Below are 116,792 nucleotides of genomic sequence, written 5' to 3'. Positions count from 1 at the left end.
TGTAGTTAGGAAATATTAATTATCTGTCAGTCACTGGGATTTCCTGCTGCCACTAATGCAAAAGATAGTTGCACGGCATTTGATTTTCACATCATAAAACAACGAAGCAACGATAATAAATATTGTGATTACTTAGAAATGTGGTACCATTTGCTCCCAGACACATTACTCATTGTTGTATAAAGCAGTGCCGAACTGTTATTCTAGCTTCTTTATTCTCTGATGCATTTGAGGGGAGAAAATTAAGTCATTTATATGATTTACATATAAATATTCAGCATTTCTTTTCAAATTTTGTATCAAAGTAGAAACAGAAAATGGGGGGGGGGGAATGAGGTGAAGACGAAAGAAAGCATAATCTGTTGTGTTCCTTGAAAGTGCCCTGAAAGCATTTCATTAATTCCTGATGCATTTATTTCTCCTCATGTGACCACAGATGTGCACAGACAGCCACAAGATGGCGCCTGAAACTCACGGCTGTCACTTCATGTCTGCCTGTGGGATGAGAAATCAAATGAAGTGATGAAAACTGTTTATAAAGAGGTGCTACCATTGGAAATTAAGGATAATTTATTTAACCGCTACAATATTTAGACATTGGTGGCACTGCAGCAGGGCTGGATGTTTACCTTTTGTGGGTTAGTCTACTCCACAAAGTAAAAACTGTAAATGGCGATGCTGATCATTTTTCTTTTAACTAGAACAGAATCATGAAAATGCTAAGAAGTTGTTTACACATTTTCGGAATCTTTATGACACAAAAGTTTTCCTTTCACTCATGTTTTTTTAATTTCTTTGTTTCAGTGTCAGCCCATTAAAATTTACTCAAATATGCATTAGATTAGTTTAGTTTTTATGCTATTGCTTTATGGAAATAAGCCCGTAATGATAATGTTTACATCAGTTCCTCGTTGCTGCTCCTGCCTGCCTAATTAGCCAATGTTCCTTTTAATCTGATTATTTTCATTTTTCTTTCTGGCATGTACAAAACAACACATCACTCTTATTTTCGGAGAGCGGTGCTTAGGCAGAGAGTAGAAGTCCATCATCATCTCCTCATTTCCTGCAGCTATTTAAGACTGTGCCTCTCCAAAATAGGCGCCCGATGACCGCAGTCAGAGCTATCTGGGGACCTGCTTTCAAACTAATTCAAGGATATTAGGATGTCTCCGAATGTTTTGTTTTGACATTTCTATACCTTCGTCGACCGTTGTGTGTGCAAAGCGTGTGCCATCTGACTTAATGCCATTTTAGAAGTCATCTCAGATGCTTTTAGGGTTCCATAACTATATATTGTACATCTTGAGTGCTTTATAATTTCTATGCTGCACATTGTTATTTTGGAAATGTACTCAAAACCCAAAGTAAGGTTTAACTGACAGACAGGTCACACACACACACACACACACACACACACACACACACACACATACACACACACAGACGTACACACACGCAGACACACAGTGCAGCTCGGTGAGCCCAGTCCTCCAACATCCCGCCCAAAGGTTATATTCTATCCGAAATGTTGGGTGTGTAGTAAAATACATGCTCCACACTGTCTGGCTCTACTAATGAAGGGGTTTATGACTGGTAGTCCTGTGTTTGTACCATGTATCATGCACTGCTCTATCACTGGATACAAGGTCAGATCATATCTCATCCTATATCTGCCGGTTGTGCGAGTCTGCAGCGGGAGCTCAGCCTATTAGACACAGTGGAGACATTATTCCAGGACACGAAGCCACTGTTTTTTGATGTGATTTTGATAGATCTCTGGGCATAAAAATAGATTTTAATGCTGTTTGGAGGCTCTTGCTGCTCGCTTTGTTAATTTCATAAACAGCGCATAATGGAATTTTTCTCAAAAAGCCTCTCTTGTGTTATTGTGAGTCAGACGCAGTTGTGCGTGGCAAAACTTGTCAGACTGTGAGCTTTCAGCACCCACAGTGTTAATGTATAATGTCAACGCAGTAGGGAGCCTTGTTAAAAAGCAATTAAGCCAAAATGATTTAAACATTGTGTGGTTTGGCCATTGGCGAGCCTCGAGGTACACACTGTGTTGTTGTCTTAAAATGAGAATTTCACTGTCTGCTCACACAGAAAACCGCTATTTGTGTGAGTGTAGCTCTAACCACACTTTCCCACACCCGCCAAACCATACCAAACCACAGACTTCAGATGAGTATGCGCTCCACATACACACACACACTCGCACAGACACACACATACACACAGTATTCACATGAAGAGTAATTGAGGGGTTTGACTAGTTTTTGGTGCATTAAAACAGTAGCTGTTTTAAATGACAGGGGCTGAGACATACTTGCATTGATGTCTGTGAGGCTGGTAAAGATGGCTGATTACTCAAAGAGGACGTGGCATTCAGTAACTCGTATTATATTCCTCTTTATTCAGTGGAGTTTGACTGAATCACACCATTTAAGCTGTTCCTGACAGTAATACATTCTTAATCCATGGCTTTCTTGCTCAGTATATTCATTTCTTGAGTGATTTCAGGCACAAGCCTTTCTGCAAACAGTGTTATACTTGGTCTTATTTCTGATGATCAAAACATTACTGCTGACAGTCGAGTCTTCAATAGGCAACCCAGAGGTATTAAGTTGTTCGCCCTGTTTCCAAAGCAACAGCTCATCCTGTATTCCATGTGATAATTTGCCATTATGTGTGTGTGAGTGTGTGTGTCTCCCAGTAAGTCTACCAGAATTACGTAAGCAGCTTCAATTTTAGTTCCAGTGGCCGTTGTCTTAGACAAAGATTAGTGCTAGGCCAGAGTCAGACACATTTTAGCTGTTGGCAGATTGTTAGCTTACACTCTGTGTGCAAATGTGCTCATCACAGCCAGACTGCTTGGATGTGGTTTGGAACATCTGTGTGGTCCCCACTCCAGAAGAAGACAGACAGGGGAGAGACAGAGGGTGAGGAGCTGGGGAAGGGAGGGGTGGTGGGACCCCAGGGCTGCTGCTCAGAAAGAAGCCCTCAGTTTTTCCATCACTGCTGTCGCCGCCACCATGGTGGTGGTGTTGTCTCCGAGCCGAGTCGGGGGGACAGTGTGAGGCAGATGCAAAGTGTGTGTTTGTGGGGAGAGGAGGAGAAAGAGCGGCGGAGGAGAGAAAGCGGGGCCGGGACAAAGCGACTGTGTGGGGAGCTGTCAGTCTCGCCGATGACTTATGAAGTTGAAGGTTAGGTCTGGCAATCATGGAGCTGCTGGCGGGGGTGGGGAGAGGGGCGTTGAAAAGAGTCTTGGTCCAAACCTGCGGTCGACTCCCCCACCACCAGCAGCAGCAGCACCACGGCCCAGCTCCCTGCCTGTATGCCTGTGGTGTTTATTTACGAGCCCGTTTAACCACGGCGCGGTCCCTGTGGTGGACTGACACAAGATGACAGCAGCCTAAATGTCTTGCCCTTTAAATCCAGCCTAATGGTCGCTTAGTGCTGTGGAGACAGGCACTGGGATAGGCGCCTGGGGTCTTTTCATAGGGCCCCTCTGAGTAACACATCAGCTAACACATCTATGGGCCACCATCCAGAGCCTTATTACTACCTGCTTCTGCGGCTGTGGCGCCACTGATTTAGCCATGACTGTGTGTGGAGGGACAATGCGAGCATGGGAATAGACACGATCCCCCTATTACTACTGCTCTAACAATGATGTTGGATGTGAATATCTTTTTAATATCTGTATCTGTGGTCATCAGCTCGGTGGTTTTATATATAATGTTTAAAAAGCAGCAATTTAATGCAGTGTTTTGCATGTCTGCACTCTGCAGGAGCTGAAGTCTTAATTCTAAAGTTAGAGCAGAGAAATCTGCAGTCTTTTGTTGTTGTTGTTCATTTCATTGCTGTCCAGACTAGAACACGAAGAGTTAATTCCTTGTGTTTTTGCCTGAAGTAACTCTGTGGTAAGTTAATAGCAGATGTGAGTGTTATTGGGCAAATTATATGCAATATGAGAGCAAACATACACTTCACATGAAAACGACCTGCGTAAACACACCATTCATAACTGCATACCATTCTGTGTGGGCTTACCAGCCAAAGCAATTAGATGCTTTCTGAGAGGAAGAAAAGATTATCATCCAAAACCTAGTGCCTTGCTCAATTCATGTGAAAAAAGAGATGTTTATTGTGAGTCAGATTCTGCCTGTCAATAATCCACAACAGATCTTAGTTAAAGTCATTCTGATCACACCTCTGGGATCTATGAGAGGAAACAGGCAGAGGAGGGGAAAAAGAGGTGCCTACAAATCCCATGGGAATCCATTCCTGCAGAAGTGTCTCCTGAATCACCTGTTGCCCTCGCTCGCTGTTGGCACACCAACCTCAACTTGTTGTTCAATACGCACACACAGACACACACTTGCACACATACACACAAAGCCTTTGAGTTTCAAGCTGCATGCTTCGGTCCTGTGCAAACACAGATCAGACCATACTCATTGGGCCGTGTCTCTGGCACTCATCAGGCTGTTTGTACTGCAATTTCCTCCCCGCTCTTATCCATGTTTTGTCCACTGTCATTCCAGCGGGATTATGGGATGCTTTCATCATGCAGGAACATCAACTGAGGCAGTGAGGGAAATGCAAAGGAGGCATGTTGTTTTGCTCCTCTCATCAAACCTAGTGTTATCATCACATGCCATAATGAATGCTGTAGTCTGGAGTTATCCCTGCAGCTAATTATTATTTTGTAGCTGCTCTCCTGTCCATCTAAACAAATGCAGGTTTTAAAGTAAACTCACCCAGTCCACCTCTTGGAAACCACTGGAAAATGCTGCATGTATTTGTACATGATTCACAGGCCCACATGTGTCAACCAAATCAGGTTATGCTTTGGTATTATTAGGATTACAGTATACTGTATGTGCACATTTTTTTGTTGCATTCACTCACACTGTAGGCAGCAAATGAAAAAAATAGATATGAACCTAATAATTAAAGTTGTTTCTGATGTAGTAAACTTGTTTTGCCATTTTGGTGAGACACCGGTGTAGTGAAGCTTCACTGAATGTAGAGTATCTGCTAGCTTAGCTCACCCCACTTTCCAAATAACTTGCCAAAAATTTGAATTACATGTATAACTTTTGTGTGATTCACTGCAAACCTGCAAACTTTGTAACATTCTTTAAATTAGTATTTGTATTGATTCTTTCATGTTATATTTTTGCATTTTTCACATGCCACTAATCAAATGGAATGTCTTCCTACATTCATCTGGTGAAGTTTTTATGAATAAACGTTAGCTTAGTGAACAAAATGTGTTGTTTTTGTAAGATTTATCATTATGGCCAACAATAATTCTTGTCAGCTGTTAAATTGAGCTGTTCTTATGCTGTATATCTCAGTCTGTGTTGCTTTGCTTCACTGACTATGTACGAAAAGAAGACACATAATGTAGTCACTTCCATTAAATTAATTATCCAGCCTCATGTAGATAAATCGGTACAGTTTGAAACCAGTTCACCTTGGCTGGTCGGCTCAGTTTAGAATTGATTTTACTGATCACCTTTGAGGCAAAGATCGTTCTGACACTAAACTATAATTCAGAGCTTTTGGCTCCTGAGGCATCACTTTAATAGCTACTCCGAAGTCTGGAATAAAAGCGACACATTGTTTCTTTATTCCTATCACAGTTGCAAGTCTTCAAAATTAACTGCTTGTGGCGCTCAGAACTGATTTATGCGGGTCACTATAAAACTCTGTGTGCAGTCTAAAATCTGTTTTTTTTCTCGACATACTTTTGTGCAGCAATCTATGAATCTTAATTTTATGGCAAACATTAGTTTTTGCTGTCGCGGTCTTTTTATTTCAATGCTCTGTATAATTTCCCAGGTTTTTAATCATGCAGCATGCATATGTTCTTTGTGTAAGCATGTACATTTTTTGTGAGCCTGTGTGCCTTTGTATGTAGCATTCTTCCTAAATTAGACCAGTGATGTCAATATACTCATCTGCAAGTTATTAGAATAAGTCATCAGGGTAGATTAAGGCTCTGTCTAGACACAATCTGTGGTTAGTTTTGTGTTTTCTCTTCATATTAGTTAAGGCTTTGGTGAGGTTAAGATTATCCTAAGTCATTGCTCCGAGGCTTCGGCCACTCGTGGTTCTAATCTGTGGGGGGACAGTTTAGTTGATTTAGTCTTTGATGAGGTGCCCTTCGTCTCCAATACTGATGAGCTGTTAGTCGTCACCACTGCCCAGGCTTTGCTGATGTGGTCTAGAACTGCCGCCTCCCTTCTATCCAAGAGCCTCATTCATCCCAAGACAAACAGACACGGTCATTACAATTAAGCAGTGCTATTAAAGGGACAGGCTACTGGCAGATTAAGAGAGGAGAAATGAAGTGGCTCTTTGTGTCACTGCGAGCAGTCAGCTCAGGTTGAGAGTTTGTGAAGTTTTGTTTATTGTCCATGAGTTTTTAATATACTTACTGGCTTGCATGTGGAAATTTATGCATGAAGTCACACTCTGTGAAAAACAGCTCTGTGACTGAAGAAGTTAAAATTGTGCTGCTTTTTTATTTTTTACCACTCGGTTCTTGAGAGCAAATGAAAACAGGCCAGAGGAGACACCGAGGGCTCAGACTCCGTTCTTAAGGGGCCTTGAGACTTGAAGGATTAAGATTATGGGGGAGGTTCTTTTAAATGACTGATAGTACAAAGTAAGAGAGGGAGCAAGGCAGGGCAGGGCAGGAGTCTGTGTGGCGGACCAGCAGCAGCTTTACTCTTCAATCAGTGAGATGAAAATTGCCACTCGTGTCAAAGTAGAGGTGTTTACTGAAAGGAGGACAAGGGAGAAAAAGAAATAAAGAGAGACCTCTTGAGAGGGAGAGTTATGCAACCTGTATGGTCCAGGTTCCCATGCAGACAAGATAGCCAAATCTGACCAGTCAGGACTAGAGTTTACCTCTCCAAGGGCATCGGCTAGAAGGTTTATGCTGAATCTGTTGGTGAAAGTAGATCCTTTAAGATATCAGTGAAAGTGAAACAGAAATCAACTCCAGAAAATTGTTAAAGGCCAAGCTGCTGACATGTAAAATGTCACTCATGACTTCAACTTTTAATCATTTACAGGGATGTGAGCAGAAGTGATTCCTTTTAAGAGCAGCTTGGTGTGGTTTGGTAGCATGGTGGTCTCCGTATTGATTTATGATACAGTAGGGCCTTGTGGCAGTGCTGTCCACAGTGTATTTTGTGTCTGTCTAGATTTTATCGATTGTTGTTGTGATGGAGAGCTGCAATCAGGCCCATTTATCAAAGCAGAATGTCATTGTTAGGGCACTTCAGCAGTGATGAGGATTCACAAAGTTTTATGGCCTCTGCAGCCTTTGTGATTTGTTATTTGTAAAATATATTTTTGAATGAGTTTCTCTTAAATTCAAGCTTTCTTTCAAGCTGTGCCATCATGTTGCATAATACTGTGGCCCCCATAATTCAGAGCAATTTGATGTCACCAAGAAAGGCTGCTAGATTAAATGCTTGTCCATTTAGCTTTTAGGGAGAGCGGATCATATTTTTGTGGAGTGCATTCTGACATCTTCATAAATCAGCCTAATCATAGGGTTGTGGTACACCCGTGCCTTGTTTGTGTCTTTGTTAATGCCATGCACATGTGATCAATGATATGCTTGCATACATGAGTGAGGGCAAGCGTGCTGTCTGAGCCATAGAGGCGGTTAGATGTCTGTCTACCTTCAAGAGCATGTTATGCGGCGAACATGCCAGACGTTGTTTGGATGTGTGGCTGTGGGCTTTGGCATAAAGCAATACCTGACATCTTGAAGCTAAGCCACTAGTGGAGTGAATATCTTGTTTAAATATGAAAAATGCAAGCAAATATTTTAGCTCCAGCTGATCACATGACATTGCTCATTTTATTTTATTTTTTGCATATCGTCTCACTACATTAATCCTGATGATCTTTTCTATGGATTTTGCCCTGTCACTTCATACAGCAAAATATGAGTCTCTCCTCATAGAGGCACCTTAGGAACACCTTTATTGCAGTAATATATCTTACCAGAAAAATCTTGACTTGCTTTAGGCTAAAAGCAGCTGGGCAACACATGCTTCATATCTGCGTTCCGTGAACCATTCAGAGACAAGATATTGCTCCCATCTTTGTTTCACTTCACTGACTTCTTATCTACAGTCCAGACTGCAGGTATTTGGGCATTCACACATTGTTGTTTGTTTCTTTTTCAGGTTATGTGCTGTAGAAAATCCCATTTTAAATGCAATAAGAGATACTGCATTAAAGTACTAAGAATCAGCTTTGATTAGGCTGGTTTATGTCGTGCCCAAATCACAATTCAAAAGTGATATAGATTCTAATTGTTTCTGGTGCAGCAATATGCAATTTCAATGTTAGTTTGTGCACAAAAATTCTCTTATGTGGCTCAGAGCTGATTAATAATTGCTATTTAGATCAAGGTGCACTTCATAAAGTAGTTAATAATGAGGCTCAAAGTCAAGTCTTGTGGATGACCAAAATATTAATGCATTTGTATTGAGGAGGAAAACATCCTTATGACTTCGCAGCATGAACAGAACCTCAAGGGATTCACCACAAGGTGCAAATCTCTGGTGCCATAACAGTTTGCAGAAACATACAAAAGAAGAAACCAGTAACAGAGTCCTTTATACTAATGAAACTAAAATCAGTCTCTGTCAAAATGATGGAAAGAGGAAAGTGTGACAGGAAAAAACAGGAACAGCTCATGACCCCAAGGCATCACCTCATCTGTCAAACATGGTGGCGGTTCTGTTATAACCCGGACATGTGGGGCTGTCAGTGGAAGTGGCATGCTGGCATTTAAGGCCCTGTCACACTCTAGCGTACAGAGCCAGCTTATGAGGAACGTATCGAATAATTTGAAAAATTGTTTATACGCACAACTTTTCAGCGTATGAGGTCGATTTTCGGTTAATGACCGTTAGAGTAACGTGAGCCTAGCGTACCGTCAGCGTATGAGTAGCGTACGCTTAGCGTATATCAGCGTATGTGAGCATATGTGATGTGTATTTGAGTTGGACGTATACCGACGCATGAGTAACGTATATCAGCGTACCTCCGATGTATGACAAACGTATGCGGAACATCAGCCTAACGTATGAGGAGCGTGATTTTGGGACCAACCCTGTCCAGCAGTTCATCATACATTTCTGGAGGCATGCGTAGGAAGTTCCTGAAGGCTCTCTGATCTTCATTTCTCAGTTCAACCATAAGCTGGTCATAAAGGCCAAATTGATGCCAAATTGCTCACCTTCCAATCCAAGGTTTCACCCAGATTGCACGTCTCATTCTACGCCTTCTTCTTCTGTGTCTAGCATACTCAACTGCTAACTGTAACAAATCTTGGTGATGTTGCAGCACAGCAACCTCCATCTCTGAACTGCTGGTACAAACTGATACAGATTTGGAAATGTGAGACTTTATATACCCCCCAGACGTTAGACTGTCGTTAGAACTACCATCATAACGTTACACATTCGTTAGACACACGTCAGACACACATTCATTATATGCTCCTCTAACGCTAGGTTTCGTGACCCACTCCATTTCAACGTATGAGAAGCGTACTCGACGTATGAGTAACGTACCTTCAGCGTACCTCTAGCGTGTTCAGCGTATGAGGAACGTACGAGGAGCATAAAATTCAAACGTCGGCATACGCTGAAAATTTTTGTGCACGTTCAAAAAATTTTTTTGGCCATTCAGCGTACCCCTACCGTGTTTCAGCGTATGTCAGCGTATGCCCAAAAAGTCCATACGTTCCTCATACGCTGGCTCTATATGCTAGTGTGTGACAGGGCCTTTAGTGAAGATTTCACTCCTGATAGAAGAATGAATGCAAAGAAATATGGAAGGATTCTGTGCTCGGATTCAGCCAAATTTGTCAAATCTAATTGGATGACATTTCACCATTCAGTAGTACAATGATAATGAACGAACAGCGACCCAAGAGCTTTTCGCAGTGAAGCGATAAAAGGTCCTTGAGCTGCTGGGTGGGTCATTCTCTTCACATTAGAATGTTTAAACTATATTTTACTTGCTGAAAACCAGTAAAAAGCCTTGGGCAACACTTAGTATCTTTTACTCTGCTAGTTAAAAGATGATATGTCTAATCTTAATACAACCTTAAACATCTAGGACTCTTTATATCCCTTTGTGTGTTAGTTACATCCATCCACTATACCAGCTTAACCTCCATATTGGCTTCAGCCCATTCCAGCTGATGTAGGGGGAAAGGCACGAGCAAACATGCGCTTTCACTCTCACACCTACATCCAGTATCACTAATTAAGGTCTGCACTTATGGGGATGAAGGTAGCAGAAATTACAGCAAACTCTAAGGTATTTAATTGATGGCACAGTCAGAGATTGGGTTAGGGTTAGATTCAAACCCAGAAAGCGATAGTGTTAATTACTGTAATACAATGCTGCCCTTTATCCTCATTTGCCCAAAGCCACTCTTACTCATGCACCAGCAGCAAAAAATTTACCGTGCAAGGAGCTAGCCTGCCATTGGGAGCCAACTTGGGGTTGCCCAGGGACACTTAAGCACGTAGAACCACCAACCATACCAAATTAAATATGAGTTGGCATCCGTTATTTCATTCCAACATGAATGTGCTGAAGAGTCGATGGAACCAAAATGTATAAATGCCCAAATACTTGCGGTCTAGACTGCATTTGTGTCTCTTATCCAAAGATTTATCTCACTCACTGTATCTTACATGCTGTACCCATCATCAGACACTGCATTTAAGTTCAAGTCCTCTTTAAAGAGATCCGTGCTGTCTAAAACGGAGGCAGGCCTCGTTCAGATAGCAGCTGATGAATGCTGGAATGCTTTTGGTCTTATCAAGTTGTCATCAAGAGCTAGCCACAGCAGACCAAGCTCAGGATGCACGAGTGAGACACGATGTCTTCTGGAAGATTTTGCAGTATGCTGAATCAGGCTATATATCAACAAGAAACTCATGTGAGAACAAGGATGTCACATTTCATATTTAGATTCCTGCTGGAGTATTTGATTTGCTTTTGGGGCCTGGATATTGGCTCTGTTATGGCTTACAGCTCACCGCGCATAGATAATTGAAATGTATATCTGTCATTTAAGTGCTGAAAATGTGCTGCACTTACTGGATTTAGTCATAGTGAGGCAGTATCATTCCAATGATGTCTGTTTAGGTGGTTTCTATTGTTATTTCTTCAGACTTTTTTGACCATTTTTTGGACCATTCTGTTGTACAAAGCCCTCTTTATTATCTCCTGGCTTGTGCTTTTTACATACCTCAATGTTTTCCAATGGTATTTTTCATTTCAGTAGAAGCATCCATTATTTATTTTATGATTATGTGCATGCATACTGTCTTTTATAAGGATTATTACTGTAATTGCTAATTCCATAGTCGACTACGTAAAAAACACAACATCAAATCCAGTGGGTGAATACATTTGAACACTGTGGTAACCATCAGCCCAGTCAATGAAATATGGGTAGCGTTTCTTGCACACTCAGAGCACTGGTGGCTCAGGCGACAACAGTACGACTGGCTGTCTGTCAAAGTTTCCAGCAGTTGTTCGAAGTCTACGGTGAGCACAGATCTGGTTGTGATTACTATAACGGAGACAGTAAATCATGACGCAGCATGAGACTAATTTGTGGTGGGAAAAAAAAAGCCCTGGTCCTTTCTTTATGGAGTCGCAGTTAACTACAAAAGACGCATTAACATGTGCAAAAGAACATTTCAGTGGCAGCAAGACAGGGTGGAGCAGCCACGAAAGTGGGACGAGAAATATACAACCCTGTTGGGCTTGTGAAGGAGAGTATGGATGGGTGACAAATTGAGGGAACCAGCCACATTAGCTGCCTTAGTAGAGTGCTGTACCAGCATTAGCTGCAAGATTAGCTTCAGTTTACATAGATCCTACAAGTCTCTTAGCTTTGGATGAACATCACTCCTCAAAGAGATGTTTTCTTATTATGAGAGTGCTGTTTAAAGCTGGACTAATAATCACTTGAAGAGGTTAGGTCTGAGTGTCCTGTTAAGCAAATGTTTAGAGCCCAATCTGAACAATCTTGTTGCATATCATACCATCCTCCCTCTCACCTTTTTCCTGTCTTCCTCTTCACTATCAAGTGTCCAATAAAGACAAAAAATAAGCACAAAAGAAACAGAACAGAACATACAGTATGAATATATGTTAGGACTTTAATTGCTACAGAGACTGGTTCTGCATGTAATGTGAATAGTCAGCTTGAATTTCTTGTGTTTTCAACCTCAATCCCATGATGCTGCAAGAGATTGATGGTAGTGAAGACAACATAAGAAAGCTGAAAGTCTTTAGGGAGCTGCTTGTTTTCAGTAGTGCTAGTATACTCGTCTAACAAAGGCCATTTGTGTCTTGTATGGAAACATCTGCATTTGTTATGTTCATGCACTCGTTTATGGAGGAACGTATCACACCAGAGGTTTTTCCTTTAATTTGTGTCATTACAAAAAGTCCTGACTAATTACTTGACTCAATCTCCTTAACTGCATTGCAACCAACGAGAAAAATTGGAAAAATGCAGGATGAGTCATTTTTGTTGGTTAGCTCACCTGTGTTGATGTTCTGCAATTAAACAAGAGTCCTTCTGTCTCCAAATCAGTCAGAATTTTCCACTCTGGATGGAGACCAAGTGAGTCAGCATCAGTAAAAATTTTTAGGGTCATGATGCTCTTGGTGAGGTGAATTTTGGCTCTGCAAACAGCGGGCTGACAAACTAGGAGTGCATTGCATATTATCTTTCTAGTACAGCCTGCATGGCCTATCAGTGCACTTACTCCTGATTCAAAATATGTATTTTTTTTTTTCTGTAAAACCACAAAATGTCAGGCCTAAAAAGCATCCTTCCAGAGATGCTGCAGGGCATGGGATAACTAATAGGTATTGTAAAGACTCCTTAATTTTTCAGGTCTCCCATACAACACAAACAATGTTTAGAGAAGTCCTCAGTCTGCCCCTTAATCTTTGCTGTTGAGATGTTTTTGTCTCTACTAGCCTACTTTTCAGTTTAACTCCTTTGAATCTACCTCTCAGGGTCAAATGATTCCCTGGCTTCACAGTAGTTCTGTGGTGGCTCCACTAATGGTGCTGTAATTTTGCATCTCTTTGAAGTTCTCCCCGACCGTTGTGTTACCTGAAGTCTGCACTTCTCTGAGGTTTTGGGATGGGGCAGGCTAGCTACCCTCTGCAGCCTAATTAAATGTAATTGCTCCATTTTGTAGTGGTGCCCTTGTGGAGAGGGGAAGCCTTGTAATAAGGGAGATTGCGTGAAGGGTCCGAGGATCACAGACGCCAAAGAGGAGCCACGAGGAGACGATCGGAGACGCTTCCCCCTCTGTCGCCTCCTCTGTCCTGAGCAGACCTAGTCATTACCCCGCACTCTTCTTGCTCTGGCTCTGTGTCTCCTTTCCTCTGTTGCTCTCTCTGCCTCTATTGCCCCTTCATCCTCTGTCATCATCACTCTTCCTTCACTCTTCCTTCCCTTCGTAGTCATGTATGTGCACAGCAAGAATGTTTTTGTACGATACTCCCCTCAGCTCCGTGTGCAATTACTTTGTTTTGCACCCTCATCTTAACTTCTGTCATCCAGACATGAAGCAGCGGGAAGACAGATCCTGAGTGTGTACAGGAAGTGTCTGGTATGATCTCTATGGCATTCCCTCAGGTGGCGTCACAGTTGTGGGTGCAAATGCTGGAATTCTTGGAATCCTTCAGGCACCTCTGAGACTCCGTAACTGAGTCAGACACCGAAATGGGCTGTTTTGCCCCCTGACACTGACTGGTGGAGCGACAGGAGACACATTCTTTCCGGGAAAGAGGAGAGGAAAAAAAGGAAATTACAGAGCAGGAGAGAGACAACATGACACACAGAGAGAGGGAGCGCCAGTTTGACCGTGACCCTGTGGGATGACAGGCTGACAAGGGATGTGTGATGATGTGTGTGCTGTGGGTACAAAGGTGACTTAGATCCAGGGATAAGCATCGTTCTCCCTCTGTTGTCCTTTCTTGGGGAGGTGCCAGAAACCCTTCCAGTTGAGATGATGACATTCCTTCCTGCTGCATAAGCTCCACATACTCCTCCTGCGTCAGGGCGTCCGGCGATTTGCCTCCCTCATCTTCCTCCTAGTCCGCCTCCTCCACCCGTCTTCTCCACTCTGTGGTGCCAGTGCGTCTGCCACACGGCCCGTTAAGGCTAATGCGACACAGGCTCCATATCGCATTTCAGCCTCACATGAGCACCCCCACCTACTTCATCCCCTCCATCCCCGTCTTCCATCCCCCCATTTCCTCTTTTCAACGCTGACTAGGCTTGGCCCAGGACGTATACATTTGATCAGAGAACACAGATCAATAAAAGCTCAGGATCCCAAAGCCATCATTTGGTGTTTTATGATCCAGGAAAGTGTCCGCTAAATGATTTCTGTGCTTGTTAAAATAGTTGTGTGAAGCTGGAAATGGGTGGCAGTAGCCAAGCTTCTGCTTAGATGGAGAGGGAGCGGGAATGTGTGTGTGTGGGTGTGTGTAAATGTGTGTGTGGGTCTCTTTGTGTGTCTGCTTTACTGACAGTGAGAGTAGGGGTCTCTCAAGGAGCAATGATAAAAATTGAGGAGGGAAACATCAAAAGTGTGGTGGAGAACGAGTGTGGTGAGATCGCACACAGCGCCGGGCCTGCTGTCTTTCTCATGACCTCCTTGTCATGTGGCTTCCATGAGAACCAAACATCCAGCCACAGTTGTTTCCATACAAAACCAAGCTGCTTTGGTGATCCAAATGCTTTTTTTCCCCCTCTTTTACGACCACAAAGCTAATCGTTTGGATGTTTCTGCACGGCTGCTTTTTTCATCTCATGTGTGAAAGTCTCACACGGTGGCAAACTTTATCATACACTGAAAAAAGCAATATGTCACAACTATTTCTTCAATGCAAACAAAATTCCTTGTTCCATCTGAGACATATTTCTCATACCTTTTCTAATAAACATGGGTGGAAGATCCGAGGGACAAAAAATCTCCTGCAAAACATCAACAATATGTACGTGTGCTACTGCTCCATAAATCTGCCAACCTGATCACACTCCTGCTCTAAACAGGGGGCATAACCAATTAACGAGGCCTACACAGTAATTAGCTGTCTGCATGTTGAATAACTCCACACTCCCAGTTCCCATTAGTGGCTTATAGCTGCAGAGGTTCATAATTATACCAGGAATTGTATATGTGCTTGATTCATAATTATACCATCTATATAATTATAGATTCATGCTTCCTCTGCAACCTGTTTTGACACATATTGCATGAACTCTTGTGATCAGGGTTATTGGTGTGTAAATGTTATTGAGTCAGGGATTGCAGAAGATCTTTTGGCAAATGTGTTTGTTGTTTCCAAACACTGGGTAAAAACTGTTTTGGTGTTAAAAACTGGAAACCCTTCAATCCCTTGTCTCCTCGGACAGGGACTCCTGCATCCTTTCCATTAAATCAAACCACACATAAAAAGGCAAATTTCATTCACTTACATTCTATTCTTAGTAAACTTTTTTTCTGGGGGTTGATGGAACTAAAGCTATGAAGTATTCACAACGTGAAACTGCATATTTTCTAACCACGTGTCTGCTCTATGATTAGTGCCTTTTCACTCCACAAAGTATAGTAGGTGCCCTGGAATTAATGTAATTGTTTGAAGTGTAAAGCATCAGATGGCATTCATTTATGGGCTTATCAAATCCAGATGGAGCCATATTTTACTCAGCATGATTCAAATATCCATCTCTTTGAGTCTGCTTGCAATTAAACCATTCAGTGAACGTTCAACAGCCTGAGAAAAATCTGGTCTTTTGGAATCAGTGGGACAAAAAGCAGAGTGAGCTGTTAACACCGGGAAAGACCACCCCTGATTTTGACTGTAAATGATATTATACGTCCGTCAGGGCTCAAGTCCTACATCAAAGCAAAGGAAACAGTACAACTGTGACTGGCTTTTGCCCTGTGTGAGAAAATCAGGAGTGTTTTGAGTGCTGAAGAGTTAATCTCCTCTTTGGATACACAACAGCGGTGACATTCCTCGGAAGGTACACTGTAAGAAACAGTCAATCAGGTGAAAAATGGAGGTTGAGCCAGAGGATCCAATAAAAATTGCATTATGGGAAACTCCAGATGTTTGGTTAGATCGAGAATAACAAGTCCCTGTCAGAAATTGCCCTCTGGCAACATGGGGATGTAATTTCAACCCCATTAAGATGCATTAGTGTTAATTTGTTTAAAGACAAGGAGCTGTTGTTTTGTGAGAAGAAGGCCTATTGTGTTAAGACTGGGGTGTGGACAGCACCAATTAGATTTATCTGCGAATCTTGGCAGATGAGAACATCACTTCTTAATGAATAGAAACTATCTCTATGCTTCTGGTTAAAAAAGAGTAAACACACAGTTACAATTAATTAAAAATGTTTGTTTTGTGTCTATAAATACACAGGAACATTTTGATATTAAACTGTAAATGGCTGACAGAATGGAGCTTGCTTACGATACGAGTCATGTTCTATCCACATAATGAGATGGTATAAATGTGTTTGTTTGAGATGACATGGCTAATCCCAGTGACTGCAAATCTGTTGTGTATCTTTCTCATGAAGTTCAAAAGGTAAAGTTGATCAGGTGACAAATGCTTCAAAAAACCAGCATTAAAGTCTCTCCTCCTTTTTTCTCTCCTCAAATACTTTATTTACTGTCCCAAGAGTAGAAATAACGTGCAGAAAGCGATAAATGCATGGGAAAAGGAACCTTGCAGTGCGGTTTAATTTTCATGGTTTTATTCATTTGATCATAATCAAAAGGAATATGGGACCGAGGTGGACCACTGAGCACTGGATAAGCTCCACATGGGGTCAAAAGGGCGACGTCTAAATGAAAATAATAAATAAATAAAACACATTTCGGCCTCTCATTAGAGTGCAGTGCACCGTGGGGACTTCCTGGGTTAATAACTGGGATGAGGTTAGCATTACTTTGTGTCTCAGCAGCAGGAGAGGAACACAACCCTTTAATACAGCAGCTTCAATTACACCACATCAGGAAAACGATGTCCCCTTAGATCCCATTAACAAAAATAATACTCAAACTTGTGTGTATGTGTGTGTCTGGTGCCGTGTGTGTGTTTGTACATGTCAGAGGAACTTTGACTATCCTTTGGTGGACTAAGTTTGGTTCCTGGACTTTAAAATGCCCCAGGATTCAGAGATTTGTCAGAATGGTCCTTTAGTTAGGGCTGGAAAAACTGATGTGTTTAAAAGCTCTAACAGTGCACCAACATCTGTTAAATTGCTGCCATTGATAATCATCACAACTACTGGCAAATTGCTGCATCTTATCATGGGCAATTAACAAAATACGGAACTTCTAAAACACCCTACGGCTGTCCTTTCTCTTCCTGAAATGCTCTCTTGCTGTCAGCTGCTCAGACATATGTGGCCTCATGTCAGGGGATGCCTCCTCTCGTGAATGCCCATTGAAGGAAGCTATTTTGCCAAATGCCAAAGCCATTGAGTTGCTTCATATCCTGTCAGATAAGCGGCCACAAAGAGCTCTCTTTTTTTTTCCCACTCCCAAACTGCTCCTAACATCTCAACATCCTCCTCTCTTCCTCCCCACTCCCCTCCTTCTCCTCTTGTTAGTTGATAGAGTGTTGTAATGCCAGGAAGGACACACATTCCTCACAGTGTACTCACAGATTACTGAGGAGCAGAGGTTAGCTTCCTCCTTATGTGTGTGATGGATCAGAGAGAAGCAGTACAAACAGAAGAGAAAGAAATAAGAGACAGAGATGAGAGGAACAGTGATGCACAACATTTAGGAGACTTAACTGAGGAATACAGGTGCTAAAATGAGGGGGACAGAAACTTAAAAGGCAAGAAACTGTCCTCTCATAAAAACAACTTTATATAACAACCCATTAGTTAAGTTTTATTGTAACAGCTCCCTCTATTGGCTGCACTAAGTATGACAGAGCAGAGGAAGAAGGTTAGGTCAGCATAGGGTGGAGGCCAGGGTGGATGGATGGGTCGACAAAGCATTGGACCGTAATGTTGGAGACAAACCACTGTTCATTTCTCATTTCAAACTTTTAGTGTTCAGTGTTCCATAACTTTACAGTAAGATAAAAATGTTTCTGAATGTTTTTTGTTATATTTTGTGAAAGTGCATCTTGACAGCAATCAAAAAGGCCAAAAAAAAACCTTAATACCCAAGTTCTGGTTTTGCTATTGTAAAATAATATGGTTTTCCCAATAGCGAAGGCGGAAATTGCTTTGGTGGAAGATTTGCACACAATGGCCCATACTGTCTACAAAATTTGAAGTTTTCTGTGTAATGCGTTGTTGTTTCCCATTGTGAAGGCAATTTTGGAAATGATAACACACTGATAGCATAAGGGAAGGAGAAAACCATGTGAAATGCATTTCCACTGGCAAGCTTACACCCACAGTCTACATCCAGTAAGTCAGACAAGTCCTCCAGCTATACTCAATCACTGTTGGAGGAGTATCTTTAGAGGGAGTTACATGTTTTCAAGATCTAGCTTGCCTAACTTTAAAAGCCTGTATATCATTCCATCATACTGAAAGTCAATCAACTCAAACCCTGATCTTTCCTAAAAGTTCCTAAAAGTTTTATCTGTAAATGTAACCAAATTGGGACAAAAATAACTGTACTATGCGTGTCCTACTACATATAACATTCTTATAGGCTGGTTCCAGAATGTAGGAACAAATTACCTTTAAGGTCGTTCAGGTTAGAGGACTTGTTACAAAACAAAAATGGCTAATGTTATTTTCAACCATCTAAGAATTCTAATCTTGATAGCACCTGTCATGTAACTGCAGCTCAAACTCCTTTAAACAAAGAAGAAAATAAGTCTAACTTAGCTTCATCATAAATAAGCCTCTAATTAGCTTCTTTTTTTTTTTTCAAATGAATCAGCTATTCTCTTATGTGGAAAAACAGCAGCTCTGAGGCCTGAACTTGGCACCATTCTGACTATAATGTCTCACAGCTTCTGCACAACATCCAAAGTGCACCAAGTGAAAAAACAAAACTCAGCTTTATGTGATTGCATTGCGGGAGTCAACAGTAGCAAGTTTTTGTAAGCCTGTCCGCTTGATTGTAAAATACATACCCAGCACAACAAAAACGCCTCCATATCTCAAACAAGCCAGAGTTTCAAAACCTTCCTTGAGGCAACATTTGGACGTCTGGCTAGCAGAACACTCAATAAAAAGCAAGCTCGGTTCTCGGCCTCAAACCATTAGCAGTGAGCAGAGGCACTCTACACGGTACACAGGCGTTAATTGCCTCGTTGCTTGTAACTTGGAATTCTTTTTTATGTTGTTTTTGTAAACAAGGTTGTTTGAAAAGGATTGTAAACACCTGTGTGCTGGGAAATATTGTCCCCAATCAGGACACTTAGATGAGTCTGTCTGAGCTGATAAGTGTAATGCTGTCCGTATGTTTGTCCACAGACTGGTGATCTGTGTTATCTCACAGAAGCTTGCGGTTCATGATGTCCACTTGAAGATCTTTCATCACTTTATTCTCTTTAATCTTTGAGCCATGCTTTGGTTTCTTACTCATCCCATATTCTGAAGCTGAAAGTGGTCTGGAAACTCTCTCCAGATGCCCCAGTTGTTGTCACTGACAACATGAAAACACGAGGAAACTATCCAATAAAAGTGGCAATTTTATAATGTAATAGACTGTAAGCATCACCATTTTCGAGCTCATAGGACAATATTTAATATTTTCATTTCAAGTGGATAATAAAATAAATGAGCTTTTAAAAAATATCTTTCCATTCCCTCACAAGAAAACTTCAGCCCTTGCTTTGTAGATGTCATAATATTTTACGGCCCATAACTGCCCTGAGATTATTTTCATTGTATTTGCACATATTCAGTTTGTCAACATGAACTATGTCAATTTAGTTGCCCTGCTGACTCTGCAGAAAAGGCTGCTATATGTAGGAGTAGCAAAAACAATGTTACATATGAAGCCTTCCCATTTTGGCTCCTATCAAAATGGTTGAAATGCCTGTGGCTTTGTGATTAAGCTGCTGCAAACCACACAGCCCAGGGAGAGTAAACCCAACATTTAAACCAAAACCCAGATACAGGCAGCCTGGGCAACAACAGTGGCATATTAGTAATTACCCCAAGACAAAATGTCCATCATTTGTGTGTAACCCACATTCAGGCAATTCGACTTCTCAGCACATGAAATTAAGTCTGGGAGGCTTGAGGGGGTTTGGGGTAGTATTATGCAGCCATTTGACAGCCCTGAATTGTCTGGAAGAATTAAGATGACTTGTTGTAAAACTGGCTCATGTGATTAATGTTCAGATTTTCAGCTTCTCTCTGTTGCTGCAATGACTTTTTCGAGTTCTTTTTTCAGTTGTCTCTCTCTGTCATTAATGATCAAATACAGATCACCTGGTGGTTGGACTTCAAAGCAAGCAACAATTGGATATCAACAAGCACCATTACTTACCAAGTCCCTGTGAATCCCTCTTTGACCAGTGAGACCTTGTCTAGAGGGGAAAAGAACCCATCTGTCCAGCAAATGCTTCCATATGGACGCAAAGAGTGGGGCACATTCTTGTGGAAATGAAAGCAGGTCCTTTAATCTAAGAGACATAATCAATAAATGATAAGGCCTGTGGCCGCAGGGCAAAGCGGTAGTTTGAAGATAACTTAAGACAAGATTAGTGATGGGATGAAATGGGGTGGTGGGGTTGATGTTGAATTAAAACATTATGCATGGAGCACTGGAGTTAGTTGCTTGGTAATCATGGGTTCCTATCAGCTCTTTAGATCACTTCCTGCAAGCTTAGCTCAGTAGTATTCAAGTGATCATTGTTTTATCTGGAAGGAATGCTAATTAGAGTTGTGGAAAAGCCAGTCCTTGCCGACAGCACCAAAATACACTATGTGGTCAGTTGAAATGAGACAATAGATGCCTTTGCAACAACTATTTTGCAAAGGAAGACCAATTCAAAAATGCAATCCTCGTTTAGCAAATATTTACCAACAGCCAAAGACAAGCAAAAAAGCCTAACAGACAGCAGGCATCGGTTAATGACTGAGAAAGGCTGAAATGTACATTTCAGAAACAGGGGGTTGGACTGAGGCTTCTGTACCATTCAAGCTCTTCGGGAATGTGCTGAGTTGGACCTTTGATGCGCAAGATAACCAAAAACGTGGGCAATTTCAATCAACATGTCAACCCGAATTTCAGTAGAGACTCAAAAATAACACCAAGGATGGAAGGAGGTTTTAGGCTTGGCTTTGATTTCATGCTGCTATAGACTTAAGGACCAGTATTATATTTGAGTGCCAGGAGAATTTGTTCATCTCTGAAAATGTTTCTAATGATATGGAATGACCCAGACGGGTGCTACTGGTCTTAAAGTCCCCAAAAATAGAGATGCTTATTTGCAATCCCACATTTAGGCCATGCACACAGAGAGTGGCAAACTGTGACACCAGGCAAGGAGTCTAATTTTCCCTCTTTTATGGCTGTTGCTGAGAATTCACTCTAACAAGCCTGGAAAAGCTTTGAAATAATAAATTTGGAAATATATAATTTGACTTCTGTATGGCTGGTGACAACAACAGCGACAATGAGGGTTCAGAGTTTTACAGCAATCTGAAGAAACTTTCAAATTGTCCCTTTTTATGAGTATCCTTTCTCTTTCCTTCAATCCAAAAACACCCACCTATTCTTTTCTCTAACATTAGACCTGCGACTTCAGGAAAATGCTAAATGCAACAGTGGCTCTTGCCAACAGATGCATATGTAGTTTTTGGTTTGTAACACTGGGGGCGCTAGTGAACAGATCCTTTCGATGTCCACAGTTTATCAAATTACGGGGAAAGATGTCATGTATGATAAACTAAATTCTTCGTCCCCGGCACAGGCTGACAGTGGATGCTGGGGTGTGTGTATGTGTGTGATTTATACCTTTCTCTTAAAGTCAGCTGTGAGAGTGACAGTAATATGATGTTTCCCACCCACAACGGAGGAACACACACACAGTCAGCAACCTCAACATGGCTGTTTGCTGTGGCTATAGGGTGTTCCCAATCATTTCCTTACCCACAACATAGACAATGAGCATGCTGTACTATTAAGGTTTGGTTCCTTGAGTGGAAGGACCAGGCAGTACATAAGGAAATAAAGCTGATTTGAGTTACGGTGTAATTAGTGGAAATTTTGATGCTTGGAATTAGGATTAAAACTTTTAAACTTCCCAGCTATGGACAGGTTTAATAATACAAACTGGGAATGAGAAATGCTGTGCTCACATCTGCAGAGAAGTGAACTTGACTACCTTGCTCATTTACATTCACTCCGTGTTTCCTTTTGTCAGCTCATTTAGGGGTCCTTAGATGTTGGTGTAAGCAAATCAACATTTAGATAGCGTACTAATGTGCTGCTGAGAAGGCCCTCTGAAGATAACTACCTTTGATATGACCCCCTGCGACTCACACTATCCTGAGCTTAGCCCCACCAGCAGGGCAAGACAATCCAATCCATTTGCCCCCTAAAGAGATCAAAGCCCAGCCTCCTCCTCTCCATTCTATTAGCATGGACTCCACCTTTGAAAAGTCCCTTCACAAATGAGATTGTGCATCGGCCATTGTCTTTGGTGGGGTTAAAGACAGTGTTCTTGAAAAGGATGGAGAACAAGCAGGGGACTTTAAAGAGTTTGGGTGTTGAAGATTGACTGGCGGAGGCAGGGTGGCATGAAAGGAGGTGGTGAGTGGTGAAAAGCTCTGATTAAGACCTGATGACTCTTAATAGGACAATAGATGAACCGCTGGAGCCGTTACTGTGCCTTTGTTTGATAGGATGCTTCCCTGTCGGGTAAAGGTATGCCATTATGCAACAACTGCGGCTTTTGATGCTCCCACTTAAGCACAGAGATATTTGCTCATGTCTCACAGAGATACACTCATCTCCTGTTGAGGATGTTTCATGGAATGAACAGAGGGTTCAGAGACATCTATTTCCTGCCCCCCATGAAAGCAGCAGTCTGCTGTGAGCATACTGGATTAGGCATGGTCACCAGCAATGCCTACAGATGGCACACACTCTTATTGGGATTTGCCGATCATTGGTTAAACTGTCTCTCCTCAGTACTTTAAGTTATTTTTCAAAGTGTAAGGTTTCTGCGGTCACTTCTATTCAATCAGCTGTGCTTATTGACTGTGACTCCATAAGCCTGCCACCTATTCAAAGTTATATAACGGCATATATCTTTATTCTATACTGAATAGCAACTCAGTCTGCGTTAGTTTTCCACCAGCTCTCTCACTGTGCAATATATTTTTTTTGACTTCTTCGAAAACTTTGTAAATAATGAGTAAATTATATGTGTGAAGCAGCTTTGCGCAATGTGGTTGTGGCTGAGGCAGACTTTACATAGCAGCCAGGAGCTGAGCCAGCTCTGGCCCTGGCCCTTGTCCTAGCCCCAGCCCCAGGCCGCCAGCAGCAAGCTTCTGGACCAACCATAATGAAGAGTAGGCATTTTTTTATCCCCAGCTGCAACTCTGCCCCCCTTCCCTGGTGCATCTGTTCACTCCCGACTCGTCTGGCAGGGCTGGCAGACGTTGCATATTGGGATAATATTTGTAAAAACAATGGGAAGATTATTTGTTTGCACTGAAGTGGTCGCAGCTGTGTAAGCACTGGACATGTTGGACAAGGAGAGAGAGTCAGGGAATCCACCTGAAGCATACAGGTGGTGGAGGACGTGAACTGTGCTCCAAAGTGGTCTTTGAGTCTTGCTGCCACTGGGTTTCCTGCATAAACCAGTTGCGAGGAGAAAATAAACATGAGTCCAGAAGGCAACAGAGCATAACAAAACACTGGGTATTGTGGTCAGGTATTTCTTTGCTTGCTTTCATGTAGTGTTACTGTAACAGGCGGCTTACGCAATGTCACACAACCACTTGTTTCTGTTTTAGTCCAACACGCTTACAAATTTTAGGGCTTGAAGTCATAGCAGCCAAGTTTCCTTCATGTGGTAGTGGCCGAAAAAAAATAGTATGACTTCATCAGAGAGGGACCTGAGACCACAGCAGAGATATCAGCAGCAGATGGAAGGAACACCAGGATGGATCAAACCAGTCATCTGTTCGCCTCCCCTGGTGAGCAAACCCGCTGTCACAGCTCTGTTCGTGGGACAGCAGCAAGAAACGGGCCACATGGATGTCCTCACAGGTTTCTGATTCAGCGACAATGTTTAATAAGCCACATATTGATATGCTAAAAGAACAGTTCAAAATGTTAAGGAGTACTCCCTCATTCTTGGAAAGAAGCCAGTTTCCCAAACTATCCTTCTTACTGATTTTCTTTCTGTTTACCATAAAGATCAAATGCCGAGAGAAAAGCTGGCAAGGACTCTTTAGAGTGATGAGTGTGCTACCAAAAAAGGACAATCAGAGATTTTAAAGAAATTAGGTGTTGCTTTTTCTTGGTGAACAAGTGCTGCATCGCATTTGCTGTGCAGAGCATTTTGAAGTCTTGTCACCGCACCCAGGTTGCCAGATTTGGCCCTAAAGTGCTTGTACAAAGGCCAAAACAAACATATTACAAACAAATTATGATTTAGTCGGTTACACTGAACAGAAACGCATGGCAGAGGATTAACTGTTGAAATTTGTACACGTAATGCTTCATTAAATGACACAAATTCACACTTGGATGTATGTCATGTAGCCAGAGCCAGACTCGTTGTCTCCACTGCATCCATCCAGCTCACTAATACACGAAAACTGAGTGACTGAGTGTCGTGTCTCACAATCGGAGCAAAGCTTGTGTTTGAATGGATGCAAAGACAGACAGAGAATGGCAAAGAGGCGTGAAAGACACTTAAGTGAGAGGGAACAATTGTCACTGCTGCATAACCTGAAAAGTAATATGAAACCCAATCAAACCAACACGTCATCGTCCCACTCTGTGAAAAGCCTTGTTTCCCGTGTTGTGTTGACATCACGTAGCAGTTGAATAAGTAGAGCAAACCTGTTCTCCACCTGCATAAGCACACTTGACATATTGTGTTCAATGAGTTGTCCTTTGTTTAATTATTATTTCCCAAGGACAGGGAGATTTCCCCTTATTGCACAACCCAGGCAGATTGTCATCCCACAAAGATGAATAGTGCACATTGTGTTTCTTTTCCAAGGAGTGATCAGTGCCAGCACCCAAAAGTTTGACACCTCCCTGTGAAATTTTGTTTACATAAGTGCTCGGTTTTGATCCGAATGCTCATTCCAGAAGTATGCCATCCCTTTCATCTGACAAAATAACATGCGCTGCCTCTGTGTATTCTGCCTCGATTCTTTACCCTTTCATCTCTGACGGTTCACTCATGACTGTTAACTCAGGGATGTCTGTCAAGGATGTTTGGCAGCCGTGTAAGAATAACAATGGCAGATAGAGCAGGTACTCATGCGGATAAAAGCTTTATTGTTACTCTGAGATTGTGAGGGGAGATAGCAGGTTTTAAGACAGTGTTAAAAACAAATAAGTTCTGGGTTTTATTGCCCATTAAGTGTTATCATAATAAAGTTCACTTCATTAGATCAGTATGTGGTTTTATGTTTGCCATATACAAATAAACTGCACATCCCAGCGAAATGAAAACTCACTGACTGTGCTTGTAAGCATTTGCATGTGTTGCAGCCTGCATGTGTGTTGTCACGATAAATATTTGCTGTAGTTACATGTCTCCAGTTTTCTTTTAAGTGTACGGTAGCATGAAAACGCATGCCAGTAGAAGCACTGATTCACTCTTGTGGTATGACAACACCAAAATGTTGTTGGTTAGGATGCCATGGCGTGGGCGAGTGCGCAAAACCTCTCACACCCCACGGTTCACCCTCCTGTAAGGCTGGGTGAATGCGAGCGCGCCCATGTGTAGATGTGTTTGTGAATGCGTAAAGGCCGTTGGTTGGCATGTGGGGACACGGCTGTGTGTGTCGCCGTGTCGTGCACAGCGCTGTTGTCACTGCTGTTGTTTCTTTGGAGTCCACTAAGTGTATCGTAGCTGCATGTGTAAAGCACACGTACACACAAAAACACACAACCTGGCCTTCCTCGAGTTAGGGCACATGCCTGTGGCCTGCGTTAGTCTGTGGTCGGTGTAATGATGACAGACTCGCACACACACATGCAGATTCCAGGACCCCCACAAACATGACTTGGCTTAGCCTGCGTGGTATATTGTCCTGCTGACAATGCTCCCATTACTCTTAATTACTATGAAGAATGGATACTAAATTGCTTAAATGGAGTGTGTCTCTGCGAATGTCTGCCTGCCTCTCGGTCAATGCGCCTGTCCTCAGCAGCGGTGGGGCAAATATTCACATCATTTACTTCAGTAAAAATAGCATTACCACAATGTAAAAATACTCTATCAACAGTAAAATGGAAGTGTCGTTAATGATAGTTTGAGGGATAATCAGCTAAATTCGAAAATATTATAATTTTACATAAGTATGGTGCTCATTGTTCAGGCAGAATGGCTCCTGGCAGTGTTATATTCTCATTTATTATACTGTTTCTGAAGCACAAACATGTAAATGGATGCATTTTTGGGTGGTGTGATGTGTATATTTGTTTAGCAATCTCTTTTCGAAAAAATAGAAAGCAAAGTAGCATAAAATGGCAATACATAGCAGACGCAGCTCTTGAGCTATTTCCTTCACTGCTGCTCTTCTATGATGGAGTAAAAACATCCTCGTGTCTTTCTTAGACAAACTTCAAATTAATGTCTATGGATGTAAACAGATGAAGAGGTTATCTGGCTCGGTCAGATATCAAGAGTGTCTTGTGTTCCTTTTGATCTGACAAGAGAATCAGGCAAAAAGTACAGTAATTTCCTCACCATCTTCTAATCTAAACAGGTCTAATTACAGGCACCAAGGTGTATTTGACTGGATTCATAGCCTACATATTAGAGCACATCCATTGCACAACAGCCAGGAAATGGGGTGTGCTGTGCAACTGGAGAGATTGAGAACCGAGATCCTTTTTTTTTTGGTTGCGTCACACACACAAAAAAAAGCTCTGTGGTGCACCTCATTTCATGAATCCTTGTGTAGATTGAGTAAGATGAAGTAATTAGAGGCTTTAGCTTGGATAGCTAGCTATCTGCTCTGCTGCACATGAAGGCAGGGAAGTTATAATTAGAAACTAGCCAACACCAAAGGTTTAGGTGGCAAACACTCGCCAGGACACACATACTTTGTTATTACCTCTTTGCAGTTATCATTTGATACAGCCGCATCCTGCCCTGTTTTTCATGTTCATCGGATGACACGGCCTTGATTGACCATCCTCTGCTTCCACAGCAGGATGTGGCCTGCTGAGGCTCCCAGTAATGACTCATTAAAGATCTATGTTTGTTGTTAAGTGTGTCTGCCTGCACAAATTTCTGCAGTTGTGTGTGTCGTGAGCCTGGGAAGCATATCTGGGCCAAACATTTAAACCATCCACTCATCCCCAACCGCTGATTTGTGTAGACTGGGCTATGAGTTAAACACCGCAGAGTGATTGTTCAAACAACTCTTGCTTTCCAGAAGGGGACAGCTGTGACTTTGCCAGAAACATTTCTCGCCTGCACCAACCATCAAGTATTTGGACTGGCCAGTTTAGATTCTATCTGCGGCAGGAAAATTCATATTCGACACATCTTGAGTGAAACATTCTGTTTTTTTTTTTCAATACAGTAGATTAAAGATGAAAAATGAGGGGCAGAAAGAAGGAGTAAGGTTATCACATGTCATTTAATAAAACAAATATATTCAAATTTTTCTATAGATAACATTTTCTTATAAAACAATATATATATAACACATTTACAAAGCATGCAGCACCAAGTCTTTATAATACTGGTGTTGACAGAATTCAATAGCTCAATTAAGTGCCACCTCCAGGATAATATTTACAATACAGTAATTTACTGCAATAACCATGGCTTGAAGTTCCATAAAAAGAGAAACAAAACAGTTCTGCCATTACCGACGACATGAATCGATCTTCCCAATACTTCTGAAATGTCACTTCCTAACTTCCTCATCTGTTAATGGGGAATCGGATCAGTCCATCTTGTACTGTTGCATCCCTCTGGGTGTATCACTTTTCCAGGAATCATGTCTCTCCTTCCGGGTGATGTGTTTGTGTCAGCAACTTCGGCAGGAAAGAATGTCTTAGGTGTTGGGTGTCTGTGTGTGTGTGTGTCAGCATCTGTGGTGTATGCAAGGCTGAGAAGTGTTTGTCAGTGTCTGTGACTGATTTGTGGGCTTGCTAGGTGTGTGTGTGTCTGTGTGTGAGTGTGTATTTCTGTCTCCGTGTGCGTCCATGCGTTTGTGTCAGCGTCTTTGACAGGTGTGTAGGTTCCGGGCTGCAGTCCTGCTGACACTGTGATCTCGCTCTCCTTTCTCTGGTCGGCAGGCCAGGCCCTCGCCGCAGTCACAGCGCTGGAACAGCTCCAAGCCGTGGTTGCCTTTCCTGCGGTGGCGCGTACACACCTGGCCCTCTGTCAGCACAGGCTTACAGATGCGAGACCAGAAGTGTCTGGCGCAGCACAGACCCTCTGAGCAGTCTGCAGATCTCAGGCATGTATCCCCCTCTTGGCCTGGGGATAGAGGAAAAAGAAGGGCATGAAAAAAAATGCTGCATGAAACAGAGCTCACTGAAAACAACTTATGTTGTGAGGTGAAAGCAACAGATAAGACTGATGGTTCGAAACAGGATTGTCACCTTTGACAGCTTGAGGCTGATAGCCATGGGCAGTGGGAGGCTTCTTAGCCTGATGCTCCATGGTGTTGTTGTGTTTGTGCCAGCCAGTGGTGATTGTTGCATCTGTACCATCTATGTCACTTGGATGACAAACACCTATAAGGGACAAAAAGGCAGAAGAGAGAATTTCAGTCGAGGTCTGTAAGCCATTCATCAGTTAAGAATCAATAACATGCAGATCATTTGACTACAAAACTATTCTTAGCTTCTACAACACCCGCAACAGCGTGGTATCTGTCAATGTTTGTTTAAAATGAGATTTCTCTGCTCACCGTTGCTGCAGCGGTTCCCTGCACAACACATGGAGTTCCTTGCGCAACGCTTCCGGCTCTTACGGCAGGGCAGGCAGGCGCCCCGAGCGTCGTTGCAGAATTCATCACCTCCGCAGTCTTCATCATCCGTGCAAACACCTGACTGTTATAGTTTCATTAAAAAAAGAAAAACAGCGTGTCACAACATGTATTGCTATTTGGAAAAAAACTTACATGAACGCAACTTTTGTCGTGACGCACAGACTCGACTTTTACGCACGGGGAAAGTTAATTACCTGCAAGGTGTCTACGGGTAATTTGTGCCCCACGCTGCCGGAGGGTGAAGTGCGCGGACTTGGACTGACAGTGTCGGCCACTTTACCAGGCGCAGCACCGGGCAAGTTTTTGATGGCGTTGGAGTTCATCAGAGCAGCCCCCGCGTAAACGTCCCCAAGGTATCCAAACAGAGTGAGATACACAGCCAAGAAGCGGCGCGCTGAAGGCATCTGCATGATTCTCCCTTTTAATTCTGCTGCAAGCACACTGTCAAAAATAAAGAAAAAAATCCCTTCTGCTTTGCTGAAGAAGAAAAAAAACCAAGACTGAGTGACAAAGTCCAAAAGCGGCCTTGAATCCTGAATCCCCAAAGTTTCCAGAGAGTTTCGGCACGATGCTTGGAAGTCTCCTGACTCGCAGTCCTGGGATGATCTCTTTATACATGTGGACCTGTTTGTCTTCCCGCCCCTCGCTGTGCACAACAAAGGCGGAGGGGTGGAATTTCAAACAGAGCCCCACAGTACGGAAATAGCCATCTCTTCTTCGTGCACAGGACTACGTTTCACAGTGTTTGTGTAATGATAATGACCTGCAAAGTCTGTCTGAATGCCCATCACTTAGTGACACACAGAAGAAATAAAATGCACTCACAGTCAGTCCTCTAAAAAATCCAACTTTCAATAAAAAATAATGACCAAATTAATGTTGCTTGTCTTTTTTCCCCTTACAAGTGACATTTTTGTCAAATTGTGTGCCTTATTTTTCCATGTTTTAAGGCTAACTTAGGCTGTTAGTGGGGGGGGGGGGGGGGGGGAGTATTTTTATGGTATGATTTAATGATTCTTTCTTACAAAACATAATGAGACAAGATATTTTCTCCTTTTATAGATCACTTATTTAAATGATCAGAATTAGTGACTCACCGTTTGTTGATATAGTTAATTACTGTCAGACTTTTCTGTGTGTAAGTTAAAGAAGAAATGTGGCCACAGCAGCGCATTTTATTCCTTAAATGTCTTTTTCTGTTCTTTATTGTGGCAGCAGGACTTCAACAATATTCCTCACGATGCGTTTCTTTCTTCATAACTGCTCATCTTTCTAAAAGCTGCTCGGTTATTCCAGTTTTCTTTGACATTTATGTAGACTAGCTGCCCTTTGGCTGTGTGAGGACTGATTGAAGTCACTCGCGTCGATTAACTACTTCATTTGATCCCTCTGATTGCAAAGGGGGCAATTATCCTCCAAAGTGCGCTTGATTACACCAGTGGCAGACATCAATGTGTAGGATATCCAGACCATTAAGGGGTGTGAAAAGTTTACCGAATTAATGGACTTCCGTGGAGAGGCCTTAGGGTTGACTGGCACTTTTGAGATTAAAGGCGACTCTGATCTGCCCTGCTCTCTGACCCTTTAGGCCCCACCAAGAAATCCACAGGGGTTATTTATTTAGGATTTGAGTCTCAAAGATGTGGATTTGACCCAAATTTGCAAACCAAGGCTCATTATTTCACATTTTTCTCCAAAAAAATGCAGTTTATTATAACATTTTCTTCAAATCTGATTCCTTAAAATGCAGTGAAATAGTAATTTTATGCGTTTTTTTTTACTCCAAACCTTTTGAGTTGACTTTCTGACTCAATACCTTAAATATGCGTTTTTATTTTTTTATTTTGTTGTTTTTTTGTTTGTTTTTTTTGCAGCATTTGCTAACACCAGTGCGCACAGAAGAACTCACAGGTGCCAAAGTGCGTGATGGAAACGGGCCCTTTCCGTCTCTCCATGAAGGTAACTTGGCACTTGGACGTCATCTGCTGGTCAGGTACAGCCCAGTGTGAGGATGTGTGCGTGTGTGCAAGTGTGTATGACTGTGTTTGTGTTGGAGATGCGCCATAGACACCTGACAAACACATTAGCACTCTGCGCGTTTGAATTGCTGCATATCTTTTGAAGTAGAGCTTTTATCTCCACTTTACTAAATGTCAGTGCTGGTAAGGTGAGCTCCTTTGATGCACTTTGATCCTCTTTGATCTCGCAGAAGTGTCACCCTGTTGTTATAGCTGAAGCCATTTCCCTGTCCCCTCCACCACCACCACCACTGCCGCCACCAAACAAATTTGTTGTGCGAATAGCACGGAGACCAGAGAAGCTGAATCATCTCCACTTACCGCTAAGTGGATGACATTAACTCTTGGGCTGATTATTAGATCTCAGGGAGCCTTCACCAGCACTTCTCCGGCACTGGAGTCATGGGAGATGATTCTGTTTTGTTTTTTCTTTCTTACCAGCAGCTCCCTCATGTGGCAGCCATAGCAAACTGTAAAACATCTCCACAGCACCAGCTCTCAATCAAATAACTGAGAGACAAACACGACTCAAAAGTATTTTTTTACTCTATAATTTTAAAAATCTTACACGTGGCACTCTGCAAAATGAATTTACAGCAGATTCAACAACATAACACAAGGCAAATATCAGGTAACTTTGCAGAAGGCAGTTGATTAGAAAAACTCAAAACCAGTGGTTTGGAAAGTGATGACATCCCGTAAGGCTTTGTGATAAACGCAACCTTCCATTAACACAGTAAAATACTTATGGAGTATCTACAGAATAAAGATTTGTCCTATTTTTTTTTAGCTTTCCATCAAGAGATTTCTGTAATTTCGATGTAGATGTCTCAGTCTGCTCGACTTCATGAGGCGAAAGATGACTTCAGCTTTATTTAAATCAAACCAAACATGAGAATGTGACTCATTATGCTTTGTGATTAATGCTATCATACCATTTAAGATTGTCAACTGTGGTAAACAAGAGTATTGTTGTTGTGAGTTGCTCAAAAACTGCAAATCATTCTTGCCGTCTCTAAATGCTCAGATTTCATGACTCTTAACGGTTGATGGATGGTCCAATTAAGCTGTGATTAGTACTCACTGGTGTTTGATGTCAGGCCAGTGGTGGTTGACTTTATCAGATCATATTAGATATGTAGAGAAAAGCTTGTCATTGCAGCCATTTCAGGTATGAGAGATCATTTTTACTCTTAACAAGTGTTCCCGTGAGATAAATCAAAGGCATAAGCAGGAAATTTATTTCATATACACTTTTTGTCAGCCTTCAAATGACTAGAAATTCTCTTTCCATGGTGATTAATGTATTTATTGGATATAACAAAGGATGAGAAGCAGCCACCTAAGAGGACACATAAGTTTTTGAGGTGTATATGTGTTCATGCAGCATTGAAAAGGTCTAGTGATGTTAATTTCGTATGCCATTGACGTAAGGCACTTACTTTCCTTTTGATTTCATGTTCTGATTTTTTTGGACGTGAGAGGAGATGAGTTGGGTGATGGTTGAGAGACCGTGGTGCTAGTGGTCAAAGTTGTGAGTTTTCACAAAATATAATCAGCTTTTCGTCCACTGTTTGCCTTTCGGAGGCATTTTAACATTTCCATAAGATGTTAAGTCAGGATAGTCTTGAGATAACGTGACTGTGGTTAGTTTTAGTTCCAACAAAAACAGAAGAGTGAATTTATATGAATCAACATAACGTTAAACCTGTTTAAAAACCTTGAGAGTACCACTTAGCACAATGTAACATGGCATCAAGTGATATCAAACAAATTGTCACTCAAGTCTATAAACTTACACAAGTCTCCCATTTTTCTAAAGAATGACGTCAAGTACATTACAAAGTAATCAAGCACAAAATAAAGTCACAATACAAAAACAATAACCAGTACTGTCATCTCAACATCGCTTGTTATAATTTATCAACAGCACCAAAGACATTAAAACCATGTTCACAGTTATGTCAGCACTATACAAGAGCGAACAGAGGACGCCCGGTTCGGGTGAACGAGAAGAGGCATTTGGGTGATTTCAGAAACAACTAAGGAAGAATGTAGGCAGAGAGGCATTCATATGAGTGAATAAAAGCATTTTAAAGAACAAAAAAAAAACAGTGTGACGTCTACTGAAGCTTAAAATGAGCTATAGCTGCTGATTTTCTCAGTTAATGGTCTTAAGTGCATAATGACACATTGCTTCATGGAAATACTAGCTGACATTTCATGTGTGCCGGTGTGTGATTCATTAAATTTTAAGCAGGGCACTTTAAGAGTTACGTCTCTTTCCACTGAATGCACAGTGTTTGTGCTTTTCAAGGTAGATTAATCTTACCTAAAGCGTACTAAGTATTTGACTTTAGCCCAGTTGTGTTCATGTGTGATGAATAACTTGTAAATTCAAATACTACGTACCATACATAGGTGTATGCCGTTTGTATGTTAAATAAGAGGAAAAACTGTGACATTCAGGTTAGTCTTGAGCACTTGATACCAGTTTACCTTGCAAACTGTAGTGTGGAGATCTCTGAAAAGGATCGCAGACTGCAGCAAGCAGCTGCATGTTGAAAACCAGGGAGCAACTGCAGTAACATCTTATCTCCTCCCATCAAAGTCCACCAAATATTGTAGAGAACCAACCCTAGAAAGAAATCAATCATCAGCCTCCTCCCTTTTGGAGTAGTCCTCCACAGTTTCACACTCTTATTTATCCTGGAACCACATCTTAGACAAACTATCAAACATCCATCCATCCACAAAGCATCTTTCCCTGTAGCATGGGAAAACCTGGCTCGATTATCAGCCTCTTTTGTATTGTGTATGTGTCTGTGTATGTAGGTGTATCCCTGCTCTTTCTTTGCTTTTGCCTTTAGACCTTAGTGTAAGACAACACTGAAGAAGTGCTACAGCAGTCCCATTGTAAATGCTTGATCCAGAGCCACAGTGAAATAAAGGCATATCGGTGACCCAGAGGGTTTGCCATCCATCTGCTTATCTTCTTTTCCATATCCTCTCTTTCATTTTTATCGCAGTTTTTTTTTTTTTTACAACATAGCCATGTCCTCCAAGATGGCCTCCAAGCCATCAAAAAAGCCAGAAAAAGAAAAGTTTCTTTTGGTTTTTAGGTGAGAGGAGGACTTCAAAAATCAACATCCCAGCCGGAGTTGTCATCAGGAGGCGGGTCCTCGTTGTCCTCTGGGAAGCTGTCGAAGTTACTCGTGTCGACTGCTGATGTGACCTGTTCGAAAGACAAAAGAACAAATCAAACAGTCACAACATTGAATGGATTTTGAGGGTGTGACTGACTACAAAAGAGTAGTTGGGGGGGAAATATGTACTGACTGAGGCTGTCAGCAGTGTGCACTTACATTAGGGATAATAGGAGGTGTCAATGTCCCCTTCTTCAAACCCTCCCAGTTAAAGCCCTCGAACCATCTAAAGCAAAAACAGCATCATATTACACAATGAAGAGAAACAAATGAACAAAACTATTACATTCACTCATAAATGTCCTTACTTGTGCTTTTGGATGTCTTTGACACCGTTTTTCAAGTTTCCCAGTCTTTCAGAAGGATTATCCCTGATGCAGAAGAAGAAAACAGCAAATTATTCCACATAGAGAGGACTTAACTGAAATACTGTCAGCTGAACTGCTACAGGCACTTACCTGCATAGCTTTTTGATTAGGTTGGCAGCATTTTTGGTAATTTTCTTTGGAAATTCAATCATGTCGATGCCTCTCAGGATGATATTGTAGGTTTTCATGGGATCAGGGCCAGAAAATGGAGGACTAATAACAGAGGACAAAAACATTAGTTCAGTGTGTAACTATGGGCAATTTTCCTCTAACAAGAACTTAATCATGTATGATTAAAGTGTTTGCTTGTGCACTAAACAGGTACACTAGAATTTATCACCTCCTTTGGAAAGAGCTTTGTGAGGTAGCATATACGCCATCACCAGGAATTCCTTATAAACAAGTTCTTATGGACATGCCCGGGCTTGTGTGTACCTGCCAGTTAAGAGCTCAAACATGAGGATTCCTAGAGACCAGTAGTCGGCTGAGATGTCGTGGCCCTTGTTCAGAATGATCTCTGGTGCTACATACTCCGGTGTCCCACAGAAGGTCCACGTTTTCTTGCCAAATCCGATCTTCTTGGCAAAGCCAAAGTCCACCTGAAGAGAAGGAAGGTTGTATAGGCAGATTTTTCTCAGTTGTGTAAAATCAACTTTGAATTTTTAACCACTTCATATCAATCCTTATTTGTATCCAATCACGTTTATTCTTATGTGTCATCTTGCTGAAGACTGAAACAGTAGCATTAGTGGCTTTGGCATAATGGATAGAAAGAGCTCAAACAGCCCAAAATGCCAGGTTTAAAATGTGTTTGACATTTCCTTTTAACATCAGAAACAGATGGCATTTCTTTTGTTTCTTGTATTTCGGTCTTTTCAAAGTCAACACAAATGGTCCAATTTAGATATTTTTGGGGGGGCGATGGTTCCATCTTGGTTTCTTACCAGTTTGGCGTAACCCCTGTGGTCCAATATAAGGTTCTCTGGTTTAAGGTCTCTGTAGATGATACCTTTGGAATGCAGATAAGCAAAAGCCTCCACCACACAGGCTGTGTAAAACCTGGTGGTTGAGTCCTCAAATGAACCCCTGGAAACACAGTAGAAAAAAACAGAGCTGAACTGAATAAAATGAGTAAAGCTGCAGATAAGGACTGGTAGCAGACAAGTGTAATAGTCCAATTATTAAACTTTTCTTAGGCCAACAATGAGGTTCAGAGGCCTAGAGTGAATGTGACAGATTTCCATTTAGTTTTTTGTTCAAATTCACCACATGATTTAATATTCTAACCACGCATGCCAGTAATATGACTAGAGAGCTATTGTTGTACTGCTTCAAACGTCTTTGTTAAGATACAAATTTCTAAATTGTGTAAAAGAATAAAATGTGTAATGACAATCCGGATCCATTAAAAGTTGTGTAGATACAAAAGCAATGGAAAACTTGGACAAGAGCATGGCTCAAAGATCGTTTCACTACTTTTACCTGTATGACACAAATCACTTTTAGCTGATCTGGAAAAATGGAGCTTACCGGTCTCGAAGAATGGTCCACAGTTCTCCTCCTAAACACGCTTCCATCAACATGTAGAGGTACTTGCTGTCCTTGAAGGTTCTATAGAGTCTGAAAACAAACAGCAGTGTTTGTTTATCTTAGACAGCTGCCTCCAAGTACTTAAATATCTAACTGTGCTGGAGACAAACAATTCCTTGATGTGGGGAGAAACAAACTTAAAAGAAACGTTGTTGCACACTCTCACCCATTTGTGCACGGTACATCAAAATTCAAAATTGCAAAAGCATTAAACTGTACATATTGAACTGAATGTAAGATTAAAATACTTCAGTTATTGATATCTAACACTATATAGAGATAAAGGGTAGAAATAAAGCTGTTTGTTATTACTACAACTTAAAACTACTTAATCTGGAAAGAGATTCTAAGAAACATGTCTGCATCACAGGTAGCCACATACTCGTACTGACTAATACATTAATTCTGCACCTCATGCAGACTGTTTCCACATAGTACACAACCAAACTAAGTACAACCTCTGTGCAATATTAGTAACATGTTTTAAATACTCCAAAGGTATTTATTTGGATTTAAGTCCTTACCCAGGCCAAGTTTTTCAAAAATTTCTTATTTTAAAACCAATGATGTAGGTAAATATCTCCCCCGCAAAGCATCTTGAAACTGAGAATCACCTTTTCTTTTAGTATTTTAGAAAGCAAACTTGCATTCACAGCGCCATCTACAACTGGCAGCTTCTCCTCTACCTTCTGCAGTCCCATATCAGCACACTCTCACCCTCATGTTTCTCAGTCAGCATTATGCAGTCACTGTGGTGGTCCTGGCCAGGCCCATTCCAAGCAAGCTGGACCCAGCGTGATCCAAGCAAATTTATTTTGGTTTTCGTCTCACCAAAGAATGTGCTGCCAACATTCATCCTCCTTCTTTTCCCGTTTTCTGGCAAATTTTGATCTTGCTGTTTTGTGCCATTTTGTTAGCAATGGTTTTCTTTTTGGACACCATCCTTGGAGACTGACTCCATGCAATGTCCTTCGCAGTGTCTGAGCGGTCACTGAAGCACCATTTTCCACGGCCAATCCTCATGCCTCAAGTCAGAAGCACTTAATAAATAGCAAATGGAGCGTGGCGTCATTATTCGAGGATGACTAGTGAACCATCTGTTATTGGTAGCATGGCTCTACCTAAACCTTCTTACCACTGCAGAAGCTGTGATTTGGCTTATGCTCAGAAGCCTGCTGCTGATCCTCGTGTACTTTCTCTCATCGTTATGAAGTGTCACAATCTGGTTTCTTAATTGCTCAGGCAGCCTTTTTTACCACATCAAGCCATGTTACATTAGATACAAGACAGGCTACAATTAAGAAATTTGTGGTCTTTTCATAACCATGTTCTTGCAATTGGCCTTGATTGGAAATTATATGAGTTCTGACTTTTTGTTGCAGTGGTCACAGGTAATCTGACTTTGGTTGCCCTAAGGTTGCACTTTTTCAGTGGAGTCTAGGTAGCCTGTCTGTTTTTGCAAGATGGTGCAATTTGGAATCATTTAACCTTTTCATATTACGCTTATGTTTGTTGTCTATGGAAGAAAACCTTTGTTAAGAAGAGCAAGTACTGCAAGTCCCACTAAGAAAAACCTAATATTTAAATCCAGGTCCTTCTGGCTCTGAGGTAATAAAGCATTGGTCCTCAGGATATCCGTGGCATATTCAGTGTAATTATTTGCATAGCTTTTGAAGGAGGTTGTTCAGGGGGTTGTACCTAACAATGAAGTCAGAGTGGGCTTCTTGCATGATGAGTTTCTCTGAACGAATGTGCTCCTGCTGTCTCGTGTCGACAATGTGTCGCTTTTTCAGGATTTTCATGGCAAACGTTTTGTTCTCATCGCTCTTGAGCTGAACCTGCAGCAAGAAGGACAGCAAGAAATAAAAATTCAAAAGTCAGGTTACACATGAACTGCAAAGATGAATAAGTACGTATATGGTTTAGTGTTACAGTGCAGTGCCACATACCAGCTCAACACGTCCAAAGCCACCAACACCCAGAGTGTCGATGATGTTGAAGTCAGCTAGATTGAGATTGAAGAAAAATGCATTCTCTGCTTCATACCTGTGGTGCCAGGGGAAAAAATGAGGGGGAAAGAAAAAATCGGAAAAGGATTAGAGATGAGATGAAGGATGAAAGAACATATAATCCACTTTCAACAACCTGAGACAAAATATCCGTCTCTCCTTGAGCTCATTTGTTTGCAAATCTTAGAGGATTTAACTCATAGTAATCTATCAAGGATGTTATTGAGGATGTGGAGTGTATAAATATGAACACATGAACAGGATGTGTTGGAGTTTAGTGCTCTGGCAAACGGCTCTGACCTCTCTTTGAACACAGACTAACTGTCCCCAGCCTGTCCCCATTCTTGATAGGAAAGAATAAAGATGGGATATCCATCACACAGGCCGCTCGCTGCTCAGCTGGCTCTGAAGACCTGCCTTGGCTCTGTCACTGACTACCACAACATGCCATTGCTGACCTGCACATGCTGGCAGCAGAGATTGTTTCCACGTGTCCATGCCTTATCCCCAGATGCCCCGTGTCTTCTCTAGTTATTGTTTGATCCAGACAGAGTTTCATCAGCTCAGTCTCTGGATCAGTGGGCTTAGGACAGATCTGAGTGCGGACTGGCCTTTCTGGGTCACTCAGAATCGAGTATCGCTTCTACGTCATGCCTTTTTTTTTCCTCACAAAAATGGTGCTGCTGTATGCCAGTAGACGGGCATTTATCCAAAACTACCAATAAGGAAGTCTTGTTTAGGTAAGTCAGCAGTTTTCCTTTATTGAGCAGCAGGGATTTTTAAGTTTATTTACACAAAAGTAAGTTAAGGAATTGCTCCCATTTGTGACCATAGTGCCATAGGAATGTGTTACTTATGCCTCACTTGATCCTTGGTTATGTGGCAGTCTCAGACATTAAAAGAGAAATTCACCTCTTTCAGATGCATCAGAGACATCAGTTAAACTAACTGCAAGCCAGAACAATTAAACCTTTTTCCCTGAGCCACATGCCAGTGGACATTGTGGTGGCACGTGTTGGCAGGTTACCGAGCACAGTGTTTCTCAGAAACACATCAGGTTACTAGGACACTCACCGTTTATTTGTGTGTGTATATAGGAACTACTACTATCATTTGAGATTTACAGGTGATCCTTTCATCTTTCGCTCCCCTCCCCTCCTCTGGAACCTGGCCCAGAAAACACTCTAAATCCCAAAGTGATCTCTACTTAAGAAAAGGACGGTGAGAAGAAACGGAGAGTGTATGAATTACTGTGTGTGAGGCAGGATTATTAATAAGGTCAAGGTGACCAACACTGAAGACACACACGATGAGTACCGAACATGATACGCTCTGGTCCTGTTAATGAAGGAGGTTTTGCAAATTCTGTCAAGATATAAAGGGATCAAAACTAGGGGGATAATTTTACATTGTGAAGGGCTTAAGAAGATTGATTAGTAATAGCATTATTTAACCAGCAGATGGCAGCATAAGGAGCAACTATCAGAAACAGAAGAACTGAAACTCTGTGCCACTCGAAGCTGAGCCACAAAATACATTTTTATGTTCAGAAAAATGCACAGGCAATAGAGAAAAAGACATGTAATCTATTGTGTACAAAAGATTAATTTCTCCTTTAAGTGAGTAAAACAGGACAACCTTGAAACCAGTCATTTCACTGTAATGAATGCACCGAGTCTATTTCAACCAAGGACACATTGCTTCTGTGGGAGTTGATGAATAGTGGAGATAATTAATGAAGCAGAAAAACCAACACAGATACAGATTTTCTCAGCAGAAGACAATACTCGTCTATGTCCATAACCGAGGCGTGAGATGTCGGAAACTGGAACGTGATACTGGTGAGCAGATCCAGTGGGACTCGAACCACCTTAAATAGATGTCTAAACCATGACCTTGAATAAACACAGAGCTCAGCTGCATCCAGCACTGTAACGTAATCCTGGTTAGTTACACAGTATATGCATTTCAAGGCCTCCCACATGGCTCTGAAACAACACGTTACTTCTTCCTGATATCCGGCGAGCCTATTACCGGCACTGCAATACAAAGTGTTCTTGTGCAGGTCAAGTAGCACCCCGGTGGGTGATAATCTGTATCACTGAACGGATGAGGTCATAAAAATGATGCAATCCCCATGTGTGTAACTGTTTGCGTGTGTGTGTGTGTGTGTGTGTGTGTGTGTGTGCGCACTATTATCCTCATTTACTTTGCTCTAGTTCTTCTTGGTCTAGCCTGACTCAAGGGAGCAGTGAGAAGAGAGGAAAGCACTTCTGACCTTAAACCTGACTCTCCTTAAATGCCACTTTTATTTACGAGCAATTTCTGCCCATTGAACTTCTACACTTGTTCAAAAGACATTGGGCATGCTGAGTCATACCGGGTCATATTTTCTCATCAATCTTCAGTCATAAATGGCTTTTTGTCATGCTGGATGGGCCTGAATTACTGCTGTATAGTAAGTGGAAGTCTAATGTGGAGCAGTTTGAAAGGACAGACCGATTTCAGCACAAAAAAAGTCGAGAATGAAAGCAGGTGTTAACCGATCCGAGCACAGTGTGAATGGCTTTTCTTAATTTGAGCAACGAGGAGAAATGAGTGCCTTAGGGCATTTATCCCTTAATAAGACAATCAGTGGTTGAGATGACGTGCACATACAGACCTCCAGGAAATTTAATTAGACATAATTACAGTCTTGAAATATTTTTCTCTTACCTACAGACTTGAATAAACAAAATAGCAGTTTTTCTGCAGGTAGAAAGTGAAGTGAGATGGATGTATTTGTGCTTCTCCTGCAGAGAGAAGCACCAGCTTGATCAAAAACAGTGTGTAAAGCAGGTAGGTAGTCGCAGAACAAAAGACCTGTCAACGTCAAAGAACAGCTGTAGTTTGCTGTGTAGCTACAGTACTGTTGAAATCTGCTCATCCGCTGTGACCAATTAGAGATAGTTTCCATCATCGGGGATCCTGACTGAGGCGTTTCCTCACAACGAAACAAATGTGCCCTGCTGGGTGGGGAGCGCACACGATAGGGAGAGCTACCTTAATCAGGGTGAAAACGGCTTTGATGAGACAGGTTTGAGGGAGCAGAGGGAATGAATAGTGCTATTTTGGGGTGAAGCGCTGAGGGAGAGAATAGGGTTGATGATAAGATAACTGATGATAGCCACGCAGAAGTATGACTTCTTCCTCCTTTACATGAAATCAAAATGCAGGTTTCTTGAGTGAGCCATAAGGGGGGAAAAGTGCCCAGGGATGAATGCCTGAAGTAAGCCACTGCACCCACATTAAACCCATCTTCTCTTTCTTTTCTCCCGCTGCCTCCTTTCAACTGAGTAACTGGTGTTATGTTCTGCTCTTTGCTGACTAAATGCCACTGACTTGCAAATGATGACTGGCACTCTCCGCAGTCAGCTGGAAATCCAAAGCATCGGACAGAAGTCTTGTCTGCTTTGTCACCCGTCTTGTTCTCTCACTGTCTGTCTTCACTCCGGCTATCTATCTACATATCAGATGAGCTCTTTCAGCTCTCTCGCTCCATGTAATCTGTCATTACTGGGCTCTCGTTTCTCCTCACCTTGAATCACACCATAGCGTAGAGTGAACGAGGTATCAGATTATGCTAGTAGATGACTGAATGAACCCCAAGATGCCCTGCGCCTTCGTGAATGCTATTCTCTTGTTTCTATAGTTACAATAAATAGAGTATGTATTAATTCCTCCAGAAATAGAGGCGGAGGTCATGGCCTCTGCTTCCTGGGTTGCCACCCGGGTATTGTCTTGTTATGTAACACGCCTAAAGGCACTGAGAATTAACAGCTGGCCCAGAGCATGCTTCTTTATGAAACATAGCAGCGGCTGGGCAGTCACGATAAGTTTGAGGAGAGTGAAAATTGAAAGCGAAATTAACTAATTAAAACAAAAAGAACAAAACAACAATCAACCTGAAGCACAAAGCTGTAAGAGACATTTGCAGAGTGGAAATTTTAATTAACTCTGGCATAACAATAATTGGTATTTGTCTTACTTGGCTTTGGCGTCAGCATCCTCGTGACCTTTACTGGACACATCTTCCAAACCTCCAATCAGGTGCTTGAATGAACTGAAAAACACACACACAACAAGTGTTAAAAGCTGCTGTATTCAAAAATCTCCATTCTAATCATTGTAATACATACGTACAAGCACCATATGTAATGAATGAACAGCTTATGGTTATAAGGACTAAAGCGGCTTGTACACTGCAGGCGATCCGTATAAGAAGCTGGTGCAATGTATGACCAGACTGTCATAAAAAAACACTGCCAGTTCCTATTAAATATTCATCAGTCTGCTTTTAGAGACAAGCCTCAAAAACTCACAGATGAGAAGACAGACGAGAAGATAGAGCTACCCCGAAGAGGTGTAAAACAGTGTGATAGCAGATGGTGGGCGAGACTGTGCATAATTTTTCTTATTGAATGAATTATAGAATACAAACATACTGTGCTAAGTGATAAAGAAGTCACTGAATATTATAAAAGTTATCATTAGAGATACAATTCCCATGACAATGTCTTTTTCAGTAGTTAGCAAAGTCGTTGACGCAACTGAAACAGAACAGTGTGATGATGCTCTTTTCACGCCTTAATAGTTAAAACTGCGACAAAAATCAGAATTAATCTTTGAATTCTCATTAGTTTGACAACAGAGGGTATGAAAGTTAAAGAAAGACTATGACGAGATGTTAACTGAGGAATAATAAGCTACATAATACACTAAATGAAATGAAATCTTCCATGCTTGCACCCGCGGGGAGATCTGCAACATGAAAAATAACACCCGTGCGCCGGCTCATTTCCGTCTGAAGTACGACTGCCTATGCAAAAGACTCCAAACATCCTGGAAGAACAACTAGCCGAGACAGTTTTCAGGCAAGGCTCATCAAGCTGTCAGCCAGAAGAGCCGATGCATCTGCTGTTTTCTCCTGTTGAGACCATAATGCCTCTAAGCCAGGCCTGTTTCTGAGCCGAGCTTTTCTTTAAATGTTTGCCTTTCTATTGGAAGGACTCCCTGCTGCTTGCTTCTTTCTGTTTGATGTTTCTTTCCCATGGCTCCTACAATTAAACTCATCTTCCCTCTTAAAAGCGGCACTGTTTCATTTCAAAACATGCATGGGATGGATGGTAAATGAATGTACAGAAAAGCAAAGTTTTAACCAAATATCTTGTACCGAAACTAGTCTGGCTGGATTACGCACACAGAGACACACTGAAGCAGCTACGTGGGCTGCGACAGCATTTAGCTGCTTGCACAAAAAGCAGCAGCAATCACCTGTGCTGAATGGCTCACTCACGATCCCCACTGCTAGCTGTGAGGATGACCCATTTGTGCCTGTCGTGTTCCCTGAGGCCAAAGGGAGGCCCTGGGTAAGCTGATACCGTCTCCTCCCCGTGCCCAACCCGTCTGTTCTCTCTATTTTCACCACAGGACTTAATGCTAGACACAGAGATGCTCAGAGACTAGCCGTTTCCTTAGATAGTAACCTGTTATGAACTTTTCTTGGAGCCACATTACTTCTTTTAAGCGGAACTTTTCAAAACATTGGAATAACATGTCAAAACGCATTACTGTAATAACACGGAAATGGAGCATGTTTAAACTGAGATTACTGTGGAGCTGAACATTGCGATTCTGCTCTCTGATAATATCCTGATAAAGTGAAACAGCAGCCTTTCTTTATAGATTCCTGCATAAAATCTAGCATGCACTGGAATTATTTGCTAAAGCTGGATTTAGGAAAAAGTTTTACACCTGGTTGCCTGACATCATTTAACAAAGAAATCCAAATCGCATGAGTTTTTTTTTGTTTCTGCACCTGTGTATAGAAAGCATTTACATGAAAATTAGGTGAGGCAGGAGCATAGAAGAGGGATCAATCAGCAGACTTAAGGTAATGATTAAAACTCTAACTTTGTGAGCAGCTAATTAAAGCTTAAAGACTATCTAACTTTGGCTGACAGATGATCAGTGTAGCCGTAAGGGACAATTTCACTTCATTAAAAATGCAACGTTACGTTGGAAAAAAAAAGGGGGGGGAGTCTGAAGTTATCAGATGTACTAAATAACATCTGATATACATTAATATCTTTCTAAAATTACATTAGCAACCATAAACTGGTCATACTAGACTAAGAACGATTGTAGCAAACCCACTGGTTATATACAAGCTAAGGTAATTTTTGATAATACAAACAATAAAAAGGATTTTTTTACTTTTTTGTCGAGTTTATAAACTAAAAGCAGGGATGTGTAAATGCGTTGTGTTCACCCGAAAAGGTGTAAAAGTGTGTTTGTCATGTTGTCGGCTCAGTAATAGTGACATCATGAGCAAAGCAGAATTTATGGGCTAGTTTTGCCTTCATTGATCTATTCATCGACTTCTTTAGCCACTGGTGACGTTCATTTTTTAAAGCTAAAAAAGAAGAGAAAAGATTGCCTGTCTGGAACAGCCTTTAAGTTCTTTGGGGATTCATTTTATTGATACTCACTCTCGATCGATGACTAGACAGGTAACTGCCTCTGCTGCAATGACGCTGGCTGTCCTGATGTCCTCCCTAGAAAAAAAGGAAGCACAACATAATTAGGCGCAGCAGCAAAACTAAAACACCTCATCCAGTGATCACAGTGAGGATGGACACAGCTAAAGCTTAACACTTAGTCATGTCTTATTCAACTCCATCCCCTCCATACATGAAACCGACATACAACAAAAACATCACTTTCCACAGGCAACACACATCACTGCAGGATTGGCATTACTCTTTATTAAATTTGACATCGAATTCATCTTCTTCTGATGATGATGCTTCTACAGAAGAGTCGCCCCAGTCGCATGAATCCTCGGAGTCGGTATCCCAAGATTCCATCCTTCACTGTGAAAGATTTCCTGCACACAGAGTCCCACCGGAGTAAGCTTTAACTCCGAGCCAGCGCAATGCCCAGGGCAGCCCTCCAACAAAAGGCACCTCGTGTAGCACTTGTATATAAACTTCCAATACAATTGTAGTGTCATCCGCTGGAACGCAAACTAAAATATTACAAAAAGACAGGAAATTCTTCGGCGGGTGTCCCATAAGCAGATTATTTCATGCACTATCATTTTTAAAAAGGAGGAAAAAGCTTCAGTTTATAGGATGAGCTTAATATCCCGATGGGGTGCAAATCAAAAGCTAAAACGGGCCTTTCTGTTCTCAATTTAAAAAGAGCTGATTCAATTCAGCCGAAGCGCAGCAGTAACTGACAATCACTGTCTGTGTCTGATCTGAATAGACATATGCCAACCTATTTCAATGAACTGAGGTGACAAGTCCTCCTCATGCCGTTTCAACTCGCATGTGCCAACCCCCTCCTCGTGCACGGCCTCATGCGCACACGCAGACACACACTGCCTCACTCTTTCTGCTGACCCCTTTGAATAAAGGTCACAGCTGGTGGGGGAACAACAAAATTTGGAAGGTGAGGACCACAGAGGAGAGGATGCAGTGTTTGACAGCCACAAAGGATATATTAACAGATGACTATTGTGGCCCTCTATTTAGTGTAGCACATACAGTATTTCATTCATTTCAAATAAGCTCCTCTGACCTGCATTTATGCTCTTAGCATAATACTCTGGCAAACCTCTTGCTTCAGCTGTGCCTCTGTTTGCCCACAACACTATCCAATACCACTTACTCCGACATACTTAAAGTGTTGTTAACCAGTTTAATGTGTGACCGAACAGTAACTGAGAATTCACGACTGCCAAGCATCAAAACTACTTTCGATAATGTTGCGGTTAACTTTATCAGATTTTACATCATATTTTCTAATAGTAGATGTTTACAAATCAACTCATGAGGCACGCACACATATTTCACACTCATTGTTGATGAGCAACAACGACAATCTGCTGCATGAGTTCATTTGCCTCATGACAGAAAGTGTGCAGTGTTTGTGGCATTCACTAGCCATGGAGATACAACAAAACAGTGTCACGCTTGAGGCTATATTGAAAGAGTGGTTATGTAAGCATGATTCATCCTCAAGAGCCTTCAAGAGTTTCATATTAGAGAGAAGCTTGTTACACCTGTCTCCGACTGTAGCCGAGGAAAACAACTTAGTGTGCCATGGCAGTGATACTAGCGATGTTCCGCGTGAAACACAATCATTAAACAATATCTGTCAGTGTGATTCATTCGCCGAGCTGAAGTCATCCACCGAGCCAAAGATGGCTCTGCGCTTGTTAATTGCTGCACAACAAAAAGAAATGCATTGGAAAAGGGACGTACACACACGCATGCACAAGCACAGACGCACTAAAAGCAGCTGCATGCTGTGTCTGGAATGCCCTTTGGACTTACACAGGAACCTGTGGTGTTGATTTCCAGTAGATGGTTGAAATGAACATGGTAATTGGACAGCGATCTGGTGTCCCAGGAAGGGGGTTATGAAAATAACGTATGCTCGGAGGCTAAGAGGGGCAGTAGCGATGGGCAACAGGGAGCAAAGTAAAGTCGGGGTCAGGACTGGGGCAAGAACAAGGGGCGGCAGCAGGACACAGCTAACGATCTGTGCTTTAATTCTGCGACTGAGGCGTATTCGGGTGGATTAAAGGGGCTGTTTTACAGACGCAATTTGTAAGTGCTACTTGCACACAGATCACGATTGTTGCCAGCAATCAGTTTCACAAAAGATTGCTCTGCCGTCCTCTCCCATGGCCACGCAAGGCTCGCAAGTGTAATTTTCCTTTGAGTTAAAAGTGCCAAAATTAACATGAGAGAAGATGATCTCATGTTCAAAGTCACAGCTTCCTTGATGCAAATTTCTTGAAAACGGGCCCCTGGATAACTGAAATTTCAAGGGTTAATATCAAAGTAGTTGAGTAAAATGACTCCGCAAGTGTTTGTGCAGCTAATTACCATTCAGTACAAGTTGTACATTTTCCACTTTACTGGAAAGTATGAACTGTTTCCAGGGAATAGCGAACATTTTTCATTTCTGAATATATTTGCCTTCTATTCTAGGCATCCACTGATTTCAGCTAAAGACAGAAAAGGTTTCCCTGAAACATTTCCATATTAGTGCATTCATCGACTTTTTAAAAACTATTTCAGCAATAAGCTGTATCATTAAAAAAGACCAATCATAGACAATATGGTCCTTTTATAGTTATTCTAACAAAGTTAATTAAGAAAGTCTGACATGTCTGAGCTTTGTGTTTTATGTAAAGAATACATTTTTGTGGCCTGTCTTAAAATAAACAGTTTTTTCATCATGTGAAATCTCGGCAGTAGAGAAATCAGTCTACAGAACCAGCATTCTCTTCAACTTGTTAGTTATTTTGTAAATTCAGGGATCTAACTGTAGCTGACTGTCAAAGCCTAACTCTGTTTTCAGCAGCTCTCAACTCTCCTTGGATTCCAACACCCAAAATAAAATTTTCAGCCTGTGGGAAATTCATCGAGCAGTCCCTCTTCATAGCTGCATTGCTATACAACAACTTTGCGTACTTCCAGAACAGACTTCAGAGAAACTTCAGATCTTTGGTACTTGATTTTAATGCTGTAGTGGCATCTACTGAGAGCCACTAGCTGCATAAAGCAAAGTATTCAGCAGTATAAAAATCGAAGGTATGCTTTAAAGGAATGTAGAATATACACAGGATGCAAGCAGGAATATAAAGCAGGAATGTAAAATATACAGACTTGTTAACAGCAAATGGCAGAAGCTGAAGCTGTGACTAGAGGGGATGAGCTATTAAAAGGCTGCGGGTATGGCTTGGAGTGAGGAAAGAGATGATTCTATACAGCTGTGGTAGGACTGAGAGGGTCGGCATTGTTGTTGATCTTTTGCAGGAAGGAAAACATCAGCAAAAAATTAAGGCCATTCTGAAAAATGTGTTGATTCGTGTTCAGCTTGCGATGCAGCCCGGTGTAATGTCAACCAGGTGTGGGCTACATGGGCCAAAAAAATATGTGCAAGTGCGAAGACCAGAAAACAAGCAGCTGTGAGATGCTGCACTGAGATGGCAGCTTTAACATACCTATGATTAACAAACATAATGGTGGTCAGTTCTAAGTGTGTTAGCAAGCTGCCATAGCATTTGCTAAAATTTTAGAGAATGCAAAGTTCAACCGAGGCTGATGGCAGTGCTAATTTTGCAACCAAAAAAAAATAGCAAAAATGCTAATTAAAATAATGGCGCTACATAAAAAGTTGACGGATTACAAAAAGCTCAAGTAATTCATCTTGAGGGAGTCAGAAAAGTGTGTTCCAGATTTCATGGTGATTCATCCAGTGCTTGTTGAAGCATTTCACTCCCACATGTGATCCTTATTGTGGCACTAAAATAATGATTTCAGGTGTGCAATCCATCTAGTTATGGTTGAAATAGTTTCAGTCAGGACCAGACAGCGTTATGTCTCAAGCATGACCACCTTTGTTATCTCATTAGACCTGTGGCAACACTAACACCAGCTCTCAAGGTGATTTATCAGGGTGCTATTGTTGCTTTGAAGGTGTTCTGCTCTGACACTGACACCAATCACATTGGTGTCACTGCCATCTGAAGGTTTTATTCTATTTTTTTTAAAGCATCACCCCCAAGCCTCTGAACTAGAACATCCCCACAAGCGAACCTACACAAAACACACTCAGATAGCAGGCCAGGGCACACATTGTGCTAATAACAAATCTAGTCCAAAAGTTCACACGTCACCCTGCTGGAAAGAATTTGACATTAGATATTTTGCTGGTTACAAACAGCACATCAGTTTGGAAGTGTATCTTTCCTGGAACATCCGCTTATTGGGAGGAGGCGCATATATGTCATAGAATTCATTCAGTTCTATACATATAAAAACCCTGTGGAGAAAACGTGTCATCTGAGCCTTCTTCGGCTGCTTTAATGTGCACATATCACACACCAGCACTCGCACAAGCTCTAACAAACCATTATGGCTGGCAGGAGACTTTGATTTGTAAATATATTGTTCTCGCAGATCAAAGGCAATGTCTTCAGATGGACAGAGTAGCCTTTGAGTAGAGGCTATTGAGTTTCATGAGCAAGGACACCCACAGTTAACTCCTAATTAGAAAGATGGGCCTACAGAAGAGCCCTCTGATCAAAAGCCTGGCTTCGAAGATGGCTAGCACCTCCATCATTTAAATTTGTGAGACATGCTTGACCATCAAAGGTGTAGCTGAATAAGCCTCTCGCACTCAAGACACTGCAAGACGGTGTTTATGACAACGGATGACGATAATAGCGAATGGACACTGAAATAGGGAGAGCACTTTGTTGTACAAAAGATCTGGTTTCCTTGATTAAACAAAGCATGAGATGCTCTTGATAGTGCTTTGAGGAAGTTTCTAAACTGCACAATTACACTATTTCAGTATTTATTCCAGAAAACATAACAAATATATAGATGTAGCCATATTTTAAGGACATGTGTGCTGTATGTTTACGTTAAAGCTAATGCCGCATCCAGAGTCATCAACATGTTTTTACCCTTTAAGTTAATTTGCATTTACAAGAAATGACTGAATTCTTGGAAAATTTAAATAGCTCAACACATTAGACACAGAGAAGCTGGATCCTTTATAAATTAGCACTTTGTGCCATACTCTCATTCATCAAACAGCACATTGCTACGCCTCATTAATGTAAAAAGATCGCATTTCTTTTTGGAACATCGTACTCCTCCTACTGCCAGGAGATCAAGCTTCCCATGCTTCACATGTCCCACATGCATTTTAATGCTCTGTCATCTTTTATAACCTATAGTCATTAGCTTTAACATATGGGCAAAGCCCTGCCATCTGTGCACTTCCAGCTGTTGCCTGAACATCACATCCAGCATCTAGAGTATACCTTCTGAAAATAAACATGATACTTTGGGCAGTACATGGGATTAATTTCCCACAAGATGCAGCATTTGTTGAACTAAAGTCTAATCATAATGTAACCTCTTCTGTAAAGTGCTTAGAATTCGAGAGCTCAGTTGAGGTGGCTTTTACATGCAGCAGCCACAAGATGGCGATGTCTGCATTATTTTTACATTCACACTGCTGCCTATGTGCATGCACACATTCAAATGTGCACAGCAGTGCATTATGTCCTCTCTTTCTATCTGACCCTCACAGACATAATACACTTCAGACTATTTTCCATCTGCATACTCCTGTTTAAATAATACATTGTCCATGGAGGGGCACAGCCGTGACAAGACAGTACAAACAGCAGGGTAAAAATATCCCTACAGAGCAAAGACTTTGATGCCAGAAGCTACATAAAATATAACAGTGAAGTGTTCTTGAAGTGAAAGTATGCCGAGATGGCACCAAATGTCAAAGCAGTGGACATGAATCATTTGATCCCTTAAATATATATGGCATGGTTACTTTAAACTTGTCTCAGTACATCTTCGCAGCGATGACGACAAGATCCTGGCACAGACTTGCACAGTACAGAGGTGTGTAACAATGGGGACTGTGTGCTCTTGCTTTATATGCGCTTATTCCATGTATGTCTCCATCAGCATAAGCTGCTGTTGGTTTGTAACCTCAATTATGCTCACTTATTTCATAAAATGAAATGAAAATCCATCAGTACAGTCAAGGACAGTGTGAAGATGTCCTTGATATTGTAATACTACGGCAACCGCCAAGAAGTAAGAAAAAAAAAGACAAAGCAATCTAAGAAGCACATTGATCATTTATTATCTATATCGTCTAAATGAAATAAGTCTTAAGCTGTGAGCACACCGTGGGACTGTCAAACAACAACCTCCAGTCACAATAAATGGCTTCTTCCCTGCAGTTTCTTGCCTGCGTGACATAGATGTGTGCAAAATAGAACAGACGGGTTGTCACTTGGTGTGGTTGTGAGGGATTTCCGCTGTCACTTGTACAGAAACAGTTTTTTTTTTTCCCTTTCTTGATTTTGGAAAAAAATAGAGCTGGAGAAAACACGAGCAATTCACAGTAATTGTTTGTGCTCTATTTGTAGGTTCTGCAAAAACAAAAACAAAAAAAAGGACTGGAGGTAAAATAGCTGCATTTCCAGACAGGAGTGCTGTTTGTACAGATAGGAGTGTGATTACATAACAAATCATTTCATTTCAACTGTTATCAGCAGCAACTACTGATCAAAAACTGGCCCTAATATGTTTTGGAATGCAGAAAAATTGAAGTGATTAAAAACACACACAGATTTGGATTTCTGTGACAGCTCAACTTCTTTCTGATTAGCTAAAACTTAATGAACGTAATGGGGTTCAGAGAAATCATTTCAGTTTCAAACCTCCAAAATGTCCCTGAAACTGCTACAAGTTAATCGTGTAATCGCACATTTGCTCGGTTTCAAGTGATTTCAGACATTTTGCAAGTTATTACGGTTGTCAAGAAGGGTAAATGGTAGAAAAAGAGAGTTTGATTAGAGCTGGAGGTTGATTGTTAGTGAATTAGAAGTGAAAGGCGTATATTAAAATTAAGCGGAAGGATATAACAGACAGGTTTGTGAGCGAACATTAGAAGGAACAGAGTGAAAGAATGGAAGAGAGAAGATATATATTGAAAGAGGCAGAGTTATTAGGAGCAATCTTACCCTTGCAGTGCTTTCTCTCCAAACCAGTCTCCTTTTCCGAGGCTGCGGAGGTAGACAGGCTCTCCATTGGGCAAGTCTTCCCTGGTCACATTAACCTGAGAAAAGAAAAGAAATGCAGGTGGAGTGTTAGAGGGAAGAATAGTGCCACAGGATGAATCTGGAACAAAGGGGAAGAGAGAAGAGGTCACATGCACCAGAGTGAGGATGTGTGGAGAGTAAAGGAGAGTGATAGAAAGGTGCAATTTACACATCATTCCAAAAAAATGCCACGTAAATAATCGCTATAGAGGAAAGTGAATCACACTATTGCAAACAAGGGGGAAGCACAGGAGTGGCGGATATCTCTGTTCGTAGGTAACTGTCACCCGGTGAAGGATCTGGGAGGCGCCGCTGACCACTCCATTAACCAGATGACATGTGAGTGATGGCACTCGGCTGTGCGGATAGACTTTACAAATCAAAGTGATGGCACTTGAGTAGATTTTAGAGAGGTGAGTGGAGATGATCGTCTGGCCTAATGAAGGATCTTGTCCTCCTACATTAGTCAGCTCTGCCGTTGGTGCAGCTGTGGAACCGTCAGCGGCACACCTCGGTGCTGTCTACAGCTGAGTGACGGTGTATTTTCTCATGATCTAATATGGTCTTGTGGGAGCAAAAATAAAGCATAGAAGTGAGTTATGAAGAAGATTAAAAGTATGAGGCCAAAGGAACTCTTCACACATCTACTTCATGATTCAGGTACGTCGGAGAAGGACGAGCGTATTCAAAAGATTCAAGCACATTACAGCGCGCTGTCTAACTTGCAAAGATACATTTATTGATGTGATGTTTCAGTGTTTGACCTTCATCAGGCCGATGTTACTGTGCCATTTGCGTGATGAAGTTCCCACACCAAAATACGGCCCCAATGAATGTCTCTTTGCAAATTAGACAGTGTGCGGGAGTGTATCTGAATCTTGTAGGTCAAAAGGTAGACTGTGCGCATCCTGTGTAACGTCCAAATCTGGTGGAATGTCCTCTAGACAAAGTGCACTGTCTGCGATCTGGATAGAGACAAAGTGAGAGATGTGGAAATAACCGAGCAGAGAGCAGCGCGATAAGGTCAGGAGTGTGTGTGTGTGTGTGTGTGTGTGTGTGTGTGTGTGTGTGTGTGTGTGTGTGTGTGTGTGTGTGTGTGTGTGTGTGTGTGTGTGTGTGTGTGTGTGTGTGTGTGTGTGTGTGTGTGTGTGTGTGTGTCCTGTCTACATCCACATGTGAGTGCTCTTGTGTGCAGTGTAGCTGTGCTGACCTTGTGAAGTAGATTGCAACTCTTTTGGGATCAAAGGAGAGTAAAACAAAAAGACTGAAAACACAGTGTATCGTTTACAGTGACACATTGTGGATGTGCGAACTGTTCGAAAATGCTGTGAATTTATCTCAGGCCACTTGGATTTCAAGGACTATCAAGGAGTATCAATGAAATTTGCATGTCGCTTCTATCTTTCATGGAGTCAAGAGACTGTTGAGAGCAAGAATTCCGTTTGGTGACTAAAAGATGAAGATGAAGAGGGAGTAGTGGAGGGTGGAGGACAAACATGAACAGGTGAAGCTTAAAATGGACCTGGAGCAAGTTTTAAATTAAGTACAGGAAAAAGGATGAAGAACATAAGAGGCAGAGAGAAAATGAGGAGGAACCAGGAGTAGCAGGTGTCTTGGTGTCAAAACATGAGTATGTGAAAGCTGTAAACAGTACTGAAGCAGGATAGGGCAGCGTTTGGTGTAAAAGCCAGAGCTGATTACTGAGAGGTGAAATCAAAGTGACTCCATTCTGTATTCTGGATACTCCCATTGCTGCTGCAGGAGATGATGAAAGAGGCAGCGCTTCTGTCTTCTCCTCTATCTCGTGATGATTGATGACAGCCAACTTTCACCCAAAAACACCACCCCTTAGCTTCAAAGATAGGCGTCTTTTGCTGCGATGCCAGTGATGATTATTTTGGTGGCAGGCTGGAGGCACTGTCCTCACCTTTCCTTTACTGATGATGAAGAAGGTGTCTCCTCTGGCCCCTTGTCTGATGATGTACTCTCCATCTTCATAATGTGTCTGCCAGCAGAGAAGAGAAGACAAGAGAAAAGAGGACCACCAGATTAGAGGCTCATTGTCATTATTTTGTGTCCTTTCTCATATTAGCAGTGAGCTACTGTCACCAGAGACAAAACGTACTCTTCAGAAGTAAAGCTGAATTAGCTGCAGTGAGATAAATCTCAGACAGGTTTATTTTCTTGTTAAAACCGCAGTCTGGCAAGCTATCCAGGGTGTTTTTGCTGCTCTCCACCCACAGCTTGCTTGGATATGGTCTACAACCTTGAATTTGAAAAGGCAGGTAAAGAAAATGAATGAATAAATGAATGCTGCAGAATCAAATATGAGGACAAATCACAGCTCCTTCCCAAAAGCAAAATTAACACAGGATATCCGTCCATCAATCCATTTTCTATACCTAGCAATGCTACTCAGGGTTGTGGGTGCTGTAACGTTTCCCAGCATGCACTGAGCAACCTCTGCTCCAGACTGGTCAGTCTGACACAAGGCTCACGTACATATAGACAGAAAAACATTTCCACACTCATGCCTTGTGTCGAAAATAATCTGCAGGGTTCGCTAGGAAATGCATTTGCTTCAAGGAAGCTGGTAGAGTGAAGTCATACGTAAGATGTGACATAACTTAATATAATGTGAAATATGTCTTGTGCCACGGAGAAAACTGGATGTGCCGGTACACTATGATCTCGGGAACCGCAGCAAGAGAAGCACAAGTAGTCACTGACAAATTTGAAATGCTAACATACATCATACACGCACAGAATTCTGCAGCAAAGGCAAGATCTTAACATTTCCTTAAGATGATAAGTAGATTCCATCCAGTGGCTGACATTTGCCATTTGATTTAGTCTCACAGATTCATCATTGACACTGTTTTACTGAAGGAGTCTTCTTTGTGCCAAATTACTTTCCCGCTAACCTTTATCCTCTCCTCAGTAGCGATGTCCTTCACTGTGAAGGTTGTTCTGTGTAAGGCCATAGATTTTTATTATATTTTTTGGTTGTCTTGCTTGAAAGTGTCAAAATCAAGTCATCTCATTGAACTGAATTGCTCCTTAAGTCGAAGTGCTTTACATTGTGCTTCTCATTCATCCATTCACACATACTCACACACCACAGGCTGTAGAGTCATGCAAAGAACCAGCCTTCCACTGAGATCAACTTGGGGCTCAGTGTCTGCACAAAGTCACTTCGGCATGTGGTGGGGCCCGGCTTTGAACCTCCAGCTTTAGGACTGGTGAACAACCCACTTTTGAGTCATAGCCATAAATCACTTTTATGTGATAATACAATGATGTGATCTGGCTAAATATTTTTTTTCCAATCATATTGATTAAAAGTTGAACCCCTTTCAAAATATAAAGTACAATCCAGTCCCAAAGTAAATGCTATGTGAAGAAAATGCAAATAAATTATGTAAGAAAGCAGTGGGTTGACTAATTTCATAACTTGTGATGTTTTTGCATTATGAATAGTAGTGTAAAATGTTAACTACATAAAGTGAACTATCTTACCAAATGGCACACTGAATGTGCTGCCATCTTTGCTATATTTTGGTGTCTATTAAAGGTAATGTTTTAAAATGTGTCTGTGTACAGGTGTAGCCCATAATAATACTCAACAGAATACAGGGGTGCTTGCTTATAAAGTCATTCAAATGCACTATGAAGAATCTATTTAAAACTAATGTTTAATTTGCTTTATTACACGGCTAAGCAAGTAAAAACTCCATGGTCAATCCATTCCTCCAGCCTTAAGATTCAAGTGACTTGAAAGGTGTTTACATAACTAATGCTCCTCTTTGTCTTAAAGCAAAAGGATCTGGACTGTTTTCTCTTCTCTCAGACACCGAATAACTTAAAAAGCATGAAAAGGCCACATTTTAATGTAATTTTAAAATACTGAAAGCAGCGATATAAGCAGCATCAAAAGTGTAAATGAGAAAGTGTTTGCATAACTAAATTATACTGGAGAACACATCAAACGAAGTGGCCTGCAGATGGGTCAAAAATGCACTATTGCCACACAAAACGCAAAGAAAATAACCTCTACATCTGTGGTTAAAAGAACGAGCCTGAGCTTTTTTATCTCTTACTCTGTTTGTGACATTCATATAACAACTGCTGTCCGCTTTGCACATTATGTTATCTTGTTGCAAGTCTCTGAATGCTTTTTTCTGCCCTCCAGACAGCCATTGGTTTCCATACATTTGCATATGAAATGAAGATCAATTAGCAGACTCTTGAAGCTCGTCTGAGTTTTTGAATCCATCGCAGTAAACATGGACTTAGGATTCATTTTTGTTTTAGTTACATTATAGCTATTACATAATGCAGTAAAGACATTTCAAATCAATCAACCTGCACTTAAACTGCATTACACACATTACTGCATGATTGTTTGGTTCATTTTGTTTGAATTACACGACCCGAGCACGTCACAGGAGTGAGCTAATTTCCTTATCACTGGGCATAAATGGAAAGCAATGGATGCCACAAAGGACAGTGTTATGAAAACATGTAAAACACTGTTCTTATATGATATGTTTAAAGAAGAGAAAGTGCTGAAAGTGGGTTACCACGCTAGCATTTAAGTAAAAATGGATGCCACCCTACAACCTTAAATAAAATGCATTACAATGTGCCTCAGCTAGCTAAGATTGATTGACTCCCTTTGAAAACTGAAATGGCTTCTCACAGCAGTGCTCTGAATTCCTGAACAGGTTTACGAAATAAGCTGTCCCTTAGTAGTTGAACCATTTACTTCAACATCATCGCACTAGGCACATACGAGAGAGCTTCAATTGCACTGAAATCCTGTGTACAAGGTGTTCCACTGAAGCCCTCGAAATAATCCCCAGCTGCCTCCAACCAGTGCACATTATCTGGAATGCGCCTTCATTCCCCTTCTGGCTTCCTTCTGAATGTATGGAAATCTATTAAGATTTGTGGAGTATGCCCGTGGCACCTCAGCCGGTGACATCTGCTACAAGGCAGCAAAGCACTTACCTCCTCGAGGACATCAGCAAGCTTGCTCAGAATGTCTTCCTGTAGGCCGTGGAATGTGGGAACGCTGCAGGAGAAAGAAATAAGAGGGATTTCAGACAGAGGAGCACAGAAGTGAATATCTTACTGATTAAGTCTTTTGTGTTTGTCAGATTTTTTTAAAAAAAGATGTGGAAAGCAGTGTAGCTGCCAGCTTAGTATGTAATTGTGAAAAAATAATTATATCTCAGGAAAATTGTTGCCTTTTAACAACTTATTTGAACAAGGAAACTCTTGATCTTCTTTGAAACTGTGCCTGCACATAAAGGCGGCACACATAACTGCCAATTAGCCCAAGAGCAGATAGTTAGGTGCAAAAAGAAGTCTGCGAAAAACCCAAAAGTTCATCACAGGAAGTGCAAATAACTCAGGCAACTGTTGATGTCAAAATGTATGCAACTACAATCAGAAAGAGGTTGCAGAAATTTGACCTGCATGTGTGAAGTTTCAGGGAAAAAGCCAAATTGCAGATTGTCAATGACCAGACAGGTAATGAAATGCCTTGAACAATATGCTCTGGACAGACAAATCAAAGTTAGAGTTGGTAGACCACAGCAGACAGTAGATGTTTGATGTAACTTAAGAGTAAGGCAGCTTAAGTAAGGTGGTGAAATGTTTGGGCAGGCTGCAGTCATTATATGAAAATGAGCTGTGCATCATATGAAAGAGTGCTTGAAGATAATGCGATGCCATCTCTCTCAAAGCTGAAGTTGAACCTGAAGTGGACCTTTCAACAGAACAAAAATCCCAAGTACAACAGCAAATCCACCAAAGAGTGGCTCAAAAAGAAGAAATGGAAGGTTATGAAATAGCCTAGTGAAGAAAAAACAACTGATTTGAAATATTAAGTAATGTGAAATGGGCAGTGGATGCAAACCCCCCCAAAATGTTTCATAGCCAAATGTAATTTGCATGTAAGCATGATGAAAAATTTCAGCAGCTGATGTCAGACACTGGTGAATAATGATGCAAAACACCTACAAGAACTTATTTCTGCTAAAGGCAGAAATAAGTTCTAGTTTCTGAGGCCATTTTTTTCCCACACAAAAACTCTGCATGCATGTATGTTTTTGTTGAATAAATGATTTTAAAATGTTAATCTTCCTTATGGTGTTCAGGTATGCCGCAATGGTATAAAAAAAAAAAAACGGAATCAAAGCAGCGTTGTGCTCCGACATGAGCAACATAAATATAAGCAACTGGAATACATTAAATCGGTCATTTCAGTGGGAGTTGGCCTGTATACTGCATTGCATTATGTGAATATAAATATTTCAGCATAAACTGGACAGCATTTGCAGCTACACAGCAGGGGCATCAAATGAAGCTGTAATGTTTGTTCTGCCGCTTCCCGACAGCCTGAATGAACGCTATCTGCCTGTAACCAGGCCCACTAAATAAAACTGGCCTAATGTTTATCAAGGAGGAGAGAAAATAGCCCGTGCTGGTGAACAAAGGGCTTATCTCCCCATATCATCTCTCTCTCTCTCTCTCTGTTTCTCCATCTCATTCCCCCCCACCCCCCCACCCCATCCCACACCCCCACCCCTCATTTTCCATGCTTTATTACAGTAATCTGAACCATCTTGTCCCGGCCTCCAACCCAGGGTCTGGCCATTGTGCTGATCCTTGTGCTGCTGCTTCCTCAGCAGAACCGCTAGTTAACCAGCTAGGCAGAGAACAGGTGACCTTACTCTACATGAAACAGATCGTTTCAGAGCCTCCAGCTGTGAAACAAAAAGTCTCTTTTCTGGTAAATTTCTGAGTTTAATTGTGTCTCCGTTAAGTCATTACACGTGACCAATGGCGAAGTGTGGCTCCATTAATGCGGTCTTTGTGATTATTTTAAACATTCCAACACCATTACACTCCTGGTACTGTGCAATTTTAAAGTAAAAGGCAATTTTTAAACTATCGTCTACGGTGATTCTGCAAACATTTAGAAAATGAGGTAAACATAAGTACTTCTGTACCCTTCTGGTGAAATATCTTACCTTGTTAGCACATGCATGAGGTGTTTTCTATTCTATTCTATTCTATTCTATTCTATTCTATTCTATTCTATTCTATTGTAGTGTACCGATGACAGTCTCAAAAACAGATTCAGACTTCCAGGGTTTTGTATGTCATTATTCTTCTTCCGAATCTCTTTCCATTTTAAATGTGTACAGCTGCATTACTTCACTATTATGATCTGGCATTGTAGTACTGCTAAAGACTTTCTGCAGAATCATGGGTGAGCTGGTGTGCTAAGATGCAGCAAATACCAAAGGGTCGCATAGAAAAAGAATCAAGGACTTTGTAGTTTAATGTAAGCCATTTTAGGGCTGGAGGTGATTGTACTTATGAGAAAAAAGGTCTAGATATGTCACATTGATGGGCAGAGATGAGTTGTAAGGGGTTTAATTATTGACCAGAGATGGACTTTGATGCTTTCCGAGCTCTTTCCCGATTCCCTTTTTGCAAATCAGAGGACAGATGGTTGTCTACCTTTATTACATGCCTCATAGCTAGTCTCTTAGCCTTCTATAAAATGCCCATCCACATTAAATTGCTCGATGTAAACCGAGGTGACATTTTCAGTTAGACAGTACTCTTGCATTTGTGTCTGGAGTGCTATGTTTAAATGATTTAAAACACATGCTACAAGAGATAATAAACAGTCTTTACAGCCACAATCGCTTCTCACATGTAATACAAAGTGGGCTTTTTCTTGTCAGTGTTTCATCAGTGCTCCTCCTCCGCAACTTGTGAGAGCAAATATATGATTTCACAGCACTTAAAAGGTGGGCAGAAGACTCACAGGGACCAGCATGTGTTTGTTCTTACACTTAAACTACAGCATTTTAATTAAATTTGCATTTCAAGAAACGAAACATGAATATAATTATCTTTGGACTGCAAATTTTGAGATGTTACTATAAATTTCTGCTTTCCCCCTGAGACCACCGTTTATAAACCAAACACACCGAGTGAGTCCAAGCCATGCAGTACGTACATTTATTAAATATTTACTTATCTGATGGACTGTTATGCAAGACCTGCTGAGAGACAAGAGCTGCACAGAATATGCTCATACAGCCAGTGAATGGACTGCTAAGATTATTTTTCAAATACGTTGCTAGAAATAGCTTCTGTCTCAGACATGAAAGATTAATTGTCTTTTTATCCTGTTAGAAATGTATTTTTGTGGTGTTTGTCTTGTTTCATGGTGAAAGGCTATTGTAGATTCAGCAAGGAATTCTTTTCACCAAAGGGAGGGGAAAAAACAGCTTCAGTTATTATGTTCAAAAGCTTAAAACAAGTGGTGTGTATGCTTCACTGACTAGCAACGTCTTGCGACTGTGTGAATGATAATTGTCCTCACTCAGCAGCGGAGGACAGAAAGAAGTGTGACGTACTGCTGCAAAAAGTTTTTGGCCTCGGGGAAACTGTGAAAGTGACTGGCTGGGTGTAAAAAGAGTGACTTTGACATTAGAAAGTGCATCCTGTCTTCTATGAAGTCAATACAAAAGACTAAGCAGGTAGTTTAAATCTCCAACTATATATTTGGATGCTGCACAACAGGAAACACTCATAGGCTTATTTTTCAATAGTGAAATGGACTGATTCAGTAGATATTGATAAATAATTCACTTTGCACTTCTTGGAAATGTTTTCTTGTGCACTTTAGCCACCCACTGTCCTTATAGCAGCTTTGTCAGGCAGTGACAGAGTGTGATCATGCTCACAGCAATTCAAGAGGTTTTATTCAGGAGATAGTACTATGCGCTGTTATAGTTTGGAAAATTGCATTAATGAGAGCACATATAGGACCAATTTCTTCTCAGTCAAGAGAAAAGGGAGTGTTGCATGTAATATGGGGAAGGTGTGATACAATTTTCATAATTGGCTTGAAGAAGGCCAAAGTGGGTGACAGTGAAATAGGAAAGTTGACCAGAGATAGGGGGAAAGAGGAATTGATACTGTAATTGCATCTCATGCATTTTGATCATCGCTTGCCGTTCTCCCTCTGTTGTTTGATTCATTCTTTTTTTATCCTATATTTTATGCAGGCTCCCAAAAAAGAGTCTGCAGGCCTTTTAAGTGATAATAGGCTTTTCAACAGAGAAGCAGTTGCAGAGCAGGGACCTCTCTGGTACAGATAAGAACCTGGAAGAACAACGATGCAGCTACAAGGTAATTTTCCAGGAGGTTGAGTGACACCTTCTCTGCCACACTGCTAATAAATTGTGAGTTATATCATTTATTAGCAAAAAGCAAGAGCACAGAAACAGCATACACATATTCTCCTGAATTCATTTTGTTTAATTCATTCATGGCGTTTCAGATCAAAGACCCATTCAGGCCGTTTGTCTGTCGCCGAATTTGCCTCGGTTCCTCACCTTTTCAGAAACTCCATATACTCTGTGTGCTTGATGAGACCCGTCCTCATCATGATCGTCTGGAAACATTGCCGGTCAATGGCCCACAGCTTCACATTTGTTAGAGCTGGAAAGAAGAATACCCATGATCAATGTCAGGAAAGACAGTTTCTGCCCTCAGGCAAACAGAATAAAGAAAGAGCACGGACAGTACACACGTAATGCATGCCCTTTATGCTTTATACATGCACAGTGTAAATGTAGCGAGCATCGTGTCGACTTGAAAGGGAGGAGGAACCATGGTTGTGTCAGGGCATGTGTGGAATGTGTCAGTGAATCTGAACTAAAATCCCACTGAGATCTCTGCTTGGAGTGCAGGGCAGAGATGTCTGTGAACCTTTAGGCTTAGTTACTCTTAGTGGAAATAATCTTCATCCAAATGTTTTCTCTAGCCCCTGATCTGGCCTGCAGAGCATCTAAGAGCTATTCTGGACAATTACTCTTTACTCAGCAGTTGGGAGGTAATTGGTATTTTTAGAATGCCTTGCATGGATGGCTTGCTTCAAGTCATGCTACAGCATTTTAATGGGTTTAAGGTCAGAAATCTATGCCATTTCTTTTTGCTTTTTTAGTCTGAGCCCTTGAGTTACTGATTGCTCTTTGTATTAAGGGCAATTATCAAACTGTGTGACGGAAGTTCTGTTAAGTTTCAAATCACAAACAGCCACCCTTATATTTTACTGTACAATTTCCTGGAACAACTTAGAATTAATTGTTCCCACAATGATTGCAATCTGCGTTGGCTTGAAGGCACCAATTCCAAACCATAATACTCATTACACACGGAGGTGGAGGTTAAAGTGGTGGTATGCAAGACTGTTTTTGTCATTTAACTGCATCATAATGTTTCAATCTGATGTTTGCAGACAAACACAGACACACAAGCTATTAGAAATATATTACAGTTAGATTTGCACAGAGAGCTTTGTGCTACTGGGCGTCCAAGTGATCTGAGACCAGTATTAAACAGGCAGAGAGCAGTGATTTCCGCTGCTACATCTTTACCGTGGACAATTTGGTGGTTTTCCTATCACAGACTGCAAGAGATGTCCAGTATGTGTTTCTGATACACAACAATCCTTTGACATCTCCTTGAAAACTGCAGTTTTTTTTACAACAGTCTTTTTTGGAATACTCAAACCCTCAGAGAGCAAAAATACTGCCAAATCTCATCCACTTTTTTCCAGTTTTCATTCCTGGGTGCTGATGAATGGGAGCCTGGGTTTTTCAGCATTTCTTTTATTCCATTTTCTGCACTTTAAGCCTCAACAGCTCCTTCTCTGACGTCCTCTGTAGTCACTTTTGATCAGAATATGTTTTGACTCAACAGATCTCTGTCGTGAAGAGCAGAGTCTGTTTAAAAAAGGGGCCGTGTAGGTTTTTATCAGAGCAATGGACCTCTAACCCAAACCTGAATGCCATTATATTGACCATGTGAAACCCATTTCACTGATGAAATTGGGTTGTTGAAGCAAAAATGTAATAAAAAAAACACAAAATAAATATTTCATCCAACTGAATCACACTGTTCAGCGATTCTCACATTCAAGGCTTCATTTTGTTAATAGCTTATGGTAATTATTTCAAAACTCCTGTGATTGCAAGCATCATTATCCTCAGCGAGAAAGGCTCTCACTTGGACTCCAGTGCTTCAATTGTGCACTCGTACAATAGACTGTGAGGAGTGGAGAAAAAGAAATCTCCAATCTGACCCACCCAAAAATACTGGAAATCCCCAGGGAGCCCTCTGGGCACAGGGACATGTGGGGATATTAGAAAATAAATCAGTTAAGAGTCTACTCGGTATTTTGTCTGAGTGCGTACATCTGCTGCTACGGCTCTTGATTCCTTTTGTCCATCTTTGTGTGACACTCCTTCACGAAATCCTTAAGATACAAATCAAGTTCTGGTAACAACAATGCGGTGTTTATTGATTGTAGAAGAGGGATTTCTTTGCTTGCTGTCCTTAACCACAGAGGAGCACCTCTGCAGCTGATTGGGAATCAGTGTGTCCCTTAATAAATGCTACACACACACACACACACACACACACACACACACACACACACACACACACACACACACACATATCAACTTCCGTTAGGTCAACACAAGAGTGAGTACATTCTTTTGAGTGTGAATAAGCACAAGCCTCAACTTGCACTCCTACAGTAAGTACGCACTATACATATACACACATGTGCACTATCAGAGACCCCCACAAATCATTCTCCCTGCAGACCAGGAGTGTGGCAGCACTTTAAAATTGGGCCAAACCGCAGGAGAGATGCCCTCATTACAGAGCCTGACACTGTTTTTACTTGGAGACATTTTCTTGGAGCAGAAACCCCAAAACACACGGCTTGACATGGAAATGTATACAGACACAGCTGTGTGGAGATATGCAGGCATCATGTAAGAGCATGCACAGATAACTGGTACACACATAGGTTGTGCATACACACAGACACACACAAGTATGTCTTCCTATCAGGATAAGAAAACACGTACTGCTGTGTGCTCATAAACATAAACATGCACACTTACTGTAACTGGTACCCTAACAATGGTGTTATTTTTAAAAGTTTAAACCATATCTTAATCTTCTTACACCTTATCTAATTAAAAAAACGCTATTTCTGTAGGGATTACGTGGCCCGATGTTGAAGACAAATTACTCCAAAGTAAACAGCAAGAATCTGATATACAGGAACAGGTCTACAAAGAAATCATTAGCGTGGTCTTCTAATTTGACCCAGGGGCAGCTAGAGTGGGAGGTTAGACATCATTGCCCACTATGCAGTATGCAATAGTGTTTTGACAGGAAGTGGGAGTATGGGAAATAAGATATGTAGGGAGCCCGCAGCGCACTGCAGTAGGTAAACGTATTATTCGGAGCCTTGGCCAAATTGCACTGAGACTCGGGGAGCTAGTTATCCTGTACTGAGGGTGCAGATGAATGTTTTAATGCTCATGGGTTGCTAACCATTAGCTTCACAGCTTTTTGGATGTACATAGTACCCCTGGCTGTGCTGGAGCTGCACGGATGTTGTTTGCGAACACTTTTGAAGAATCGTCCGGTGTGTTGTTCCAGCGATCATTTGGGGATTAAACAGTAAATGCATGCAACATGAAATCCACAAGTGAATAGTGTACATAAAGAGGGAGCAAATTAACTTTAGTCTCAACAAAGATCTGACAATGAGTGTTATGTTTAGGAAAATTTATACAGAGCTTAGAGGGGACCAGCTGCTAAAGATCGCACTGAACTGTTGCTGCATCATACTGTACCAGCTGTTATCCTGCCCACTTCATGTAGTCATAGTCTGGGAAGATAAAACCATTAGCATTGGTCAGATTTCAGATGTATCCCTTTTAGTTTGCAGTGCATGTGGTAGGATAAAAAAAAGACTGAAAAGAACGGCTTCGGTACAACACACATAAGGCGGTGTTGGGAGAGTGTGGAAGTGTTTGATGTGTCTCGGGTGGCACTCATAGCCCACATGCTGTCATGCAGACTTACAGTTAGCTGACACACTGTAGCCGGGATATGCCAATGTGGGGATCAAAAGTGTTAGAATTTTTGAAAAACTGCCTCCTGCCAAAGCTGCAAAAGTGACCTCTTGATGTGCACGAATCTGCAATCTGCCACTGTGTGGCTTTACAACGGAAATATCAAGTGTAAGTGCAGGTAATATATGTTAATATGCAGCTAATGTGTGTTGCACTTATTTATTACATCTCACAAATCACATTTTGATAGCTACTTGAAAGTTCTCTTTTTGTATGTGCAAGCAAAGTGACGGTTTTCAAATTTTACTCCTTCATTTTAAGACCTCCTGCTGACTAATAGTATAACATTGATTTCTCTTTGGCACTGAAAACTGTAAACTGAATTTAAACCCACCTCAGAATTAAAGAGTTCTATTCATAGCTGTACTGCCCACAGCCCAGCATGTTATCATTTGGTCATGCTCCTCCTTTCCTCCTTTCCTACTTTCTCCTTGATGCAGTGACTGCAATCCCTCACCCCTCAATTACATACAACAATAGATCAATGGTTTTCATTGTGGACACTGCAACAACTAAATAACTAGATCCCTTGGCATGTTAGAAATATCTCAGAACAGAGGCTCTGTGTTTAAAAAGGAAAACAGTGTGGGAAAACATATAGATGTCGCCGACAAGACAGAACACATGACAAAGGACGTGCACTGTAGAAGGAGTCATTCTTTCATTTGGCTCAGTCGTAATTCATTGTAACTGAATTTCAGCCTGGGGAATTATGTAAATGCTCCATGTGTGTTGTTCTTCTAATCTAATCTTTGCTCAAATTATATAAACATAGGATGAGGACATTTTTTTCTCTCTTCTCTGGTCATGGCAATTTACATCCAGACAGTCTGGGATGAAAACATTAAAACTTTCCGTGTTTCTGTCACTGTAATCTTGACTTTTTCTTGTGAGCGTCATATGTTTTAATGGGGTTTAAAATGAGTCAAAACAGTCTACGTCTGGCCTGTGATGATTCAGCCGAAGCATAAAGCGTCTGCCATTCGGATTGCAGAAAGGCCCACATTTCTATTAAAAGAAAAACAGCACAGGGCCACATGAAAGTGGTACTTAAAGATTAGACCAGAGTCTCAAGCAGTGAAGTGTGCAGGGAGCCTTGTGTGCTCTGATAGCAAGAAATATTTTTGTATAAAATGCTGCTTATATACATCTTCAAAAGTATTTGACAAAAAAATAAGTGCTAAAATATGCCTTCTCACTACACATCATCACGTTTACCACGTGCCTACTGCCATGCCTGTAAAACACACACATTTTAAGGTCAGGACAGATGAAGCTCCATTTACATAAATTATTCACATAATATCTGCACATGTATATACATACCCAGATTTCTGTCATTATTTTCACAGCTTTATAATGTTAGCATGAAGGTAATCAAATCATTGTCATGCAGCAAAGAAAACCTTTGAAATATTAATCAACATGTGTCTTGGTACCATTCTGGTTAATAGGACATGCTCGACAGTGGATTATCATTTTAGTACTTGTGGCTGATTAACCTGGGGCTATAGAGCTTCCTTCTGAGAGAAGGACAGGCGTCTCCAAACTAATTAGTGAGAGCATCCACCATAAGAATTTTCACTCTGGAATATTGTTATAATGTTTGGGTTTGAGGGTATTCCAATTGGTTTTCACCGTCACTCTTAAAACTTTTTCCCGCTGCTAAATCTGTGACCCGCCTACTCATGCAACTTAATTTCCATCCTCAATGCTCTCTCCTTAACTCCCCGCTGTTTGCTTCCTTGGAAATGAGAAAATCAACCAACCTCTTCTCACTGACTCTGACACACGCAGCCACATGTTGTGAATGAATTCCGCTCCTCCAGGGCTTCTTACATGCCTTGTTTTTTTGGAAAGCCTTGTGAGAGTAAGGCTGTCACGGCTGCAGGGTGGAAGAGTGTAATCTCCATTCCCCCTAAGTCATTAATAACATCAGCCAAGTCTGATTACATCTAGATGAGCTCTTTAGAGCGTGAGAAAGCAGGACAGGTCATTTATGCCAGACAGTATCACAGAGCCTAAAGAAAAAGAGGAATTCTCTTTATAATTATGGCTTAAAACATAATAATTATGATAAAGGCTTACCAGTGCAGGAGAAACATATACAATGGGTTATGTTTGGTATATGGATGGATGGATGGATGGATGGATAGATGGATAGATGGATAGATGGATAGATGGATGGATGGATAGATAGATAGATAGATAGATAGATAGATAGATAGATAGATAGATAGATAGATAGATAGATAGATAGATAGATAGATAGAAATTCTGATGGCTCTCAGTGAATCTCAATGCAGAAAAATAGCTGCTTTAATCAGAAGCAATCTCCAGCTGCCAATTCTGCCAATAGTCTCCTCATGTGGGAGTCCATGGACTTGGAGCAGCAGCTGCTTGAGAAATATTGAGTTGAGCATCATCCCACCTGCCATCCACCCACGATGTTCGCTCATGCTATGCCATACAGCCACAGAGGATGCCACACATTTTGTTTCCAAGGATAACGGATAATAATCGCTGTTGTATCAGGTCAGTTTTAGCTGTGATGTAAAAGCTGTTTATGATCTACGTCCGTGTCCGTTTTTTAAAAATAGAAAAAGAACGCCTGACACCCAAATGTGTTGGAGTCATAATTTTTTTATTTCATAAATCTAACGCTGTGCATAGACAGGATACTGCGCTTACATTTTAGTCGGAAGCACCCTGTCAGGAGCTGATTGAGGAGCATTCCTAAATGCAGGCTTTTAGCTTTCTGTCTCAAGATTAAAACATCTTTAACCACCCATCTCTGCAACAATAACAGACTTCACCTCGAACCTTTATCCATCTATTACAGCTGCTCTTGTTTGGAAGTTCATCATAAACATACGCACGACTTCAGTTTGGTCAGTTTAAGTAAGTTTTCCATTAGCGTGAAAGAAGACTGATCCATTTAAAGTTTGTACTGGGATTGCAGGCTTGCTCTTATTTGTACCTGCAGCTAAGCATTTCATGTTGACTATTTCCAGGTTAAAGACTTTGAACAGTTAGCCCTATAATCTTTTGGGCACAAACTTAAAAATGACATTGTGCTGTCAAAAGTGAACCTCATCCTACTCTCTGATGGGATTTACTGAAGTCGTTTAAGAAATAGCTTCTCTAGATGGGTTGTGCTGTCTTTGTGGACAATTACTCTGGATGGCAGATGCTGTCACAACAAAGATTATTTAAATGTGTTATAAAACCCTCACTTAAAGCTCACTCTTTAGGTCCACATGGATTTTAAACAAAGCAGACAGAGAACAAGATGAAGACCCTCCAGCAGTTTTAAAAGCTCACAATGGCATGTTAACATGTTTGTAATGTATTTCTAAGATAGCGGTGTAGAGCATATATGACATTTGTTAGTTTGGCATTTCAGCATGGAACAAATTTTCTAAATAGCACTGAACAAAGTACACATGGCTGATGGGGATGTGACTGGTTTTGCAGGTATTTGATCTTAAAGCAAAGTATTAGACCAGATGATGGCACTAGATGAAAGCTTCGGGGAAAAATAACTACAGTTCATCCTCTAAGGACAGGGAGGTCTGAACCAATTTTTTTTTTTTAAATCATCCTATAGCAGTACAAATCCAACTTTTTATAACGTCAACATGTACATCCATGTTTTTCATATGCTACAAAATACATTATGAGCAAACTAAGGAGTCAAGGCCATAGCTGAGCATTTCCACCTTGAACCTACAGTGTACCAGATTGCACATGGAGTCAGACTTCCAGGTTTTCACTAATCCTGTCGACTTGCAGCATTCAGATTCAGATTCAGGAAATGAGGCTTAATGTAGCAACAACGTTCTTCAGAATCGGTTTAAATTTTTCCATACTTCAATAGTTATTCATGCAACTGTGTAGTGTAGAGTACCTTTACAGTTTTTGTGCAAAGGTGAGGTGGTGTGCCTGAAGTGCAGCGAGTGAAGGAGGGGTGCATGAAGAGAGAGGTGGTTGTTTTACAGATCTGTACATTCTACAGCAAGGAACAGTGTAGATGTACATCAAAGCCATTTGTGGACAAGAAAAGATTATTTTCACAGAGAAAAAAAAAAATCTAAATACGTAATTATGATCCACCGAGATTGGAGGGATTTAAAGTTTTAATGTTCACCTCAGGCAGCAACTACCACAGCTTGAACAATAAGCCAGTGTCTAAGTACCTTAAAGTGCAATACCACTGAGAGTTGCTGGGTGATGGCTCCATGAAATCTCCACCAGACGCCCTATTCAAACAGCATCAACTTCTCTAATGAAATATCGAGTCACTAAATAATTAGTGTGCTGGTGGTCATTTTAAAAATAATTCAATATTTAAGTAGACTAGACAGCGCTCGCTGTCAGCGGTTAAACTCTGATGCCTTCAATACGTGACGACATTCTAAGATGTTGCATTTGAAGATGTTGCCTGGCAACATGGGTGTCTTAGGCTCCACCCACAGGAGCCAGACTGAGGAACCCAGAAAGACCCAGAACGTGGCTACTGCTCATTCAAACAACTTAAATCTTAGCACTGCACGCCCTCGGGTCCCCAGCAATACACCTGCCAAGTATGAATAAGAATGAAAAATGAAAAATGGAACAAATATGCACACATACACAAACATTTCTTCAATTATAAGTTAGTCATGAGGCCCCAAAGATGGTTGCAGAGCAGGACTGGATTAATTGACATGCCTGGTCTGGTGTGGCCTTTTCAGCGAGGCCAGGGGTCATTTATCACTGAACTTCACTGAGTTGCATGTGCATCATTTTGATTCAGTTGTCATCATTTGTCTTTAGGGTAGTCAGTGAATCGTACGCTTTTGGTTCACCAGAAGTTATATAGTACATCCTTCATCTCTCATTGCATTTGAATATCCTTTTATTAAAGCAAGTAAATGTTTATTTGCTTACTATTTTCCAATTAGAAAAGACACTCCTGATTATCTCTAGTTTATATTATAGCACTCCATGTAATAGTTTGTGCAATATTGTGCTTTGAGTGTCAACCTCGCGGCAGTGCTGGAAGAAAAGTCAGTGAATCATCAGTAGAATTCATTTTCTGGCAACGTCTCAAGGATGTCTCAAGACAATTTAATGGCAATCCTTCCAATAGTTATTTTGATATTTGGGCCTAGACCAATCAGTAGACCGATCAACCACAACAAAGCCCAACCAACTGATGCTACCAATAGTTGGGCACACTGTCTTCCTTACAAACATGCTGCCATTTTTAGCTAGAACAGCTAAACAAAACAAAAAAAAAACTAATTAACTAATTAATTGACATCACAGGTGTTTCCAAACTCATAATCAGTCAGTCTGCCTATTTAAAGGGAGACAAGTAGTCACCCTGCTGTTTGGTGAAAAGGTGTGTACCACACTGAACATGGACAACAGAAAGCGAAGGAGAGAATTATCCCAGGACATCCGAAAAAAAATTATAGACAAACATCTTAAAGGTAAAGGCTATAAGACCATCTCTAAACAGCTTGAAGTTCCTGTGACAACAGTGGCTCATATTATTCAGAAGTTCAAGACCCACGGGACAGTAGCCAACCTCCCTGGACGTGGCCGCAAGAGGAAAATTGATGACAAATTGAAGAGACGGATCGTTCGAATTGTATCCAAAGAGCCCAGAGCAACCTCCAAAGAAATTAAAGGTGAACTCCAAGGCCAAGGTACATCAGTGTCAGATCGCACCATTCGTCGTTGTTTGAGCCAAAGTGGACTTCATGGGAGACGACCAAGGAGGACACCACTGCTGAAAAAAACTCATAAAAAAGCGAGACTGGATTTTGCAAAAATGCATGTTGACAAGCCACAAAGCTTCTGGGAGAATGTCCTTTGGACAGATGAGACCAAACTGGAGCTTTTTGGTAAGGTACATCAACTCTATGTTCATAGACTCAAAAACCAAGCATACGAAGAAAAGAACACTGTCCCTACGGTGAAACATGGAGGAGGCTCAGTAATGTTTTGGGGCTGCTTTGCTGCATCTGGCACAGGGTGTCTTGAAAGTGTGCAAGGTACGATGAAATCTGAAGACTATCAAGGCATTCTGGAGAGAAATGTGCTGCCTAGTGTCAGAAAGCTTGGTCTCAGTCGCAGGTCATGGGTCTTCCAACAGGACAACGATCCAAAACACACAGCCAAAAACACCCAAGAATGGCTGAGAGAAAAGCGTTGGACTATTCTAAAGTGGCCTTCTATGAGCCCAGATCTGAATCCCATTGAATATATGTGGAAGGAGCTGAAACATGCCATTTGGAGAAGACACCCATCAAACCTGAGACAACTGGAGCTGTTTGCTCATGAGGAGTGGGCCAAAATACCTGTTGACAGCTGCAGAACGCTCATTGACAAATACAGAAATCGTTTAATTGCAATGATTGCCTCAAAAGGTTGTGCAAAAAAATATTAAGTTATGGGTACCATCATTTTTGTCCAGCCCTATTTCATTAGTTTGTTTTTTTAAATAATTATGTTAATCAACAATTCAAAAGTGATGGCTGATTTTGATTATTTAATTTTCAATAAATTTTTATTTATTGTTACTTTTGTGAGTTTCAAGTGATTTCAGTGAGAATTGTGAGTTTTTCCTTCTTTAACTGAGGGGTACCAACAATTTTGTCCATGTGTGTACAATACCATATCATTTGAAGAGCTTTAAGAGCTGCATTAAAATCCACATTTCCAACAAAGACTGACTACCTGGATGGTATTTTCCAGCAGCAGTAGTATTTTTAGGGTAGAATGGGATGAGAGCAGTCTTATGAGTCATAAATAATGTGCTGTAGTAGCACTGACAAACATCGCTGAAGGAGGGTTCGCATTAAGCCGGCGGAAGAAACATACAAAACTTTAAAACCTCCAATGAATGGGAGAAATGGGTGACTACTATCTGTTTGTGGGTGAATATTTTAATCAGGGGGATAAATTAGAGCTCGCTCAAACAAAATAGTAAAAGCTATGTGGCGCAATACCATTCTGTAATGCAGATTCATCAAAGTGCCACTGCTACATTTCCAATAACATTCAATGTTATGAATTATAATAAGGTGGGGAATAAAAATTCAGAAATGCACTTTCTCTAATGATGGATCACCTGCAATAGTGTGGATGTTGGGGCTCACTTTCCATGAACAGTCAACGAACATTGTTCCTTGTCAAAGCCTTTAATCATTCCAATCAAATTGTGTCTCCTGTCTTTTGTGCGGTACATTTTTAATTAAAAGGAATTCATCTCATTTCATCATTTCAAGGGGGAATGATGTAAGTCAAGCGACCTGAGCTGTTGACATCAATGCTAAGGACCACTGGCTCCACGTGAGGAGGATAAGGGAAGCATCTCTGCTCTCTACTCCCTGCAGCATACGAACAAAGATAAGAAATTACCTTTTCTGTATAAATTGCCTTCTCGTCGGTTTGCGAGATAAATTTTAATTGTTTGCTGTCCTCGTCATTACAGACAATCAACCAGAAACTATTTGCTACAGAGGAAATCAGTTTGAATAACCTGATAAATTTCAGTTTGCCCGGCTGTAGAAAATCAAATGGAGGAAATGAAGTGTGTTTGCTATTCATCACCAAGTCGAGTTATTTTTAGGTCCTGGTCCAGGTTGTAGCAGGTGACACTTTTCTCTATATTGCTTGTTCTGTAGACTGCCAACTGAAATATGTATTGGTTAGGTTGTCAAACCACGCACTGTCAGCTGTATTTTAGTCATTTATATCCCAGGATTATTCCCCACTGAATGCATTCACTACTTCAATATCTACAATAAAATTACACTACAAAGATAAGAGGGCTTCCTTTGTCAGCACTGACGACAACAATGAATTACTGGTTGTGTCAGTGTTGTATTTCATAAGACCTTCTGTCAGTCAAGTCTGATGTTTTGTATCCCGCTGAGTCAAAAAAAACAAGTCTCTGCACCTAAAAATAACGAGCAAAACCAGACTGATAATTCCCCCCACCATGTGAGGAGTACACGTCTGTGTCTATGAGCGAGTGACTGCCTGCCTGAATGCCTGCAAGTGTGAGCAGCACAGTCATCATTGTATATGTGTGAAGCCTTTTTTGTTTTTTTTGTTTTTTAATGATGAAACTGCAATTATTCCGACGAGCAGCCTCTTTCCTCTGCAGGACTCCTTCATTCAGCTCGGTTTCTGTGAAATCCAAGACGAAACTGTTCATTATTGAAGAGGGAATGAAGAATCATGCAGACATTAGCTGAGGCAGTGAGTGGTCCAGAGATTGCAAATGTCTTACTTACTGACTAAACAATGTTTGTTCAGTTATCTAACCTACAAATTACAGCTTCGGCAGCATAGGACAATATGTGTTCCTTCACATTTATCCTCTTTTGCACACTCCTGAACTGTTTGCAACCTACTGGTCAACTCCTAAGTGATATTACCATTCAGCCACAAGCAGTTAGTTTCAGTTTCATTGTGTTGCCAGTAGCAACCACTACTGGCACATCCGTGGCAGTTAAATCGACATTGTTACATCCAATGCTTTCACATCTCTCAGTTAAGCAAATATAGACCTTGTGACTTGCCACTTTATTTTCTATGGCTATTTTATGATAGATTTGTCAGTAGATTAGTTTTCTGCGATTAGTTTTGTACACACCAATTTATAGCAGAAGTCTGATTCTAACAACAATCCAAATAAGTGTTGATTAACTGTCAGCTTGAATGTATTTCACTCTTTGTCTGCACATGGAAATTCCCCAGCAGATTTAGGAAAAGTTAAGAAACTATCACTTTGCTGTGTCTGCCATCCTATTACAAAGAGAGGAGCTATTATTGCTGTGGAATTGGAACCCCTAATTGTTTGAATCCCGCAGCTTTGTGCTTTTAAATAATGCATAGTTGAACTTGATTGAAAAAACAGAAACAGAGTTTTCACTGAAACTCCTCTTTGGGTGAATGAGTGCTAAGGGTTAACTCTTGTGTCGATGCTCATGTTTACTAGATTAATTTCTGCCTTTTATTTTTTATGGAGACTCAGTGTTGATCACTTATCAAACATCTCACTTGAGAATAATAAGCCTCAAGTGCACAACATTAAACTGATGAGAGCTTGAGCTTCAGAAAACATGTTGACTATTGAAGCAAAATCAGAAAATGAAGCTATTTTGTAGCAAACTCAAGTCTTCATAAGCTCTAATTCTTTAATCTATCCCTACGTTTCATCTGCAAAACTCTTCACTCATCTCTCTTCCATCTCCTCTTTACTCCCCATCTGCTCCTCTGTTTTAACAAATTCAGCGTATGCAATTTGTGATGTAAACATTTTTCACATATTCAGCTTCATATGTAAATTTCACTTCAAGGATGGAAATATTCCAGATCATATTCGGTGTTATTTTGAAAGTAACGCTCAGATTCACTCGTACTTTATGAACATCTACATCTTTCCAAACACGTGACAACTGGTGGTCAGTTTTCAAATTAGAATTTTTTTCTCCTCCTGCACATTAGTATTTGCGTTCTCTCAGTAATTGTTGTATTTGTCAGCTGTTTTCAGTGTAAACTCAAGTTCAAATCTTTCTCTGATGACTGACAATGACTTTGGCTGAGTCCAAAAGTACTTTTCCCCCCCTTCTATAACTATTCCCCGTATAATGGACACTCAGTAGCTTATTTGTACATTTCAGACATTTACTACTCACCACCTTATTTTTTTCTGTTCTGGGGTTTCTGTCCATCATCATCATACTGACAATTTCAGAACCACTCAGCAGTAATTTTTATATGTACAAAATGTAGCTCATTTCATTGTGTAATTGTTAGCAGAAGGTGTGCAGGAAGCAGGAATTTGTGAGGGTACTCTAAAGTAGATGCATTTGCGCAATCACAACTGAGAGACTACGACAAAATAGTGGGCGGTAAATGTGGTACACTTTGTATTTTTTTCTGATTTGTAATTATTGTCGAATGTTGTTTCAAACCCATTCCCTGTCCTCAGCCTTAATTGGCTGCACATAAAAAGGCAGGAAGAATTAAACGGCATAAATGAGAGATATTCCCCTCTTATGAGGCATGAAATCAGGCTTGTTTCAGGAGTTGAAGTCAGCAAATTGTGTTATTATCATGCCGAACATCAGGGCCTCTTCACTGTCTCATGCTGTGGTCAGCAGCATTTGGCAAGACAATTTTGACTTGAAAGCTGTGACCAAAGCCAGTGGGACAATAAATATTGTGGGCAAGACTTCAAGTACAAACTGTCGGAGCAAGCATAGCTAGTCAGATAATATTAGCAAGCCACAAATGATCCAGCTACTACATCCAACGCGGTGCTGTCCTTTTCTCAGCTTGCCCTTGCTCTCACTGCTGGCCATACATGCTGTTAGCTTCTTGCTTTTCTACCATCCACTTACAAAACTTCTCCTCTATTGATGGATCAACGAGGTCATAAAAACACAAAAGTTGGTAAAATAGTCGAGCGGGTGAGTCACATTTGTTCTGAGAAGGATCAACTTTCGTGTTCATTTCCAGCAGTGGATTCAAATAAAATACAGATGAAAAACTAGACACTTTCATGTACACGTAGCCATGCATATGCATCTCTGTGAGCAGATTATGATTCAAATCTGTCATCTGGGCTGCATCCCGACTCTGTTTCAGAAGGAGGTGGTAATGCACCCAAAGAATCTGTTCACTAACTGCCTAAATGCCAAAAGACGGATTCATTCTGCGTTTTAGCAGAACAGATAACAGCTAGATACCTAATAATTATCTCTCACCCACACAGATGAGATGCTAAGACAGCACGTCGGCTGCTTGTTAATGGCTAAGAACACTCAGTGTCTAAATTCTGTTAAACTTTATGTGTCATAAAGACAGGGGACAGACGCCGCAGATGTTGCTTCCACAGAGCGCTTGCTGACAGTTACAGTTGTTGGACAGATGGACGCATTTGCATATTTTCAACATCTGTCGTCTGTCTATAATTGAAGCTTCAAGGATGCATTTGGAAACTTTTTAAAAATGCATTAGCTCTCTGATGTGCATACGAAGTGAAAAAGACAACACACATAAAATAACTTTTACTGGAAAGCAGAAAGCAGTGCAAATGTGCTCTTGTATACCGCAGGTGGAAAGACAGCTAAATGCAGAGAGGCTCTTCTCATTTACTCAGTATTCCCTGCAAGCAAAACGTATGTTCATATTTTTAGCCAGTGTGTATATTTACATGTGCCTTGCAGCATAAAAAAATGTCCAAGAAAGCTGTTGGAGGCTCCACCTGCGCTGCTGCTTTTCTATCAACTAACTGTATATTGCTACTTGTCTGACGTCGCCTCTCTGGGTGCTTTAACCTTTCGAGCTGTATGGAGCCCCAGAAGAGCATCTAGCTCCGGGCTCACACCTGCGCTCCAACTGAGAATCAGCACAACAGCAGCAGCAGGGGCCCACAGTCCAAACGCACACAACTCCACACTCAGGCGACAACCATTAACACGTGCATTTATGCACAAAAGCACGTCAAAATTCTGATGCAGCCAAAATAAGTCACATTGTTGAGTTTTGGGCACAGCGACTTCAAACAGCTAGGCAGGGGGCTGCCCTGTCACCCTCACCATTTTACCACCACAATTCTTACTGCACGCTGGTAACAGTGTTACCATGGCAGCCATGGAAACAGAGGAGATTTTTTCTTTCTTTCCCCACTCAGTCCCACTGGAATTCTATCTATCGAAGCCATTCCCTTCATTTTCTTCTCCCTGTCCTTTTTTCTCCTTATTCTTCAGTTATCCAATGAAATCCTTTATCACTTGGTATTGTAGCTCTCCGGAATGTCTGAATACATCAGCAAAAGAAAAAGAGAGGCCTAACTTTTACAAATGCATTTCTGAACGTAATTATGAACGTGTCAGTCATAACAAACAAGACACAAATTAGTTTCAACAATCATTAATAATTCCCGTTGCTTTTGTGGACCAGTTTCACTTGCTTTTGTTATCTCTATTTCCCTGCATGACTAATTGCTTGTTTACCTGCCTACATAAACTGTAAAGTCCATTTTCCATTTCTCTTGTTTTTGCATTTGCATGTTAATCTTATAATGCATTTGCATGTCGTCCTCATCAGCCTATCACTTCCCAGCTCTTGGTCTCCACTTCGAATTATGGTCAGTTTCCTAAGATTGGAAAAGCCACAGCAGCACAATAGACGGTGCCTCTATGTTTCTTGTTAGGAGAGCACTCGTTGCTTTCCTGGTTCTGATGGCCCTTCTCACCAACTCCTAACAGCTTGGCCCTGCCTTGGTTCCCTCGGCTCACAACAATGACTCTAATACGTTGTTTCTCTCATTAGCTTCAGCTGTTTTAAATCTCCATATCATGCATTATACATGTGTGTGAATAAGCACGACTCCTATCTAACACTGCACATACTTGCATCTACTTCCCTGAGGTCATGTTTGCACTCAGCCCAGCATGTAGCTTAGCCTCTTAAGCAAATGTGCCTCTTGGCTTTTTCCTGTTTCGAATTCTAAATTGTGAAATAACTTGCCACTTGAGCAGTACTATAGTTTAAATTTCTTACATTTTTCTTTTCGTAGATAGATTTAAAGGAATATTGCTTTGCTTTTCACCCTCATCCACATGATTTATTAGAAAGAAGCCATGGAAAAAAGCAAGCCACCACCAAGATAGATTAAAATAATAATAAGCTGCAAGTGTTCTTCAGGTTTTTCTTAATTTGGCATTTGTTCCTATGCAGGCTTATGCCTGTGACTGGAAAATATCAAGAAATTTAAAATGATGACTTCATGAGGGGCTTCTGTCCTGTCACCCACTTAATTTAATCTTTATGGTGTCTTTATACAGGTAACTAGAATAAAGCTGTTTCCTAGCCAACAGCCTGCTGCATCAGGACAGCCCCACCGATGAGAACACTTATAGTTTGTTCTGCTAGAAAACCTCTCCAGCTGACTAAAGAGAACAGAGAAGTGCTCGCATCCGGCTTATAAACATTCTGCAGAAGCGGGAACAAGTGTGTGTGCGAGATAATGTCCGTGCTTCCATTATATCACCGGCATACAAACCTGTTTGCTGGGAGGTTAATGATGCAAACTGAACTGTTAACAGTCACCAATCATCAGTATTAATGTGAAACACAGCTTGCGCCAACACATTTCCTAGCATGCAAAATGTTTGACTAGCACATTGCGCATTCAGTCTTTTAACATTCAGCTGAATTTATAGCCGTGTTTGAGGTGCAAATTGAAAACAAACTCATCGACACAAACGCAATTAATTTTTGTTTGGAGAGTGCTTTTACATCTTCAGCATAAAATTCTGTTGTATTTTCAGGACAAATATCTGGCGCTTGGTATTCTGTGTCAGATGTAGACTGAAGATGTAGACTGAATATGCAGAATCTCACTGCTAGGTCAAAGAAATTCTGGACGTGAACTCGTTGTTTATTATCATGCCGTCTGTGAAAAATGAGAAATTGCAGCGATAATGTTTTTGCAGGTACTTCACATTTCTCTGTGGTGCACAGGTTAGCAGAAATGTCATGCACAAGAGGGAGAACAAAGGAAATAATTACAGAAGAGATCATAAATGTATACACGCACGGCGGAGCCGAGAGAAAAAGACGTAGAGGGAGCACTGACAGTCAAAGCAACATGTTTTATTACTTAAACACAACAGCAAAAAGCCGCCGTTCTCCACCTTCCGCACCGGTCGTAATGTTTAACTTGGCGCCTGGTTCTTCGAGGAGTCAGACCTGTAACTTATCTCTCTCTGCCAAAACAAGATTCACTCGCTGTGGACAGGGTGATTCCTGACGCTGTGCAGATGGACTCTTCTACACACACACTCACATGCACATTTTCCTCTCTGAGACTAATGAGGGAGGCAACTGTTTGCTCGCTCCGAACGGAAGGAAGAATCATAGTACAGCTGAGATATCACTTTGTTAAAAGGGCCGTTCTCTGAAGTGTCCAGAACAATGCTGTTGCTGGATATCCTTTCTGTAGCGCTTTGATAAAATATGCTGCTTTTTTTTGCTGTTCATTAACCCTCTGCTACCTGCTTCATCAACTTAACCTGCAGACGAATTGGCCTCTAAAGCCACAACTGTCAAAACACAGAGCGCATACGTCGGAAAGTATGTCATTATGCACATCTGTGGTGTCTATGTGGATTTAAAGGGTGTTTCAGACATTCATTAGGAGAACCTCGGAGGGCTGAATTCCGCCCCAAGTCATGGAAAAACAACAGTAACAAGGAGAAGTAAACAGCCCTCTAAACTCTCGGCAGGAAGGTATTTAGAGCTCTATATTCATGAGCCAGTGGTGCATGGAGAAAAGTTCCACTAACCAGCATGCACACTAGTTAAAATAGAAACATTAATCTTAAAGGACAGACGCAGTCATGGCTTGGTTGGCTGCCATTCGCGAGAACTAATAATCTTCCATCATTCTAAGTAGGATATGGATTTTCATTTTTTATCTCAAGTCCGTGTTGGTGCAGGGATCGTGGAAAGTGTAAATGTCAAACCATGGAGATCGCTAGCAGAAAGGAAATGTTAATTTGAGATGAATATCTGATGCCCATCTTATTATAATGTAAATGTATAGACTTGTTGGCATGAATATGCATCTAACGTATTTATGCATTAGCTCCATACAGCCCCTCAGTGGTTCGGAATATTCTGCTGTAACCCCACGGCACTGCTATGAGCCCAAATAACCCCTTATCAGCATCATCCTGGATATTAAACAGGATGCTATTTAAAACTATTGATTAAATACAAGTTGATGCATTTTTTTCTTTTCATACAAAGCATCCTTCGTTAAAATTTGCACGACTGTGGCTTGGATTGGCAGGAGCTGGATGTTTCAAAGTTTTTTTTCTCTGTAGATTTTCCCTATATACACACAAATTTGGATGTATCTTCTCAGTAAATAATACCGCCAAATAAATAAGCTACTCCACAGCATTTCCAAGTACCCTCTGGCAAGCTGTAGAAGTATCCACTAGAGTCCGCATACCCCTTACTGGAGACTGCTGCTGTACTGTCAAAAAATATGACAAGGAAATCTGAGTCCTGATTCTAATATTGTCTGGAACATTTCCAAAGATAGGTTTCTTGAAACTCTAAAAAAAAATAAAAAATAGAGAGAGAGAGAGCAATTATAATCTTGACCAAATTATGCATCAATGGAGTGACCTACAGGATGAAAATAACAAAACTATGACCTACAAATTGGGCTTTTAGCTGAGACCATTACTTCAGTCAGCCCAAAGCAAGCGCTAACTAATTCTCCTTTGACCTGTCATGCAACAGCTGTCAGTTTTCTTTTTTAATTTAATGCTACCATGTTTTTGCCAGTATCTGCAGGGAACACTCCCTTCACCAGCTGAAAGCCGAAATGTGCATGGAAGCGTAAAAGAGAGAGTGTACCAGCGTAAAAATGGCAGCAGAGTGTCTGACAGTGCTCATCATAAATCAAAATTTAAGAAAAAGTAGGCTGTCTTACATGAATTTCACACAATGAATGAGTGTAAAGAAAGTGAACAATGCAGACTGGGAAATGTGTGTGAAATTTATGTTTGTGCACGTGTGTCCACAGCTGGTTTTCAAATGACCGTCCCACGTGTCCCATGGATCTCCTTTTAAATGCACTGTGCAGCCTGTTTTTCTCAGAATGAATTATAACAAAGTTATCATTCAGAAAGTATTATAATCTTGTCATGTGCATTAGCCATGGCCCGAATTGAGAGCACAGCTGAGTTCCTGCAATAATGTCTCAGATGGCTTTTTCCACCACTATCATTAAGATGAAATATGTAGATAATCAGTCTCACTGATTGTGTTAGTAGTCACTGGCAGTGACCTCACTGTCTTAGAGATGCCTGGACCGAAACAGTGTCAGCATTCCTGACAGTCGCTCAGAGCCACTGTGACCACACAAAGTGCTTATTTTCAATCATACATTTGTTAGAGACTGGATTTTTTTATTTTACTTGCTAATAACAAAAAGCCCCAATTTTTAAATGTGAAAATCCATCCTTGACATTGGAAAACAGGATAAAAATTAAAGAGGTAACTGCACATTTATAGGTTTCTAATTTTCTTTTGGGAGTCTATTAGAAAATATTTCCATGCCTTAATGTTCAAAAAACACTATTTTTGTCAGAGTGCACATTTTTGCAACACTTCTTCTCACCTTCTGTCTGAAATGCTTCATTTTAGCTCCTGTTTCTTTAATTTGCATAAAGTTTGCTCTGATTGGCCTCCTGGTCAAACAAAACTAATACAATAGGTTTGTTAAAGATGAGCCAAACCTGCACAAATTCGATCACCGGCGAGTGACGCAGAATGCAAGCCAGATAGATGTCTGTCCGACTGAATTCCAACTTGCTCTGACGTCATGCCAATGCAGTTTTCAGAACCAGGTGCCACAGTTGTTCTTAGGGCATGATGGGCAACATCTGGCTCTCACCTCATCCAACAGCTGATTGGTTTAGATGTTGGCTTAGCGATATGACGATTGATAGAAACCTTTTTGTGGATATAGAGAGATTTTCATTTTATCTGTGGGTTAATTCTACATGTGTGGTTGATGTTCATAGAGTTTGTAAGTCATATAGGTTAAAAATGTTCAGATTACAAATCATAAACTGCATAGAATAAACAGTACATTAACACTGGGCTGATTTAAGTATGTGAGGATTGTTAAAATAACATCAGTCCAGATGTTTCAGCCCTGACAGTCTAAATATCTGACAGAGCAGTAATAAAAGCTACTGGCCTGTACTTCTTTCTGGTGTATTTGACTATTTATCAGTGTTTTTAGTTTATTTATATGGTTTTAGAGGGACAGACTGCCCTGTGGTAACGAAAACTACTAATGACTGTTTGCAAATTCATGTATTCATCAAAGAACATTTTAGTAAATCAGTTTCTTTCTGTAAATTCTCGTGCATTTTCTGAAGGCTGCTGGAAACCGTCTGCCTTGACTGTCGACTGTCGCAGCTAGCCTCAAACATGCCTAATGTTGTTTGCTTCCAATAACTCTACTCCTCAATGCTAGGCAGTGACACAAAACCCTAACACGGGTGGCTCTATAACCAGGAAATATTCATGGGCCAGAAGAATGCTCCCCATTCTTTGCTTGAGGAAGTGCCAAACCTGCATGCCTGGTTTTAAACAAATGTGTTGCATGGTGACGTCGATAAGTAACGGAAGGAAAGCTGCACTTTAAACAAAGTTTTTGGGCAGGGAAGCAGCAGTTTGCAGACCTTTTACATGCACAAGAAAGCTATGCGACACACTATAGGAAAGGGAAAACCCAAGAAGCATCATATGGGTTCATTTCCTAAATAAGGGCATGTGTCCAAAAAAGTTCTTTTTTAGCAGGAATCCAGGGAATATTTCATCCCACAGCTTCATCAAAAACCCCTCCCATGCTGTTTGTGGATTTGGTTTCTATGACATTGTGATAACGTATCGCCACTGTAATGGACATCATCTCTCGTGAAATTTTCTGCCTGACTTAACATACTATTTGGGATAAAAATACAAGGCAAAAGCAAGCTTCTCCTCCATGTTCTCAGTCGCCAAGGGTGACAAGTTCCACCCATGTGATTAGTTGCCTGAAAAGGAGCATAAGTGACAACCGCAGCGGCTTTCTGAAAAGTTTAGGTGCGGGCACACACAAAAAAAGAGCAACCTTCTAAACAAAGACACTGGTAGAAGCACTTTTGCGCCATACACTCTCCTCACTGGGAACAACTGAAAAAAAGATGCAGGCACTTAGGGATAAAAAATCTATGTGAACAATCTAAAATATTAAGTCTTTAAGTCAAGCAAAAATGCAACACAGACAGTATCTAGTTACAGAAATTCTGATGTGAGAATTTGCTGCTGTTTCTCTTTTATGTCATTCTAAAATTAATATCTGAGATTTGGACTGTTAGTCAGAAACAAAAGGAAATCTGAAAATGTCACCCTCGACTGTGAATTGATTTGGTGAGACAAGAACTGCCAGATTAATCAATCCTGACCATAATTGTTAGTTGCAGTCTTATTATCACATTAACCTTTCAGCATAACTTGCAAATGTATGTTTGAATTTAATGGATCGAGCTGGCATTTCCAGCAAACAGACAGTCACAGCAACAACATTGTTTTAAAATCAGTTTTTTCCTGTCGTTGTTGTGCCGTGCAATGAAATGTACAAATGTCAACTGCCGCAAAGCTTTACAACGCACCACGCTGAATTGTGTCCTGTTATTCTGCCCAAGTCTTCAAGAACCACTGACATTTTGATGCTATTAAAAATATATATATTTATTTTTTTAGCAGAAGGCTATTGTCCCTCTCTTGTCTGCAGACAAAAAGATACCAATTTTGCCTTGCTTCCCTTGAGGTGGATTCCTCATTTTGCTGTCACTGCTGTCCTGTATTTATCACCTCGCTTTTTCTTCTCTCACTCTCTCTCTTTTCTTCTTCTCTCATCTTCGGCCAGCATCGTCCCGATTGTTGTCATGTGAAAATGATGTGATATGGATTTGATGGCGAGGGGATTTTTTTATTTTTTTTGCAAAGTACAGTCTCTGGCAACATTTTGCTCTCAGGCTGCATATAAAATCTCACCTCATTTCTCAAGACTGGAGGAGCCAAACCCCAAATGTAGCTATAGCTCTACACGTAAGTGCCACTATCCTGAGACTAAACATAACGTATCGATTGGCGGAGCTCGTTGAGGGAACTACACAACTTGGGAGTAAGTGCTACTAGAATTGCTTTTTGTAACTCATTTTAGAGGATCCGTTTCTTTTGGGAGACTGCAAGCGATCGCTCACACATGAAATCACCTACAGGATGAAAAGGGGATTGATGGAAATGTCTTTGTCAGCCCCTCCAGGAATTTGTAATCATGCAAACCAAGAATTAGTACAAATCCAACCAATCCTTGTAATATTTAGGGCTGCTTCCAATTTTGTGTAATCCCTGCAATACATCCACATAATTGGGTGTTGTTGCACAAATGCTTGCACATTCTGCCAATCAACCTCCCTCATAAAGTCGCCCAATACAGTTAACTTATCATATCAGTTCGGGAATGAGATGTGTATTTTTGATTTAGCGCATTATTTATTTGTTTTACTGAGCCTTCTGTTTGCGTATTAATATGAAGATAGCATTGATTTCACATGTTTTCAACGTTTCACAATAAATCACAGATGCGGCTCAAGTCCGCTGCTGCCAATTATTTTCCAAATTGTGTTTTTCCCAATTTCCAGACATCCGCTGCTTCGATGAATACTAGTGTTGTTCGACAAGCAGCCTGCAAAGATTCAAAAATCGGTGTGTGCTAGATCACAGTGAGCATTATGCATGTTTCATTGTTGCCAGAGTCGTATTATTCCTTTGTTGTAAGACAGCAATAAGTGCAGATTGATTTGGAGAGCTAGCAAGCGTAATGCTCGCTGTGATAAGCTGCCAAAATCGTGCCAGTTTTAAATCTGTGATTTTCAAAGTGTTTTGGAATGAATAGAAACCAAATGATGCCTGAAATATCACAAAGGCAAACTGAAAAAGCTGAAACTCTGTAGTATGCTTGTGCAAAATAAAAGTTGAAGTCAACAGCATAAAAATTGCAACATCAAGTGAGTAATGTAATTTTAGAATCAGTGAATAAGAATAGAAAGCATTAAACTGCAAAATTTCAACTTTCTTTACACTTGCTGGAACAGAAACTTGCTTTTTTTTAAATGCTGACTTACTTGGAAATTCAAGTAGAATTTAAAATATTCATGCAAGTTTCCCTGCAAAGTAACGAAACATTGCAGACTGTGCCACAAGGAAACCAAAACACTGGAAATTTCATCTTTTTCTCGGCTTCCTTTGGTAGAAGAGCCTCATGTTGTTCCTAACTAGTCAAACTGTGTTGAAAGAACTGTCATATCTGGACATGTTTTCTGCAAATACGTCACAGCTCTAGATTGTTTCTCTGAGGTTTTTTTTTTTGGAATAAGTAACAGACTCTCCTCATTATCACAGTTGGCAATAATGTGATTATGTTATGAGCTACCTGTGCCTTCAAAGAATAGAGGACTGTTCGCAGTTTACGGATGAGCTCCCCTGAGTGTGTAAAAGGTTCGTCATCTAAATTCTGCCTGGATGTAATTACTTATGCATATGACTTAGGAGACCATGCAATGTAAATCGAAATTACTCTGAGGAGATATCCTCCTACAGGGTTCCACACACAGATCAAATTAAATTGGTTGATTGGGAGCTGAACCACCATGCGCCCTCACTGTTGCGTGTTTTCCTTTAGAAACCGTCACGTCTAATCGGACTACATGGCAGCTGAATTCCTCGGCACATTCATGGGTAGCGACATACGTTAAAACAAAGACAACCATCCTAAGAGACAGTGCCAGTGACCCTGTTAGGCTCTAAACACACTTCTTCCCATATAGACAATTACATCACTTGTTCCGTGCTTGAGTTTTTATTAAGCAGTGCTGACACGCACGTCTGAAGATCGTGGCAGGAAGTACGGGCCGGTGGGCTGGCAGCAGGCAAAATAATATTCAAAGGAAAGACAGACACTCTGTCGCCGGTGGAAGGGGAATATGTTATCCCATAAGAGTTGGCTCATCTCCCTGTGGGCAGTTGTTGCTATAGCAACAGGAGCTGGGACTTCCGACAGGTTGTCTGGTTGGAGGTAGAGGGGTTCATAGGACATGAAAGGGGTCGGAGTATCGTCAACCCTGTTTCCTCCATACTTTAACTACGGCGAGATGAACCCGAGGGATCCGCTACTCTTCGTGCAGTCATTCATACGTGGGTCAAAGATAGATTTTCATCCCAAGTTGGCAAACATCAGCCAGCTCATAATGTATGGAATTATTTACACGATCAGCGGTAAATACTGAATTCTTATGAGTGTGTTCTTTAGTGCTAACTGGAGTGCTCACTCAGACCCTGACCTACTTTCGGTTTAATTTTAACTGCATTTATGTGCATACAAACACTTTTGCACGCCATCATCTCATTTCACCTTTTGTCTATTTATCTTCCTAACCAAGCACATATTTCAAGCAATTTCCCATTCCTCGCCTCACCTTAACGAACATTTTTCATCTTGACACGCTATCTCATAATACATTAGTTTCTCAAATGTGTGCAGTCCACCACCAGTCTTGTGCTTTCTAAGTCTGTCCTCCACACTCTATCGGGGTGAGTATTCAAATTGTCAGTCTGACGGACCACCTATTCACCCCCCCACGCAGCCTTCATAGCCGGAGCTTTGACACATGAAAGATCAGAGTCAGTAAACCTTGACATTCAGCACACTGGGGGTCTCACAAGACACTTAACTGGAGTGTTGTGAAAATACAGACTGGTGATGGGTGGTGTTTCGTCATGAATGCGGAACAATGTTATCGCTATGATGCTCATACGGTGACAGTGCGATCCCGCTCACTGTGCCGGCACGGGGCTGATAACTTAAAAGCAGAAAGACCCTTAATCCTCCGCACCGAAGCAACAGCTTTGAGCGTGTGGGTGTGCGAACAGGAGACATTATCTGTCACCTGGGAAACATGGGGACAGTGAGCACAGGCTCGTGTAAGCACTTTGGATGTTTTTCCACGTGTCTGTGGAGACTCACTCTTGACAGTGGCGGTCCTGGTGCAGTTGTAGAGAATAGCCAGCTCTCCAAACACCTTCCCCGGGCCCATGGTGCAGAGCTTCAGGCTCTCCTTTGTCACTTCCACCTTCCCATCTGAAACATGGACAGAAATGCAGGTAAGCCATTAGTCGCAATGCTAGTCAAAGTGCTTTTTTTTTTCCCCGGCCTTATTAGGTGTGTACGTTCAGTGTGTGCAGCAAACGAAGTTGAAGGGATGAAATGGAGTGGATGATAGGTGTCTGAGGGCTTTTGCTTCATTTTTGGGGGCATCCAGCCAGAGTGTTCTTGACTCACTGGGCTAGAAAAAATATAAGATTATTTTGCAGTTCGGGGTCTCCAAGGGATTCTGGCCTCTTACTGACGCCTGTACATGTGGGGGAAAAATGCTTAAAGGAAAACACCATCACTCACAGACACTGTATGGTATGCCTTGAAGTAAATCAATACACTAAATGTGAAAATATTTATATTTAAACAGGACTGAGGCATTCACATAGCATTATTATTTCAGCATGTTTGGATTCACATAGGCACTCTCCAAATCTGCTTCCAAGGCAAACATATGAATACATTTCTGCATTGAAAAAACATTACCAACCACTGTGGCATTTTTACCTTCTAATATAGTCCAGTAATAAGTTTTTCCAGCAATACAACAAACCATTAAAGCTGGAATTGCACTCCTGCGGAAATGCACGTAAACATCTTTGCTGATCTATGCAGATAAGCGTGTTATGGGCAGCCATAGGCCACACAGGAGCCGAGGTGCACAGAGGCGTCTCTGTTTCTTTCTTTTCACAATTTGGGCATGTGTTTCAGCTTAGTACTCCTGCAATTGATCTTCTAATGCAGCACGGAAAACAAAATTTGCCCTCGACAAATATTTATGCCCACCTGCTTACTGTCGCCTCCATTTACGTCGATAAATGGAGATTCATCCAAGTTTGTGTCACAGATGTGGTGGCTTGTTTACACTGTCAGTGAGGTGAAACTGATGTGAGTTTAATTTCTTCTGTTTCTTTACTTTGTGTATTGCTAAATAGAGAGCATTGCTTCTGAGTACATAAATCCATTTAGGTTTCACCATGTATTGCATAATAATTGTTGATTTAAACTGTGCACCTGGAATGCATGTCAGTATTTGATAACTACTTAAGAAAGTTAAAAAAAATGTTGAATAATACAATAATCATACACTTATGATTCAGATTCTCAACACAAGCAGATGTGCCTTGGAAAATCTTACTTTAATGGGTAGAGTATCCATGTTGTTTAAAGTTTTTTGAGTTCATTTGCCTGAACAATGGTCAACACTGTCTCTCACAGCCAAGCCTCACATTAACACCATGTTCAGTACTTTAGGAGAGGCATATTCAAGATGAACTGCTGGTTTTCAGGTTGGCATAGCAGCCAAAAAGTTTTAGCTTTACAGAATTAGTTTTTCAAAATTAATCCACTTCAAACTGAATTCCACAGACTCACTGGTTTTAACAGTATTGAATTGAGCTGCACAGTGGTGGTTCAGCACACCTCGCTGGTGATTCTGCTGCTGTAAACCTTTGCTATTACCTTCAGTCTTGTGCTCCTGCATGACTGACTGCCACCCCTCCTCCTCAAAACACATAGCATCAGCCACTTCTGTGCATAAAAGAAGTACAAACTTGAATGTATCTAGACAGCATCTGTGTGCATTCACCTATGTGCTGCCAGAAGAAGCATATCTCAAGCTTTAACGCTACTAAATCCATATTTTTCTTTCACACTGTATGAGACTCTTTGCTTCTGTCACTGGGAAATATTGCCGCTGCCACTGTGTTTAGATAAGCCTCATCAAGGATGTACACTTTCCTGGAAACTCAGCGTTCCAGCAGGGCCGTAAATCTGACTCACAGAGCAAAATCCCAAAGAAAACAGTTAAAGTCTGCTGTAGGCAACTGATGAAATACAGCGAGATGATGAGAGTAGGCGAGTCATCCACAAAGAAGCGTTATCTCATTAAAGTGCCATAACCCCTGTTGACACAAAAGCCTCCAAAAAAATGTTTCAGCACTCCTTCTTTTCTCCACCGTCTTGTTATTTCCGCCTTAATGGAACTATAGTGCACATTTTTCACCGCGGACGACAATGCATAATCTATTAACACCCAGCATGAAAGTGAACATGGAGAGAAAATCTTCAGCGCTTAAAGTGTGTCACCATCTTAGTGTGCTCCCTTGCTGTTTTCACTGTCCGTGCTCAACAGTTCTGTCTGCCAGAGCCTCCCTGCAACGCTCTGCTTGTTTTTTTCTATTCGAATGAAGAAACAGCTGGAGGTTTCAAACACAAAACAAAGTGATGTCTCTGTACAAAAAGCTTTTTAACAGTTAGCTGCTCCTTCAGTATTATCAGCTTAAGAATTCATAGGAGGCTTTGTAGACTGATTGAAAAACATATGCACAATAAATCTCTCTTTCAAATGTGTCTTTCAACTCCTGTAATTACACGACCTCATTAATAGACTGCTTACTTTTCAAAAGTCTGAATCTAATTAGGTCGGTGAAAGGAACAGTTTGTTATGTAAAGTAGACTAGACTTCCTGATCTTAGAAATAATGGTCTGAACGTTAAGCATAACATAGTGTTATTCAATTAAGTAATAATGTTTCTGTCTCTATTGTGATGGGCGCTTTTAAACCTTTAACACATAAAGAAAATTGAAAGCACTCATTGTATATTGTAGTCTCTTGTAATTCTTCTATTGTGTGCTCCCTACAAATACGCTTTTGTTGAGGCTTCCATATGCAGAAAATAGATCAGTTCTATGCACCTCAGGATCTCTCCCAGAAAAAAGGAAACTCCTGATGCTGACGTAAAAGAGCTGCAACATATTTCACGAACTGCGTACAGCTGAAATAAGTGTTGCAGTGTCAATCCCAGCCTTGCAAAGTCTATAAAGACTACAATTAGTGTGCTCAATTAAGTATAAGATTTAAGTCTTGAGTAAAGCCGCTGAAAATCGATTGAGTCCAACAAAAATGTGCCAGAACAAATCAGCGAACTGTGTTGAGATTATGATGCGACTCGTCAGCTCCCAGAACTCCTAAGCCCTCGTTACAAACTATTAAACCTGGGTGTCATACACACGAGAATGGATGATGAATAGCGTCGGACAAAATTGCCAGTGATTTCACGACGACTGCTATGATTTTCTAGTTTGAAAATTTGTAAGCAAAGACCAAAGACGACACCGTGTGCTTGTTGCCTCGATCTAATCAGGTGTAGAAGGAGATAATGTAAATCTCTGAGTGAAGGAGGCAAGTGTCTATCCTCAGCCGTGCACGCTATTTGAAGCGCCTGTTGAGCCCTGCAATATCACAATAAACGAAGCAAGATGTGCTTGGCTGTTGATCCATCAGAATAGTCACACCGATTTCTGTGCTGGAGTGGAAACAAAGAAAGCGTCTGCAGTGGTGTATGGATAGAAATAGATACAATATACATCCGCATCAATCAAAGACAGTCAATCAAAGTACGCAAGACTCAGAATTTCATTAAGGAAAATCAAGGACAGTCACTGATTTAAGTGTTTTGTGGATGGGATCATACAAGGACAAAGACAATAGCACATCAGTTGGTAAAAAAAAACTTCCAGCCTGACTACGGACAAAGTTAATAATTTCCTGTGGAGGGCCATGCAATTAATTCCTGAGCAAGGTGAGTAGTGGAGCACAGTGCTTCCCTTGGACAGCTCCCTCACAGCCTGCAGTCAGGCTGTGAATTGCTTGGAAATTAAGTAATTCAATTAGTCATTTATTGGAATTCCACAAATGATCTCTTTTGAGAGACTGTTATCTACAAGTTCACACGCATCCCTCCAGACATGCACACACAAACACACAGTCCGGGTCATTTCCTGTTTTTGTGTCTAATAAGAACTGCTGTGTTATCACAGTGCTTTGTTGTAGTGGCTCCAGATTCCCCGCTCATATGTAAATGCTCTCATTTGGGTGCATTTACATTCACTGAGCCATTTAACAACTGTATACATTCTGATGCATGAAAGTGCATTAAAAAAATAAGTACATGAATATAATTGTGTAAAATGTTAATAGCTATTAAGGTATTCACTATCGATACATCACATCATTCCCCTGAGGCTGTGTACCTGTCGTAATGCTGATCATTTGAATGCACACAGCAGTGCGTTCCACATAGCAGGGCATCAGGACAGACCTTGGAGCAGATTCCCACTGGCTCAAGATCAGATGTGTGATTCTGGTTGCATTCCAAATTAAAAAGCTGGCGTCTTTTGGACCGACTCTATCTCACTGCTGCTGAAGACTTCACAGAAAAAAAGGCAACATGAATGTGTTCCTACTGGCCCTCTAACAGCAGTGATTTCAATTGTCTGCTGTGATCTACAAAGGATATCAGACCAAATTATCAACCATTTCTACTAAGAAATTTGTCTTTTAGACACAATCTGATGGCTGCAGATGGATGCTTTTTTGCAATTAATCAAGTTGTTTGTACATCTGACTGTTCTCTGTTCCCTGTTCACCGTACTGAAGACCTGTATGGTGAAAATCTACTTTTTTTCATCTTGTTAACATGTTAGAGTGGTATTTTTTATATGCTAGAAATGAGCACAACAAACAGTCAACAAATGGCTGAGTAGTTCAACCTTGATGGATTCAGATTTCTGGGGTTTCAAATCGCAAGGTGGAGTGTCCATATCTTTATTGTTTTTCAGAATTAGAACATGCTTGGCTGAAGTATTCCGGCATTACGATTTGCCAATGTGTAGCATAGAGTAGTTTTACAGTTTCTGAGCAGAGTTTTAGAGGGAGGAGTGGGGTCTATGTCAATCTGCATATTCTAGAGGCAGCAACAACGTACATTTAAGCCATTTTAAGGCAGGGGGACTTCTGCATATGCAATATTGGTACACAGAGTTAAGTTTTTCGGGTTTGAATCAATGACCAGAGAGGCTTTCACACTGAGGCCATTAGGCCATGTCTATAAATAAACCTAAGTTGTTCAAGCATATGATACTGTTTATTTCCCCCTCTTCTTCTTCTTCCATTGATAGTTTAAGTGTTTTCAAACAGCACAAAGTGTACACCAAGACACAGGATGTGGGGGAGTTCATATCCCACAGAGAATAACATACAGCCACCATCCCATCCTGATGGGCTTTGTCCTTCCGGCACTGCTCAAGGGTCAGATTACCCAATGCTTCCTCTATTGTCCATTAGAGCAATGGAGGAACATTCAGACTAGATCAAGCGGAGCGTTTGTTTCATCCTCCTCCCACTGGCCAAAAATAATTAGATCATTACCACTGAAAGTTTTAGGTGGTGCAATGCTCAAGTCGATACTTCTGACTTCAGGTCAGCAATGATAAATCTGCAAGCAAAAATGGCCACATTCTCTCTGACAGTTTGAACGGTCCAGTGGAGGAAAAGCCAGGGGAGAAAGAGGGCTGAAGCTGAAAACTCTTTTGGTCAAGCGTGGGATGTATTCAACGGGGACTGAAATGGGTTCAGAAAATTCCAGGGTTTAAAAAAAATCACCATCTGCTCTTTATTTGAAAAAGAAAAACACAGAAGATGTGGTTCATAAATTGCAGTTTATTGAAAAGGCCTGAAATTGTAGCCTTTGATAGCACATCAGCTCTGAGCAGTTATTTGTGTTTTCACCTTGTTATTTTATAGAACACAATGTGACCCCTGAAAACACTCTCAGCATAAAAAATATAGCTGCCATGGTATAAAAAATGAGACACATGAATCAACTGAGGGAGGAGACATTTGAAAATGGAAAATTAAATAAATAGATCACAAGGAAAATTCTGTGCTCTACTTTGAGGCTAATTATTAGTGAAGGTTATAAAATTCATTAACATCTGTTTTCTTAAAAATTGCTAATTTATCCTGAGCACAGAGCTGTGACCACATTCAGAAATAGGGTTGAGCTGTTTTGTAGCAGTCGTGTCAACTCATGCGCTATTTTTCTCCCCAGTCAGAAACAAAACAAACCCTAGAGTTTAAGAAAATATGGAAGTAAACTGGAGCCAACAGCAAGAACAAGCACAAACAGAGAGTCGGCGAGAAAGAGAGCAAGAGCAATGTTAAACAGGATGGATGGTTCAGAATGGGAAAGGCTTCTTTTAAGTTCAAAGCACCCTGGCACTGGAAGTAATAAACATATCAGGCATTGTTTCCGCAAATCCCTGTTTTGTACAACTGCGGGGTGAAAGAGCAGCAGGATGTTGTGTGGCTGGTTAGTGCTTAAGCAGGGATAGCAGGTAACAGAGTTTGACAGAAAAATGTGTTGTCTTTGAACTTGGAGGGCAAATATGAAGATATTTTCAGCAGAGATATTAAAAGTGACAGATTAACTCTGCACCTGTCACATGGTGATGTTGCAGTGATGTATTTTAAACGGGCAGGAACAGACTGCCCTTCAAATATTCTTAATGAACCATACTCTTGCTTTAATCATATCATCATGTAGCTAAAAAAGCAGGTTGCAGCTAAAGATACCATAAATAGTGAGCAATATATGATCAGATACATGCTGTAAATCTATTTATTCCTTTTCTTCCGCTTATCTTGGGTCAGGTATTAATACAAGCAAGCTAAGTAAAGCCTTCCAGGGGTCTGCTGCCCCAGTAATGTTTTCTAGCTCTTCCTATGGCTTCCAATGGTGTTCCCAGGCCAGATGAGATATATAATCCCTTCAGCAAGTTGCAGTTCCTCTCCAGAGTCTTCCCTTAACTGGAGGGGTCTCAAAAGCCCCAAAGAAAGGTGTCCAGAAGGTGTGCAAATCAGATACCAGAACCACCTTAGCTGCTTCTGACAAGAGCAGTGATTCTACTCCAAACTCCTGACCTTCTCTCTCAGGCTGAGCCCAGCCACCCTACAAAGAGAACCCATTTTCACTGCTTGTATCCACAATCTCGTTCCTTTGCTCGCCACCCAGAACTCATGACCAAAGGTGAAGGTTGGAACGTAGACAGACTGGTAAATCAAGAGCTCTGCCTTCAGGCTCAGCTCAATCTTCACCAAGATTGTCAGGTACAATGTACCTGCTTACTGCTGACACTGCCCCAATTCATCTGTCTATCTAATGCACCATATTCACCCGTGAACAAGGTCAAGGGATACTTAAATTCTTTCTCTTAGGGCAGCAGCCCACTCCCAACTCAGAGGGAGCAATCCATCAGTCACAGTCGGCTGCAAACCGCCCCAGTGTGGGGCTGAAGGTCGCAGTCTGATAATGCCAAAAGGATCCACGTCATTTTCTCGTGCTCACGTGTCCATGAATATCACTAATCAGATCCAACTTGGGAAACTCTAACACCAACCGAGTTTGTGCCGAGAGTAGGATCACATGTGTGGACAAACTTCTATGACCCTTTCGGCAACTCCACAAAGAGCCGGTATACTGTTTCACAACCAAGACAGAATCTTAACTAGCCAAAGATACTGTGAAAAGTCCAGATCAGATGCTGTTTGTGCCCGCTCAAATCACGTGTCAGCGCTGTTATCATAGGTATGGCAGCAGCTGTGCGGTAGAGTTTAAAAAAATAAAAGGTTCAACCACCATGATCTAACCCAGCATCTGCAACAAAACGGCCTGTGTGGTTTCACAGGAGAGCTGCCTTCTGCCCTCTCTGTTGTTGCTGCTACAACCAACTGTTGTATGAGCACAGTCCTGTATTAAATCAAAAAAAAGATGCTTGTTGATTGTTATCAGCCTTCTGGCAACAAATTTGTGCAGCAGTCTGCAGCACAGGGAGGAAGGAGATAACAATTTGTTCACAGTGCTGCAGAAATCCACTAATGCTGATGTTGTAGGAGGAACTGCCGCCAAAATCAACCCTGTAACTGGGCACTTGGGAAATCACATGATTCGTTGTTGTGGTCCTGTCAGCTGTTCTTCCCTCTCTTGAAGCAAGGGATGCAAGATTGACAAGAAAGTTGAATCGAACATCTGCTGACTAACTAGTGTAGCACAACTTTCAGCTGTTTATGGCTGGAGTGTGCTCACATCACCTTCATTTGTAGTGTCTTGTCAAAAAAAAAAAAACACTGCTGTTGCCATTCCTTTTAAAGCGACAAGAGCTGACAGCTTTGTTTATGCACTGCTCTGCAGATCGGATGTGAGGGCACACCAGCTGACGTTAAGCAGTCTTCATAAGCGCACGCCGCTTTTTGCTACGGGAGCAACAAACATTAAAATTGCAGGGGGAATGGTGGGAGGAGTGAGGTGAGAAATGTAAGCAGGCAGACATGAAGAGAGGATAAGAACAAAAAAAGGACAGCAGGGGAGAAAGACGAGGAGGGACACCTGATGCTATGGGAGAGCACTGCTGAACATCATATCACTTTGAGATGAGAACGCTTCACATGTTTTTCAGGTCAACTGGGGCGCCACTGCGTAGGGCTCCCTGCCGTTGCATGATGGAAAATTACACTGCAGTTTCATACAAGTGGCTTGGGAGATGTAAAGACACTAAACAGCGTGTTGTCGACGGGGTACGAAGGACAGCTGGTTTCATCCTTTTTACATCATTTTACCTCGGAGACGGGATTTGGCAAGAACATACTGTAGTGCCATATGTCTAGTTTTAAGAGTCCCTCAGCCTCACACAAGAAGTTACTTTTATTTAGAGTTAGTGTAACACGCGAGGTGAGATATGATGGTTAAATCCACTCGTCTGGAGCCCCTCTTCTATCTGTGTTTTCATTAAGACATTATAATAGGCCTTGTTCCATCCCTGCCACTCTACCACTCATCAAACTCTGATTATGGCTGCTGTGTTGACAAGCCGATTGATAGCCTGAGCAGGGGGCAGTGAAAATGATCATTTTGTATTCATACACCAAATCACAGCCTCGTAATTAGCAGTTAGCGTCTCCGCCATGTGCGCATACTGTAGCATTTCTCTTATGCAGACCAGACTTAATTAGACAGCTTCCACATCAGAATACAGATTAATATGGCATCTGAAGTACTACAATAATGGGACGCTCTCATTTCCCCAGCCTGCTGCTTCATTTCAGCAGTTTGCTGTATCACCACAACATGAGACAGCATTTACAGGGAAACGGAGTCACTGTCACTTCGTCCAAGTGTTGGTGACACAAACGGCAAATGTAAATGTATGGTACAAGCACAGAAAGTACAGAAAATATATTATTTGCCATTCTCACAATCTTAGTTATTTGTGTTAGCATGAAAAGATTTGCTCATTAGCACTAAGGATAGGTCAGGTTGATGATAAATAAATTGGCTTTTCAGCTGTTTGACAACTTCAAATCGTGATTTTTCCCAGTTTCATGGCTATCCATCTAATAGCTGTCAGTGACAGTGATCAAAAGTAGTGTGCTGGTAGCTCCAGAGGAAAATTCAGGCATCACCATGTTTAGAGCTCATTCTCTAGGGACCATAAATGTCTGTAGTTTTTGAGATAATTCAGTCTGGACCAACAGACTGTAACTCTGTAATGCACAGAGCCATGTTCTACACTGTAATTACACACTGAAAATCTCATATCTCTAACTCTTTTTTTTATATCTCAAGCATTATTTTTCTGGCTGTTAAAAGATTACGTGCTGTTTGATGAGTGGAGAACTGTTTAATCTCCTCGGCTGAGGAAATCTTTTCAGAATCCCTTAGATAATGTCCAAAAAGGCTTTGTTGACAAGCTTAGAACAAGCCTCTTTTTCTTAGTTTTGGAAAAGTTGCGAAGATACAGTTAGGATATGCTCCAATTGTATACTGCATGAAAGCTATACACACAAACACTACATACACAAAGTTGCTTGAAAACAGTAATTTGTACTTTGCACACAAAAAAAAAAAAACAATTGAGAATCCCCATGGTAGGAGAGAGTGTGTTTGGAAGAGGCAATCAAAGTTCAAAGGGAGATGAAAGAGATGGATTTTCACGCAGGAGACTCAATAAAAAAAAAAAAAGTCTTCAGCGAGAGAATAGAAATTCAAAATAAGCCCTTATCGCACAGTCCTGCAGACCTTGACTCCAGTGACACTGACCGATAAAAGTGGCCTCTCCAAGCTCCCTCTATTGAAGCTTTGTCATGTATGTTTAGAAGATGGTAGGTTAGTTCACAATAAAGAATGAGAACATTTTGATCAAACCTCAAGGCTACATTATCTTCAGGTCAAAATGCTATTGACAACCACTGGATAGAAGATTTCCTATATTTCTGCAGCAATTGCACATATACAGCTATTTATATTCATTATAATACTGAATGGTGGTGAGGTAGTCCATTGCATTATATCGAACAAGGTTCCTAGTATTTATGGGAATGCATTAGATTTCACAAGTGTACTTAATAAAGTGGCTGGTGAGTGTATACGTGCATGAGCTCCGTGAATGTGCCACTCTAGGGGTGAAGGGAAGGATTTGCCTGTCACTGTAGCAGAGCAGATTACTTGTGCTCTATCTTGTATCCTCAGTCTGAACCTCAGCAAACACAGCTTATCCAGTCACAGCAGGCTCTCAGCATCACTCCCACCAGTGTCCACCACTTACCCAATACACTCACTCACACGTTCACAGCAGCAAGCATCCAATACAGTACCTTTCACAGCCGCGGTAAAGAACCGACTTCCAAACATTTGCATAATATTCAGCTCATATGATGCTTCTGAGCTCACTTTTTCTGCGCCTGCCTTCCTCCTCCTCCTCCTCCTCCTCCTCCTCCTCCTCCTCCTCCTCCTCCGCTGCTCTTATGTCACACACACACACTCTGCCTTCATCGTCTTTCCACATGAGAAACTCTCTGAAGCGGGGTTAGCCACAAAGGGGATAAAGGCTCAGGGATCATTCACAAATTACTCATTAATTCGTGCTACGAGGTGTATTCATCGGCCTCTGTGGAGCGAAAGTGGGGATCAATTCTTATTCTGGGTCTTGTGGAAAAGAGAAACAAAGCCCATCACACGCTAATCAGAGAGACGGAAAAAACAGTGAAAGGAAAAAAGAAGAAAAGAGAGAACAGAAAGTGAAAGGCAGACTGAAAACGAGGGGAAGATGGACAGATTGGTGAAGAGTAACGAAGAGGAATAAGACAGTAAGGGAAGAGGGATAGTGACAAGAGGACAGATTGGGGTCAAAGTTGGTAAAATGTGAGGGGGAGTGATAGTGGGAAGCGTGCATGACTCCGGTCTCATGTTTGGGCATTTTGAATTGATATCTTGCAGCATGTCTCTGTGTGAGAAAGTGCAAGAATGACAGAGAGAGAAAGCGACAAAGGGAACTACTTAGAGGCAGCGAGGGCAAATGAGAAAAGACACTTGCCAGAGAAAGAGCATTTTCACTTGGTGTTCAGGGCAGATGGTGCTTCGAACAGCGTAGGTGACATTATTAGCCTGCAACACACGCATACACACCATTTGCACATAAATGGCACATTAGCTGAATTTATAGTCTGCTTGATAGTAGCATTTCAGATATTAGGCTATTGTATGTGTTTGTAAGCGCATGTAGATGTTTGCGCGCATTCCTGAATTTGGTGCAGATTATATAAATGTCCTGTTTTGGCTTATCTTTTCTGCTCACACTTTTTTTTTTCTCTTTTCACTGCTTCTCATGAATAGAAAAGTATGTAGCTGTAAACCTATAGAGGTTTTGCATCTGACTAATTTTGCGACTTTAAATTGGAAATCAAAAATGCCAGATGCATGGGAGTAAAAATAGTCTCTGCAAGCACTTTTGCAACATTTCATTTTCCGTGTCTCAATATTGCATCAACAATGCCATCAGTCAGGTGAATATGAAGAATAAGGCACACATATTGTTAGTGGTACCTTCAATTCTAAAGGATAAAGTGTGTATATATATATATATATATATATATATATATACACACTTATGTAAAGATGTCTTTGACATTTGAGGTAGCAGCATAGAAGTATGTCATTACACATGTATTTCATTTAATAGGCAGCAACTAGCTTCTCCACGCTTGCTTCTATTTCATTATCCAGCTGATTTCTGTATCCCGACCACATTTAAGTTGACAGATAGAGGCCACCCACTCGATCCTGCCGGTGCTTTTTGACATGTGTGTCATTCCAATTATGGACCCCTCACCTTTTCCCCAGATGACACCTTAATAAACCTCCACTGAGAGCCTCATTAAAGTAATCAGGAGGGCCGACGTGCAGCATACGCGGCTCAGTCTCATGCCAGTGAGGGCACTGCGAGCCACGGTACTAAAGTAAGCACGCATATACAAACACAACACTCAGAGTCTCTCTTCCATTCTATTTTTGAAGTTGCTGAAATTGGGCTCCCTCAGATGCCTTTTCAGTAGAGCGGGTGAGTGTCTGAGCCTCAGCAGTGAGTTATGGTTCATTATTAACCGGCGATTGGCTGCTGTACAGTTATTGTATTGAATGCCGGCTTCATGCTGTGGTCTCGGGGGCAAATCAAACCAAAATCTGTGAGCCTCAACGCTTTACTGTGCTGAGTCTTTTTTCCCAAGATGCTACTTTAACGGCAACAGCAGCAACAATTTGAAGTCTGCATTAGTTAAGTTGCCAGGCAACAATACAGAGCAATGGGCTTGAGCACTCATGTTTCTATAACCCAGTGCATGCTCGATTATCAGATCGCCTTTTTTAATATGCAAATATATCACAATGATTACGAAGCCCAGCTGATGGTTTAAGAGTGTTACCTTCTGTAGGTGTCGCAGGTACAACTTAAGGTATGAGTTGTGGCAAAAGAGGCAGCGCATTGTGCTGCTAATTTGATTTACAAATTGTGTCCTTTCACACCTATGACAGTGAGTCACACTCAGGTGGCCCTGGTGATTACATCCCTAAGCTCTGCTCAAGATGAGCGAGGAGCCCGTCTCCCTTTACTCTGCCTCATTGACCAGTGGGCACAGGAAGCCTCTCCCTAGCCGACTGCACAGCAAGACGATGAGTCCTTCAAACCGTAACAGCTGTCAGAGTCTCAGACAGACACATTAATTCATTTAGCTTCTGTTCTTTAGGGAAATTGTCTGGTTTCGTCAGATGGCAGACTGGTTTGATTTCTTGATTGTGATCAGGTAGTTAATTTGTTGCTTTTTAGCTGCAGAACTAATGCATTATACACTGAGATTCAATTTAAGTGCAAAAACAGATAAAACGGGAGGTCTGATAATGTGTTTTCGAGCAATGTTTTCATAAGGCAGCCTGTGAAGTAGAGTGCAAGGTGACAGCGAGGTGATAAGTTGCCACTAGAAGCTATAAACGGGATTATCGCAGAATAAAATATGCCGTGAAATTAAATGTAAACAGACACCTGTGCCTCTCTCTCACCCAGTGCTGTTTACATTTGATTAGCGACACGTGCAAACAGATCAGTGTCTGGTGAACACACAATCATGTCACCAAAGCGTCACGTGATAAGGAGTCGCAACCCGCAGAGAAACTTGTATGTAGCCACAGTCAGTAAACACTGCTGTTCATTGTTATTCTGAGGTATATCTCAGTAAAAGCAGCAGGAAAAGAAAATGACTGTCAGGAGCGGTTCAGCATGAGCCTCAAAGCACTGCATTGTTCGTTTCTGTCATATTCACACGTTGAAAAAGTGCTTTTAAAGCCTCACTTAAACTTTAAACACGTTTTCTTGGTTTTCTTGGAGAAATCTGTCAAGGGGTTGTGTTTGCGTTGCCTAAAAGCAGGTCAAATAAAATAATTGGGCTCCAATTTAGGTGGAGAGAATGCCAGATCCAGCATGTACTTTTAAATCCCCTGAACACCTCCACCTGAATAAAATTGCCGACAGTGCATCAATGGTTGCATTGAATATGGTAGCCTGTCAAAGGAGCTGTCAATGTAGTGCGAGCAGGGGTTTGGGGCTGACTCACACTGTAACATTAGCTCTCTTCTCACTTTCCTCACTTCTCTTTCTGCCCTCCGTGTATTTTTAGTAAAAGTGTTGAACTATACAGTGAGGACATTCAGCTAGTCTTGCCTGAAAGTTAACAAATAGGAAAAAAAATACATAATTCAGAGTCAATATCAGGATTGCATGCTCCTTCCTGGATAGGATTTCTCTACTTGCAATGCGCTTGTACCTCACGGAGGGTAAAAAATGCAAGGTGCGGAAGGAATGTTTGATAATATTCAAATAAAAATGCAAAGTTGGTAGCATGAAAACAAGGAAGAAGAGACAATAATACATTCTGTTGTCACGATGAAGTTGTCAAACAGAAGAGACGTGTTCAGTTTTCTCATTCTTTTTCCAAACGGGGACTGGCACAAGAGAACAGCCGTGACTTTTACCGTGTAATTAAAAGCATCAAGCCATAAGCAGAAATGTGAAGCAGAGCTGAAATTATTTGTCAAATGCTTAATTAGCTGATCATTGGAGCAGTTTTTGGTACAAATGCACAACAGCCTTTAGTTTCAGCTTATCAGGTGGGAGTTTTGGTTGGTTTCTTTGCCTTCTGTGAATCTAGATTGCTGATTGTGTTTGTGGTTCTGGACCACTGATGGGATGAACTGTGAAGATCGCTCAGTGTTTTCTTACATTTTGTAGATCAAATCACAAATTGATTAACTGTGAAAACAAGTGACAGATTAGTCAATAATGACAAGAAAACATTTTTTAATCTCAAACCTAAAGGTCACTTTTCATAACTCGTGTGAAATCGTTAAACCTGGGCTTGTTCTGGGTAACAACACAAACCCATTTATTGACTAATTTTTAAAAACTGTCCCACTGACAGGAAAATTAATTTAGATTTATAGATTAAACTGCTCAGGTCCTCTTTATAGATTTGTTTTTTGCCCAAGGCTGGGTGTTCAGTGCCATTTAAAACCAATAATCAAATCTCTATTCTCAAGGCTGAGTTTCATGCTTTGCTACACTTCTAACAAGCTTCAACACTCCATTTCTTCCTGCAACATTCTCCTTGAGGACAGCCAGAACCAGCGCCACCTATTCAAATTAGCAAACAGAGTTTCATTACACTGAGTTGACTGACGGCTGCTGTGAAAGAAATCGATGGGGTTTCACTGTCGGGAAAATACTTGATAATAATTGGATGCGATTATATGAGTTATTATCATCATTAGCCACCTGTACGGGTCTTTGCGAATAACCAATCAAAAACTCATCCCATCTCCATGGAAACGTGAGCTTTTGTCTCTATTGCAATCAGTATTTGAAAGTGGACCGATGTCAGTTGAAGCTCGGCGGAAGCGACCGAAATAAAACAAACACTCACTACACCAGCGGCGGCCAAGCAAGCTGCCTCATCATAGCAGCGAGCCCATGCCAGGATCCATTCTGTTTCTGCACCTCTTGTTGTGTCTGATCTCCACTTATCGGGTGCATCAGAAACAAGACTATCCCGAGGTAGTTAAAACAGGGGGGCTGTGATCCTCTCTGAAATATCAATCTAGTCTCCCAGCAGGGGAAAATAACTTACGCACTCTCATATTTAAAGCTATTTCAAAGTGAGAGCAATGAAAGCACCACTTATTCCCATTACTTTTACTTTTTGGTGCTGGAACTAGTGTACATGATCATAGTTTGCTGTCAGTCCTGAGGCAAAAGCGGTAACAACCAGCCTGCCAAGTCCTGCTAAATAAAATGACACAACCACCTGAGCAGTGAACACTTCATTTGCTGGGAAAATGACGTACAATGTTGAGCCCACACAGCTGTGTGTTTGACATGGCATGGCACAGTCAGACATCCTGTCAACGTGGATTAAAAAGTCACAGAGCGTGATGGGCTCCCGCAGACATCGGAACAAAGTCGTCCCCCTTTGGGCTAATGCTTTTAACGTTTGTTTTTATGCAAAGCAAGTCCAGGCCAGGAACAGTTCGGGTGAAAACAGTTGGCAAGGGACACACTAGGACACAAGAGAGAGGAGCAAGAAGGAGAACAGGAGCAGTAAGAGGCAGCCAGAGAGAGCTGATGATGTTCATTGAAGATAAATATGTTAAGTCGACCCTAAGGATTTGAAAATGGAAAATAATTAACCAAACATTTGATATTAGTGTCATATGACCACAATTGAATTGAGGCCCAATTTCCAATTACGTTGCAGTTCTTTCCTCTATCACTGTCAGAGAGGAAACCACAAAGCCCCTCGACAATTATTTCTCTTGCAGATTTGTATCTTCCGTTTTTCTCTTTTCTGTCTCGCTCAAGAGCAATCTCTTCATCATGTCATTGTCACACTTGCTCACTTGTGACCCAGCATGACGAGTCACCTCTGGTGCAATCATCGACTCGGAGCCTCCGTCACCGGGAGAGATTGAAATCTTTCTACCTGTATAATGGTTGACCAGTGTTCAATAAAAACAACACAGATTTTTAGGCTCACTGTCTGGAGATTCAGACTGTTTTTGCCCGTGACTCTTGCAGTCTACCAGGCCAGTGCTGCAATTATCACAGATGAAATGTCTCTTTTATTATTTTTTTAATTAGTTCTGAATTGCGTAAAAATACAATTCCTGATTTTGTTGTGCCAAAGACGTCCACTGATGCTGACATTTCGCCTCATGATAGCGGCAGTTCATAGTTGTGTTTTGCATTTGATTTGCATTATACCAGTTAAACTCTTTACATATCTGACTTCTCTACAGTGTACTGATAAGGGCTACAAGTGATGTCCTTATTGCAATGGGAAAGTAAACAGAAGAAGCACTCAGATCATTTACTTAAGTAAACGCAGCAGCATCTCAATGTAAAACAAGCCTTGAATTTCCATTCCTCTCCAGTACAAAGGTATTAAAACTAAAACGTGCTCACATCTGCAGAAAAAATTGCTCCTGTGACTACAATACAATTATATTAAAGTAAGTAGCGTTTCGCTGCAGAGCCCAGAGAAATGTGGATTTAAACGCTCAGATGGAATCACAAAGTACAGCTGTGGGACGTCTGCGCACACTTTCGTCGTAACACAAGTCCAACCTGCCTAAGTTCAAACAGATTCAAGTGCAAAGTATGTTTTTATAGAATTATATATTTGCGGCGGGATTGAGCCAAATGCCGTTTATCTTATTTTAGCCCTACTTTGCCACAAATCTATTCGTAACGATGTTTGGCTGAGTGGGGCATCCAGGAAATGTCTTGCCAACCCAATAATAGAAAGAGGTGGCTGACAAAAGAGGAAACAATCAATTTTCTTGATTCATTCGTCCTAGTAAAATATTAACCTTTAAATGCCACAGTCTCTGCAGATCCTTCATTCGCTTTCACTCTCTCATTGTTCAGGTTTTGAAAGTATTTCCCTATAACCAATTAGAATTACCACCTCGTGCAAGTGTACTTAAACCAACCAGTCAAGTTGCAGCTCACATCCACGTCTTTCCAGACTTATAATCTATGTATTGAAGACTTTAAAGGAATTTAACAGAAAATTATTGAGTGTATTTTGTGGTGAGATTGGAGCTATCACAATATTAGCATGTATGGTTTCAGTGAATAATTTCCAATGAGAAACCCGCTATTGTCACTAACTACAGATGTTACTGCAAAGAGTAATTCCAAAATGTGGATGCTTCTTCACCCTGGCTGCGCAGAAGATCAATACAATCACCACAGATTCAAGGTGGGCACCTAAGATTAGTGTTACCAGTTCAATATCAGACCAAATGTTAGACGCTGTCTCAATCTCCCCCTTCTGTTCCTGAGTTATGACATTGAATAACAGCCAGAAAATGTTTGTTACAGGTCATTATGCATTATATAGTGAAGCTTACCTTTAACCTTTTGGGTATAAAATGTCAGCACTCCCTCAATTTGTCCTGATAGACATTTGAGTGGAATTATGTAATAATTAGTGTATGAATTTTGATCCTCAAGAAAACTTTTTAAAGGGCACTCGTTGAAATACTTTGAAATTCCAAATTTCAACCCTAGAGTGTTATTGGAGGACATAAGACTTTTGTACTTTTGTGACATTTTTCAAGTTTTTTAAATTTTCGTGTTTAAATTCAAGCTCAATGAAGTTACCATATATGGTAACTGGTACAAACAACATTCCAAGAAATGCATATATCCTCACTTAACACAACGACTCAACCATAAAATGTTTCAGTTCTGTCAACTAACCAAGGTTAGTCTTGACGTTTCAACCGCAAATATGAAAGAGGACTGAGTCGCAAGTCCATCTTTTTCCAACTTCGAAGAAAAGAGAAAGTTTGATATATTGCAGGCCGCTGCTGATTGGTCAAATGTACGATGTAGTGGGATGTAACGTAAAGTGATCTTGGCTGATTGGCTGGGTAAAAACCACATGCTTCTTGACTTCACTGAGAAGCGGAAGCAATGCCATATTTAATGTGTGCGGAAGTTACCAAATATGATCACTTGCCATATAAAGGGCTACGTAACTCAAGATCTTGTTCATGAGCAACAAGGAAATGGACTCTGCGATGGACAGACAGATTCAGGCAGTGTCAATAGTTGTTGTACCGGACTGTTACAGTTAAGAGGGAGCTGATTTACCAACTTACTGATCTCGGTTTACCATTTACTCGATATATTTCAGTCTTTATTCCAACCCTCATGAACTCTGGGTAGTGACGTAAAGAATTAGACGGCAGCTGAAATCTATTTCCTCCACGGGTGGCTTGGATTAGCCTTAGAGATGGGGTGTGGAGCTTGGACATTCGGAGTAGCATTGCTGCTCCTTCGCTTTGAAAGGAGCCAGCTGAGTTTGTTCAGGATGCCTCCTGGGTGACTTCCTTTGAAGATCTTCTGGGCACATCCAAGTAGAAGGAGACCCCTGGGTAGACTCAGAACTCACTGGAAGGATTGCACATCTTATCTGCCTTGGGCTGGAAAGTGTTGCTGTGTAGAGGAACGTCTGGAATATCTTACGTTACCTGCTGCCACTGGGACCAAACCAGAACAAGTAGAAGAAAATGGATGGATTGATTCTTGAATTATGGCCAAAAATATGATTTACCACTGTGACCTCTGACCTTTGGCCTTTAACAACCAAATTCTAATCAGTTCATCCTATAGTCTAAGCGACTGTTTGAGCTGAATTTCCCTCAAAGTGTTTCTGAGATATTTTGCTCAACAGAAAGGGACTACAAACATACAGGCAACTTGAAAATGTAATTAAACTGTCAAATCCTTATTACAGGTTAATTACACTTCTAATGAAACTGCATGTCAGAGCCAAATGCAAGTTATAAAGTTTTAGGCAGGAGTCGAGCAGCAATAATAATTTATATGTTCTATATTTAGTTGGCATAACATCTGTGAATGTCACCTCGATATAAAGATCAGTTACATCGTGTGTACATTGAGTGAGGCCACTTTGTCCGAGGTCAAATCTGTTGTCATTGACAATGGCTCTCTAATCTTTTTACTGCAGCATCACTTGTCACAAACAGCAAAAATTCTCCTTTCACAAATCCTATTAATGTCAAAGTGGACGTTTTGCTGTCATCCCTGTCATCAGAGTTTTCACATTCATTCCATAAACAAAAAAAATTAAAAGAAAAGAAGCCACATGCTGAAACAATACAGCTAAAAAGGAATGAAACATAAAGGACTAAGCAGGCACGCAGCATCATACAAAATAAAATCAATGTGACATGAGTAAATCAAACAGCATCACAAAGTGTTATAGTTTTCAGTTATAGTTCATCACGCTGCAGAAAGCCATCAATAATGCCTTTTCATTTCTTTGTCCCTGATTGCCATGATGAGGCTTTCAAAGGCAGACACATGCCAACCGATTCAACAACATCTTTTTAGAAGGAGAGTTTAGACGTTTTAGAGTCATTGTGCTCCTTCTACCTGCGGTTTTCAGTTGAATGGATTTGTGCGTCTTTAAGATTTTAAGTCTGTGCATGTGTGCTTTTACCTTCCATGACGTAGACCAGCGAGCCCACATCGCCCTCCTTAATGATACAGCTGTCCTTTCCATACTCCACAGGGTACATGCAGTCCACGATCTCCTGGATCTGCGACAGCTCCAGGTTCTTCATGAAGTCATTGTCCAAGATGGCCTCCTTGATCAAATCTTTGGACCTGGAACAAAATGAGGCCATCATTGTACAAGCAGTGACTTGCACAAACACAAATTTGCATGGCATTGGTGTCGCTCTCTTGTAGAAACACACAGACACACACACACACACACACACACACACACATCTGGAACAAAACCGAAGATCAGAATATTCTCTAAGCTCCTGTGAAGGATGACGACCTTTTCAGCACATTGCTTATTTCTAAGGCAATTACAGTCTGTCTCTAACAGCGCAGCAGCTTTTCAAAAAACATATCCTCATTGCAAAGACATCAAGGTGAAACCTTTTTATTCCCACCAAATGCTGGAACAAGTCAATAAATAGTTAAATCCATGCCAAATGGAAACAGATTGTTTCCATTCAGAGCTGCTCTCCTGAAAGCCAGCTCGACCTTCAGACTGCAGAGTCATTAGGGCATTCCATAGGTAAGTATTTTTTGCAATGACTATGCAAGGATGGAACAAAATGTAATTAACTGTACGGCTAACATGCAGTTGTCAAGGTGCAGGAGTTCTCTGCGAGGCCGGGCGAAAAGGAAGAGCAGGGGAAATGAACAGGCTGACAATATTACAAATGAGGACATGTCGAATTAGCTTTTTAAATCCAGGAGCTCACATTTGACGCAGGTGGTGTACCAGAGGAGAGGTATTTGTACATAAAAAGGTGTCCATGTGTTGACAACAGGTCAGCGCAGGCCAGGTGCAGCGAAGTTTGAAACGTCAAAGCGAGCGTCAGCCCGATCCACTCGCACAGAAAGAAGTGTCGAGAGACGGGAGGGAAGTCAGAGGCAGAGCAGATCCTGAACAGTGAGTCAAGATCACTCATTCATTGAAGCGTGTCATCACCGCAGTCTGAGTTGCTCGACTGCGTGCCGGTTGTAACAGAGTGTCAGCTATATGAACAAGGTTAATAATATGTATCAGGGTTAATCCAGCAAGGAGACACCTCCCACTGAGAAGGCAAGCCTTTAAAGCCTAATACATAAAAACAGAAAGCAACAGCTATCCCCTGCTAAGAGGATTCAGAGCCACTACTGAACGGCCTCCTGCCTTTTTTTTGTGCTTGGTACCCTTTCCAGGGAACTGATTTCTTGGTGCATTGTTGACGCAGATCACCTGAAGAGCTTATAGATAAAAGGGCAAATAACCTGGAAGGCATTTATGAAGTAGTACTCCCAGTACACACAGGCCTGTCTGCCCTGCTGCCAGCCAGCAGCAAAGTCCTTCACGAACCACACAACTGCATAAACAAAACTTCAAGCTACAGTATCACCAGTGCCCAGGCTTTTTCTTTTCTTTTTCTTTCTTATGATTTATATGCTGAGCACTGTGTCTGTGTTTTCAAAAAAAGCACAACAAACTCCCCCATATGAGGTAATGTTTTACAGCCAGCATCTTACCTATCTTCACGTTGAACTTTTAAGGTCACAAACGCTTCTCCAATAAACCATGGGTCGCACTATCGAATCTCAGAGAGAAACAATGTCGCTGTTTGAGATGAGAAAACTCCCCAAACTGTGAGATGAGAGATGCCAATCTCCACTGAGAAGCAGCTAAATCCAAAAAAATCCAACCTTCACCGGCAACTACAGATTTCAAGTGCATCATCTTTGCAATGGAATCTTGTTTTGAGTTTCAAACGCTGAAATATCAAAACGGTGGTTCTTATAATTTGTGTTTTGCATTGATTCCACATTCATGAATTTTCAATTGAGGTTCCAAGGACTACAGATCCCTGCTTCTGACATTTGCATTTAAAACTGAGAAACTAAATTACTGAAGACCGACATTAACTAGTTGTCACATTTTATTGGAAAACCCAAAGAATGAGAATTAATTTTTGCCTAAAAGCCCCTGCAAATGCCCTTCTTTAGCAGTCTCATTATGCTAGAATACCCTGTCATTTCATGTCCTCTCATTTGAAAGGGACAAACCAGACTGTGGATAAATAGCATCCGTGCTTTCAGGATTTTATTAAGACTTTTATTGTACTACTCCAACAAATCCACCTGGATAACCCAAAAGGTCCTGGCTAGATATTTGTTTCCTGCCCTTGAGAGTCAAAAAATACAGCAGCTTGAAATTTTAAAATGGATGATTGATGTGTTGCACCTATTTTTAAATTACCAAGCAATCCATGTTGAAGCCTTCTTCGTTTTTCAGCAGGAGGAGAAGATAATTAGGATGTAATGTTGACAGCTCTCGTTACGTTTTGTGTAGTCAACCTTAATAATGGCGGGAAGTGCTGCTGGTGACACTTAAAAATAGGCTTCATTTTATGCAGACCCAGCAGACGCTGCACATAATTGACTAAACTAACAGGAAAGCTGGAAATGCATTATTTTCCCACAGCTGACCTCCAACCCTCTGGAAATGTGCCTTGTTGACCCTGTTTCTCTTACATTTACACCCAGGAGATTTCCAGCCGTTTCAGTCCCTGATAGCAGCCATCGCTGAGCAACATCTTCTGACCAGACCCTTATAAAAACATCTGCCTCCCTCTCCTTTGTGAGGATGATATATTTGCTTTCATCCAGTAGTGAAGTTTGGGCTGAGCAAGTTCAGCCTTCCTTAAAAGGAGAAAATATGCTCTTTTAGGAGGAAAAAAGAAGAGGGGTGGCAGAAAAGTGGGAGAGGCTAACAGAAATAAGAGGCAGACGGATAGATTGCTTATGTGTAAAGAATGTCTATGGGTCTTGTAAAGATGATAAAGTGGGTAAGAATGGAAGAAAAATATAAACATTCGGCCATTTCCAACAGGCACTATGGCTACACTTCAGTAACCAAAACAATGAAACTGTAATGGAGCTCTTTTAGCCCACGATGGCACTTGCATATTTCATTACAATAGGGGAAGAAAGCAAACCTATTTATTCTCAATTGAACAGTAACAAAATTAAACTTTGAAGAGTCACACAACAAAAAATAAATTACTCTGATTTAAATGAATTGCTTTATATCATTAAGAAAGCATTAAATTCGGCAACTAGCTCAAGGAAAAAAATGCCCAAACAAATTGAATAATATAATAATAATACAGTGAAAATAACAAGAAAATAGTTCCCAAATGCACTCGAGTCATTTGCCTTTAATAGTCTGCCTGCTTTTTAGTCTTATTTTTTTCATGTATATGCTTATTAGAAGTGAGACATTACACAAAATGACATTTTTTTCTGCTATGTGAATGGTGTGAAAAGATGCAGCTCCTTAGACAGCTGCTGCTGAAAGGCTTGATGGATGTTCAGACAACCTCTTAGTAAGAATAAGTACATTTTCAGAAGCTTTGAGTTTTCACATGCGGATTACAATTGAAAATCAGTCACCTTTTCTTCGGAGTTGAAGTCTGACAGATCTCAAACTCATTCTTTCCCATCGACTTTGATATCTAACTGCATTGAAACTCCTCAGCGGTCAAGACATCAAAAAAAAAGTCAGAATACAGGACAATCCAGCAGTTTTCTTAAGGATTAACTGGATAAAACAGGTAAAGCTAATGGATTGGTGCATGGATATTTCACAGATACTCTTATCTTCAAGTCAGCTAAGAGTCTCTGGGAAAATCTCTTAATGGAAATGGCACACATAATAAAAGACCAAGGATGATTATCATAATGAAATGGTCACTCTAGAGTGTTTTCTGCATCTGCCATTTCAAGCTGGCCTCTATGATCCCCCATTCATTTGCAAAAGTGAGACGCAAAAAACACAAGAAAAGCGCCCGCTTTCTGTTTTTTCCTCCAACACACATGGCTGACAGGTATAAACAAAGACTAATGGCCTTTTGCAGCTCAAATAAAGAAACCCCTCTCCTCTTTTTTGAATCTGCTTTGATAAAATCCTTGGAGCTTTGTTTGTTTGTGTGTCAGCAGAATAATGACATTCATATCGCACACATCTGATCTCAGTGCCAAATCTGAAGGGTTTCCTTGCCTCTTAGGCTCAAACCACCAGCATGGGGAGTAGAAATTGGTCCCTTAAGGCCATATTTAAGTAGATAATACCCTGGCAATTTAAATTTAAACACTCTATTTTTTGCTCACGTTAAGTGGCTTGAGTGTCCCACTAAGCCAGATTTGAAAATGTATTACCCACATTCAGTGTATGCACTTTTCAATGCACTTGTGGAATGAATGGAATTAATGTTCCAGCCAATGTTGAATCGACATAATTCAACCTTTAAGTTCAAACCAGCTGGATTACTTCACAAAACAAGGTTATTTTAGTGCCAGTTCGAGATGTTCTTATCGCAGACCAAGTTGAGCAGGAGAGAGTGTTTGCTTGAGTTTGCAAAGAGGAGAGAAAGAGAGAGAGAAACAGAAAGACTGGGTCTAGACCAGTCATAAGGTAAACATGCACAGAGAGCCTGTAAAGACTGTCTGTCACAGAACCACAGCTTGTATAAAATAGGAACTGCTACATTACACAGATCTACCACCAACAGCTCTCTAAACCCTGTCACTGGATGGCATTTCATTTCTCTCTCAGGTAAGCCAGTGATCAGGCTTATTGATACACAGCCTTTGATCACTGTGGCAACTGATAATCCTATTGATGACTGCCACTGTTGACAGCTTCTTTATTTTCTCTCGGATTTCTCATGGTTGAGGATATTGTGTCACATTTCATTCAGTCTGTGTGCGTGCGTGTGCGTGTGCGTGTGCGTGCGTGTGTGTGTGTGAGAGAGAGAGAGAGAGAGAGAGCATTTCCTCCTCATCCCTGTGCGCTACAGGTGAAGTACCTGCTGCGCCACATGCATCATTACGCACAGGAATTAGACAGGTGACAAAGGGTGATTGAGCTCAGCCTGGAGCAACAGCTAATGCAAAATGATCGACATCAAAAGTAAATATGAATCTTGACCTACTGTGGGCTTTTGGGGTAGAAAGGTAGGGTGACATGGCTAAGATCCTGGATGTCGAAGGCAGTGGGTTCGGCCGAGATTGCCTGCCTCTTCGTCCGCTGCTGCTCGTGCAGCTCATTCTGCTTGTGGACCTGCTGGGTTGCCGGTTTGATCACGGATCGGTATTTGTCCAGCTCGTTCTGTAACCTCTGTATAAGCTCATCCTTCTGGTCGAGCTCCAGTTCCAGTTCGTCGATGAGCGCGTCCCTCTGGCGCAGCTCCTCGATCTTCTCCTGGAGCGCGTACTGGAGGTCGCGCAAGGTTCCCATGTCAATTGGCGGCGACGAGCGACTTCCCAATAAAGTTTATCGAAAGGTGTGCAGTCGAATCTTTGTCCTCTCTCCTCTACCACGCCGCTCACAAACTTTATCCGGCATGAACAGCTCCGGAGGATGCAGCCCCTTTCTCTCCTGAGGGGGGATTCTCCGCCGCCACGAGGGGGGATGTTGGAGATTTTAGGAGAAGGTATGTTGACGCGACTGCCAAGGTGAGCTCATAAAGCGTCTCAGCTACAATCACGCAAAGTTTACACTGTCTTTGTCGCTCTCTCGCTCTCTCTCTCCCTCTCTTCCTCCCTCCCTCGGCGGAGTGACAGCGGAGGACCGTCCTCCCCGAGTGCGTCAGGCTACGACCCGGAGAGAGCGCACTGCGAGAAGGGCGCCTACAGGAATCTGTGGCACAGTGCAGTCTGCCACTCCACAGAGAGCCGCGCTCGTCTCACATGAATAATGGAGTCAGTGAGAAAGCCACTGCTCGGAGAGTCATGTCATTATACCTCAGTAACTCGCCCCGAGGCTGCTCAGTTACAAATAGATGAGCACCGGAGCCTTAATGGAAGTTGAAGGTGATGGAAAACTTAATGAACCTTCATGCAAAAATAAACAAAGCAGTTTCCTGTTATGGAAGAGGGGTCATATGCGCATATTATGCTGGACTGCTTGTGAGTTTTGTCAACATGGAAAAAAGTGCAAATATTAGAAAGTATTGTCTCCAATATTTGAACCCCACTAAACCTTTAGGGCACATAATGTCTGACACACTGGAGGCAAATAATTCAACTTTTCACCAGTCCATGTCTGACAGCTATTAATTTTGTGCCAGATTCCAAACTGGAGCAAGTAAAAAAGGTGCCAAAGGCAAAGTGTTATTATCTGAAAGAGTGCCAAACAAGCAGCAGTAGCAGCAGACATGAAAATGGCAAAGATAGCGAGGCTCACATCTCCCCACAGCAGCTCCACATTCCCAATCTAATATGGTACTGTGTGCACTCTCAGGACCACTGGTGTCTGTCTACATTATCCCAATGAGTCATCTGAAGCTCAGCGAACAGCATTTGGCCTCATGCGCTCTGGATGCATTCAGAGGAGCACCAACTGCCAAGGACAGTCTGACAGAATGAGCAGCTACTGGGGCTAAAACTGCAGTCACTGTGCCAAGAGGGCAGGACAGTAAGGACCAAAAAGAAGTGGTTCCCTAGCCTATGAGGATGGGTGCGTTTGGTGTGGTGGTATGACATCTTCTTCCTGTCAAGAAGCATGCAAAAAATAAGCCTGGATGGAGAAAGATGGTCTAATAAAAGATCACAGCTGCCCTCTTGTGGTGTGTGAAAGGATGAACTCTCAGGGAAGCAACAAGAAGATGGCATGAAGGCAAAAAAAAAAAAGAAAGAAAGATTAGGGACATTAAATGATCTTGTATTGGTAATATTGCATTAGTGGATCATCAGTGCAACCTCATTAAGAAACAGGGTATTTTTGATGTATGTAGTTAATTAGGTGGTTTAGAATATCAGTGAAAGCAAAAACACTTAGGCCTGTGATGAAACAAGGTTGGAAATGGAGGTTTCCATGGACCAAATGTGAGAATCTGCAAAAACAAAAACACATCAGCTGCAAAGCACAGTGTCAAACCTGCTTCCAGACATCACAGAAGCAAAGACTGTGGCTAGATGTCAGCTGTGAAACTTTAAATGAGAGAAAGCAACTGTGAGGAACATCTGTTCAACAATCAGCAGAGCTAACTGTCTGTTTAAGTCATTAAAATAAATGCCTCATATATTTTTCCCATACGATTTGTCTTCTTGTGCTCTTCTCTAAATACAAACACCCATTTTTTTTTAATGATGCCAAATCAGCCTTTTCCTCCTCTGAGCTAATTAAAAGCAAATTTGCTTTTATCTTTGTCTGGGGAAAGGTGGCAGGGGCACAGAGCTTGGGCAGCAGCAAAGTTTACTTCATATCAGGAAACTGCAGGTGCCTGGAGATGTCAGGCAGCGTCCCTGCATCCTCCCCATCATCAAACAGGCCCTCCCACTGTCCTTCAAAGCACCTCTGCGCTTTAAATTTCACCTCTCTAGCCATCCAGCTCAGCCCTTTTCCTATGCGGATCAATAGAAACAGGATCCGTTGCTCCATGCTGCGGTAATCCGAGGAGCAGGGTGGGCCGCCGCCTGGTGCCACGTCCTGACTCTAATGGGGGGTCACATCGTCCCCGACCCCGCGGCGGCCCAGCGGGCACGGCGGCTCAGGTGGACGCCCTGCCCTCCAGGCACCGGTGGCAATCACCTCACCAGTGCTCTGCGCAAATGCAAACAGGTTCACTTCCATTTTTATTGCCCTGAGCATGTCCACTGTCCACTGAGTCCCCATTCAGACACTCTCCATCCATCACCAGTGCGTAATTTGACCATTTTCAGAGTAGAACCTGCTTCTATGGAAAGCTTGACAATATGATTAGTCTGCTTGATTACTTTCATCTTCAGTATAAGATTGTTTGTGATTACTGCTCAATGAACTAGACCCATTCATGGTTTCCACAGCACTCAGTGTTTTTTTTTCTATTGATTCTTGCCTCAGGACTCTTTGTGTTCATCTAAAGGTACACAGTGAGCATCAGCTAATGATCCCAAATGAGGACTTTCCCTGTCTGCCACATACTAATGCAAATGAAGATTGGAAACTGTCTCGCCATCCTAATAAAATTAACCCCATTGTCTGTTGCACTAAGTGAGTCAACAGAGTGTGCTTATGTGTGTGTGACATGAGTATAACAAGTCATTTATCTTGGTGGGACTTTGGTAATGGAGACAGACGGGAATAAATTAAAGGTACAGAGAGTTTGTCCAACTTTTTTTCCTCTTGTGCATAAACACAACTAAACAAACTGAACAGTGGTAACTATTCAAGTGCAAGGCCTATCATGAAACCCCTAAAAATAAGGATAACTACACTGTGAACCCCAAAAAGAGCAAGGCAAGGTGATGAAGGAAGCATATGGTCAAACAAAGCGTTTTCTAATGGAGTATTAAATATCCTCAGACATGCACTTCGGGTCCTCAGCGTCCAGCTACTAAAAGCCAATAATGCATCGCACTTCCTCCTGTCTGTGTCCTGTGGGACTGCCATGATGGATCTGATCAATTAGGAGCTCTTTTCTGGAGCTCGTCTTGGATCTGCGTCATCGGCCCCCAAGAATGAAAGTGCTCGTCCATTCATGGCAACAACAAAAAAACAACCTCTCAGTGTTTCATTTAGAGGGAAAAGACTCGGAGAAAAGATGGGAAATATGAGGAAATATGCTACATAGAGAGGGGGCACTGAAGAGCCACGAGTTTGCAACACATGCACATTCATTTTTATATTCCTCTAGAAAAACAAACAAGAGTTGTGCGTCTTAATAACCGAAATGTTCATGGAAACATCTCCTCATCCTGTCAGTAAAAAGAAAAGCACTCAGAACAACAGACACATGGGCGTAGTAGAGGAATAAAGTACAACCGCCTGCTCAAAGTGTCTTACCAGTCGGACTTGGCATATTTCCGAAACGACTGCCTTGACAGGTCCTGGTGCGTCTGGGGCTCCGCGGAGATGCCCTGCGCCCTGCGGGTCCTAGGTCCAATAAGTTGAGCGCTGGGCAGAACAGACTGACATTTGTGCAATTTTCTCTTCAGTTCTTGGATCTCGTCTTCGCGGTCCGCAAGCCGCCTCTCCAACTCCCGTATTCTCTCCTCCTTTAGCAGCAGGATCTTGGCAAAGTCGTCCTCCAGGTCACTCATGTTGAATTCTTGCGTCTAAACTTTGCTGCGATTTTCTCCTCGATGCGTGTTTGTTTTCTTGTCTTTTTTTTTTTACACTCCTAAAACCGCGGTCACAAAATTTTCCTCTCTTCCCCCCACCTCTGATTCACACTTCTCTGAAATACGGGCAGTGTGATGATGCTCCGTGAGTCCCCTTCACTGCCCACTTGTTTATTTCAGTAGCCGGCGTTTAGGAGCCGAGGAGCGGACGGTTTGGTGGAGCAGCGCTGCGCTACAGTCCGCCGAGCCTCCGGGGAGCCGCTGATGATCCTTCATTGAGAAACCAATTACAGCAGCTCTTCCTCTCACAGGCCATCAAAACTGGGCACTGAAGAGTCGAGACAACTCCTGTAGTTCACCGCCTCTCACGCTGCAAAACACAGCACAGAGGAAGCCCACAGAGCTGCTGCTGCTGCTGCTGTCAAATATTTGTTTACCATCTATCTGCTCAACCCCGACCACCCTCTAAGCGACAAAAACGCACACATCACCTCCCTGACCTAACCAATTGCACACAAAAAATCAATTGTCCCGCACTAGCTTCACAGGGCAGTGGATTACAGCTTGTTTGCAACGGTCAGATTTTTTTAATGAAGTGAAATCAGTCCTCTCTGTAAGGCAAATGGCACTTATATTCCCTTATAGCTTCTGTGATTGCACTTGAACATCACTGGAGATTTCTGTGAATGATTTTTGTCTTTACCAAGTTTACAAAACTCATTTAACAACCAAAATACTGCCAAAAAAAATCATAAATTAGATTGTCTGTCTGAAAGTACCAACAAAATTGATGCACCACTGTCGCAGAAGATAACAAAGAGGCAGTCATTGTTTCCATCCAACATAA

General features: G+C 41.4%; 2 protein-coding genes across 3 annotated transcripts; both read right to left on the bottom strand.

The window, feature by feature from the left end:
- Nucleotides 1-27,900: 27,900 nt before the first annotated feature.
- Nucleotides 27,901-29,933, bottom strand: LOC110945212 (dickkopf-related protein 1-like). The gene is made up of 4 exons (XM_022186804.2): nucleotides 29,482-29,933; nucleotides 29,207-29,348; nucleotides 28,896-29,030; nucleotides 27,901-28,770 (listed from the first exon to the last, which is right to left on the bottom strand). The coding sequence occupies exons 1-4, from the start codon at nucleotides 29,695-29,697 to the stop codon at nucleotides 28,505-28,507; spliced, it is 759 nt and encodes a 252-aa protein (XP_022042496.2). The 5' UTR covers nucleotides 29,698-29,933; the 3' UTR covers nucleotides 27,901-28,504.
- Nucleotides 29,934-31,833: 1,900 nt separating this feature from the next.
- On the bottom strand, nucleotides 31,834-116,341 carry LOC110945454 (protein kinase cGMP-dependent 1). 2 transcript variants are annotated; one of them, XM_022187048.2, is made up of 18 exons: nucleotides 115,668-116,341; nucleotides 106,803-106,969; nucleotides 86,918-87,031; nucleotides 61,624-61,729; nucleotides 57,203-57,266; nucleotides 54,117-54,194; nucleotides 52,112-52,206; nucleotides 45,009-45,074; nucleotides 42,506-42,580; nucleotides 38,419-38,515; nucleotides 38,168-38,307; nucleotides 36,410-36,499; nucleotides 35,824-35,965; nucleotides 35,315-35,478; nucleotides 34,970-35,092; nucleotides 34,820-34,882; nucleotides 34,671-34,737; nucleotides 31,834-34,540 (listed from the first exon to the last, which is right to left on the bottom strand). In XM_022187048.2, the coding sequence occupies exons 1-18, from the start codon at nucleotides 115,922-115,924 to the stop codon at nucleotides 34,442-34,444; spliced, it is 2,007 nt and encodes a 668-aa protein (XP_022042740.1). In that variant the 5' UTR covers nucleotides 115,925-116,341; the 3' UTR covers nucleotides 31,834-34,441. The 2 variants fall into 2 exon arrangements, with proteins under 2 accessions (XP_022042740.1, XP_022042733.1); XM_022187041.2 differs by lacking the exon at nucleotides 115,668-116,341 and adding an exon at nucleotides 111,835-112,586.
- Between the last annotated feature and the right edge of the window lie 451 nt (nucleotides 116,342-116,792).

The sequence above is a fragment of the Acanthochromis polyacanthus genome, chromosome 15 (genome assembly GCF_021347895.1).
Source record: "Acanthochromis polyacanthus isolate Apoly-LR-REF ecotype Palm Island chromosome 15, KAUST_Apoly_ChrSc, whole genome shotgun sequence".
In the NCBI taxonomy this organism is placed as follows: Eukaryota; Metazoa; Chordata; class Actinopteri; family Pomacentridae; genus Acanthochromis; species Acanthochromis polyacanthus.
Note: the sequence above shows the minus strand (reverse complement) of the source record. Positions and strands in the feature narration are given on the sequence as shown.

Coding starts and splice junctions, on each gene's coding strand:
- LOC110945212 (XM_022186804.2), bottom strand. CDS start 29,697: ATGCAGATGCCTTCAGCGCGCCGCTTCTTGGCTGTGTATCTCACTCTG. Junction 29,349..29,481: donor TACCCGTAGACACCTTGCAG/GTAATTAACTTT, acceptor AAACTATAACAG/TCAGGTGTTTGCACGGATGA. Junction 29,031..29,206: donor AGGGAACCGCTGCAGCAACG/GTGAGCAGAGAA, acceptor TGTCCCTTATAG/GTGTTTGTCATCCAAGTGAC.
- LOC110945454 (XM_022187041.2), bottom strand. CDS start 112,139: ATGGGAACCTTGCGCGACCTCCAGTACGCGCTCCAGGAGAAGATCGAG. Junction 38,308..38,418: donor GCTTTGGACGTGTTGAGCTG/GTATGTGGCACT, acceptor TTCTTGCTGCAG/GTTCAGCTCAAGAGCGATGA. Junction 34,738..34,819: donor AAAGACATCCAAAAGCACAA/GTAAGGACATTT, acceptor TTTTTGCTTTAG/ATGGTTCGAGGGCTTTAACT.